At 38.7% G+C, this 144179-nt stretch overlaps 3 protein-coding genes across 7 annotated transcripts; 2 read left to right on the forward strand and 1 right to left on the reverse strand.

Moving 5' to 3' along the window:
• Positions 1-25149: 25149 nt before the first annotated feature.
• Positions 25150-78330, forward strand: znf462 (zinc finger protein 462). Of its 5 annotated transcripts, none has more exons than XM_032568895.1 (13): positions 25150-25469; positions 54124-54378; positions 54592-59786; positions 60469-60603; positions 63307-63734; positions 65918-66036; positions 67365-67562; positions 70401-70641; positions 70734-70873; positions 71769-71992; positions 73177-73555; positions 73889-74018; positions 74327-78330. In XM_032568895.1, exons 2-13 carry the CDS (start codon positions 54165-54167, stop codon positions 74544-74546), a joined length of 7623 nt encoding a protein of 2540 aa, XP_032424786.1. In that variant the 5' UTR covers positions 25150-25469; positions 54124-54164; the 3' UTR covers positions 74547-78330. The 5 variants fall into 5 exon arrangements, with proteins under 5 accessions (XP_032424786.1, XP_032424788.1, XP_032424789.1 ...); XM_032568897.1 differs by having other exon boundaries at positions 63310-63734; XM_032568896.1 differs by lacking the exon at positions 25150-25469 and adding an exon at positions 34847-35060.
• Positions 78331-81568: 3238 nt separating this feature from the next.
• On the forward strand, positions 81569-88436 carry rad23b (RAD23 homolog B, nucleotide excision repair protein). The gene is made up of 10 exons (XM_032569687.1): positions 81569-81763; positions 82416-82497; positions 83578-83657; positions 83917-84128; positions 84200-84255; positions 84621-84748; positions 86778-86916; positions 87022-87149; positions 87629-87808; positions 87946-88436. Exons 1-10 carry the CDS (start codon positions 81698-81700, stop codon positions 88057-88059), a joined length of 1185 nt encoding a protein of 394 aa, XP_032425578.1. The 5' UTR covers positions 81569-81697; the 3' UTR covers positions 88060-88436.
• A 1402-nt stretch (positions 88437-89838) lies between these two features.
• Positions 89839-94024, reverse strand: klf4 (Kruppel like factor 4). Its single transcript, XM_032569686.1, has 5 exons — positions 93682-94024; positions 93449-93557; positions 92039-92903; positions 91657-91827; positions 89839-91246 (listed from the first exon to the last, which is right to left on the reverse strand). Exons 1-5 carry the CDS (start codon positions 93684-93686, stop codon positions 91071-91073), a joined length of 1326 nt encoding a protein of 441 aa, XP_032425577.1. The 5' UTR covers positions 93687-94024; the 3' UTR covers positions 89839-91070.
• Between the last annotated feature and the right edge of the window lie 50155 nt (positions 94025-144179).

The following is a 144179-nucleotide window of genomic DNA, read 5'->3' on the forward strand; positions in this document are numbered from 1 at the left end:
CTGAGCAGGATTAGGATCTGCACAGACCTCCATTCCACTGAAATGTTGCAGGAGGAATTGAAACATGAAAAATGTGCATGACAGGTTCCTTGCAGCTGGAGAAATCATATAGGAAATATTGTTTTGAATTGTTAGCAAGTTGATGTTAGCAACTAGTGAACAAATATGAAAAAAAGGATGACAAGAAATTTTTTTTGATGCCAAAAGTGGATGTGTGACAGTACATTTTTCAAGCAACAAAGAACGCACTGCATCTATGGCTGCAGATGCAGATTAGATCAGCCATGATGGCTTCCAATATGCTGCTGAGCGAAAGTAGGCCTATATTTAATAATGCTAAACATCTGTCCGCATTCCTTAGTTGTCTGTTGGTGCTTCATTCCAGCAGCAGTGGGAGAAGCAGATGGAGGCAGCCAAAGCAGTCCTGCTACAACATCTGGAACAATGTCAGTTTTCACTGGTTCTGCTACACTGCTGTTCCACTGAAGTCCAAAGAATATCCTCAATCCTCTGCTGTTTCTTTCCTCTCCCACTTCTAATTCTGCAATATCCACCTTTACATTTATATTTTTTGAACTTTTATTAAACCATTCTTTTCCTACCCTGCCAGGGTGAAAAGAGCTGGCCTGAAGTCCCTGTGCTTTCAGAACCTAATCCAGAAGCTGTGGAGGAAGCTTTGTGGACACAAAGCTTTGGTCTTGCGCCAGGGGTATTTCTGCTGCAGGCTGACTGGGGCCAACATCATCTGTGATTCAGACAGAAACCACTGGTGTGACCCAGCCCAGGGACGGAATGCTGGAAAAAAGAAAATTACTCTTTTGAGGAAAAAAATGTCCAATATTCTGGAAACCTGCAAAAGTAACTAGGCTGCATTTCTAAGAAACTGATTAAATAAAATGGACTGATTCACAGAAGCCTACTGTGAAAAGTACTCACCCCTTAAAAAAATTTTTTTTAAAAGGATTACTTCTGTATTTCCTTATTATTTTGTGAATTGACTGTAATTGATTGCAGTTTTTTGAACAATGTCACTAACCATGCACAAGTCTGCTTACTTGAATAGAACCTGTCTGACAACATAAAGCAGGCTACAAAAGCTTAAAAAGCAACATATCTTACCCTTAGGTAAGAAAGTTAATAAAACTGATCAGGGAGGAGAAAAGCAAATGGTATTTATTAGCATGGGAAGGCTTGCAAAGCCATTTCTAGGGTTTCCAGTAAACCACTTTGAGAGCCAGTATTTATAAAATGTAGGAGACACAGAAGCAACAGGGCCTGGTTTTAGCAACAACAAAAAAAAATCACCTTGAGGATTGCCAAGACTCTTTGGAAAATGTTCTTTGGACTGATAAGATTTCAACCAAAGTTGTTGGAAGGCATGCATCACATTACTTTTGGAGTAAAACATGCACAGTTTTTCAGAAAATGGACTTAAAACTCACACTACCATAAATTCTGCTGTCTACCTGGAAATCCTGAAAAAAGGTTGTTTGGTAATGAGTTTGTCAAGCAATCTTGGATAATCCAAGGTCCACCAAACTGGCTGAAAAAAAAAAAAAAAAAATCTAGGTACTATAAAAATCAGACTTAAATCGGTGCATAGGCATGACCTTTAATAGCCAGGCCAGTCAATGCCAGGATGTTACAAGCAATTGTTAGGTTAAGAGGTCAATTACTTTTCACATCATCCCAAGTTGGTTAAAATAATTTTTTCCCTCAATATAGAAAATTTTTTTAAAAACACAGCATTCGGCATTTTCGCTGTGTATCTTTTGTCTCACAACAACATTTGTTCCGTGATCTGAAAGAATCAATTTTGATAAAATGCAAAAATGTTGGAGGTCTGCAAGAGGCCAAATACTTTTTCCTGGCGCCGTAAAGAGGTGCAGCTGTCTAATGCTGGCGAGCTTAAAACACTCAATTTAGTATAAGTAAATATGGGCAAAGGACGCTTCAAGGTAACTGCAGTGAAGGCTTTGCACGCCACAGTGGAAGTCTGAGGGAAATACAGGAGAAGAAAACAGAGGCAGTCATTTTGAACAGCAGCTGCAGTGCAGTGACACTGTGCTGACAGGTCGGAGATTGGAAGTATGAGCAGCTAATCCTGCCGGGTGAACTGAAACACTACGCCTTTCGGAGGACCAAGGTAAACTTTGTTGAGGACAGAGAGTTAATTGAAGTGTCACTCTATTCTCCATTTGAATGACATCTAGTTCAAATGAAAATCCCAATTCGCTCCTCTCACATTTCCCAACTCTGCATAAATCTCTCTTTGGAGGTCAGTGACTCTGAAAACAGCAGCCGGCCACTTAGTTCACACCAATATCTTAGTCATACTCGGGCATAAAGTGGTTGCCGGGCTTTATCTACAGCCAGCGGGATTGACTGACATGCATATTAGCTCCTTTTGTCCCAAGGCTCTGAAAACACATCATATTTCCTATAACTTTCATTTTCTCCATTCAGATTGCAGCCGCATTGAGGCATCTCAGTTGCATACTAATTGCACGACACACAACCTCTGAGGACGAGTGAGCCGTCTATGCAGAGAACTATTTTTCACCATTGCACAATAAAGTGCACAATCTCAGACAGACATCGAGAATTGCAGAGATCTGCCGCCATCCGTGGAGAACCGGCGATGATCAAAACATGGACAAAATATGATTGTTTGGGGACAAAAACTCCACATGGTAAAGTAAATACAGACTTTGTTCATCTGCAAACCCCATAAAACAGCTTTTCTTCCTCTCTACCTCTGATGATATTCTGAGTCCCCCGCTGTTTCTGTCTCTCCCCAGTTTTAACTCTGCAACGGCCCCCTTTTGGTTTTGCTTCCTAGTTAAATGACAAAAACAGGGCCCATGCTCTCTCCCATGGTGGACATCACAGGATTTTTCTGCTGCAGCTTTTTGTATCCTGTCTGCCCAGGAGAAAAGATGATCACAAATAGTGAAAATAGAAAAGCTACATGTAAAATATTGCACCTTGGGTCTCTGGACAGGTTTAAAACATGTTCTGGCAGACAGACCAAAGTTTGAAATTGGTGAAGCCAAATCAGAGGCCTTGAAAAATCAGATGTGTGAGATTTTTAAAAAAAAAGAAGCACCTGAAGTAAGAACTGGTGGGGTGCTGAGCATTTCACTGCTTTGTCATTTTATACCTTTGCGGTTTTGGTTGATCTCTACAGACATTTTTTTTTTTTCCATTAAAAAAATAAGCCCTCTCTCTCAGGAAGCTTCTTATGTGCATCAGTTCTTTGATAAATATATATTTTTTACATAATTCCAACAAACTGCATCCATTTGACTACTATAAGAATTATCTATAAATGAGTAGTCACTCCTTGAAATTCTAATTTAATGTGACGTTCTTTACATGCAAAATGCAACGTGTGCTAGAAACTCTCCAGTTTTAGAGAACTATTAAATCAGTTATCCATCTAAACTGCAGCCGGAAAAATGGTAAAGTTACCTGAATTGAATGAACCAAAAAATAAAGATTGGGGTCAATAAAACGCCTCTGCTGATCTTAGCTTTTACACTTAGTGCTTGTCAAAGATAAGCATTTATTTTGAAATGGTGCACCAAAACCTCTGCATATCTTTGGAAAAATACCCAGGTCTTTTAAGGAAAGAAAAGTGCAATGACACACAGGCTACTGCTTTGACACAGATGTCTGGCAGGTGCAAATTGTCAAAGTTTTGAAATATGAATATTAATGTACAGTAGCGAAACTGAATTATTATGCTAAAATCCCTCCATCCTTCTGTTTCAGGCAGATTAATGCAGCCAAATATGAACTAATATGCATAATACCGTCAATTAATTCAGTCTACATTCAGTATACAATTCTGTAAGAAGACCAGAAACAGTGGAATAAAAAAATTAGTATTTTAATATTTTTAAACATGTTATAATCATATCTTTCTATATGCTGAGAGAGAGATAAAGAGGGCCTGACAATTGAACGCCTAACTGAAATAAATGGAGGCTAAAATCTGCCCATCAATAAGCAGCTTGGGCCTGCGCCATGAGGGCCACATGCTTCCCTGCAGATGCAGCATTTAGAAAAAAAAAAAAAAAGATGCATCTGGATCCTTAATTGTGAGTCTGTAGGTTTGTGTGTGTGCACATGGGTGCTCGCGTGTGTGTGTACATGGATACAAGCTCGCCTCATGCAACTTGGTGCTCCTTCCTACAAGGATTAAAACCTCAGACATAGATTCATCTAATCTCTGGTGGCCCAAATGGAAAGACAAAATCCAATCTCTTCTCTGTAAACTGTGATCCTTAGAGGAACAAGTGCTCCCCTCAGAACCTGGCCACATGAAGATCGTTCCCCTACAACAGTCAACAAAGGAACAGAGCCAGAATGGGGGGAAAAATATACTCCAACCATTGATTGAGTAGCTTTTAGAACAACATTTAGCAACAATGAATCAGAGGATTGTTGCTAAATAAGGAGAGGAGAAATATTGTTCCAATTTTCTTTAAAATGTTTCTTCAATTCAGTGACCTGTCTTAAACTATCTTAGGTCTACGACATTTCCATCTAAGAGGTATTAAAGTAGTGCTTTGTCAAAAGGTCGAAAGGTTTGATTGAGGAATTAACATGTTCTTTCTAAATCATTTACTTTTATACTTAAGTCAAATTTTGATTGGTTTTGTTTGATTTTGTAGCTAAAGGATGTTAAACCTGATTTTTATCCTAATATTCCTATTCAAAGAAATGAGCTTAGAAGATGTGAAATTAATCCTTTCCCATGCATAACAACATGCTGCCTTCTCTATTTTTCTTCTCACTGGACTGTTTTCATATTTTGTTACATTAAATGACACATTTTATTGGGATTTAGTAGATCATGAGAAATAGAGTACACATTTGTAGAGGAATTAAAGAGATAAACATGAGTAGGCAACACCCCTCATGTTTTTCGTAAACATTGTGTCCTATCTTTTCATAGCATAGCACTGACACTTTAATACAGTCTAAAGCAGTCAGTGTACAGCTTGTGTAGCAGTGTAAATTTGCTGTCTCTTCAACTTAACTCACATAACCATTAACGTCCAACTGCATTGTTTACCTTCATTAATTACACAACACTGTCACAGATTCTGAATTTAATTTCGGTCTCCATTGACTTAGCCATTGAAACACATAATTTTTTTCATGCACATGCAGCATTTAGAAGAAAAAAAAAGATGCATCTGCATTGCAACTCTGGCTTGTGTTTTGTGTTGTTCTGCTGGAAGATGAACCTCTGTCCCAGTCTGACTTTTTTTTCCAACCTGTGACTAGTTTTTTTTTTTTTTTCTTCTCTTGTATTTGGCTCTAACATTTTCTCATCAACTCAGATCAATTGATCGGAGGACATGAAGAAAAGAGTCCCCACAGCATGATGCTGCTACCACCATGTTTCACTAAGGGTGATGTAGGCCAAAAGGTTCAATTTCGGTCTCATCTCATGATCCTTAAATAGCTTGTAATAAACTGGAAATAGTACATCTTATAGCTGTGGGTATCTACAGCTCCTCCAGAGTTACAGTAATTAATGCTCTTCTTTCTGGCCTTTCAGTTTATATGGATTGCTGTACCTTAGTGGGTTTGCAATTGTGCCATGCACCATGCACAAGTGCTCTTTGAGATGCTCAAAGCTGTAATCTATATCTGCTAAAAGCATTTTCCCCAAACACTTCAATAAAATAGCGATACAGACAAAACAACTCATTGGTCTTTTGAACTGCCTTAAGAAAATAAAATATCAAAGCAGTTCTTGTATCTCCATTTCAAATCAGTTAACTTGCCTGAAGGAAACAGTTTATGTGTGATAATACAACTTTGCAGCAAAACATTTGATGCTGCAGTTGTTCCTTCCTGTGTGACTGTGCACACATTCCTGGTGACACTCTTCTCTCTTCGTGCCGAGGCCAAATCAGATGCATTCATAAACAAGCAACAAAAAAAACGAAAAGAAAGAAACAAATCTGAGCTGCACCTGAAGCCACCTCATCTCAGAGGCACTGCACAGAGCTCGACAAGCTTCTGATGTTTAATATTCAATATGTGAAATCAGATGAACAGAGGAACCCAGGTGTATGCAGCCTCTGTGCAAGATTCAATCAAAGCCAGGTCAGCTTTATTCAAGCTTCCTTTCCCAGAATTCTCTCTCAAGTTCTTCTAATTTCACTTCAATTTGGAGAGCTCTGTGGGAATGAATGAGCACTTCTCCCACTGCATCAAACAACAAACATTATTTCTGACTGTTTGCATGATTGCAAACTGTATATGAATGTGTATCTTTGTGCATTATACAGCGCCAGACTGTGTTGGATCTTCATTTCCATATTTTCTATCCTCTCTTGACAGACAGGAAATCACATCTGACACAAGTTATCATTGTTTAGCTCATGAATTTAAACCAGGTAAACAGAATTTCTGTAATGCAGCTCAGCCTTGGGCTTTCTGAACCTCCGCTTGTTTCAGTTTCCAGATATCGGTGGCATGTTTAGAATTCTTGACTGGCGATATTAGAAAAAAAATCTCATTAGGCAGTTTCAGGTCTGTTTCAAGAAGAGAAAAATGAAAAGGCAGTTCTTGGATAGATGTATAGAAGATGCTGAGGCAAACTGGTGACTCAATCAAAAATACCAGGAAGAAGCTCTCACTGTGAACTTTCATGTTGAAGCGGGGTGCATATTTTGGGTCGATGAAAAATAATGAATACAATAAACAGATTGTATTCTGTTACAATGTAACAAAATATTGTTTTGCTACAATGTTGTAACAAAACATTATTATGATGTAACAAAGTTTTGTTACATTGTATTTCATTAGTCAAGAAATACAATGTAACAAAATTTGAAAACAGTTCAATGGGTAGGAATAGAGAAAATACAAAATGTTGTTTTTCAGGGAAAATGATTGATTTCAATTCTTTTGAGCTCATTTCTTTGGATAGGAATGTTAGATAAAAAACAGGTTTAACATCCTTTAGATACAATACATGGTACATGTTTTCCTAATAAATGTGCCATGTAGAAATAGCTGACCAACTGTAAATAATGACTTAATGGAAGTTTCTTTATTAATGATGGTGGAAAATCCAAGCTTAACATTGGTTTTGTAAATGCATCATTTTTATTTTCAAGAATAACTTTAATAACACTTCTATATAAAAAGAAATTGCTGATGTAACATTAATCATCTTTGATTATAAACACTTAAACAATTACTGTAGTCTGATTAACTACTTCAGTGACTGAAGCAGAGGAAGTAAGTGCCTTTTAATTAAATAGCACTTTCTTGCTGCTGCGACTATATTTAAACAGTAGCTTTTAATTAAAAATATGTTTTAAGTTGAAAGGTTACAGTGAGACATTTCATGCTGGTCAAACCCATCAGTGAGAAGTTGAAATTAACTTCTTCCATCTGCGCCATGTTAAAAGTAGAAAACAAGAAGATTTTTTTTTAGGATGTCTCGCTGTTAAATGTTCACATAGAACAGAAGAAATAAACTAAACAAAATCTTTTGTGGCAGAGGTCACAGTCTGAAAATAGACAGCATTTGTGATGAAGTTTGTAATGATCATATCTCCCAGGTCTGCTTCCCTTGTATTCAGGTTGCCTGGATTTATGATGGTGCTTGGTAACCATTCTCCATTGGTGGGTGTGATGATAAATCCCCACCATCTTACACATTGTTTTAGCTCCATGTTAATACACCATCTTTGATATAACTCATCATTTTATTGTTGTGGTTGTATTGTTTTCCCTCTTTCAAACAGCAGAAACCTGAATCAGAAGTTATTTCTCGGTTAACCTAGAAAGCTACAGTACCTTTGTATAGTATTGAAATGTATTTATGTATATATTCATATATTATTTTTGAAGGCTTTTATAAACAGATAAAAGCCTATTTTGTCATATAAGAGATTCTCTTGGTGATCAAATTTTCATTAAAATATAGAAAAAGGGAGTTCTCAACATTTTGGCTGGGATTTCAGCCTTGGAGGGGATGCATCTGGCAGGTTTGAAATATTTTAATTCATCATGTCGAAAATGCACCATCAGGAAAAACAAGCTGCAGCAGATGATGTTCTCTCATCTCAACCTGCACTGACTCGGGTTTTATTTGACAGGAGCATCTGAAAGAGATTAAATCCACTGTGGCAGCTTCTCCAACAAACTTACAACAACCTGCCTGCCAAGCATCTAAACTCAGGGAGAATTACTGTCATTACCCACTGTTCTCTACATCAGTAAAACTGTCAATAAAATCTAATGTTACCCCACAGCCACTTACCTTACATGAGTCTTTTACCTGGTGATTTTTAAATAAGATATAATTACACTGTATGTCGCAGAAAATTACCTTTTAACATTGCTTGATGCATATCTAATACAGTTTAAAACATTGTATATGCTCACAGATCAAAAATGAGTGCAGGTGTATGTGCAGGCGCGCGCATGTGTGTGTGTGCAATAAATAAGGAGATCTGCTATGAAAAAGGTCAGAGGATCTCATTTTCGTTGGATACAGTTGCCACATAAATGCTGCCGTGCATCTTAAAAGCACTGCAGTGGTTTGAAGCTTCTCTCTCCTAAAAGAAAAAAAAAACACATACATATCTGCACACTCCTTGACAGAATCCATTTCCACCAGCAAAATCAAATCCTTTCAAACGTTTTAAATACTTTTCATGTCTTTTGATGGTAGGCTTGTTCCCCATCTCAACAGAGATTATCAGGGCTGCGCAAATTTCTAAAATATTTCACTCTAGGTCTTCATAGCCGGGGCAGTGCAGATGTCCTTCACATATCTACAGAAGTCTTATTGGATTCACTTTAGACACTATGGCCAGGTATGTTGCTTTCCGTCCATCTTTTTTATGGTGGTGCGCTTTGGATTATTATCAAGGTGGAATATTCCTCCTCTGGCACGTCTCTAGAAGCTGTGAGTCATCCTGTCAGCCACTATTTTGACAGATCCACATACATGGTGTCATCTATAAATGTCACCTCAACACAAGCTGAACACATGCCTCACTGTCAGGCCCTTGCATTTACTGTGGCAGTCCTGGTTTAGCTCATACTAATAAAAAATAAAAAATAAAAATTGCCCTACACTGAAATAAACAAGTTCTTTGTTTTTGCAGGAAATGTCTTGGGCTCAAATTTTACACAAGTTCCATTATACATTTACTTCAAATATCTCTGAATAAATCATAAAATAGAGAGCAACATGCAAATTCAGGAAAAACAGCTGCTGCTGTTAATGACATAGAACCTTTGAGATGTCATACCAAGATCAAGCAAATACTTTTCATATAATTTTAACACTTCTGCTTATGTCTGAGCTTACAAAACATTTTCCACACACACGTGAAGTGTACAAGTTGTTTACTAGCCTGCTTGTCTTTTATAAACTTGCCTCTCTGGTGTCAGATAAACAGTTGCTGCACACATGGCTGCCATGTTTGAAGCTAATTTGAAATAGGAAATATCTTGAAATATGTCTATAAATGTAATATTCTGTCTGCTTTGGCCCATTTTGTTCCTTAATTAGACTGTCTTTGAAACAGAAGGGGTTTTGGGTGGGGTAGACTCTCCGCTCAGCAAGTGACGGGTCTCTAGCTCCCAGATTGTAATCCCAGTTTTCCCACCTGCATTCAGTAACATTTTCCTTTAACACAGACACACGTGCATTGTGGGGGCTGGGCACAGGGGGTGTGGCATGGCCCTCCTTTGCCTCTGTGCCCATTAGGCAAAGGACTAGTGATATAGAGATGACCTTGGGTGCTTTGGCTCTGTCACAGGGGAGGGCTCAGCAGGGGGCTGTCCTTCTTGGTGTGTTGTTACTCCCTGCCTGGCAGCCCATTTTTTCTCAGGGACGCGTCGGCCAGCAGGGGGCCAAAGGAACAGCTCTGTGTTTTAGTGGAGATCCTTTCCTCTAGGCTGCCTGTGGCTGCCTCATCAGGTGAGATTGCTCCGTGCCCTCTGACTTCTGGTCGCCAAGGCGGGCTGATGCTTGCCAGCCAGAGGCTCGAGGCAGGTTTCGAGGGGTTTTGATGGGTGAGTGCCTGGCCACCGAGGTAACCAGGCTCCAGGCTTGGCCTGCAGTGAGGGATGTGACTGTTTTGGGGATTTCAGTGCCCTGCGTCTGACTCTTTGCCTCACTGGCCTAAGGACAGCTGTTCCTGTGCTTTCTTGCAGACCTTGTGTCCAGTTTCTGACTGTCCTGTGGGGTATCTGGTGTTTGTCTGCCCGGGGCTACTGCTGCTTTCAGGTGCCAAGTTTACCTGCTCTGCCCTGATCTCATGTGTCTGTGTTTCAAGATTTCTTTCTCTCTTTCTCTAACATCTTTGAGCTAATCAGGTGACAAACTGGCACACACCTCTATCCCTCGCAAACTCACGCATCCACACATCCATACATTTGCAGTAATCCAAATGGCTAAAGGTAATAGAATTACAAGTTCCTATTTTATTCATGTGGTCTGTCTACTTTAATGACAGATTCTGTCTTGATTTCACAAAGTCGACCAAGCAAAAGGAAGGTTTCATCTAAAACGTATTGGAGCTTCATGCTTCAAATACAGCAACAAGAGACATGAAAAACATTAAAAACACTTTGACACTTTGTCAATCACAAAACAAAACAAGAGAAACAATCATATTTTTCTAATGTTTTTCTCTGTGCAACTGAATAGTTTTATAGAACAACTGTGCCAATCAAAGTCTGAAAAACTGAAAAGTTTTTGTAAACATTTTAAATGGAGTGCTATTTATTGTATTAATGATTTTTAAATTAATTTGATTGTCTACAAAACACAGACAGTCAATTTAAGGTCTCATTGGCTCCATTTTTAATTGTTGAACAAGTTGTCTTTCAGGTGGACTGCAAAACAAGAGAATAATATAACAGGAAGGTTAGTAGCATTGTGAACAGCTGGAACTGCTTGTGTGTGTGGGGGTGTTTGGGTGTGTGTGTGCGTGGGGGCGTGTGTGTGGCTGAAGGGGCACATTAGTGCAGAAATAAATGACGATAACAGAAGAATATGTTGGTTATATACAGTATTTAAGGGTGAAGTTGTGGCATTTTTCATTTTTAACTGCATCAAATTCTCCTGTTGTCAAATGTGTTTTTTAAGCTTTTAAAGATCCTTATTTAACTAAAGATAAATGATGTGTGCATCAAAAGATGCTGTGCTTATATCAAAATTAAGCTGCTGAATTTCACTTGCCAATGTTTTGACTGTGCCAGCATGAATTATAATGCACTGTGTCAACAGCTCATTATAATTCATGGAAAAATGGCTGTGCTTATTTTTCATATTTTTGGTAGATCAAGTTCTTTCTTCTGGCTATGTGAAAACTTAATTCAAAGCCAATACATCTGGAAAATATCTATTAAAAGAATAAAAAAACAGTTAAGTGTTTAAAAAAAGATTTTCATCATCTAAGGAGGGATGTAACTAGTGACAACCAATCGTTAATATTCGTCTGTCAGAGCTGAAAAGAACATCAAGCAGTTTAGACCTTTGCTTAAGAGAAAGGTCTTTAAACACCTGCTCCAGACATAGTTTGTATTTCATTGTAGGAAAAGAGAGAACAGATCAAATTTAACTTTGATTTCGCATTAAGTTTCATTCAAAACATGTTTGCAGCAGAGATATCACAAGAATCCACATTTAAATTCTTCAAAAAGGAATATTTTCACAAAAACAAACATGCACATGCAGACAGCCACGCTTTGATTCACGAATGCACACAAACACGGACAGAACTGTCAGTTCATCTGAAAACCCCTCACAAGTTATCATTTCGCTCAGCCCAAAGGACATCCTCTTTGAACGAGGCCTCGTTCTCAGACACACTATTTTATTTGTCCTTATAATTCTGGCTTAGTGCAGCTGACAAGTGTGATGTCCTTTTGCACGCCCCGGCTGAGGGGTGGGGAGAAAGTGCTGACTTGGACACTTGTCCCATGAATTTCAGCCCAAGCAAAGGGAATCTGCTGACGCCGCCAACTGTGGCAGGAGGAAATCTCGACAAAGAAGTGAAATTAAATGCCAACAACTTCGTCTGCGCTCCCCGAACTTACACCACGGCTTTAATATTTCATACCTGCTTCCATATCTTTCAGATCTATTTATTGTCTGACCTTATGAGAGCGCAGGTTCAAAGAATCAAAGAAATAGACAAGATAACAATGTTCTCTCAAGGATCCTGGCCACGGATTTTTTCCCCCGGCTGTTTAGGATTTCAAATAAACCCTAAATCATTCACAAAGAACAGAGAGTAAATTGGATTATTTAGCATTCCAGTCATGCTTTTAATTTCATGAGGAAATTCACATTCTGATTTGCTCTGTCACCACAATTTAATGCACGGCACACAAATGGTGTAGAAATACTCTTCTTGTTTCCTATTTGCAATTAAAAAATACTTTCATTGCCCTAAACTGTTTGAGTTAAATATTGACCAAAAGAAAAGAAAGAATCTGTTTTAATTTAAGAAATTAGGCTCATCAGCATTCAAAGGATACTAAGAATTATAAGTAGTCCATACATACCCTTCTCATATTATTGGGTTTGTTTTATTGTAGCCACAATTTATGTTCTTTATGATTGTTAAAAATTTCAGACTGTGAAATACATTGCACAATGATGTATTACTTTGTATTGATTTATCATTTAAAAACCCTGCTGAAAACCAGAAAGGTTTATATTTGTGACATGAGAAAATACAAAAGAGGGTTCAGGGTTACGTCTCCTGTAACAACACAGGAAAAAATAAAGAGTTAAAGGAAAGAATCCAGTAATTTCAAGGAAGACACAACAGAAATGCGGGTCACGATGATGCCTTGAGTATTGGATTGGATTTTTGGGACTTGATCCAAAGAGATCATTTTGCAGAATGTGTATAGAGATGACACACTTTAGTTGCGGCCTTTTTACATCATCAAAAGCATCGTCAACAAAATAATATAATGAAAAAAGAACCTGTGCAAATTTTAGGAAATAGTCAAAATCTTGAAATTTTACAATAGATGCTGAAAAACACACACACACACACACACCCCGTACCACTACACACCCCTACACGATTTGACCACAACCCAGTGTTTTGCTGTGGTTTCCCCCCTCAGGAAGTGGCACACTTTCATTTATTTCTCATGATTGCATGACATCCTTAGTGCAAAAATGTGACCTTGGAGAGCCATGTTTATACTTGTTGCAGATGTGCCTTTTATGTCCCGTATCTCGCACATGCGAGGGAACAGTGTTGGGGGGGGGGGGGGGAGATCATGTATTTAATAGAAAATGTTCATTGCCGTATTCTTACAATCTTTTCGTTTGTGTTTGGTGACACAAACACAAAGCCATCTTTTGGCTAAACCTTTTACTGCTTTGAATAGATTAGCTATATTTTTGACCAATCAGTATTGGTCAGCATCAGTTCTTTGGAACTGAAGCTGTGTGAAAACACCCAACTTTCTAAGATATTTAACATTATCATGTTTGGTATTTAAATTCTGCATTCTTAGCCATATAGATGTCTCTTTAAATTTACTGTTGCACGAAATAGATTGAATTTATCGCTGCGTAAAAAATACTATTAATATTTTTACTATTACTAATAATATTAATTAAACACCTAATATATAAAATTCCACAGCAGATATGAATCTATGAGAATCTATAAGTCTGTGAACATCCGACGACAAGCTTGAGTGATCAAAACTGATTTGCATAAAATTGCTTCAGAGCAGCAAAGTGAACAATACAAAGATGAAAATGTGAAATGTTTCCCAGACTTTTTTGTGAATGTTGGCAATAGATGTTGCTGCCTTGTTTGCCTCTTTGCTACAATCCCAACTCTGCCTGTATTAGCTGAGATGCTTTTAAGGGGAGCTGACAGCAAAATGGATTAAATGGGGTTTGCTGACAGAATACATATCAAATCTTAGGGCATGCAATTGTGGGGCTGCAGCATTTGCAAGGCTTATGACTTCTGCTGAGGCTGTGGATCCATCGTGCCTCTGCCAGCTCTCCTCTTCTCACCGCCGTTCAGATGAGGAAGAAGGAGGGAGAAGAGGGGAAAAAGGAAAGAGCTCTTGATCACCTGCTTTGTCTGAAGTGAGTCACCTTGCAAATATATGAATAGCAAATGCAGGAAAAGTAATCTGGTGGTGCACAGGTACATCGTCCCATTTGCATATCTGCCAGCCCCCATGTTTAGCTGCCGCATTTTAGGACTTGGCATCTGAAATATGCAAAGGTATGCATATATTTCACCCCCTTTTTTTACACTACACCATTCTTTTTCTGCAGGTCACCCACTTTTGTCTCCTCAACCCTGTACATCTTTCTCCTTCACCTTTCAGCTCTTCCCTTCTCTACCCCACCCTTTCCCTACCACCCCATGATTTTCTTCTCATTGGGTCTCCCTCAGACATCAGGGTGCAGTTTCTCCCCTCCTGACAGGGTTCATGACAAGATAGCAGGTGGAACAAGGAGCAAGTGACAGATCTTCCCTTTCCTTTCTCCCTGCATCTCTCACCCTCTGTCCTGCCGGAGGCTTTCCTCAGACATTCTTCCTCCTTCATACCAGCAGCTTTCCATCTCATCTGACCACATTGATATTCAAATCTGATCCAGGCTGAGTTCCACCTTCACTGAAGGTCTTTCCAGACAACCGAGAGAGAAGAAAGTAGCACCACTTTTCAAGCCTGACTAAGTGACGGCCTCAGACCTCTAGCTAATAAAATGCATACAGTAAAAACGCATAAGGCTCCATGCCATCTTTACAGATGTGTCCGTACCTCTTGAACTTAAATTTACAACATTGTAGCTGAAATGTGTCATATGCATTTGCATTCGACGGTTGCATTCAACTGTGGAACTAATGTTTTAAGGGAGACATACAAATGAACTTTCTGCCACATATGTTGCATGTAGTTCAAAGCGTTATAAGTGGAACCATGTATTTCTTGCCACACTTGCTAAATTTATGTAGAGCGTGATTATTGGTTGTCTTGCCAACTGAATCTCCAAGACTGAGCTTTGGATCTCTGCACTTCCTCCAGCCACCATGGGCTGTTTCTCTGATTAATGCTTAACAGGCATTTTGTTAGGGATTTTTAGACAGGGAATAATTTATACACAGGTGACCTCTACTTATCACTTAGATGATTTCTGAATGCATTAATTTGCATCATAAATTCTGAAAAGCATGCATCCACTTCCTTTCACATTAAATTATGCCCTTCTTTGGTTTGACTGAGAACATAAAATCCCTGTCAATATATCAAACGGTTTATTGCAACAAAATATGGCAAAGCTGTAGGCATATGGACATGATTGTGCAACAAATAAAAATGTTAGTCAAAACGGTATCGCACTGCAAATATGTGTGCAGATTAGGTTCACTTTATCTTTCTTCTGAAGAGACAATCCTAGAGGAGAGGTGAGAAAGCATTGTTTACCTGTCTGCTGTTGCTCTTATTGACATGGTCCCACATGACATGTGAAAGGAGCCAGAGTCTAGCATCTGGCCATGAGCTATCATTATCTTTGCCTTCTCCTCTCTGATGAATCTTGCCCAGCTCCTTGCTGAGGAGCACGGCTTTATTTAATGGGCTCTTTCAGCCGTGGTTTGCCAGGCGGAAGCCTCTTACAAACCCATTTAAAGAAGGTTCTATGGATTTCATGGCTCCCCGGGCACTCTCTCCTCGTTTCAATAAGGTGAAGTCCAAGGCTTTATCCATCTGTCAATGGGCCAGGGGAACGGTGGATGCAGCAGTTTTTTAATCCCTGAGATGCCACTGTCCACTCTGTGCTCGGCTGTTCTCTGATAGGACAGCCTCGTTGTGTGGCGCTCACCTGGGGACTTTTGAGTTCCTGTGGCAGAGCAGATTTATTGTTGCATTGATGAGGATAAAGTCTGGGCATCTTAGACTGTGCCTGCAGACAGAAACTCAGATAATAGGATGGGAGGGGAGCGACATAAAAAGAAGATCCAGGTGCTTCTGAAGTAATTACTCATCTACTATGTGGGATGTGCAAATATGTCTACCTCAAATTTATTCAACATTTTCTTGTGAATTTTACATGTGCACTAACAACAATCACATTTGCAGGAAAACATAACAAGACCATAGCTAAAGTAAAAAGAATCACACACCAAACTTTTATAAACTCACACTTATTAGTTGCTGCATTGTATTACATTTGCAATGCTGATTACATCAACAGTATTAGCAGTATATTTTGATGGATTCAAAAGGATATTAAGCAACTTAAGATCTAAGAAAAATACTGTTAAGTCAACTTCATGAGATATAATTGAAACAGAAAAGTTAAAGGTTTAAATCAAGGTTTACAAATGGATTACGTAATGAGATAGATTTTTTTCTCATCTTGTTTTTGCATTCTCTTTCCTGTTTGTTGTGGCAAGATAAGCTTAGCTCCTCATCCAGCCTTGTCTGCCCCAGTTCTAGTTGTCTGAAGAATTTCTCTGAGCACAAATATGAGCAACTTTGGGAGAGTCGCTATTTTCCTGACTTACGAAGATAAAAACACATCATCCTTCCTTGACTGATTTGTTTTATTAAAATGCACTAATTTTTCAAACACAATTCCACTTTTAAGGTTGGCAGCTATTTTTGTAGCCGATTCCTGACGTGTAAAAGGTTGGACCTTACTTCACTGGTTGATTTTTTTCATTTTTACTTATTTTTTTCGTCCTACATACATACATGTGCTTCCTTGTGGTACTCCATTAGGGGATATTGGTGGTCTGTATACATTGCCATTTAGAATGAGTGTGTACATGAGTAGCTGTTTATCTCTGTGTTTCGACCAATGAGCTCTGAAGACAGGTCCCAGCCTCCCCTCAACCCTGCAAGGAGAAGCAGGTATATTTTCCCATTTGGGTTTTATTATTAAACATACACTCATATATAAAATATTCAACTCAAACCTAACCCATTCTCATATAATGTTCTCATTTGATCACAGGTTGAGAAGCTTAAGAAATGTCATAATATTTTGCATGTAAGGAATATATTCTACTCCATCATATTTTTAGTATTATCATGTTGGGATGTTGATTTGCTATGATAAATTTAAGTTTCCTTATTAAAATAGAAAAAAGAACAATACATGAAGACTTTAGCTTATGATAAATGCAATTCTGACTTCAAGTATTCTAGTGTAATATCATTTAGATAGTTAGAAGCAAAAGATGTAGTCATTTTTTGGTCCTGATAAATCAGGATAGAGGAACATCATTGAGTGTTTCAGAAATGAAAGCATTCGTCATTCTGAGTCTCTTGATTGTGCCCTAGAGAACGGGGAGGTGCTCGTTAATGGCATTATCAGAGGCAATCACTTCACTGAGATCAGACAATGAGGACTTAAAAGCCGTAAAGTTTGCAACAATGACAAATTATCTGCCAACACCACACACTTTAAAAACACATTTACCAGTATTTTTTGTCTCTGGTTTGGAAAAACCAGAGACTGGAAAATCGGAGAAAAACTCAAATTTATATCAATATAAACTTAGACATTGTACGTGCGTCAACAATATTCTGGAAGAAAAATAACACAAAATGTGTTATTGAATTCTATTGTGTTGTACAAGATTTAAATATTTTACATTTTATGTAAACTTTCATGGTCCTCAGTGTAGGAATCATGGTATAATTTTTCAACTTAAGCTGTTCTTAAACCCTGTAACATACTTGAAGTTTAATAAAGGAAGAGAGGAACCATAATCCACTAATTAATCTTTAAAAATCTTCTTTGAATATAAAGTATTATGTCTTAGTCTTTGAGATCAGATTGTCATAACTTGACCGTAAGTGCAAAATGCTGCTAAACACACGACTGATCTAGAACCAATCCGACAACAACTGACCTCCTTGCTGTGAGCTCATTCCACTGACACTGAGGAATTTGAAACATCTGTAGTGGGGGAATTAAGCCCACTCCTCTTTACAAAAAAACTCTCTAAATCCTTTAGGTACTTGGATTCCACTCACAGCTCAAGCTTCAGACCCCTCTGCAAATGATTGAGGTTCTGAGACTGCCTTTGCCACTCCATGACCTACATGTGATTTATCCACATCCACTTCTTGTTTTTCTAGTTGGTTTTGGGTCACTGTCATCCTGAAAGACCCAAACAGGACCCATCTACAGTGTTCTAGTTGAGGGAAGAAGGTTCTTCTCCTAGCTTTTATAGTACTTGAACTTATTTATCAGCTCTCCTGATAAATAAGAAGAGCAGTGAAGTCATCATTCACCCTAATAAAAACAAAGATCCAAGCATGATGATCCATCTCCATGTTTTACTGTGAGGATAGGGCTCTTCGGGTTAAAGTTCTTGTCTTCAAAAAATGTGTGGTCCAGTTTGTGTCAAAGAGCTTCAGTTTAATTTACATCTGACAATGACACACACTCTTTCTCTGAATATTTTAGATTGATAGTGTGACAAACTCTCAAGTTAAAAGAATGGGTTAGATTACACTGATTTAAAAATGAAAGACTATTACTATTTTATTATTTTTAGCTGTTTAATGATAAACTAAATAGCTTAACATTTAATTTTGGGGGTGGGGGAAGTGCTCTGTTAATCAATGTTGACATGGAAACTAGAAAAGGTCTTATGGAGATCTTTTTAAATGAAAGGTATAAAATTTATAAAATTTTTGGTGTTGATTTTCATTTTTCTTGTCTGGAAGGACTTTTGTCTATTCTAATAAATGGATATGTGACATTATTTTCTTTGGAAAATACTTGCTGTTGTCATGAAGTGTTTGCAGGTGGACTCAAAATGCAGACAGGAGTGTCACCAATGTTTATTTGTACTGTAAACAGAAAAACTAGAGGTTTTTTTTATGTCTAAGACACAATCTTAATATTCAAAATACTAAATTATATCCACAAAGACTTTGCCATACACTCATATATAAATTATTCAACTCAAACTAAACCCATTCTTATATAACATGTTCTCATTTGATCACAGGTTGAGAAGCTTAAGAAATGTCATAATATTTTGCATGTAAGGAATATATTCTACAAGATCTACCGTCATTGTGACAGTTACTTGTGACCTACGCTGGTAATGATCAAGGAACTCTCATCTTTGCAGGCTGAACAGTCTAAGCCAGCATCCACTATGACTGTCAAGTACACCAGAATTTTAAGTGACAGAAAGGGAAATGTGTGAAGATGCATGGAGAGCTTCCTAAAGCTCTGGATGGTTACTGGAAAAACTACTCACCAACAGTGAGTTCAGTCAGAGCAACAACTAAGGTGTTTAAATCAATTAAAACTAACAACATGGATCCATGTTTGTTTTATACCAAGACAGTAAGCAGGATAATAAGTGAGATCAGTAAAACTTTCTTTTGGCTCTGTGCAAACAGCAAAAGAGGAAGTTTACTCATTCAATATAAACTGCGTGGGTACACTAGTAACTGATCAGAATGCCTTCTGGGAACCATCCTTTGGAGGTTTTCCTGGGTCCAGCCCCCTAAGATTAGACCCCAGAGCAGACGCAAAAAAACATTGGAAAAGCAATATTTCCCTTCTGGTCTCCAAATGCCTGGGGATCTCCCAGGTTGAGCTTGAAAGTGTCACTGGGGAGAGGGTTTTCTGAGTTTGTCTCCTGGATCTGTTACAGATGAATGAATGAAAAAAACCAAAAAAAACTAATGATCTGAAGGCCAGCATATGTATAACAGTACATTCTGAACTTTATTATTCTCCAAACATATCATTGCTCAGATGAGCTGAAACATTCTACTTCTAAATCTTCTAAATCTATCCCCAAGATTTACTGACACCAGCTCTATCTGCAAACTTCTGATACTAAAAATAGCATGGAGGAAATCAAAGAAGGTGTTCTTTCAATGAGTTCTCTATTTTTCATAAGAGAAGGTTGATTGTCATTCTCTAAATGTCTGTCAGCAACAAGGCAGTTCAAAGTGCTTTACATTATAAAAGCACAGAGATAGTCATAAAAATTACAATAATATCAACAATTGAGAAATCCATTAACGAACATAACATTTTGATGAGTGCAATGTTTCACTAATCATGTTTCAAAACAACTCTAAACAGTCTTGATTTAAAAGAATTCAGTGTTTCAGCTGTTTTGCAGTTTTCTTGAAGTTTGCAATAAAATGCTGGAATACATGATGGATGGATTTTATAATAATTGTTCTATTTAATTATTTTTTTTTTTTTGAAACCTTAGAAGAATTTAGACTCAGAAAATGTCCCCAGTTCCTAAAATGCCCACAAAGTCCCCTGTCATTGTTCACCTTGTAACTAACAACACACCCTCTCCTGATTCCCCACTGCTTTGACCATCTGAATCTGTGGTGGAAGGTCCTTTTTTAGCTGTGCAGGCTAAGTTTGGAACGTGTGAGGGGGAGGCCGGACCAGTGGGGATGTCCTGGCGCAGTCTATCCTCTGTTGTACGCCGGACTCCTGGCCCTCCCGTATTAATCAGATTTGCTGCACCGGCCATATGTCCAAGCAGCATGATAAACCCTCACTGCTCTCCAGCACCTCTTAACATACACTGTCAACACAGTGTGCATTTGTCTACAGTACATGTATTGTTCCTCCAGAGGTTTTTCTTTAAAGAACTGCTGAGACATTGAATATGTCTGGCATGAATATCTGAGGTGTTGTTTGGTTTTTTTTTTCTCTAAGTAAAGGGTGCTAAAGAAACAGCTAGAACAGTGACATTGCATCAGAGGAAAACCCAAAGGAGGAGGAAGTCACTTTTTGGCAAAGGGACCATTGCCACATTGGTAGGGAAATACATGGGGCTATGTACGTCACTGCAACAGGAGAATTGGCACAATAGAAGTGCATTAACTAAAGCTCATTCCTGTTTCCATCTGTCATCTCATCCTCAAACAGGATGTTTCATACTTCATATTCTTACACGACCCCACTCCCAAGGTGTCATCGTTTGGATACAGTTTATTTCACACTGCTTAGCAACAGCGTTGAGGAGATACTTGTGTTTCAACTCTAGAGGCAAGGATTGCACATTGATAACACAGAGAGCAAAAATCATTTGTCCATCCAAAGCTTTCTATTTTGCTCCACAAAAAGATGCATCTCGCAATCCATAATTCATAAGCGAAAATCACAAGAGGGAACATCAACACTTATCAAACATGATTAACTATGTATCTTGTATCACAAATTGAATTTGGCTCTGTATGGATGCGTAGATGTTAGACAGCAATCACCAGAAATCCTGAGGCAGTTATGTGACACAAGCAGGAAAATGAGTAAGAGTTGGAGAGTTGAAGCCTCTCAGTGTTAATGAAAACAATAAAATCCTCTGTTGGAATCATCGGATAAGATATGGCCATTTATTGTCCACAAACAAAAGGCAAAAATAAAAATATTACAATAACAAAGACTTCTGATTTTCTATTTTATTTGTTTTGTGGACATAACATAGTGCCTTGTTAAAATACTCGTACTCCTTTAAATTTGCCTGATCATACCAAAGCCATAACTTTTCCTGCGTTTTATTGGAATTTTATGTGATAACCAGCAGAATGTACCACATAACTGTGAAGTCTGAGGAAAATTATTCTGTGTAGATCTCAGATGGTTTATTCAAGAACATAAGTAAACAATTTCTATCAGAAGACAAATGAACAAAGCAAACTGGTTCAGGATAAAGTTGTGAAATCAAAGTTAGTTTGATTCATTGTTAAGTTTATATGACAACAACCCAAGTTTTAAACATCTCAATGAGGACTGCTTATTCCATCATCTGAAAGTGGGAAGAATGTGATACAAATACAGACCTAATACAGTATATAGCAATCCCGGCTGCCTGTTTCAGATGCAGTCCTTTTCCAACACACCTGAATCAAATACCTGACTTAAGTCAGGCGACCAACCATTGAAAAGTCTAAAAAATGTAGGATGTCAGCCCATGACCTAACTGAAAGGCTTGGCATTAGAGAAAGAGTCAAGAGGTCCCTAGTAACCTATTTACAGGTGGAATAAGGTACTGATAGAACAAATGTCAGTCCTCCAATCTACAATGCCTTTATTGTTATAAAACAATAAAGGCATTGTTTGATTTAAATAAAGACAATTTAACATTTGCATTTTGAAGAAAGTGGAACATGTGAGCTCTTTTTTTTTCCTTTTGGCCTAAGAAGACTAACAGTACTTGTGAGACCAGTCATCTCCACAGTCAGTCAAAAGGGGTTCTTGTCCTGCATGTTTCAGATATTTAGACATGGACATGAAAATGCCAACAACCACCTGACTGAACATGGGGAAAAGAAATAGAAACTTGTGCCCTCCCTACCCTGCCTTTTCTAATGCTGCCCTGGGCAACTGCCCATATGGCCATTTTAAAAAACAACCACTGTTTTCAATACACCCTAATCAAATGAATGGCTCACTACCATCCTCCTTTCATCCTTCTGATGAAAGCCATTAACTCAGAGAGACTGAACTCAAATTCATGTCACACTTTTTCACAGATTTATATATGTCTTTTTTTTTTCTAAAGTCATGTATTATTTTCCTTACACTTGAGGAACATGGTCTACTTTATGCTGGTCTATGAGATAAAATACAGTTAGATAGCATACACTAAATTTTGTTATATTGTGATCAATTATGGGATATAAATACTTTTCAAGGCACTGCGTATTGTCCTACAGAACACATCTTCTCTAGTAAGAGGACCAAGAAGTCCTGTAACAGATGGCATTTCCCACCCCACCCCCTTGCTCCCCCAGGGCCCATATATCAACAACAGAGTTAGTCTGGGATTAGATGAAAGAGCAGAAGTTGCTGCATAGTCTAAATCCACAGAGGAACTGTGGTAAGATCTCCATGATGCTTGGAACAACCTTCTGGCCAACAAACCTAATGAGCTGTGTGTTGATTAATAGACAAGTACATGCTGAGCCAAACACTGACCTGATTTATGCTGCCATTTGAAGACTTGTAAAGCCTTCAAAATGTTCTTAATCTGTATAAATATGACCTCAAAATTTCATCATTCATGTGTGACATCCCACAAAGCAAATCACCATATTGCAATATTGCATTGGATAAAATACAACATGTCAGAGGTCAGATGTGAAAAAATGGGGTAAAACATTTGCGATTAAATCTCTTTGTGATTCCTTAAAGCTATCTTGGAGAAATACAGACAAATGCAGACTTATTTTCTCATTTTATAGAATACTTCATTATGGTGGTATGATTACTAATTTGTTTCTCCAAAATTGATTGTCTTGTCCCAGAAGTTGCTAAAACAGGCAGTTTCCAGTTTTGGCAACTTCAGGAATGTTGCCAAAGTTGGGATAAATTGTCAAGCTAGAGTGTAGTGGTTTCTTCTCTTCAAATAAAAACTTTATGACAAAACAAATCCCTAAAAATATTTTCCAACAGTTCTCCAGTTTGTCCATGTGAACCTCATTCGAACATTCTGCAGGTGGCCTGCAGAGGCATATCTGGTGAGCAGCAGCTTTATACTGTGCAGTTAAAACTGTTCGGGTTGGTTGCCAAGCAGATTGTGAACCCATTGACATCAATCATTATTAAAGGTTGAGTTTATATAGCTAATCTTGAATTTTCACAGTTTGTGGTTTGTTTGGACAGAAACAACTATTTTATTATTTTTTAAAACTGTGGGGATTTGTTTTGTTCAAATAAAATTAAAAATACACCCTTCTCAATCTTTTGTATAGATACAGATATGTCATATTTGTCCTACAATACATTTATCTCGACTCATCTCTATTAACTCTAAATAAGTCTGTACATTTATTTCTATCTCTTGAATTCTCTCAAATACTTACAAATTGTTTATCAAGAAGTATCACATTTGATTTTTGACTATATTTCTTTCTTTCTTTGTTTTAATGATCTTCATCTGGTAAAGGGAATCGGTCAAAATATAATGACACAGCACCATAATTGTTCATTAAACCTTTAAAGTCTAGGTCATTTTGTTAAATAAACTTAACTTAAATTTAACTGAAAACTAAAAAATAGACATGACACAATAAGGATGATCTCCAATACTTGGAACATTGTAGATATTTAATATATTTTTTGATGATGCATTCAAATGTTAAACCCTAAGACTATAATGTAAAATAGCATAATTGTCTTCATAAGAGAAGATGAAATAGTTATTATATCAGACATGATTTGCAGAGGCATATTGTATATAAAACATGCAATGATTCTAAAGGCTCACTTTCCCCCCCAAAACCCTTAAAATAAATAGAAGAGGTTCCTAGATTGTAGTTCTCTTGTCTTTCCAATTTTGAATGGTGTGTCAGATAGATAGATATAAATAGATATTTATTGTTTTTTTGAATTCTTCTATGCAACTGAATTAAAATGTAACTTGTGTGACTTTGATAAAACACAGCAAATATAGTAATATTCACCTATAGCTCTTCACTAAAAAAAAAGGCTCTCAGGTGATATATTACACTCTAGTTGCTCAATCATGCAAGGCAGGTAGGTTGCTTCTCCTCACTAACCACCCACCCATATATGCATGCCTGCCCTCTTGGCTTCTTACAGCTCAGCTCCCTCCACCCCCCCTCAGGCATCCAGCCCCATCCTTTTACTACTGACATACATCTGAGCAGGACCCCCGCACCTTTTGTGCTGGGCTCCTTTTCTTTTGTTAGCTGGTCACAGCAGTAGCCCGCAGGAGCACATCAGCCATGTTTTTTTTGTGTGTGTGTGATTGGAGCAAGGGGCATAAAATAAGAAAAAAAATTTTTTTAGATTTTTATTAATTGATTATTTAGAATAACCCTTTTGGTAAATGTGGTTGTGTTTACAAAATAACTGAAACGGTCTTTTTCTGTCTTACTAAATACGTTTTTTAAAATATATATATATTTATTTTTATTTATGTATTTGTGGAAATATCTATATTTTTATGTATGGCGTGAAGCTGCAGCATCACCAAGGTGAACTGCAGATAACCTCATGACGTTGCGCACATAGTATTGCCTGCCTATATAAAATTCACGGTGGCCGCGTGTATCTGCTGGTGCTCTGAGCCGCTGATAAGGCTTTGCAGATCATCTGACTTCAGTCTAGATGAAGGATGAGCTTCTCGGGCATAGACATTGTCCATCCTGCTGATGCTCTCTCCTCGTCTCATCGTAAACTCTTGTGCACCCTCTGGTGCTTGCTAGTCTCCCAAACTTCTTTGTGTAGCCTGCTTTGCAGATTGTCTTCCTTGTCTGTGTGGTTGCTCATTATTCAGAGACAGACGGATCTCAGGTCATCTGCAGCTGCAGCGAAGGAGAAGCAGGAAAGATGGCGATCATCCATTAGACCGACCGGGCGCACGCATGAAATACGAGGACAACTTTCGGGAGGATCGCTCGAGGAGAAGATTGTACCAGTGAGTTTTTGGTTTTAATCTCCCCTTCTTGTGATTGTGCGTCCAGTTTCGTCAAGATTGCTGCTGGGCTTTCAAGGTCCAAGAGAACGTCGGTGTGGTAGATCATGGGATATAATTTGGAGAGCGCCTCGTGAATGACCTGGAAAGAGCTGCGTGCTCGCTCGGGTTTCGTCCAGGGTCCAGACGAGGAAGTCGGGGCGAGATTTTTTTTTAGTCACTAGGCAGCCCAAAAAGTCAAGTGGGTCCTCTCGCTTCCCAAGCCGCTGCTTCCTCGCTTATGTCGCCTTTCGGTTTGTTGTCAAAGTGACACAAGGAAATGGACGCGGCGGCAGCGTTGGTGGTGGTGGTGGCGCAAAGTAGGAGGCTCGCCTGCGTGTTTCGGCAGCACCGGAGCGGAGCGTTTTGTTATTCCGCCGGCATGTCTGGTCAGGGGAATTAGTCGGTGGCCCCCCTCTCTCTCTCTCTGGTGCCTGCGCGGTAGCTTCATGGAGGAGCCATTGCTCTGGGTTGATCTCCTCTCCCAGACTCCATTAGCGACACAGAGAAGCTGCCATAGCCGCTGGTCCAGCCACACACACACACCCACACACACACACACGTACTCACTCACCATGAAAGCCATGTCCAGTGCTTTCCTATCCCCCTCCTCCTCCTCCCAGCTTCTAGAGAAAGAAACCTTATCAGCTAGCGATTTTTGGACTCCGTTCTCCACAGCGTTGGAGTTAGATATCTCTAAGATAACCCACAGTTTGGTTCTACCTATATTATGTTCTAAGGTTTTTTTATTTCCTGGGTGATTATTGCTTCAGTGTTACCAGCTTGACTGCTTGGAGGTGCTGTTTTGCTTGTCACTGGTCTCAAGTCAGGTATGTCACACAAAGTAGGGCTTCACCATAAAATGGAGGAAGGAAAGATGAGTCTCCAAGGAGAGCCCCTGGAGTCAGACAGGCAGGCAGAACAAAGGTTGTGTTCAGAATGAGCTCATCCACCTTTTCTTCTTCCTCCTCCTTCTGCTGCTTTTTTCAGCTCTGAAGTTTTAGCTTGCTGAAAGGGAAGCAGGAGAAGTTTAAAAGTGGCGGTGCGTTCAAGGTGTTAACTCCCATGAGAATTTTGTTTTCGCTTACATGCTTACAGATAGTCTAGATCTGGGCTGAAGATCTGCCAGGGTTTTAAAAAGTTAATGTTTCAAAACCACTGAAATGCTACACCGTTTTGTTTCTCTTTTTCAAACTAATTTTAATGAGATCTAAGGCAAATAGCTGGACATTGCTGGAGTGAATGGAATTGTGGTGCATGGAGTAGCATATCAACTCAATGACCTGCACACTACCAGCCAGCTGGCTGAAAGAGGACTACTGCATTTCCTGGGTGCTGGTCATGTCACCCCTTTGCTCTTAAAGTAAATACTATTTATTCCCTGAGATAAATTATTTTATCATAATAGTATCTAGCAAACAAATTGTTGCACTTTTTAAAATTATAATTATAATCTATTAATATTAAATGACAAAAGTAATGCAATGGTTAAAGTGCATTCTTTGTTTATGGCTTAGCAAATATAACACGGAAAGACAAAATGTCAATTTGAAGGAACAAAGTGGGGAAAGAAGAAAACTGGTTAAGATCTACACTTTATTTATAGGAAATACACATTTATTCAGTTAGTAATTATTTTTGGATGCAATGTATTGGAAACTATTAAGTAAAAATGTGGAGTACTCCTAGTGGCAACACCGTTTTATGTCTGTTAAACTGGCTGGTTTGGCTACTGCAACAGACAGCCTGACCAATCAGCTAATATTAGCTTCTAATAGCCTGTTATGAGTGCAGAGCTGGACAGCAAACTTGAAAACAGCTAATTTACTGCTTTTAACTTAAAATTATATAATTATTGTTTATCCAAATAACACAAGCCAAATGTACTGGATATGTATAATTGAATAGTCAATGCACTATTTGTGGTAGGATTAACTGTTGCTCTTTCTGTCTATCAATGGCACTTTTGTTCTGTATAATGTTTTAAAGTGCTTTAAAAATAAAGCTAGATTTTATTGAATTTAACTTTTAAAGTAAAAGCAATTAAGTTATTACATGTTTTCACTTAAAAATTACACTCACAAGTACAATAATGCTTTGATGGTTGATCATTTTCTCAGTTATCATATTGTGAGAATCTTATACCAGGCTGTGGAAACAAACTTGCCTGGTATAACATTGGAAGAACTTCAGTAAAAATATTTATAAAATTCCCTAACACAGTGGATCTCAAACTTTTTCTAAAAACTGCCACGGCAGGAAACTGTCCTCTTACCACAATACAGTCACATGTTTTAATATTGGGTATTATTTGTGCGCTTTTCCCAAAATGGTTGCCTTGGATATAAAACTGAGTGGTAGCTGCAGTTAAATTTTTTTAATTTTAAATATCAGTCACCTTATATGATGCAGTCTCCTGCCATAAATATGTCGTTATTGTGTAAAGCATACATAAATGTACGTTGCAGGCATATATTGCTAATTGTAGTTCATTTGGTCACTGATTATATTAATTTGAATATCCTATAGGTTTCTTATTTAACTGGAACACATTAGGTTAGGTTTGACGTCATTTCTAGGTGCCAGTTCATAATTTAGTGTTAAATGGATCTACTTTATGTTTCTATTAAGTTTGTACAAGGACATCTTCATATTTCTTCCTCTACTCTTGCTTTATGATGTTTTGATGAAGCAACAATCAATATGCTTGGACAGCTCATCTTTTTGGCTGTTGGCATTATATCCCAAATCTTTTGTTTTTAATTATCTAGCACATTACTCTTTCAAAGCTACTTTTTAATACCACTGAGAGCAGTCCAACCTGCACCAGCGCTGCTTGTCGAACATTTTCAGAACCGTGACTCTATCTACAGGTGGACATGGGGATACGATAGAATTTTTAATAGCAGAACAATGCCATTTTTTGTTATTTGGTCTTGCAGGTAGTTAAGGTATCAACACGCACGTATGCACGCTCTTCTGTTTGTGTGTGTGTGCGTGAGTGAAGCAACGGCTTTTGCAGGTAGTTTCTTGTAGGAAATTCTAATGATGATTCTTGCTTTGTTTTTGATCCGTTTCCAGACTGCCCCATCGGGCACTCTTTAGCGGTTTTCATTAAAATAAAAGCAGATCGTTACAACTTATGATAGCTTGGACTCGAGGGAGTGGAGATCTGGGCTGCACATGTTCATGTTATTACATAATTACTCGTATTGATGTGGGTTTTGAGCCATTTAGAGATTAGGTGTCATGCATGAACATGCTCTGTATTATCTGCTCAGCCTTAGGTGACTTTGTGTGCATAATAGACTGAAGGTGTCCAGCCTGCCTGGAGATTGAAAGGAGTGTGCGTGTGTGTGTTCTGCAGCTTTCCTAGCCACTGTGTGAAATCTTGCTGACAAGAAGCCTGTGAGCTTGACACGGTGTGCTGCGACAAGGCTGGGGCTGGGAAGAGCAATCAAAATGGTGGCCACGCTCCTTCTCTCCCCACCTCGGTAGGGCAGACAAGTTCTCAAGGAGGAGCCGATAGAGGACGAGCAGGCGAGAATCTGCTGTTGTAGACACATTCGTCTGGCAAGACAGGCTGGCTGCGGCGGATCTAGTCTGCTAGAAGTTGCTGCAAATGAGCTTGGGGATTGCATGCTCAAGGGGTGATTAAGGTCTTTTGGTGGAGGAAGCTTCAGCGTCCACACAGATAACTCATGCTCTGAGTTTGCACTTCCAGCTCAAGCTTCAACTTTCACAAGTCTGCAACACATTCCTTATCTGTTTTTTTCTTTCTCCACAAACAGTCGATTGATAGGACTCCACCTTTGGGTTGCAGAGTCTTTCAAACGCCTAAAGTCTGTTGGCTTGCTGTGTCGGTTTTGTAGCGTAATAGACAAACATCTCACCACGCATTTCATATTAAGAATAGGAAGCACCATTTTGTTCTAAATGTCAATCGATTAATCAATAATCTGATAATCAGAAACTGACGCAAAAGACCATAAAGCTAATAATTGCCAATAAACTGATAATTTCTTTTATTTGGCAATCTGTAATTAAAGCCTCTTAATGTTCATGTGGAAACTTTGCTTTCACTTTTCATCCAGTTTGTTTCAAAATCATTATTCACACCATAAGCTAAAGTTAAACTCATTTAATGTTCTTGACTTTGTAATTTTGCACATGTCCAAAAAAACCCCTTTTTTTTTAACTAACAATGTTAGATTCAGAATAAATATAGAAATGTTCTCATTTGACAAATAGGACAATAATCCTAAAGTTCTATATAAAAGGTAACGGGACTTTTGAATACCTTTAAACTCTCATCTAAAATGGGATTTGGATCATGCATTAAAAGGATCTGGTTTAAATATTTACACCAGAACGATGATAGTGATTACGATACTGATTGGGCATTATGGTCACAATAAGTAATCGACATAATCAAAGTTAGTGATGAGGTGTTTTACGTACAATGAAATAAAAGACATAAATACAGAGTAAGGGGGAAAAATAGAAGTACGTCCTTTGGTGAACCCTTAATGGCTCCCTCCTTAAGAGCAGACTGTTTTCTTTTTGTTTCTTTCTATATTTTCTCTGCATGCAACTCCAATAGTCTATAGTCATACCTAAGCTCTGAATTTTTTTAGAGATAAATATTTTATACTTTTTTTCTTTCTTTTTTTTTTTTACATTTCATCAAATTAGGTTTAAACTTGTTAGTTAAGGATGTTTTTTTTTTGTGGATAATTGTGATTTACGTTTGAGGCCTACATTAACCCAAAAATCATCTTCCCTTACTTAATACTGCAAGTTTTATTTATTGTATAACTTTAGCAAGTTAAATATAACTTACTAAATTTAAGTGAAATAGGTGTTTCTGAACTCTGGTGTGTGATGCTAGTACAGAATCCAGTTTACATAGAAAATGTTACTGATTATATGGTTTGCCAGCCTTTAACATCTCTTTTCACAATCCAAATGTTCTAAATATAAATGTTTCACATGATGGAGCTGGTTGTGGATAACGTAAGAACACATTGATTATAATTGCATAACTATGGCTATATAGGGAATTTATTTTCAATCCTGCTTACTGTGTCTTAAGTAGGTAGAGATGCACATCAGTCTTCCTCCTTTACTTTTTAAAAAATCTGACAGATGATTTTGATTTCTTTTTAATTTATTTTTCTTTTAAATTGTCAGAACTGTAAGATTTAGAAGATAAATTGTACCAAAGCTCTTGGTTTTGTTGCATCTCAAGCATATTGTTAGAATATAATTTTTTCATATTTTTAAATCGTTTGACCTTCTGATCTGTGAAAATGACCAGATTGCTGCATCTCTATTCAGTAGTTTTTGCAGGTGTTTTTCACTTCATATTACAACCTGAACTCCTTTGCTGGAGCAACAAAAGAATGCAAGCTTCTCATTTATCAACAAAAAAAAATGATGGAGAAGCAAAGAATGAAAAAAATGTCCAACAATTTTGGGCTTCCTATTCAATTCATGACTTTTTGTATATCACTTAAAGATCTTGCAGGAGCCATTTATCTGAAGTGAAGGAGCTGAGTGCCTCTTCACAGCAGCTCATAACTAACATTTATAAACGATTGTCCAAATCTGTGATCTATTTTAGTAGCTCGATTGCCCCGATATAAATTAACACCAAAATTCAGCATTGAGGTGATGGAGCAGAGGCCAAAAGTGCTAAAGCCATTGCGTTTGTGAGGTGTTTTAATCATTTTTAACTGGTAAAGCGGAGGATCAAACAGCCACAAAGACCTCTGTGATGGTTTGAATGCTGGAAGGAAGTGGTCATGAAGCTCATCAGTCACCCGTTTCTCTATCTTTCTGCTCTTTACCTCCTCCTTTCTTTCTCACACGTACACAACGTCTCCCCTCCTCCTCCCGTTGTTCTGACCTCACTCATTCACTTACTCACACCGCATGATGCACTCCTCCATTCTTCTCTACCTGGGGCAGTGAAGGAGGCCAGGAGAGACGGACAAAAGCAAATTGAAATGCTCCAGTGAGCGCTTTCTTGACGTGATACATGCCACATGAGATGCAGCCCAGCCCTGCTTGCTGTTCCTCTACCAACCAAAGCGCTGTCCAGATAAACACTGCAGCCAAATTTTGTTCCTTTTTGTCTCTTATGTTGTTAATTTTGAGGCTCTGAAGCCTCAGTCATCATTTGAGATTGTGTTCAAACTGTGATATGACTTGCAGTGTGATCTTTCTGCTGTGTAACTTTTGGCCTACTTAAAGACCTAAGTGCACCATCATGTCTGGGTTTTAGGTGGAACAAGGAAGTGGCTAAGTAGAGGTGTCATTCCAGTTTCTTTTGTCAGTTGCCACGTTACACTGCTGCAGAACTGGTTCCTCCTCTTTGCTTTCCATCTGAAGATCACAGTTTCACCGTGCTTCCCCTCCTGGAAGAAAGAAAAAAGTGTTTGTATCTCAGGGAGGTTGTTTCCTCAACATATTTGTACCTAAGGAGTAGATTTTTTTGGAAATCCTGATCTGAAATGACTGTGCAGATGTGACAGTGTGTCTTGTGAGATGAATGAGGAGTCCTATGGTTTCCAAATTCATCATGATTTAATGTCCTTCTGCAGTAGGACACAGTAAACCTACTCTGTCTGCCTCGAGCTGCCTGTGGTGGAGGGAGGAAAGGGAGAAAAAAAAAACCCTCAGGCTTCTTTGGAGACGCCCGTTCCTTAGGCAGTGTGGTGCCTCTGGACAAGGCCTTCATTGAGCAGGAACAGGACTGGTCTTGTAGAGAGAGATCCACACTGGCTCAGCCTCTGAGACAACAGAGCTGTCCATCCACGATTAAATATTTAGAAACTCGGAAAGGAGGTCCCTGTGGTAAGTTAATATTGATGCGTCTCTCGTCTTTCTTTCCCTTCTCAAACTTGTTGAGTTGCCTCAAGAGGTCAGTTTGGTAGAGCTAGAGAAGCAGAAGAACTAGCCCACCTCCTCTCATCTTCAATAAACTTTGAAGGTTTTTACTGCATTCTGATTGTAATCTGCTCTGAGTTTTTATTTTGAGCTATTTGGTTATTTTTTTGTGGGGGGTTACTGCTTCCCTTGTCCTCTGGGTGGTTACTCTGAAGTGCTCCGTCCTGATGAGCTTGTAACCTCACCCACCTCCTGTAACTGAAGTAACTGCCATGTCAGGCTTACAAGGAAGTCAGCATTGCAGTGTTTTCTGGCAGTTGTCCACTGAGTGCAACTCGCAAGAAACCCTTCAGTGCATCCTGCAGCTTTTTTTTTTTTTTTTGTCTGGTGATTTGTTTCTGGGGAAGAAATGCAGAGTTGGAGATGCCTTTTACTTTAAGTCAGTAGAGACATATTTGAAATAAAATGGGCTTAATGTTTGGAACCTTTGAGATAATGAAAGGTTCTTTGCACAAGTATTCATACCCCTTGAACTTTAGCCCTAAACCTCCCTGGTGAGTTCCTCTTGAAACCTTTTGTTACACTTATAGCTGCAAGTCTTTTGGGGTACTGAAATTATCACTCCTTGATTATCGCAAAACAGCTCAAGCTCTGTCAGACTGGATAGAGAGTTTAAATTTTTACATGTGTCGATTGACCTTGATTTGTCTTCATATCAAATCGGAACAGCATCCTTGTGTCTGCTGAAGAAAATCATTCCCACACAATGAAGCTACCAACACTGTGTTTCATAGTGAGAGTGGTACATTTAGAGTGAGAGTTTGCAAGTAGGCAAGAAAATAGAAATGTTGTTTCCTCTGACCAGAACACCTACTGCTGGATAATTGCTGAGTCATCGGAATACTTCTCATTGGTTTCTTTCAATAATCACGTTCTTCTTGCTACTCTTCCATAAAGGCAAGGCCGGTTAAATGCAGATAAGTGGACAAAATATTGCCAGTGGATTCTACCTCCTGAGATGTCACCTCCTGTAGCTCCTGTGGAGTTATTATAGCGGTCTTGACGTTTCTTCTCTAATTGTCAGTCATGTCCTGGTAGGTTTTTGCTGTTGTGCCATGCTGTTAACATTTTTAGATGATTGATCAAACAGCGCTCCATCATAATATTTAAACAACTTTTCAGCTATATTCCTGACGCATCTGCTGTGTTCTTTGGTCTTCATGATGCTTGTTCTTCACTGATGTTTTCTATCCAGCCTCTTAGGCCTTCAGAGAACAGCTGTATTTAAACTGAGATGAAATTATGCACAGGTGGACTTTGTTTAAAAGTTAGTTCGACTTCAGAAGCTGATTGGTTGCAGAGGATTTCATTCATGGAGATCAGATTAAAAGGGTTGAATACATGCACACATTTTCCTAGCACTTCAATCTTTTACTTTACTTAAATGTGGTGTATCTCAAAGATATACATTGAAGTTTGAGCGTGAAAAAATGCCAAATAGTTCAGGGGTTATGAATACTTTTTGCGAGATGCTGCATCACTGTGGCATTTTGTGAGTAATCCATGGAGTTTGTTTGTGAAACGATGCAGAGCCTTAGAGATGGCAGCAGATTGATTTGTGTGAGGAAGCCGTTTCCTTGGAGAAGCCGCTTTCCAAGGCTGCGTGGAATGTTAGGTTTCCTGGACTAATTGTCCTTGTGGAAAAGCACTTCCTGGTTTCTCTGTAAGGTCTGTCCTTGTCTCCTTGGTCGTGTTTGTTTAGCCCATGCACGAGCTGATGAGCTTCAATTTCAGGAGCTCTGACTCAGCTCTCCCGTCCGACAGTGGATATATGGTCTGGTTGGACTTGCTTGTTTTTTTTTTGTTTTGTTTTGGTGTTTTTTACCCTTTAGCCTACTTTTGTATGAAGTTTAATTTCTCAGAATTATTTTTTTTAAAACCTTAAGTTAAGAAAGCTCTTGAGAAAACTAAAAATATCTGCCTACCTTCTATTGCAAAATAGTAAAAATAATCATGCCTGGAGCTATTAATTAAATTCTGCACTTAATCATTTTTGGAATATTTAATGATGTTGCAACGGGTTTCCCTGAGATCCGTCCCTCATACTATAAATGCTTTTTTCCCCCTCTCTCTGATTTTATTTGGTAACGCAAACATCTTATTTACGCAAGCTTCCATGCATCATCTTAATGTTTTTTTGATGACAGGATTGCTGTAGGTTTTTAGAAGCGAGCTAACCAGACTTTGGATGCTGTCTTCAGCTTCTCTCATGGTATACTGAGATCAAAACCACACATCTCACTTCTGCTTTCTGCGTCTCGGTCATGACAGCTTGCAGGAGGAACCGGCAGGAGGGGAAGCTGCTTGCTCAGGTCTGCGCTCTTAAAGCTAAACACTTCCATCTGTGTAACAGGATAGCAGAGGCGAGCAGCTCCTCCACTCGGCTCGAGCAGGACGGTCAAAGACCTTGAGGAGCACAAAATGGCTGGCCGGCCATGCCACTAATACTCCAGCGCGATTGGCTGTGTCTCCTCGGCCGCTGCGGGGTCTGGCTGTGTGAAATGGAGTCCTCTGTGTGGAGCGTTGGCCCAGCCTCGGCTCTGATGCAGAAGATAATTCTGTCAGCCTCGAGAGGGAGAGACGTGAGAGCAGCCAAGTGAGGTGACTATGCTAAGAGAAGGCTGAGCAGAAGACTTTCAGGTTACTGCTCAGTAGACTTGCTTCCTCATTTAGTCTTGATTTGTGTTGGGAGCTATTTTCACTTGGTGCAATTGAAAAGGTTCAATTTATGTTATTTATTTCATTTTTGGTATCGTACAAAAAAATAAAGGGTGTTTCAGGGTCTTTGTTACCCAACCTTCACACACGGGAGGCTCTCACTCAGGGATTCTCCAGCTTGATGTTTTCTGAACATGTCAGCCCTGAAGGTCACATAAATAACTCTGAGAATCACATCCGAAAGCAGATGTAAAAGATCGTATTCTGACTGTATTTTTCTTGATAGTCTTCACCATGACAACCTGAAGACGGTAACAGTGCAGAAGATGGCCCTTAAATGCCTGCTTCTTCGTAATCTGCCTGGTCATTATCGTCTAAGCAAAAAGAGGCCAAATGTTGTCACCAAGTGCTCTGTGCTGCAGTCGTCCCTCTTTTCAGAAGGAACATTCAGAGCCCTTTGCTGAGCACAAAGGCTACCCTTGGAGCAAGGTTACTTGTTCCATGATGGCCGGCTTCTTTCTCCCTCTCTCTCTCTCTTTTTTCTTTCCCCCAGTGCAGCTTGAGACAGAAATGTGGAAAAAGAGAGCTGGAAATATTGGGAAAAGAAAATGTCTTGTGTTGTAGTGAAGGACTGAAAAAAAAGAGAGCAAGTTCACTGATCTCACTGCATGTGTGATGCCAGGTAACCATCTGCCACAGATAAAGAGCTCAACACACAAGGTGTGTCTTATCTGGTGAACTTCAATACATAGTGTGCTTTTAACACTTTTAATGTCACGATTGGTGCAGAAAAAGAAAATTAAGTATGGGACAAAGTTTAGATTTCTATCCTTTATTCATTAACACGTTTTCTAAAAGGTAAAGATTTATTTTTAAAAAGTTATATATATCTATAAATTGCATCATCAAATCTGGTCTTTAAGCTTTTAACTTTATTGACTGAGAGCCTAAAAATGAAGGAACAGTCATTAAAAGAATAAGTCATTTCACAGCTTTACAACATGAATCCTGCATTAAACAGGACCTGTGGTTCTTAAAACTGGGTCTGTTTTGCAAAAACACCTGCTATTTTGAACAATAAAATTACCACAATAACATAGTGATTTGTAAGGAAATTGTACAACTGTGTTGTAAAGCATCTGTAGGACAGTTGTGCTGTTTTTTTATAACACTATACACTATTGTTACACTAATTAAACCACAGCCATATTGTCAAGACATCTTTAAATAGCTCACCTACAGGACCTGGTCTTCTTCCATATGCTGCCGTTGTCACTAAAGAAGCGAATAAACTTTTAGCAGTTTAGATGTGCAGTCTATTTTTATTCAGAGGTGAAAATGTCCCAATTTTAATGTTGGGGAGAAGTAAAAAAAATTCACATTAAGCAGAGATTCCATATGGGAGAGATGGAGGCCATCCTCAAGAATCTAATATGGCAGCCGTGTGTTTACGACTTTGTGAGATCAGCACTAATAAATTATTTATTTGCATTTCTAGTCATTTGTTTCTCACTCTTTTATGTGTCTTTTTTTAACATATTGTACAGCTTATTTATTTATTTTATGTATGAAATGCAGAGACATGCATTGCTGTTGGCTGCTGCTGCTAATCGTTGTTAGCTTGGTCATTGAGTAAAATAACTGACTTATCCTACTGGCCACTGTGTTTGAACAAATGATGACTTTGGTTGTTTGAGTTGCAGCTAATAGGGAATAGTCTTTGTGATGCAGCTTATGGACCAATCGTGCAAAGCTTCCATCCTATTTAGTATGAATAATTTGATAATTGAAACATTTGTCACTACAATGATAACGACTGACGAAGCTTTGGTTTTGTCTGAGGTTTAATATTTTGAAGGACTCTAATCATTTCAAAAACTCCTTCCAGTGAGGAAATTTAGTGCCAGATAATGTTTTCCTTTCAGTAAAAATGTCTCCATTAACACACAAACAAAAAAAAAAACCTACCACCAGTAGCAATTTTTAAATCCTTGTTTAAGATTAATGGGTGTAGAATAACGGAGTTCTGATTTGCCAAATTTAAGTGTTGCAGATTGCGAAACCAGTCAATTCAGAACTCTTTCACTGCAGTATAGATGATCCAGATGTTTCTGGGATGATGGCTGCATGATTCCAACCAGCAATCCATGTTTGAGGCACAGCTTTCTCCCTCCTCCCTTCCACCTTCCTTCTGTTTTTGATCTCAGGACTGGCTTGGAGCCCTCAGTCAGCCGGATGCTTTGAGGTTCAAAGATCAAAATGGCTCTGCTTGTTGTCCTCCATTACAGAGGTGGCATGTGTTCAGGCTGTTATGCATTAACTGAACCGACAGTGAGATTTTTAACTTTTTTTTTTTTTTGTCTGCATTGGTTCTTTTAAAAGTGTAAATAAAGCTGCAAACTGTGCAGACAAGATGAGATGAGAACTTCTCTCATCTATCTGGAATATTTAAGTAAGCAATCCCTATCCTGCTAACATGAGCTGTTTCTCTCTCTTACTTTGAATGTGACACAAGTGAAGGTCAGGCAGGAGACAGATCAGCAAATCTTGCTGGACTGCAGTGTCTGAAAGGCTCTGCACATGTATTTATGGCTCCTCTAAGGCGGACTGGAATCATAGAGCAGATCTTCTGAATGTTCACTAGAACCTTGTCAAAAGAACTTGATGTCACTATAGATACACAAAGTGAGCTTGGACAGGAGAGAACAAAATAACACATTTTGAAGAATTTTGAAAAATCAATCAAAGCCCATAACTATTCCACAAACATGGTGACAAAAGAACAGAATGACAGAACGAAGGCCATGTCTACTTGAGGTCATCTCTCTATGATGGATGGTCCTATTAAGCAGAAGCTTTGAAGAAGAAGGGGAAAAAAAACTACCAAGAGGCCCACAGCAAAGCTAAAAATAACTGAAGGTCTGTATGGTTGAATCTGTCTGCAGCTTGCACTTAGCTTGAGTTTTATGTGCTCTGCATACTTCTGAGCTTTCCTCAAGGCAACAACATAAAAGAGGTCTTCTGGCCATGAGGTCTATTTTAATGTTAATTTCTCCAAGCATCTGGTTAATTCCCAAGCTGGGAAGCAGAACTTGTGGCCTGATGAAATCAAGGTAGAAATCTTAATTTGTAAATGTGGAGCACTGGGACATGTAGTGCACAGCTGTTAAATTGGAAGAGATTAAATTTCCTGACATTTGTATAGAGAATCAAAACAAGAAGGCCGAGAAAAAGTTGTGGCTTGAACCTGGATTGCGAGAGTTTAGGAGCTGCTTGAGATTCCACAGATGCACCTGTCTGTTGTAATATTTGATGAGTTTGTAATATTTGAAAGAGCACATGATTTTTCATACAAATAAATAATATAAAAATAATAATACAACTTAAATCCATTGTATATTTATCTCAGGAGGAGTAGAACCTCTTTTTAAATCAGCTGAATAGTTTGTTTTTTAGCACCATAAACACCAAAAATCAACAGACTTGGTGTGGGAGCACAAACTTTCTAACCAAGGAACAAGCTGATGGTGAATGCTACATTTTGTGCTATGATATTTGATATGTTATATTTTTGAGTGCTTTGATTTATTTTCAAATTCAACCTGAATTGACCAATTCTCAAAATTAGCGTGATGATGAAATCGTTTTTATAACGCCTGGAAAATTAGTTAACTTTTGACCTCCTGCTATTATTACTATTTTTAAATATGCTTAAGACTTACATTTTGGGTTATTTTGGGCAGTATTTTAAAGTAGTTGAAATTATGCAATTTTTAAAAACACAAGTTTTTAAAGCTTCCAATATAAATAAAGCTTATTGACATTTACAATTCTGTCCTAATTTGTAACCTACGCAGGCAGTCTTGGCATATTTGAAAGTTATTCCATTCTTCTAAATAGAATTGTAATTGAATGGCTCTTTTGGAAAATGTTAACACCATGTCTATTTTAAGTGACTAACTTTGTTTAATTATACTGAAATATATGAACAAAGTTAACAAAGTAACACCTCAATGCAAAGCAATTCCATAGCAACAAAAACCGACTGGTTCAATTAAATTAATTGCTGCATAAAAAAATAAAAAAATAAATACAAAAAATAAAATAAAAATAGAAAAGTTGAAAAAAAAAAAAAAGCTGTTAGTACTCTGAATTGAGCAAAGATGGATTTCATTAGTTGAGCTGAACTTTTGACTCATGGGAGGAGGCATGTACCAGATCTGATTTCACAAATGGTGTGGTTTTGCTTCATGATGGACCTGCGTTTTTGATGTGGAAGTAATTGATGACTGTCTCTAGTCAAATGCTCTATGTTGGGCAGAGGTTGACCTACTTTCTAGAAGGCCATAGGCCTTGAGAGAAGTGTCTATCTCCAGATTATTGCTTGGGGTTTTTAAAGAGGTGGCCGGTTTTTATTTTTGGATAATTTTGTTGTCTCTGCCATAATGTAAAGACACTTTGGACTCTCCAGAGCTGGTTGGTCTACTCTGGTCAGGGCCTGAAATTCATAGTTGATTTGCTGGTTTACAAAGTTTTGTTTACACTTATTAGTTATCCTTCCTAATATGCTGGGGTTTTTTACCAATCAAAAATGACCCCATTTAACGGAATTATGCTTGGTGTTTAGAAATTTCATACCCTTCCCATCGTTCTCATTTCATTTGAGGAGCCGTCTGATGAATGTTATGACAAAATGTTCATAGAGAGCATTATTGATCCTCGCATCTCTTCTGAAATGTGCCCCTCTCATTGATCGGGCAGGTGGGATCGATGTTTCATCTCTCTGTATTCAGACTTCCGCAAATGAGCCGCACCATGTGATCACATCATTTTTGGAAAGAGCTCTGCTCAGGCAGAGAGGAATGAGGTCAGCATCCATCTATCTGGTCTTTATCACACAAGATCTGTAATGCTGTTGTAATATGGCAGATATTCTTGTCAAGGATTCACAAACAAGATATCTATATAGATTATAGATATCGTGTTAAGTAGGATAGTTTGGCAAAGTATTTCATTTTTATCACACTGTTTTGTCAGTACCTAAAAATCAAGACTTTGCAAGCCAGCTCATAAATGTGTTTTTATGAATATTCATTAGGCATTTTCTCCCACAAGTTCAACTGTTGAATTATCCTCCATCACAAAATAATTGCTTATTGAATCCCAATCAGTTCTGCATCAGAATATTAACTCAAAGTCCACAGATTGGTTATTGTATCTTCATCAGCAAGAAGAAAACAAGCCCTGCAACAGATGGTCTTGCACACTTCCCTGTCCCTTCCCCCAGCCCATCCAGATCTGGATCTGAACAACATTCAGTCAGTCCAGGATTATGAAGTGATATAAATCTTCTGAATCAACCTAAATACAGAAGAACCTCCTGAAGGTTTTAAACTGCTGTTTCTAATCTCAACTCTTCGCATGCTAAATATTCAGATTGAGACTTAAAAAAAAAAAAGGTTTTTGAAATTTGAATATTTGTGTATGTATAAAATAATTCAGCCCAAAACTATTCACACTCTGGCAGATTTAGACTTAAAATCATCAATCAGAAAGGAAGGTTTCTGAAAGGAATGGGTCAAGCGTCTCTCAAAAGATAAAGTAATGTGAAAGGATTAGTAATTTCGGAGAATTTTTTTAAAACACTTTATTAAAAATGTCATTCCAACAATTACCTACATCCTTCTCAGTAGTGGACTTTTTTTAGTAGTACAACTTTTCTTATGATAGCTAAACTGCTTATTGCATGTTTTCAAGGACTATTTCCAGGATTTATCTTGGGTGGTGAGTTCCAAGTTTTTTGAAGTTAGAAGACCTTCTTATCATCACACTATTCATCACCCTAATCTCCTATTCTCTTAACATTCAAGTTATGACTCAGGCTGGACCACTTTAAAACATTAATCCTACTTTCAGTCATTGGAGAAATGTTGATATAGTTACTAAGTACTTTAATCGCCAGAAATATGTATCTCCCTAGTCTTTTTGCTATTCAGACACTTTATTGTTGTATTTATTTACTAATAGATTGGAGACCCCATCCAGGACTGATGTTCTGATATCACTTCTTTTGTTTTTAAATCTTCAGGTAAAGATAATCCACCAAAAACCCAGTTGTGCAATTTAACTGTGACCTCAGTCTGTGTGTGTCTACAATCTCTGCTGACTGATTGTTGTGTGCAGAGAAGTTAATTTAGGTGCAGATGGGCGCATGTTAGCTGACAGTCCAAATGTTAATTACACTTCCTGGCTACCCTTTTGCTGTGGTCTCAAGGCCTGCAGCTCCCTGTGTTTGTTCACCATAAAAAATTTAATTATGTTGTAAATGTGTGGAAACAAGTAAAGTGTTAACAATGTTGAATTATTTAATTTTATTATGTTGTTTAGGCCTTCAAGCAGCTCCCTGCTTTGACCACAGCACTGATGTGTCACCACCTTTAAAGTAAACGTGACAAACTGTTAGCAAAGTGTTGTTTATTTACACAGCTAACTGTTGCAGACCAGCAGCAGCCATATTTCTGGTTACCTAGTAACTGTTACTCACTCCATCTCTCAAAATAAACATGAGAAAAACAACTATCAAACAATTTCCCTTTTCTCAAGAATTTTAAACAAAAACGTGTCTAAAATATGTAATTGCAGTTATTTAGAAAGCTTTCCAGCTGTGGGTTTAAACCTACTTCATAAGAGTTTTGAGTGACTGATGAAGAAATACTTTAAAAACATCCAAACAATTTATTTGTTTTTGTGATCAAGCTAAATGTGTCATGTATTTATCATACTGTTTATCGCTGATCATTTATCATGATAAACTTGCTGTCATGATAAGAATAATAAGATTTATTGTTGACATGATAAATTACAATTAATTGTTAAAATGTCCGTGTTGGGGGCGTGCTGTGGTGGCGCATTGGTTAGCACGTCCACGTTTGGAGGCCTTAGTCCTCGACGCGGATGTCGTGGGTTCGACTCCCTGTCCTGGCGACCTTTGCCGCATGTCTACCCTCCTCTCCGCTCCCTCTTTCCTGTCTGCCTACTGTCGCAAAAAATACGAGCCACAAGCGCCGCAAAAACTCTTCGGAGAAAAAAAAAGGAAAAAAAAATTATGTCCGAGTTGTTAGCTTTACTATTTTATATTGTTTGTTCAATGAAAACAGCAATAAGAATCAATATGTTTGCAAATATTATTACTGCAATTACTTTGTACAGTTTAGTGATGCAATTTGCACATCTTTATGTGACTGGTATCCTATAGAATTGTGTTGCAAATGGGAATAATTTTCAAAAGCAGCATTTATGTTTGTGGGACTGTAATTGCTGTGACACGGAGTCACAGCCAAACAGTTGCCTTTTTTGATATTGCATGTGCATTATACTTATGTGTGGATGGTAGTTGAATGTTAATCACGGAAAATACTTATTCTTTTATGGGTGTATAATGTTTATTAAACTTGTGAGAGCTCCAATAGGAGGAGCGTGTTATTTCCCACACATGTGGAAGGAGTGACTCAGTTGTCCTGACCCTCTGGTTATGTCTGTGGTGACTCTGTAACTCAAGGAAGCCGTGACTGTGGAAGTCACCTTGTCAGACTTGTTTTGGTTTTTCATCAGACCGAGTCTGTTTTCAGCCAATGGATGTTTGTCGGCTGAATCCTGTGTGGTTTCAAGTATTGAACTGAGTTGATTAACGAAGATAACTTGTTGTTTTGGTCTTCTGAGAAATGGTTTGTGGGGGTGGTGTTGGAGCAGCCAGAGGCAGCCTGATTGTTTGAGAGAAAACAATCTCCATAACATACTTTGAAGACACTGGTCTGATCTCCCCCAAAACACGCACACACACACACATATGCACACACACAAACAACACTGTCCGTCCTTTGGTTGTTGCCAAAACAGCTTCGACCCACCAATGCGCGAAGTCCACAAGACCTGAAGGTGCCCTGTGGTATCTGGCACCAGTATGTCGGCAGCCCATAGGCCGGGCTTGTACCGACGAACGAACATGAGATTGTAAGTTCTTCTTTGAATCATCATTCAAAATGTGTCATTGCTGACTCTAAGTTTCTAGTCATACCTTGGTTCATGGATCCTTCCACTTACTGGTTTCTGACTAGAAGAATTTATTCTGACTCGGCTTGGACTGATATGAGATTCACATGGCATGATAAACTTGAGTGCAAATAACACAGCATTTATAAGAACTTAACTCACTATAACAATGTTGTCTAATTACTTTTGTTTAAAGCAGAAAAGCAAAAGTAATATTGCATGTTGATTATTATAATAATCCTCTTTATAACATTTGTTATGATTTTTTCTATTCTGCTCTTTTATTGAGGAACGCTACTCTAGCTAAGCGGACACAGGCAGATACTAGACCTTATAATCGAGGCTCTTGGTGACGGTCACTTCAGGCCAGTAACCATAAGCCAGCATCTGCAAGAGAAAAACTTAAATGACAAAAAATATATATATCTTCAAAGGCCACATTTCTTCCTATGTTCCAAATTTGTCTGTTTGGACTTTGCAAGTGACCACAAATCAGGGAACTGGAAAGGTGGAAGAACATTTTATTCTCAAATGAAAAAAGATAATGTGGTCATTCATGATGGTTTCCAAACTTACTGACATGAGAGACATGTTTTTAGAGAAGCAACATTGGTTCCATCATGACCGGGGAGCCTTTTCCTTGGAACTATTGAGCTTCATGTTGTGCAGTGGGATCAAACCATGGCTCATTATGTAGAGATGACTGTGACTTGATGACTAGTTACAGTATTTCACCAAGACATAGCTACAGATTTCAATACCTGTCTAACAAAGGACCTTCACCAGCAGAATAGGTACCCTCATTTGGACCATTCTGCATATTCATGTTTCTCAAAATTGTGTGATGATGGCAACTGAGGTTTACAAAAATTTAGTTAAGTTCCAGACCATGGGTGCCTTTCATAAGCCATCTTTACTACATAGACCAATATTTCCACCAGCTTTGCTGGAAACAAATCAATCACTTTTAAATTATTTTTTTTAAGTAATCAAGAAGGCAATTGTGGCTACTCCCTCTTACGTACTTTTTTGACATTTCTAATTCTTTCTTCTTTCTTTTTCATTTTAGTCTGCACTCTGAAACTTTCGATCTTCTGACTCATAGAATATAGATACAGTTTTGTAACAGATTTGAATGTGCAGTGTTTGGTACAGAAACCTCTGTTTACAGTGACGGAGGACAGATATTTTTGTCTCATCTGTCCTCATGACCTTCTCCCATGCTTCCTCTGGATCATCCAGATGGTCATTTGAAAACTTCAGACAGGCCTGGACATGTGCTGGCTTTAGCAGGGGGACCTTGCTCACACTTAATCCTTGACTGTGTATGTAGCTCATGGTAACCTTTAAGACTATGGTCCCATCTCTCTTCAGGTTATTGACTGTGTCAATAACTAACCTGTTGTGTTGTTCTGGGCTCTCACCTTTCTGATCAATTACTTTTTTGATGCAATAACATCCATATGTTTTATGTATAACATATGTATATATATTATACAATAAATGTTATATAACATGTAACATCCAAATGTGAAAAAATGATCTTATATATTTAGCAAAGTTAATTTGTTTCAAGTTAACTTAATCAACTGTTTCAAAATTACAGTATTTCACAGAGTGAAGACCCAAATCCACCATGATGTTTCTCATCCATTTCAACCTGTCGGACTTAATTATTAAGCACTGGTTGTGTGATTCAGTGAGCATATTTTTATACAGATGTTTAACATGTAGACAGGATCAGAATTCTCCATTTCTATGAATTCTCTAATGATCGGGTTCAGAATGACCTACAGAGGAAAATCAAACTTTGAAAACAAACTCTGACTTTGAAATTGAGGCCTTACGTCAGTTTAATGGTGTTTTCAAAGTCTCTCAGTTGTATCTGGGAAAGAGAATGATTAAAGCCAAGGTGCCAAAACAGATACCTCTTGCTGTGGCTTGACTTGGCCCTCACTTGCATCAGCAGATGCTTGATTTCAGCACCAAGAATTGATCCTTCACATACAATAAGTGTGCAAAGTTTCTTCATACTGTGCAAGTGACAGGTTTTATTAGGATCATTATACAAGACTGTCAATTAAACTACAACTTGATGTCTTTCTACATTTAACAAGGCGAAAAGTCAGAAATTCAGAACTAAACAAAATTCATAATGTAGCATTATTTCTTCTTTTGAGAAATGGCAGGATCATATTTTCTGTAAATATATTTGAAGTCTGTTCCAAGTAAAAAGGAACAGATTTGAGTTAAAATGACAGATTAGGAAATTAAAAGATTACTAAAATTGAAACAGGAGTCTTTGTGGATGGAGTGGAGGAAGTACCCACATAAAATGCAAGATCAATAACATACTATTCATAATATTTATTTATAGTAGTTTTAAAGCAGGACTTATCAGTGTTTCTAGCAACTGCGTTTTAAATAAATCCTTATCTGTGTAATACTGATTGATTTTGAAATTGTTGCAAGCCATTAATGACTTAAGGAATAAAGTGGAAAACCTAATTAATGTTACAATTTTAAGATGTAATTTAAGCTAATACCAGCAAAGAACATACAGCATTTTTAAAGAAAAATACTCTAGTTTAACGTCATTCTCTAAGATCTGTAAATAATTGCATGGAATTAATAGTTACCCTTCTGCTTTTTGTAAAGTTAAAGAAGGTTAACAAGGCAATATTAGCTAATTGTTTTACCTGGCTTAGTAAAATGTGTTGGTAGTTTTATTTTATTAACAGACATGGTAACTCATAAATCATAAATCAATTGTAAATCAGGTATGCCTTTCTTTTAGTATCCAAACCATAGTTTTTATTCAGCCCCCCAAAAGATACTCATAACTACCTGCATGATCCTGTTTATTTTTTATGTGAAAAGTTGTACGTGAGTTTGACCTCGTTTTGTCACTACATACAGCTGCTTGATGGCACACAGCAGGTACCCGGTGTTTCATTGAAGTGTTTCTAGTTCAAGAATTGTATGGTGGAAAATTGTAGCGGTTTTGAAGCATCACTATCACAAGGAGGTCAAATGTAACTTTAAAAATCAGGGCATGAGAAGCTTGCTGGTAACTTTAGCCGATTCTTGCTATGTTCTTAATTTTTTCACTGTGTTCAATCTCTAGCAGAAGCGTGGTTTTTACGGATGAGTCAGAAGAAAAATGTGTTACATACAAGCTCATCAAAACAGCAACTTCTTCTATGCAACTCAGCGTTTGATAATCTATAAATCTTTAACTTATGTTGACAAAGTTTCGAATGTGCTTCTCAAAAAAAGGCGCAGTTTAAAAAGTCTTCAAATGTATTCATTGTTTAAGTGCAAGAAACATAAATCATAGGGTAGAGTCCAATAAATATCTGTGTGACCTGGATACTGTCAGTCAAGACAGTAAAACTTGAAAGAGTCAAGACAGAAGGATCAGAAATTCCTCCAAATCCACCGCGAATTACTTCTAAAAAAAACACAAGCTTAAGAAGACCCCCTCCCAGTTTTCTGACATTTAAAGTCAGCGACTACGTGCAGATCAGCCCGAAATCATCTTGGACCTGGAAGCGATGTTGTTGAAACAATAGGTGCAAATTAGGAGTTGAGGTGTGCTCTCAATTAACAGGTTTAATTTTGTGAAAATCAAATGTGTTCGCTCTGTTAGTGTTCATCTTGAAATATCTTTAAGGGACATGGCATTTCCCTGCAGCATAGTTTTACAGTTTTATGAGCAGCACAGAATAATCTCAAGTAATTTTGATCCGCAGTAGTTCTTTGTCACATCTTAGCAGGTAAAAGTGCCCTTAGATGTAAGGTACCTTCTCTTAAAGGTGTGTTCACACCTGTCTGGACTTTTGTTCTCCACCAAATTTGCATTCAAACCCTAATATTATGTCATGATGTTCCAACTTCTGCCATCTTTTTAAAATTTCATTCATGTATAGATATTTCTAAGAAATGTGAACCTTGCTTTACATATCATATGCTTCGAGTACCATAACTTGACATGTTTTGGAACAAAATGTGATAGTTTATCTACGAGTAAAGTGATTACCATGAGGGGGTGGCGGGAATGCTGTGGCAGGAGTTACTGTGAAAACATAGGACCACCATCTTTGGCACGGCTGTGCAAACCTCCCTATCTCAGGAGCTGAATAGTTGTTATTTACACAGAGAGTCGGTGTGCCAACACGCAGGAACTGACAGTCGTGAATCTGTTTGTCTTGTAGGGCTGTACAGCAGATACCTCGTCTCTGGTGGCTGTGATGCATTTATGATAAAATAATCACAGCGGAGAGCTTCAAACCCCCATCCGCAAAATCTCACACTTTTCATCAGTGTCAGTTCATGCGGTCTGTTGTTTGATTTTTGAGGCGCACCTTTGTCAGAAGCTGATGCCAGGATGTGCTATTAGACTGATAGTTTGAGTGATGTTCAGCATATATTACTGCTGGGTAGATAAATAGCTTTGCTTGATCGTTGACCAGTAATTATTAAATAATAATCAATATTCTATTCATACACCTTCAACATTTTTAGTCTCCCCTCTTGCTCTGAACCCCTCTAATAAAATATAGCTTCCTTCAGAATACCCTAATTAGAAATGAGTCCATCGATGTGTAGTTTAATCTGCATACATCCAGCTGTTCTGTGAAGGCTTCAGAGGTTTGTAAGTGAACATCGGTGAACAAACAACATCATGAGGACCAAGGAATAAAGTTGTTGACACATTAATAGGAGGAACACGCCTCTCTGAAAGTAGAGTATATTGTGCTGTGCTAACCTAAAAAGAATTGGCCAACAACCCAAACTGACAAGGAATGTGTTAGAGAATGCATTAGGATCAAAGAGTCCATCAAGAGAACCGTATAACTGTGGAAGAGAAATCCAATCCTCTGGTGTGAGTATTATTAATGGTTACAAGAAGTTCTGTTTGTAATTTGCCACTAGCTGTTTAGCGAACACAGAAAATGTTTGTAATGTAGCACTTCATTTCAATCTGAACACATCATCCCTGCAGTGAAGCTTGGTGATGGAAGCATCATGTTGTGGGGATTGTTTTCTTTAGCAGAAACACGGCTGAGCTGTTAAGAAAATTGATGGATTTAAATACAAGGCAGTCCTGGAGGAAAACCTGTTGGTCTGCAAAAGACTTAAGAGTGTGGGTGGTTGAGATTCACCATGTTTATGTTCTAGAAGGCCCAGTCAAAGTACACCTAAATCCAACTGAGAGTTTGTAGTAAGAATAGAAAATGAACACTCTTAGATATTCTGGGACAAATGAACAAAATGTCAGTCTCTAGTTTGGCAAAGCTGGTTGAGACATACCCCCAAAGACTTTTTGACCTTGTGTTTGTCTGTCAAATAAAATCTCATTAAGTTATATTTAATTTGTGGTTGTGTTGTTGAATGATGAGGGTCAAGAAGTATGAATGCATTGTAAACAGAAGTTTGACAGGGTTTGACTGATACTTGGTCAGTTAAACCCCAAATTTCTTAAGTTTTAAAACATCAATTTGAAGTAGACAATTTGTCACAAACCAGTAGACTCTGTCGTCTTTGTTTCAGGAAGCTCATATGTATTTGTACAGAGACGTTGGATGATAATCTCCCAGGTTTTTCTGCTTGAAGCTGCTTTTCATTGAAAGTATGGAGGTCATGTTTCAAAGCTTTGGTAATTTTATGCTTTAGTCCTTTAAGTCATTATCCTACCTGCTTGTGCTGGTAGCACTGCATCAGATCTGCTTCGGTGAACCCTCCTTTTAGCCATCATGATCAGTGCAGCAGTTTTGCTCTCCAGTTTCTCCTCTTTGTGCACAAAGCCAACTTGCTCCTCTGCAGACACAATGGGAGCTTTCTCCGAGGTCTTCTGGGTAAATCTGAACACGGAATAAACTAACGGCATCTGAATTTGAAGTACCGTGTGGCCATCTATGCACTTCTTCTTTCGTTTAGTTTCTTTAATAACTTCCTTTGAACTAAAAAAGCATTGATTCCTCGCTGATGTTGTCATCTCATCTCTGCAGAAATCGATTCTCGCTATCTGCTGCTTTAGCTGGTGTTTTTTTTTTCCTTTTTTTTCTTTTAAAACCCAGGCTGTCATTTTCAATCAGCTGGTCATTAATTATTGAGGCAGCACAGGTTGACAAGACGCACATCCTGTCTTGTTTGCCAGATGATTCATCTGCAGCCAGAATGCCCCGACGTATAATAATGTAACGTGTCTGTGGGCTCCTCTCTCCCAGGAGGGTATGAGGTGGTATCTCTAACCCACAGTTAAGGACAAAACCTCTGTACTACTAATCAGCTTAATGCTGGCTTATTCAAAGGCCCTCTTTCAGACCGAGCAGCTGCTGTCAGCCAGTTTGAGTAGAGGGTGTGACTGCTGGCAGAGCTTGCTGATGCAGAGAGACCGGTTGGTGATTAACAAACGTCAGTAGACTTTGGAATCTGGGGAGCCCTGTCCACTGGCTTTGTCTTGTGAAGGTCTACCAGGTGGCTCCGTCATCCTCCCTGCCTGCTTTTCCTTCCTATCTTCTCCCCTTTTTTTGCTCCTACTTCTCCTCAGGGTTGCAGAGGTCTGGGATAAAGTTCAGACACGCCTCACATTTCTAGACCCCCTCGTGGAGGCTAGTTGGCAGCTTCTACAAAAAGCAGTAGCTCTCCATTTTTTTCCCTTTTCTTGGTGCATGCTGCCTGCTCTGACCTATTCTTCTCTTCCCTCGGAGAAGGGGAATCAGGCATTTCTTCGAAAATCTCCTGATGTGTGAGATAATGTTCCCAAGAAATGAAAGGACTAAGCAGAGCAAGCCTGGCGAGAGTGGGAGATGTTTTCTGCTGAGCTGTGTGGGCAGACTGCTCGGGTACACCGCCGTACATCTGGCAGATAGATTTCTGTCAGCAGCTCTCCAGTGACAGGCTGCCTGCCTTTCAGGAAGAGGATCAGATCTGCGGGTCCATGTTGTGAACACCTAAGCACACATAGCCTGCTCCTAAAATGGCTGCCCTTGAAGCTCAGCTCAGAGGAGGATCTGAGCTGCTCAGGCGCTGTCTGCTGGGGCCCCAGCTGACTAGATGAAAGGAGTTGTGCAATCTCCCATTAGCTCGGTGTGGCGCAGAGACTTACTGGCTGAAAAGACACAGCCAACTGTAAGGCAGATGGTGGGTTGAGAAGGAGGGTTTTCTTCCCCACTTCATGACTGTATTCTTCTCTCCTCCTTCCTGAAAGGCTTCTCTTGATATCCATGTCAAGGAACCTTGTGATAGGAGCCAACTTTGTTCAGAAAAGGAGCAAACTGCCAGGAGTGGGGTGTGGACATGTGATGAGGCTGTAACCTGATCCTGGACAACAATGGATCTACTGGTTGCTCAGGGACATGCAGGCAGTTGGACTGGTTCACTTGCAGTTCTCCACTGGCCGGTCTTTAGGGCTTGGGAGGTAGGATGGGAAGATTAGTTTCTCTGGTTAGATCAGATTAAACGGTTCACTTTTGCAAATCAGCAAATAATAATGTTCCGCTCTAGATCATTGTACAGTGAAGCCCAAAGTAACTCATGGCAGATTTAGACTTGCTTTCAACCAACAAGTTTGTTTTTGAGAGGAAATGTCAGACATCTTCCAAATAATAAGACAATGTAGCTGGTAAAACATATGTTTTTTTAAAAAGAGAAATCCTCTATTTAAGTTTTAACAGTATTGGCACATCAAGAGTTGTTTATACCCTTCTCCAGAAACAATAAAATCCCTTTTTTAGCAGCTGAACACTTCTTATAATTACTCACCCTCATTTTTTTACTCTATCAGTTATAGTGCCATTCACTTATAGTTCCACCTCTGTTTAGGATATGTACTAAAGATTTTTAATAAATTGTTGCCATAAATACCACTATTTACCGAAGTTCTTGAACAGTGGCCATTTACCTTACTTTAATTGCCAGTTCTCTTGTCTTTCCCATTTTAAAGAGCAACTGAGTCATGAGCCTTCAAGTCGGGTCACACTCATACTCAAAGTAATAGTGAATTTTTATGGGTTTTTGCATTATCTTTAAACAGTGTTGCCAATTCCAGTGGAGGTGACTCTCCCAGTTAACATTTTTGTGATTCTGTCAATCTCTCAACAAGAACTACAGACCCTATTGTAGATTATTTTTCATAGAAAAAGCTTGATGTAATTGGGCAGACTTTGTTCTCCACTGCGGAGTTGTTTTTTAAATTAGATCACATATTGCAGAGATAGACTTTTTCATACGCTCACCTCTTCAGATATTTTATTTTATCTCAACAAATTGTCAGGTATGCTTTAAACTCGCCATCAAATAATACAATTTACTCAGTTTCAAAGACACTACTCAAGGTCGTACGTTTTTGTGGTGAAGGAGTTTTTAACTAATGTGACACTTGTTTAGTAATAATAAAAAAAATAATAGTCAGAGGAAGAAAAGTGTTGGATTTTCTTAAGGTGATTTGTGCTATACATGCTAATCTTCAAACTCTGCAATCTCAGTAAATCCGAGTAATCCTTAAGAAACTGTCAACACAATGTAAAATTGTCTACACTCTTAAAGGACTCTTCCCTTTTTGAAAAAATTTACCTGCTCCCGTAATTTAAAGTTGTACTTTAAAAAAAGATAGTTATTACAACACAAAGGTCACCTAAAGTTTGCATTAGGAGTTGGAGTGATAACCAAAGAAAACAGCAGGGCTTAAATTAGTCCTGAATTCATGTTCTGTACATGAACCACCATGTTGACTGCTGTCATTGACAACAATAAATTACCAAAGACTGACATTCACATTTTGAGCACTTAATCTTCTTTGAATGCATGCAAACAGTTTGGTCTTTGACTAATGGAATAATCAAATGAGCTCTTGCTGCATGGAGACAGTTCTTAGAAACATGGCTTGTTAAATCTTTACTAATGTTTTAGTTTGAAGCATGCATATGTTTTCTTTATTATTATTTTGAAGAATACAGACATGCATGACATAATATGCTAAATTTAAATGTCATCCCATGATAAACATACTCTTGCCATCCCTATTTTTAGTAGAAACAGAGAGATGGAAAGTGGTTTCAAGAATATTTCTCACACTGTGTTCATTGTATTTGTATATAGCTTTTCATGTTTTCACTCTGTTGTGCTACTTTTTGTGCTTCTTTTGAAGTTTCTTCTAGGTTTGGGTTTCTTGAGTCAAAGTAGGGCATCCTCTGCTTTTAGAACATCAGAAGGTAGACACTGTTGGCCGAGGCTGTAAGCACTACATCCTGACCTATAGAAATGGCATAAATGGTTGGTGTTTGTATCCTGTGAGAGTTTTGGTTCTAAAAATGGCATGATGTGTCTATTATAGATCTATGCAGTGTCACTGCCATCTTCTTATGTTCTAAAGTAAGTGGCAGAGCTGTCAAGTTTTGTAATTTTGTGATAGTTTTTTATGAGAACATTTTGCCCTTGGCCAGTGTCTCTTGATCAGTTTCAAATTTTGCAGTTTATGTTGATTAATGCATTGAAACAGTCACTCACTCTTTATTTTTGTCTGTCAATGCAGACAGATTTATATGGTTATGAATTTGAAATACTTCCTAATGACCAAAAAATGGTCTTAACCAGTAAAACCATATTTAGTGGAATGCTAAAAACAAAAATCTCAGGCACATTCAATACATCTTTTTGTGTTTAGGGTGAGCAGGTACAGGCAGTGCTAATCATTCACTCTGAGTTTGACCCTAAATAATACATTTTATTTAAGTTTATTCAATGAAAAGGTATCGGATTTCAGCAAAAAAAAAAAATTAAGACGAACTACAAAATGAAGCTTAAATAATCCCTTTTTATCTACAAGAGAGGTTACCTTGCAGAATTGTCAAGGATCTACCCTTAGACATATTTCTTTTTTAGCGCTATATTGTGACAAGCTAAAGACTGAACTGCAAGGTTTAACAGTTGCCTCTTAAGTCATTGAAGTAGGGAAACCTCTCCGCCACATACTGTACGGTGCTCATCACCAAGCATGCAGCTATGGATTTTAAACAACCCAAACCAATGGTGTCTGGTCATATTCTGCCTCTCTACCACCTGATGCCCTGACAAAGGAAATATTTTCACCTGGATTAAGGTCTATCGCTTTTCTTTTTCTTAGATTGTCTATCAACCTTTTAAATGTCGCAAGAATGTAAGACCACCAGCTTCCATTTTCCCAATACATGTCGGAATAACAGACACCCCCCTAAAATGTAAAGCCTTCATTTCTTAGTTGATTCATTCAATCTTCAGAGCAGTTAATGCAATCAGATGGAATATTCTGCTCTAAATACTGAGCTCTGGAGCTGCTCTCCAGCTGTTGCTTATCCCAAGGTAAAAAAAAAAAAAAAAATGGGACAAATCAACCCATAATCCCTCCTCAGTTCCTGCATTGTTCTTGGAATAATGCTACGCTGAAAAAAATTGAACCTGCAGCATCTGCTGAATCGTCCCCTCTGCCAACTCCTGTTAGACTACAAGAGTTTACTGACACATCTAAACATTTCAGAGATTTCAAGATACTTTATTATATTTTGATACTTGCTTCTATTAACTTATGTTGTGGAAAGTAAAATATAAGGTTTTAGCAAGAAAACCGTTCTTAAACTGCTTTTAAAAAATATTTTTTCACATCTAAAAATGTTTTTATAGGACATTTAGTATTATCTCATTTATTCTGTGCAAAAGCATGTCCGCATCTAACATCTGATTGTTCATTGTTCAAACCAGGAAGCATTAATTAAAGCCATCCAAGATCAAGACTAAGCCCTTTCTTATGAAAAACCACGTGATATAGATTTAATTCTTGTTGAACTTGACGTTGTCTTTAATTATTAACTTTTACATCATTGTCTCTATACATATTTGTACATATATAAAAGTGTCATTCATTAAATTAATATAATAAAGCAGCATGCACTAATGATTTTCCCTCTTTGTCTTGCAGGTTTCCCTGATTTTTCCAGGGAGTTCTCCCCCTTTTCAGTGATGGAGGGGTTGCAGTGTGATGGCTGTGACTTCCGTGCCGAGTCATACGAGGACTTGAAGACACACATTCAGGAAGTACACACTGTTTTCCTGCAGCCATCAGACGCAGATGAGTCGGACTCCCTGAGAGGAGAGGATGAAGAGGAAGAGGAGGAGAATGGGGATAAGGAAGACAAGGATGACAAAGATTACACGCCTCCTAAAGCTGGAATAAGTATGCCCACCACAATCAGATGCTGTTGTTATTTTGTTTAGGATTAAGAAGCATTTCTTTTCTCTATTTTAGAGGCCTAGTAAGTGCTGATGCATTTTAAAGAGGAGACAAAGAAATACTTTTCTCTGACTGCAAAAAAGTAAATTATATTAATAAAAACTCTGATAAAAAATAATCTAAAATATATCTTCAATACTTTATTTGATTTTTTAGGTCCCAACTCTTCTGAAGGACCCAACAAAACGTCACAGAAACCAACTACTGAAACCCATCTCCCTTTTTACCAATGCCAGTTCTGCGTCCGTTACTTTCGGTCAAAGTCGTTCTTGAGAAATCACACCAAAAAGGTCCATAATGTCAGAGAGGAAAAATCAGATCCAAAAGTCTCCTCAGACAAAGCTAAGCAGGCCAGTTACACTGTAATAATGCACAACGATCATTCAAAAGTGTATTCCTGTCAGTATTGCACATACAAGTCTCCCCGCAAAGCAAGGATCTTAAAACACCAACTAATGTATCATAACAAAGTTCCCTCTAGTAGCAGCAAAGCTCAACCGGGCACAGAGGCTGAGGAGGAATCTGAAGCAGGTGCGGAACTCATCAAGGGAACATTTCCCTGCGAATGGTGTGACTACCAGACTGACCAGAAGGACAGCTGGACTGACCATGTGGTAAAGGAACACAGTGATAAGGTGAAGATCGTTTCCGGCCCTGAAAATCTAGAAGGAGAACCAAGTGCAAGCTCTCCCAAGCCCAGCTCTCCAGCCTCTTCCTCTAGCCCAACAAGATCAAATGTGATTTTCACCGGAAAGGAAGATTCAGTGGAAAACCCAGAACAAATGGTGGAAAAGTCATTTGCAGAAATCTCATCCATTCAATACGCACAGATTAGTGCAGTCACTCCCAACAGCACCGGTTCTTCTATTTTGTCAAAAAGATTCGCCTCCGCTGATGTCTCCAACAGTGTATCACATGTGGACACCAACATGGTCAATGAGGATGACTCCAGGAGCAGTTTGGAGGACGACGACGACGACGAAGAAGAAGTGGGCGATATAGATGATCCCAGCTATACGGGAATCCTCTCCGCAGATGCAAAGCAACTGTTAACAGACGGTGATAATAAATTACTGGAAACTAAAGGAATCCCATTCAGAAGGTACATGAACCGATTCCAGTGCCCCTTCTGCTCCTTTCTTACGATGCACAGGCGGAGCATCTCCCGCCACATTGAAAACATTCACCTCTCTGGCAAAACAACAGTGTACAAATGCGATGAATGCCCCTTTATTTGCACCAGCCCTTTGAAGCTCGGCACGCACAAGCAGAGCCACAATCCCTCAGATTTAGAGACATTGGACCTTACTGGGGATAGCCCGGAGCCTCAGAACGATGGTGCCACAGAGCCGCTTAACGGGGGCAATATAAGCTCCAAAGTAAACGGGAAGAAGCCAACCAGCACATCTAATGACCAGCAGAACCCTCATCGCTGCACGCTCTGCAGCTTCTCTACCACCACTCTAAAAGGTCTGAGAGTCCACCAGCAGCACAAGCACTCCTACTGTGATGACCTCGATTCCACTGTCTTTGAAACCCAGACGAGTGACCAGCCAGACACTGAAGTGGAAGCTTCTCCAGTGTTTCTGCAAAAAACACAGACATCCATATTGGGATCCACCACCAAGAAAACATTAGTTGCAGGAAAAAGAGCCAGGAAGTCCATAAATGACCTTCCTTTGGATCTGTCCTCTGTCAAAAAGAGAACTAGAATTGATGAGATTGCCAGTAACCTTCAAAGCAAAATAAGCCAAAGCCAGCAGGACATGATCATTAACCTGGATGACATGGATGAAGAATACAATGGGGAAAATAATGGCAGTGGAGACGAGAGTAAAAACGACAACAGAAACCCAGTCTTTGCTTACAACACGCATCTGTTTAATCAAGAATCCTCAGTCTCTCAAGAAGTAGGCAGAATAGGGAAAAGAAAAAACAACCCCAAGTTAAAACAGAGAAACATTCCAATATCTCTGACTCTGTCTGATGACGGTGAAAACACTTCGGCTGATCCCAGTGACAGCACCATCCACGAGAACATGGACTATTCAGATGATTCTGGAACCATGCGCTTCTACTGTAAACACTGTGAATACCACAACAAATCAGCTCGAAGTGTCAGCACTCACTATCAGAGGATGCACCCTTATATCAAGTTCAGCTTTAAGTATATCCTGGATCCTGAAGACCAGAGTGCAGTTTTCCGTTGTTTAGAGTGCTACATTGAATACACAAATTACAATGACTTGCACCAACACTACATGGATCACCATCCGGAAGCAAGCAACGTGCTTAATTTTAACCAACCACATCTTTTGTACATGTGCCGCTTTTGCTCATACACAAGCCCCAACGTCAGGAGTCTGATGCCTCATTACCAAAGAATGCACCCCACCGTGAAAATCAACAATGCCATGATCTTCTCCAGCTACATTGTAGAGCAAAGTCACAAGACCAGTGAATCGCAAACCCTTAGAGAGATATTAAACTCTGGCCCCAAAAGTTTTAACTCATCTTCTTCAGTGCCCAGGTCCTCCTCAAGCCCTGTGCCAAAAACAGCTCCAAAGTCTCCAGAGGCCAGTGCTGAGACAGAATCTCTAAAAGAAACTATCAGCAATGTGGTTGTCTATGACTGTGATGTATGCTCCTTTTCCAGTGCCAACATGCACTCAGTGTTGGTCCACTACCAAAAGAAACACCCAGAGCAAAAGGCATCTTATTTCCGTATACAAAAAACAATGAAGGTGGTGTCAGTTGATCCGTCACATCCCTTAGCAAACTCCTCCTTCAGCCCTGCCATCTCCAGCACTCCAAAACAATCCAATGTAACTCCATCTGTGTATGGATCAGATGAAGAAATGTACTACTGTAAACACTGCGTGTACAGCAACAAGTCTGTGGTTGGTGTGCTGGTCCATTACCAAAAAAGACACCCAGAAGTGAAAGTGACAGCTAAATACATCAAGCATGGTCCTCCCACTCCTGGTCTAATGAAATTAATGGATGAACTGCAAATTGCTGCTCCCAAGCAATTTTTGAAGCAGTTTCAAAATAATGGCCACGATGGCTCGAAAAACTCCAAACAAGGTGGTGGTGAAAAAGGGGAAGAAGAACTGTTCTTTTGCCAGCATTGTGATTATGGTAACCGGACTGTAAAAGGAGTGCTTATCCACTATCAGAAAAAGCACAGGGAAACCAAGGCCAACGCCGACCTGGTGCGTCGTCACACTGCAGTGGTGAGGAGCCAGCGCGAACGAGCACAGATGGTCCAGTCTAGCAGTACTTCCTGTACTGCGATCTCTGCTTCTGCTGATCATGAAAATGCCACACCTATGCGTTCCCTTAAGTGCAGACACTGTCCATATACAACCCCCTATGTTTACGCCCTAAAGAAGCATCTGAAGAAGGAGCACCCTACTGTTAAAGCAACAGCCATGACCATTTTACATTGGGCTTACCAAGATGGCATTTTGGAGGCAGGTTATCACTGTGAGTGGTGCATCTATTCTCATGCTGATCCCCAGGGCCTTTTGCTTCACTACCAAAGACGCCACCCTGAGCATAATGTTGATTATGCATACATGGCCAGCAAGCTTTGGGCAGGACCAGAAACCACCCAGCAAGGAAATACGGACACAAAACATTACAAATGTAAAGATTGTGCCTTTGAGGCTTGCTCTATATGGGACATTACAAGTCACTACCAGGCCGTCCACCCCTGGGCTATCAAAGAGGATGAATCTGTGCTTTTGGATATCATCAAAGGTGATGGCACTGTTGAAAGTTTCCAGCAGCAGGTCACAAAGGAGCATGGACTTCTGAATTGCCAGTCTGATGAAGGAGTACTAGTTATTGCCACCCCACCTCAAGAAACCCATTCTCACCCACGCCTTTCTATTTCTAACAATCCTTATCAATGTACTGTGTGTCTGTCAGAGTACAACAGCCTCCATGGCCTCCTCACTCACTATGGCAAGAAGCACCCGGGCATGAAAGTAAAAGCTGCAGATTTTGCACAAGAGGCAGACATCAACCCCAGCTCTGTTTATAAATGCCGGCACTGTCCATACGTAAACTCCCGCATTCACGGAGTCCTAACTCACTATCAGAAACGGCATCCCTTGGTGAAGGTCACCGCCGAGGACTTTGCAGATGATATAGAGCAAATCTCAGAATTGCACGAAGGAGACGACAAGTTCAAAACTCAGAGGCAGGGCTATGGTGCCTACAGATGCAAAATGTGTCCATACACCCATGGGACACTTGAGAAACTTAAAATCCATTATGAGAAATATCACAATCAGTCGGCCTCAGATATGTTCACACCCTCTCTGAGTAATTTTGCCTCCTTCAGAGAAACAGAGCCAATGGCTGAATGCAGCAGCAGTAATATGTCAAGCACTGCTAAAGTCCAGGAGGTGAGTGAGTTGGACTTTGCCCTTTCTCAGTTACCCATCAATAAGCCAGAGAAACATGCTGTATTCAAGTGTCAGCTTTGCAAGTACTTCTGCTCCACAAGAAAAGGCATTGCTCGCCACTACCGCATCAAGCACAACAATGTGCGCGCCCAACCAGAGGGTAAAAACAATGTCTTTAAATGTGCGTTGTGCTCTTACACAAACCCTATCCGCAAAGGCCTGGCTGCACACTACCAAAAGCGCCACGATATTGATGCCTATTACACTCATTGCCTGGCTGCCTCCAAGACGATGAGCGACAAGCCCACCAAAGTGATTGCTCAGCCGCCATCAGATGGGGAGTGCTCAGAAATGAGTGAAGAGCTGCGTTTGGCGGTGGAGAGGCGGCGATGTAACCTCTGCGGATTCCAGGCCTTCAGCAGGAAGAGCATTGTTTCGCACTACATAAAACGCCATCCTGGCGTCTTCCCCAAGAAGCAGCATTCCAGCAAACTTGGCCGCTACTTCACCGTTATTTACGCTAAGGAGGCTGAGAAGGCTGAGGAAGGCGTGCCAGACGAAGAGGACAAAGAAGTGTTGGAGGTCCCGCTACAGCCAGAGGAGGACGGTGATGATGATTGGCTTCCTTTCAAGTGTCTGAAATGCTACCGGTTGTCCTTTAGCACTGGGCAGCTGCTATCTATGCACTACAATGACCATCACAGCATAGACCTTAAGAGGGATTTTTTGGTGTCATCTACCCCTGAGGATGAGGAGTCTGAGTTATACGAATGCTCCCACTGTGAATTGAAGTTTACGGGTCTACCTGACCTGGCTGATCATCTACTGCAGCACAACGAGGAGTTTGAGAAGAGAGTTATGAGACTGGAGAGAAAGAAGCAGGTTCTTGGCAAGCAGAAAGGAACAGAGCCGCCGGATAATAAACATGAGAAGGTGAGCATAATGAGCTCTCATGGAATTATTTTGGCTTCAGAAGGAGAGTTCAGAATGTCTCTTTTATAAGCAATTAGTATCTGTTGTAGCGTGTGAATGTGTGTATGAACGGGAATGACCGATTTCATTGTAAAACATCTTTGATATCAGTTCATTACATTTCATAGATAATACTCATAGCATCTTTATGTAATATAAAACTTGACTACCTGGTTCCAGAGGCTGAAACTTATAGATAGTCCAAGAAGACGAAGACCAAAGTGGACTTCTTCCATTTTACAGGTCCAAGTTGAAAAAAGAAAATATCGTAGTGATTAATGCAAATAGGATTCCGAAACCCTTGAAATCTATATTGTTTAGTCATAAGTCACAACTATTCAAAAACATAATGGCATCATTTCATTTATGCTTTCTGCATTTCTGTAGTTGTACATAGCAATGCATTTTAATTAGTTTCATTGAATGGTTGTTAAAAATACCTTCAGACTTATTGTGAACTATTAGGTGTTTTAGCTTCCTGGAGCTAAAAACAATATGAATGCCCTATAACTTATCAAATATTTTTGGTTATCGATATTTTTGTCATTAGGGAATCTTAACTGTATAATTTATCTAGAGCTTCTATAAAAATGGTTGAGTAAACCAGATTCAGTTTTTTCTTCTTCTTCATTTTTGTCATCAGGAAAGCCTTGCAAATAAAACCCCCATAGGATTCAGGTGCAACTTCTGCGTGGAGATCCACCCGACCCTCCGAGCCATCTGTAACCACCTTAGGAAGCACGTCCAGTATGGAGAAGCCAAACGGGGTCGTGTCAAGGTGAGCAAAGCTGTTTAATATTTCTGTGTTACAGATGTAGTCGTAGGAAAGTCATTCTTTCCAAGGATGTAATTGCACAAATGTTTAGCACAGCAATAATACATGTACAAAAGGTAAAAGATGCTTTCAATCACACTTTAATGCTAGTATCTTTAGATCATGAGCTAATTATCTCAGCGTCTTGAGATTCTCGTGTTAACGACTTAATTGTTATGTAATTGCGAGAATCCACTTATGGTTATCAGGAGGTATGCAGAGTGTCATGCCAGCATGCATGGCTGGTATTTTAATCACTGCAGCAAGTGGCTGGCTTAAAATGTGTCATCAAACAGGGACGCCCCAACTCTGGCAATCTCTCATATTTTGCATACTGTAAGAAGACATTCTTGAATTTTAGAGGAAAGATTTTTCATATTTTTGATTTAACATGACAAAGGTATGAAAGAGTGATGTGGGACCACTTGAAATTTAAAACTTGTGAGTTTGTTTTAAATCTAAGAGGAAAGTTACACTTACACTGTTCCTAAATCATCAAGAAAAGTTCTGAATTTCAATTACTTTCAAATCTCTGTAGGAAGAAAAAAATCTCCTCCACCCATCGATATCTCTCTACAATTTGTACGGCCATCCATGTTTGTGTGCGTGGGTGTGTGCGTGTGTGTGATACATCCCTCCATACTTTCTTTTTATCTTGGAGATTAAATGGACCAAAAACTTCTGAAAAGTATCGCTATTAGAGCTGAAAAATACGTAGGCTCTTCATGCTTAAGAACTTTAACATCATAACAAATATATGTAGACTGTGTCCTAGATTCCTTCAGCACACCAAGCTCTAATTCCTGCCCCCTTGCTGTTGTAATCGTCAACAATAGGATGTCAAACTGTTCCTGTAGGAAAATTAAGCTCCCCTCAAAATGACACTCCATGCAAATGTAAAGATTCCTGCTGTGCTAAAATGATCCACAGATCCTTTTTTTTAGGGTGTTGTAAAAGCACACTCTGCTGGTCCCCGGCGAGTCTGTTGTATTTTCGAACTCTCTGAAAATTGCAGTGATCTGTTTAAATAGGCTTTGGTTTGTTCATTTTGTTTATTGTTGACAGAGGCCATCATCCTCTTTCAGAGAAAATGAGTTGTGCTGTTCCATCCTAAGCAAGATGATGGAGCTGTGAGCCATAACTTTTTAGACAGTCATTGGCAACAGTTTGTGCTTTAGTAGTCCCCTGAGACTGCACAGAGGGCAAAAGGCCTGGAGATCCAACGACATACTCAGATAGAGGCCTGACTCGTCCATCAAACTTATCCTGTCTTTACTTGTCCAAGAGAAGATATGCAGGCAAGCACAGAGCATGAAACAGGAAAAGTTTTCTGCTTGCATTTTAGGTAACCTTCCCCTATATATTTTTTTTTGTTACTATCAAAAAGTATTTTTCATATTTTTGTTGGTAACAAGTAGTGCATAATAGCGATGTGGGACAATAACTGTACATAACTTTCAGGGGTTTTTTTTGGTTTTGTTTTGCTTTCCAAATCAAAATCTGAAAAGTGTTGGGTACATTTGTATGCACACTCCACGAGTAAATATTTAGCAAAACCATCTTTTGCTGTGATTAGAGCTGCATTTCCTTGGGGCTATTTCTCCGCCAGCTTTTTGTCTCCAGAGACTGAAATTTTTGTCCATTCCTCCCTAGAAGATCTCAGTCAATTTGGATGGAACGCATCTTTGAAGATCAAATTTCACCTTTTGCCACATTTTCTTACGTAGGTCTGAACTTTGTACCATTGCGACACATGAACAGGCTTTGATCTAAACCACTCCATTGTAGCTCTAGGGTAAGGTTGCTGTCTCCTTTAAAAGGCAAACCTCCAGGCACTCTTTAGTCTTCACACCTTCAAACAAGGTTTCCTCCACGACTAGCTCTTTAGTTAGGCACTTCGATTTATTTAAGAAAACCATTCCCACAGCCTGATGCTGCCTCAGCTATGTTTCAACATGGGGATTTTGTGCAGTGTTGGTTTTTCACCACACATGGTGTTCTGCATGTATGCCACACAGATCTCTACTTGAGTAACAATTCACAGCCATGGATCATTTGCATTTCACATTATAGTTGTTATTGTAAGTTTTAAAATAACATATTTACTTTATTGATTAAACTTACCATATGAGGAAGAGTTAAAAGTAATGCTTTTCAAATGTTTTTTTGTTTTTTTTTCAATACCAGTTTTAAATCAGGAAGTGCTTCTGATATAAATGAAGAGCAGGCAGTAAGGGTGAATTCAGGAACTGGTTGATTCTGTGGTTGGTGCTTCTTATTTATGGCAGCCTGAAGTGCAGGGTCAGGTCCTTCCACAGACAGAATGAGTTTTCTCTTGGCAATAAAGAAAAAGAGTGCAGTGATTGTCTTTCTGCTCTCCATGGTCGTAGTTACTGGCCTGTTTCTCCAGCAGACGAGGAAAGTAAAAGAGAAACTGACGGATTTTGTTTGCTTCTCTGTTCTGTTTTGTTGTCAAAACTAAGTTCATGCAAAGTTTAATTTCTAACCAAACCAAAGTGATCAGTTACAATAAATGGTTATGGACTGACATGCTGATTGAGTAATAATAATGAGTTTTAAGTGCCACAAATGAATCCAATGGGTTAAAATTTGATTGGTGTATCCATCTCAGTGAATGAACAAATTTTCTTTTGCTTTGCTTCGCAGCAGGAAGTCACTGACGTACCCCTGACCGTGCCCTCAAACACTCTAACCAATGGCGTCCTGGAGGAGGATGAAGCAGCCGAAGTCGACCACACCGACAGACCCGAAACCTCATCGTTCATCCCCCCATTTTCAAATCGTTCCACCGATCAGAACATTGACGACGTTGATCTGGAGACCATGGATCCGGGCGCGGAGGTTGAGGGAAGAGCGGCCGCCCTCGTGGCTGCCGCCAGAGCCACGGTGTCAGGGACCCAGCTGAATCACCGGCTGGCAACCGGGGGTCACGCGTGCTCCCAATGCGACCGGGTCTTCATGTCCATGCAGGGGCTGAGGTCCCACGAGAGGAGCCATTCGGCCATGGCTTTGTTCAACAAAGAGGACAAATACAGCTGTCAGTACTGCCATTTCGTCTCACCCTTCAGACACAAGTAAGTGAAGAGGAGTCATGCTGCTGATACCTGACATTATTTTTCTCTTTATCTTAGATGCAAATATAGATTTACATATAAATACATGAATTTACATACATTCTTGCATATGCTCTGTGACTCAGTTGGTCCATTCTTACAGGTTCAATTTAAAAGAAATGAATTAAAGAAAAGAAATTGAATGGATCCCAGAACTTCACCATTATGTTACTAAAACATCGTTCTTACATATTCTGGAAAAGGAATTAAATTAGATCCCTGCATCAGTCTGGAAACCGTTTCCATCTTTCCTTCTTCCTGTCTCTCTTCTGTCCTTCACTTTGTCTGTCCTTATCTCACAACCTTTCCCATGTCTTTCCCTTTTTGTTTTCTTCTTGTCTTCTTCCATTGTCACATTCTTCGTTTTCTTTGTCTTCCCTGCTCTGTTCTTACTGTTCTTTCCTGTTGTTCTTGCTTGTTCTATTTTCATCCTTCCTCACTTGCATCCTTCCTTTTTAAATCTGTTTCTTATCCTTCTTATCCTCTTTCTGCCCTTCTATATTTCTTTCTGTCATGACTAGTTTCCTTCCATATTCATCGTTCTTTTCTTTCCTACTGAGTATATTTCTGTCCTTCCACCTTTCCTTATTGTCCTCTTGTTCTTGTGTCTTTCCTTCCATAATGTGATCCTTTCCTAACTCCATTCTTGTTATTCAATCCTTGCTTTCCTCACTTTCTTTCCTCTCTTCCTTTCCTCCCTTTCTTGTGTCCTACATTTCTTCATTCTGTTCTTTCTTGTGTCCTTCCCTCTTTCTACGCATGTTCTGTTCTTTCACTTTCTTTCTTCTTGTCTGAGTTTGTGCTTTTTGCTACGGCCATATATAAAATCTCCCTAGTGTAGAGATTCATTAGAAATTTTTGTTTTTATTTTTAAAAAGTTGAACAGGACAGAGCACAGAAATCTGAGTCTGGAACATTTTTGTATTTTTGCATTAAAAAGCAACTAACAGCGGGTGAATTTGAAGGACAGCGTTTCTAAACACAGGATTTATGAATTCAGATGGGAGCAGTGACTAAAAGGTCATATCTGTGGGTGGGATGGACCTACATTACCGCACCGGTTCTATTAGTTCTGTCTTGAATTAAAAAGAATAAAAACAAAACTAAGTCGGAGTGAACATTTCATTCACTCCACTTGTATTGGTCTCCACCAGCCTGCCTCCTGTTCCTGATGAAAGCATTTATTTCTCCTAGCTCAGCAAAGGTTTGGAGCCCAGATTGAACTAGTTTTTTCAGCACCAGTGCCAGTCAGGAAAAACCCGTTCTAAGCAACCGTTTCTTTGCACACAACCCGGTTTCACATTTGTCCAAATATTCATTTTGAGCTTTACGTTTGTGTGACAATGATAAAAGAATATCTTAAGTTTTTGCAATATATAATTTCTTGAGTTGTTACTTACATCATTTGTGACATTATGTGCTGTAGGTGCACTAATTCTTTTACTTCATTCATATCAGGCAGGGAGAATGGTCTCATTTAGTTTAAGCTGAATCTGTGTGCACCATTTGTTGGAGATGTAGCCCCAGTTTCCTACATTTTAAACCGTTTCCTTGAACACCCTTCCATTCTGACATCTGCCGTTTCAATCACCTGGCTGTTGAACTCATTTTGTTCCGAGCACAGTTTTACACCTCGCTCTGTTTACCTGATCGCAATCCCTCTGAATCTCCAATCTTCTCCGAGATTTCCTGCCTGTTAGAGAGAGAAGGGCAAACATTACCGCGAGAGACAGGACATTTTGGTCCTGCGATTTGTTTTATCTGCTGCAGAGATGGCGAGAGCGAGAGGGAAAGGGAGAATCCTCATCTCCTCTGAGCTCCCAGGTGTAATCCCTCTGCACTGTACATGCCCCGACCCAGAAAGAAGCTGCATTCTCGTGCCACCGCAGAGGTACTGGCGTTGAAAAACACAGCTCCAACCATCTCCACAGGACACTAGCACACTCATTCCCTACAGGGGATTGTGAGCAGATGAGTTCATCCCTCTTGGCTCCACGTTATGCAGTCATTAGCAAAGATTTAGCTGTTGTTGGTTAGATGAACGTCATTACCCTTTTCTTCTTTTTCCTGTTCTAATCCGAACATTCCTCCTTTATTTGTTTTTTTTTTATTTATTTATTTTTTCATATTTTGTGTCACGGCAGCCTGGACAGACATGTGCAGTCTCACCATGGCCACCACAAGCCGTTCAAGTGCAAGTTCTGCCCCTTTAAGTCTGCCTACGCGAGTCGCTTGAAGAGCCACCTGCATAAGGCCCACACAGGTAAACACACCTGTGCACACAGTTGGATTGAGTCACACATTACAAGAGAAAGCAGAAGGCCTAAACGGCAACAAATTCATTACTATACAGAGCACAGCTTAAGATCTGTTTCTGTTGAAACGCAAAGTTGCTTATCTTTAGTTGAGGATAAATGTTAGCTGATGTCTTCTGCTGTTCAACCAGAAACTTGAAATTTTCAAAATGTGATGTTCTCCCTAGATAAAGCTTAGTAAGGCAGTGATTTTCCAGTCTAACCACTTCTTGTAAAGCCACATTGCAGTCAGATTAGATTTGCTACCTTGCTTTTTGAGCACATGCAACAGAAACGAGGAAACTTGATTCTTTTGTGGTGTCACGATGACGATGTCGGCAACACCGACTGATAAGATTAGCTTTTTAAAATAGCTTGGCCACCAGTTTTACCAACAGTTTACTATTATGAATCCTTTTAGTGAGATCTCTATAATTAACACAAATTTTGTGCAATGCAATTTCTCAAGTGCTCTACCAGAAGCCTTTTTAATTTATCTTGATGGAAATCAAATGCTAAAATCATGGTCAGACTTTCAGTTCAGTGCAGAATTTTTAAATTCCCAAATTCCCAAAAACCGAAATTCCTTCTACTTGGTCTCCAAAGGTCTGTATTTTCTTCAGTGCCTTTTGAAAAGTTTCCATACCCCTTAAAACTTAAAACTTTTATTAATTTTTTTCTTGTTATAACTTCAAACATTAATTTATATTATTGAGATTATTGGGCATTTATACAACACAAAGTGGTGTATAAATGTGAAGTGGAAGGAATACCATAAAAAGATATTTAACATTCTTGACAAATAAAGATCTGAACCTTGATTAACCATGCTAACACATTGATCTGAAGCTATTGTATTAAAGCTATAGGGTTGAGAACCATTTTTGACAGCTTCTAACTGGATTGAATATTGGTCTTTGAACTGTCCTAAGCTTTAGATGTAGTTTTACAGCCCACTGCTGTTTGTGTTTGATGTTTCTGGTTCTTATTTGCCAGTATCATTTGAAAACCAGGTGTCATTTGCCATCCAATTCACAATTATGTGCTATTTTGTGTTGGTGCAAAGAAATACAGTGTAGTTTGTGGTCGTAACGTCACAAAAGTGCTAGGAGTTCGAATACTTTTACTAGACACCGCGAATACAAAGGGGAGCCCTAATGATTCCAGGTTGTCTTGCCTGTTACAAAATAATACAGATGGCTTTGTTTCTGCAAAAAAAAAAAAAAAACTTTGTCAACTGTTTCTCTAATAATGGATAACAATATATTTTTTTTAACATTTGTTCATTTCCTTCCAGGTGAGCAGTACACATACAAGTGCTTATCCTGCCCATTCTCCTCTATGACCATCAGCCAGCTGAAGGAGCATTCTCTGACGGACCACGGCGAGGTTCTGACCCTCCCTAAACTCCGAGCTGCCACCCAGGCTGCGCACGCTGCTATCAGGCTCCCCCGACAGCCTGCGCACACTGACCATTCTCATCTGACCACAGATGGTATAACGTCATCTTCAATATGTTTTTCAATAGATTGGAGACTACTCAATAGTATTAGGCGGAGAAATTGAGACGTTTTTGAAGGTTTAGATGAAATATCTTGGATGCAGATTACAAGTGGGCTGGATGGAGATAAAAGTAAAAGTTGCCCTGTGTACTTTCTCAAAGGTTGCGCACATTCTGTAGCATTAGTTGGAAGATTTTTTTTTTCCAAGTCAAGCTAACAAGTTTCACATCAACTATTTTCATTCCCTTTTTTATGTCAGACATCTTGATGCACTTACAAAGACAAAATCTGCTTTGGATTCTTGCCTTCCAGGTCTCCCCTCGGTTTCGTCTTTGACGCCTTTTCTTTGCTGAATATGTTTAGTCGAAGCGGCGTTCTGGCTGTAGCTTGACACGCTGCTGTGTTCTTTAGGTGTTGCCGTGGTTTTTTCTGCAGCAGCGGCGTTAGCTTGCAGGCTTTTCTTGGCAGCAGCTGTCACCTTGCTGCTGGAGCTGTGGAATCTTCCCTGGAGCCAGTGCAGCATTCCTCGGTGCACCATCCACTGCTGTCAGCTGTGCACTAGCAGGACAAATGAAGCATTGAGAGAGAGCAGAGCTGACATATTGAATGTCTCCATGCTGCGTCAAACCAGCCACCTTCCGCTGAATATCTGAAATTCAGACCGAGCAAGTCTTTGTTTTGTTCTTCCTTGTGAAGATCACCTGATCAATTACTTTTGTTTTTACAAGCAAAATTTACCCAGTTTTCCTTCGAATTATGTCAGTAATCAAACTGACACTCAAACCTGACAATATTTAAGCTGATGATGTGGCTGTAATTTTGATCAAGACTGTCAACAACTGCATGGTTCTCCTTCTTCAACAATGGAAACAAGAAATGAAATAGGGGTCTGGCTTTATTTCATTCAAATCACCACTGAATTTGCTTTGTTTCTGCTTTTTTTATTCCACAGTGCAGAGAGGATAATAAAACATTAATCAGTTGTGGTACATCTGAACTTCTCTACCTCTTCTGCAAATGTCTGAAATCGGATCTTAGAAAAAAAAATTAAAAAGTGCAAGCTTTTCTTTTGTAGTTCTTCTCACTTTGAGTGCTGAATTCGGCTTTTCCTACATGGGTACATAATCTATTAGTGTGCCTTCCGCTTATTTATTGATGTGTTGGAGGCTCAAAGTAGGACGAAAGCATGAGCCCAATCACTGATATCATAGACCCTTGGGAGAGGGGGAAGGAGGATGAAGATGACTGAAGATGCTCATGCTCACTCTCTTATACCTACGATGGTGAAATTGCGCAGTTTAACGCAGCAAATCAATCCAGTACTGTAGCAGTAGGTAGATTACTTTGTTTTATGCAAGACGTGTATGAATTAAACAAATGAGCCAGTAATATGAACAGACTTGCAGATGCACGCTTGAAGCTTAAGCTACACAAAATGATGGCAATTTGTGACTTCAGTGACTTCTGGCTCTGACTTGAAGTTTCTTTTGTTTGTGAGGCAAGCAGATTTTATTTGATTTATGTTCATATTTTATAAGAATAACTCGAAAACCTCAAGTCATCTATATATCAGCAAACTGAGGCCTTGTTTTGTCTTCATAATGCAGAGGTCCGCTTAAGTTCCTCATGAATAAGTCTCAATGGTGCGATTAGCTCGGATACCAGTAGCATGGTCAATAAGCAGAAAATATGCAAATATGTGTTATCATCCTGAAAGCTACAGGTTAATCATACATAGGAGAAAAAAAAAATTGTAGTCTGGAGATGAGGGAAATATCAATTTATATGGATATTAATTTTGTCAATATAAAATGCAGTATTTCAGTTCCAGTTAAGTTGTGTTTTTAAGTTTGCTAGTTCCAGAAAGAGCCAAACATCTTGTACCGTTCTAATAAATTCTTGTTCAATTACAAAACCTGAAGTGAAAGAAGTTTTTTTTTTTCAACAAGAAAGGCTGAAAAGTAGGATGTTCAGTCCCATTATTCAAAACTGTGACATTTTGTTGTAATCACAGTTGCAACTCTGTTGGGCTATGTTTCCAGCTACTTTAATGACTGTTATTTTTGCAGATAAATGTATTAGAATGTCTTTTTTATTCAGCTAGAATGATGAAGAGGGCTGTAAACAGCCATTATCAGGTCTCAGTTATAAAGGTCTGGACTCTGACCTGGCCATCATAAAACATGATTATGCTTTGATCAGAGCCTTTCCATTTTATCTTTGGATATGCGATTAGCTTGTTGTCCTGCTGGAAAGTGAACCTTCTGCCCAGTCTCATGTCTTTAGGTGACTTTAACAGGATTTCTTATAGGATTGCTTTTTGTTTAGTTCCATCCCTTCTCTCATCATCTCTGACCATCTTCCCTATTCACACTTTTCCATCGAGAAGCTATTTTCAGGTTGCTTTTAGCAACAGCGTTTTTATGTTGCAGTGTAACAATGGCTTTCTTCCAACATTTAAAATAACTGGAGAGAAGTTGTTCTGTTCAGAGATTCTCGCACCTGAGCTGTGACTCTCTGCAGCTCCAACAGAGTTACCACAGGCTTTTGGCTGTTTTTCTGATTGCTTTTCTTGCACGTTCTGCCAGTTTAGGTGGACGGTCATGTTTTGGTAGGCTTGCCATATTGTTTCTGTTTTAAAAGGATTCATTGGGCAGTGTTACATGAACTGTCCAAAGCTTGGAATATTGCTTTCTAAGCATTCACACAGTCCTTCATTCTTGACATGTCTGGTGTGTGGTCTGTAATTAACAGCTGGATTTTTCCTGAGATGAAATGACTCGATTTTTAAGATTGTAATATTCTCTTTCTTTCTCCTGCCTCTTTCTTAGATCCGTCAGATCTGGAGCCAGCTGATGTTTGTGAGGAACTCACTCGCTACAAGCTGGCTTCCCGGAGTCAGATGTCTTTAAACTTTCAACCCGGCGGCTCCACGCCGTGCGGCATGCTCACATGCGAGTTCTGCGAGTTCAGCTCCGGATACATGCAGAGTCTGCGGCGGCACTACAGGGACCGCCACGGCGGCAAGAAGCTCTTCAAGTGCAAAGACTGCTCCTTTTTCACCTGCTGCAAGTGAGAGAAAACTCCCGACCTTCATTCGAAGGGCTCCGTTTTATTTTGAAATATTATTAAGGGTGCAAAATCCATCCGTAAATGTTTTTCAGGGATAACTTTTCACTGCATGTCGAGGCTGGTCACAACAACAGTGGAAGCGGGGATTTACCCAAGGAACTGCACTGCCCTCTCTGCCTCTATCACACCAAACACAAGAGCAACATGATTGACCACATTGTTCTGCACAGAGGTACGCATTACTGGTCATGGGAAGTAGAAGTTTTACAGGAGTGGTTCGAGATTTTTGCTGTTTGTTTTTATAAGTGCCAACTCTCCTATTGTTCCAAAGTTCCAACATACACACCGAGTAAAGAATTAATATAAGAATGTTTTAGCATTTTGACTTATTTAACATCCCATTCTAATTTCTAGATACTTATTATGTATTTTTGACATGCAATGTATTTTTAATTAAGGGTTTAATTCTAAGATTTATGTGTAGCAATTTGAAATTCAGTGTTATCTATTCTGTACAATGAATGAAGCTGAGCTTAAGCCTTAGATTAGGTTTAAAGAAATTTAGTTTAGCTTACTTTATTCTATTTTAACTTAACTTTTTTGTCTCAGTTTAGCCAAGTTTCCCTTAGTTTGGGTCAATTTGCCTTTAAACTGGCAGGTTAAAATAACCTACCAGTTCTTTAAACACACTAATAAAATGCAAATTAAAGAAACAAACTTTCCATTAACTTGCCCCTAATGAATTTGTGTTTGCAGTTTAGAAAAGTTTTATTTCTATTTGACATTTTTATGGTAGTGGAGGCAGAGGATTTTCTGTAATGCGTTAAATGTAAGCCTCGACCTAGTGTAGATAAGTCAAACATAAACAGTAACATTTTAGTTTCACAGACTGGAAACTGCTGCTTCTTTACTTTTTTCTTGCCCTGGGGTCTCTCACTGGTTCCCTGGCAACCTCATGGTGACGTCAAGACTACAGGAAGTCCCAGTGCTCTGTTTGCTTTTCCTCACAACAGCCCACAAAATGTGCAGCACTGCAGACATATCTAATTTAGATTCACACAAATCTTCCTCCTCCTCCTCTTCCCGTCTGTTAAAATGAAACTAATTTTCACTTCCCTCTCCATCAGAAGATCGTGTGGCTCCTCTGGAGATCAGCCGCTCCAAGCTGTCGCGTCACCTAGAGGGCCTTGTGTTTCGCTGCCACAAGTGCACCTTCACATGCTCAAGTGACCATGCCCTGCAGCTCCATCTGCAGAAGCATGACGAGCTAAAGCCCTACCAGTGCCAGCTCTGCTACTATGACAGCAGCCGCAGCAGCCAGCTAGAGGAGCACCTTCGCCTTGAGCACAAGGTCAGTTGGAGACCAGTATGTGCAGTTTTGCATAGCTACATTTTCCATGGATACACAGAAACTATGAGCGGACTTTCAATGAGCAGAGACTTGTTGGGTGAACTACACCAGGGTGTCTATTAGCAGCAGAAGAAATGAATACCTTTGTAATTAGGTTAAAATGAAAGAAAAAAATAAATAAAGCTGCACTTGGGATGTTTCAGAAAGCAAACTTTTCTTTGATGGTTGCAAAAACAAATGATCTCTTAGTGAAAATAAACTATCTTTACCTTAAAGGGACTCTGTATCTAAGATTATTTCAGCCTTTCATAACTAATGTACATGTTGTGATATTATTACACATTTATGTTGCAGCAGGTGTTTCTCCATTTATTCACTGGCAATGAGTAGATGTATCATAATGTTTTGGGATTTATTTTGTTTTTCTCTGGAATCTAAATCCTTCAAAAGCCTCCATTTCTAATTAAAAATCTTTTAAAAGTATGCTGAAGAGAGCAGCACCGTTTCAGGGTGAAGCTAAAGAATTCAGAGATCGATCTTTTGTGCTGAGAGCTTTACAGAGCACCATTCACCTAATTCTTCAGCAGGTGTTTCACAAAGTGCAAAAGAAAGAATAACCTCTTTTAATCTGTTTCAGGTTATCAAGAGGTTCTAGAAAATCATCAATATAACTAAATATATGTCTGAATAACTGCATTTTGTGACTCTTATAATAATGGCTCTATTTAGTGCAAAAGTTCAGGCCTTCTAAAAAAGCAAAAGTTATGCCAAAACTCAGGAGAGAACATAAACATTGCTTTTTCACTCCAATCTTTCTGATTATACAATTTTTAAACATGAACCTGCTTTGCTTTTATATTTAATGCTCTAAACAATAGACTGATCTTGTTTAGATTTGGTAATTCTAGCTTTTATAAGCATATAAAAGTCACCAAATGTTCCTGATCCGAATTAAAATGAAAGAAAAAAACTTTCTTTAGAAAAGCTGTGTTTTCTTTTTTGCTTTTGTATGGAACATTTTCATCTTTAAAACATTTTAACTTGCCAGTGAAAATCCTGCCTTTAAAAAGTGAAATAAAGGTGTCAATTTTGCACTGTTCTTGGGTTGCAGTATTTTAAACACCTCCAAATGAAAGACATAATTAAAGCTCTTAAGGGAACCCTGACATCTTGTTTCTGATCAGGTTATCCGTAACTTTGAGCTGATGGGCCGAGTCAACCTGGACCAGCTGGAGATGCTAAATGAGCAAGAGAGCAGCGCAGAGGAGGAAGCTGAGAGCGAAATTCTGGAGATGGGGGCAGACGGAGAGGCCACCATGCAGGTGGAGGAAGAGGAGGAGGACGAAGAGGTGGAGGACGATGACGACGAAGGAATGGAAATCATTGAGAACATGGTGGATGACCAGGAGGAGACGGATGACAAAGATGGGGAGGAAAACATCAGAGAGGACGGGGAAAATGAGGCGGTGGAGGAAGAGGAGCAAGAAGAGGAAGAACTGCAGGAGGAAGAGGAAGAGGAACAAGAAGTCAAGGAGGTAGTGAAGGAAAACACTGTCCCGCAAGGTAAAAATGCACATCAACCAAAGGCACTTCTTGTATGAAATGTTTATGGGACATAGGAAGAAATAATTTAACACTTTTAATGGCGTTAGAATGATAAACTAATATTTAAAGGAGCAACTATTTCCATCAGATACAAAGAGGTAGAAACGGCAACAGCTGATTGTGACTGAGCTGCCAGTGAAAGTAGCTAAACTTTTCTGTGGACTAACTCTAAATTTACATTGCTTTAAGAGTTAAAGATGTGACTTGATTACCAATTGCTATGATTTTCTTGGGCTGTAAATGGCTCACTTTGTGCTAAAGTTAAGCATTTGTTTCAACTCTGTTTCCCAGAAGTCCTTGCGTCTCCCAGCAGCACCAGCTCTGGGCCAAGCAGCGGAGAGAAGCGACTTCCCTGCGAGTTCTGTGGCCGCTGCTTCACCAACAGCCTAGAATGGGAGAGGCATGTCCTGCGACACGGCATGTAAGTCTCAGCACTGCACAGCGTCTGGGCTTTTTTCTCTCTTTTTTATTTTCTTTCTCTCTTCCTCTCTCCCTCTAAGTCTCTCTCTTTCCCTCACGTTTGTTCTAAAAATGGACCAAAAGCTGACTGGAAGCTGCTAGTTTTACTCTGGAAAAGTATGGGTTTTGGAATTTGCTGTCGGAGCCCGGAAATTAATTTGTTCCATGGATTACATCTGCCAAAGTTGTGCCGCCAGGAAGCTGAATTTTGTGTAAGGAATGCAACTAGTCTTACATGTCTCTCCTTCATGTCCCCTCCTTCATCTCCAGGGTGGTTAACAACACGCGCCTGGACACCGGCTCCACGTCAGCTACTGAGGCCTCGGCTCCGTCCTCCAGTGACTCCTTTGTTAATGCGGACTCAAGACTGGACCTGGCCAGTAACGGCAAAGAGGAAGAAGATCCCACTGATCTCTCACTGACTAGTCAGAGCCAGTATGTGGAGGACAAAGAAATGCTTCACACCAAAACGGATCAACAGTCTCCTTAAACTGATTGCAGCGACTTCATGCTTAAAACAATTGGAAAAATCAGCGCAGAAGCCTTTGGGAGGTTAGAATTTAAAGAAAAGTGACTTTTATCAGTTGGTGCATTAGTAGATTTTTTTTAGGTGTTACATATATAAGTATTAGGTTGTGCTGCATAAAAAACATCTGAGCCCTTTTAAATGGGCAGTCCCCTTGGACAGAACTTAATATATTGGTAACCAATAGTGAACAGAACTCTTTTATCGCTGACATTCTGGTCACATCCACCAAGAAAGATCCCTACCTTGATGAAACCAAGCTATTTATGAAGAATATTGTCCAAATCAATAACTTAAAGTTAGCATTTTATTATTTCAAGCATCTTTTGCTTCCAGGTTTGGTGAATTTTATCTTTAAGCCAACGACAGGTGAAAGAGATAAACGTTTGCCCCACTGAACAGCGACCAGTTCTTACTCCTTGGTAAAATTTGGGACTTTTTTTTTATCCTGTGTTAAATGTGTGGGAATATTCCTTAGAAAGAATGGCACCTTACCTATGTTAGTAAAAATCAAAAAGCATCTTTTCCCCATTTTAGAGATTTTGAACATTTTTCCAGCCTTTGTAGCAAATTGCTATAATCTAGGTCCCTTTATATTATATTATACTGAGTATAAGCCTTCAACCTGTGATGCCCAGCTCCTTTAACCTTTAATTTTTGTTTGTCCTATTTGTGAATTTACACAACTCCCCGTTATCCCTGTCAGATTCATGTTGTTAATAGACCTAGAGATATGTTTCAAGTGTCATATCTGTATTCATGTCCATTCAGAAATGAGCTGCAACTGGCTTAAAAATAATGGCCTCTTGACAAAGGCTAATTACACTTGTCTTTTCAGTGCTGATTGTTGGATTAGGTGTGTGCAACCACATCTGCAGAGACCCAGACAACATGAATTGAAACAGAGGTTTACTGGGTTACACCATGCACAGAATCAGACCACAGTGGGTTCAGACCTCATCTGTGTTTTGAAACCAGTGCCTTACAATAAAACTCCTCTACTGGCAAATATACTATATATAGCTTAGAATAACTATGTTCTTTAATGAAACCTAGAGTTTTAATACAAATACACACGTATATATCTATGTTGCTCCCCCCCAGTTGAAGACATCATCCAACAACTAGTTCTACTTCTATTGGTCAAACATAGCAAACTCCTTGTTCTTTCAAGACCGGAAAGATACACATCAGTCCAGTGACCCAAAGCGGCCTAAAGCCCCATGGTCTCCGTGACCTTAGCGATCATTCAAATTCTGCTCAGTCACTGCAGATTTTGACTGCTCTCTTTGTTGTCTTGCAACAAGAAGTCTTACGCACTCTGTATCACCTCTGCAGTAGAATGTTTTCTGAGAGACATGCACGATGCATCCGTCAGATCTGGAGCCAGCTGATGTAGTGTGTGTGTGCACCTCCGATCTTTTATTTTCTTATGTTCTTGGTGAGCAAGGATTGTCTGAGTCAGCTGCTTGGTGCGATGCTTTTTGTTGCAACAGTGCAATGGCAGAACCCTCGATGGGCGCTGGTGCTACCAAGGCTCCTGCAGAAATCACTCAGGACTCTGCGCCCACTGCGATGGTCATCATCACCATCATCTCACCACAGAGGTTTTGTGAGCAGGGTTTTTGATACACACCAGAAGACTTCTTCTAGATCCTGCAGGGAACATTCCACATTCTGGCTGATTTGGAGTATCATAGTCCAGTCTTAGAGTAGTGAGAGCTGGTCTAATGCATCCTCAACTATTATTTTCTAAGCTTTGGTAACAAACATCAACAGTCAGATTTGCATTGTCATGTTTATTGATACAGTTGGCTGAAATATAGGTGGTAAGGCTTAGACACATTAACATTCAGGAGGGTTACACCCAGACAATACTGTTCATTAAAAAATGGAATTTGCAATCTTAAGTCTTTTTTTAAAGACTTAGATTCAATTCTGGGGAATAAAAGAGACATTTTCTGCAACATTATGTCTGTTTGGACTTTCATTAGCAGTCAGTTTTTCTTTTTTTTTTTTTTAGAAGACTAAAAAGTAAACTTTTTTTGATAATTGGCTTGCAAATCCTTAAAAATCATATAATAAATTTAGGGTGGAAGCAGTTCCTGTTCTGTTTTGGAAAGAAAAATCACAGAAAAGACAAGTGTAAGCAAAGCAGAAAGTTCCAGATACACATATACCTGACTTTTTATGAGGTAAAAGAAATACTGTTAAACTCTTATTCTGTGTTGATAAACATGTAGTAGTCCACATTTGTGTGCTTTTTTTTTTTTTTTTTTTTACGATGGTTTATCTTGTTGATCTTGAAAAAAAGCAGAGATTGTATTTGTTGGAAGTTGCTGCTTAAATGCCCTGAAGCCTTATGAGACAATGATTCTGTTCAATTCGTGTCTAATTTGAGCAAAACCGACAGGAAACGGTGAACAATCTGTGATTTAGAAAAAACAGCGGATACTCGGTACCAAAATATTTATGAAGCCTGCTGTGTTTGCTGCTGTACTTGTCTTTTTATTATGATTATTATTATTATTATCATTTGCATTGAACTGTCAATGGAGATGGTGAATTCTAGGTTTGGACCTCGGAATCTTTGGATTATAGTTCAACATGTAGGAACCCAGGAAAGCTACATATTTGCAGCCATGTATAGAAAACAAAACTCCTTGTTAAGTGTGTGAACTGTGGTGTTTCAGAACGGATTAATCCACCCTGTTTTCCTTTGGGTGTTTTTTTTTATTATTATTATTATTTTTCAGGGGAAGAAAAAAAATTAAGATAACCTTTAGAGACTTTTGAATCTCAATTCCAACGTTATCGAGCTGTTGTACAACGTCTAGTTGCTTTTTTTGTGCAGCAAAGGAGTAGAAAGGAAGCATAAAAGGAAACTTATGCAGTTCTCAATAATCGGGCAGGGATGTTATTGTGGCGAATGAAGAGATGACGCACGCAATAGTTCATTTGGAAGCACAAACTGCTTGGGTTCTCTTTAGAGCTTTGCCACCATATGGGTTTTTAGTCGACCTATAGATGTAGCCGGTCCATGTCTCCAAAATCGTGTCGCTCCCCTGTGTTCTCTTGGTTAACAGAAATGGTGACGACTTGTTTAGACCACGTCTACCTGCTCATAATCTCATAATCTTTCCAGTCAACAAGAAGTGAAGAAAGCAGCCCTTATCTGCTCCTCAGTTCCTGAAGTAACTTAAATCCAGTTGAGTTGGTGCTCAATTTTAAAAGCTGTTTTCCCATTTTGCAGAACAAACTCGTCTCCCTTCCCAGAAGGGAAAAGCCCGTTGAAAGTAGTTGTTGTAGGAATACAGTTTTTATTGCCCAGCCCGGTGTAAACCAGAGGATGAGTCTGGACAAGTGTTTCCATGAAGCTGTCGGCCTGGTATAGTTTGTTGTTCCGTGATGATCTTTGATGAATCCTTCACTGTGTTCAGGATCCAGACTGTAAAAATCCCCAGTTTACCAAATGTTCCTGCCCCTGCTGAAGACACACTGGATACTTGTATATATGTTTAGTTTGTTTCAAAAGCATTTCTCTTTTCAGACTGTTGTCTCCATAGTTTGAAACTAGAATCTCTCCTTGCCTTTTTTTTCCTATATACATCTGATTACCTGATGGTGGGTTGTGATGTTGCCTAGAATGATTGTTTACAATTTTATTCCATTTATCTCTGGATATTCTGTAAATATTGTAATTCATTGTCTTTTTTTAACTTGATAATAAAGTTATCAGAATACTGAATGTTGTTTTCTTCTCTGCTCTAAAATGTCCTGTAAAATGTTGTATCCTTGGAAATAACACAAAGGAGAACTAAAGCTTATGATGCGGTTTGATGTTATTTTAAAATAATTCATGTAGTTAAATCATCATTTCCTGATTTAACTAAATTTCCCTACTAGAATGGAATTAGAGTTGGAGAATATCTCTAAGCGCTTTGCAATTCTAGGGAGTGAAAGTTTTGCCAATTAATCTTTGCAAAGCAAAGCCTTGAACAGAGCATCTGCAAACTGACATTTCCAGGTCTGGCTGCAGATTCTCAGTTGGATTCAGGTCTTGACTTTGACTATGCCATTCTAACATGAAATGAATATGTGGTGACTTAAACTCTGCTCAGTCTGTATGTTTAGGATCATCCTACTGAAAGGTGATTGAAGCTCCTATATTTGTCCCCATCATCTCTGACCAGGCTCCCTGTCCTTGCCAAAGAAAATGATCACCACAATATGGTGCTCCTTATGGCTCTCACAACAATTGTTTTCTTTTTTAATCGCTTTCTGTTTGATCTGTTTGATCTCTGTTTAGTTTTTTTCTAGTTAGCCAATACTCTTTCCATTTTCTGATGGTGAATTGAACAGTGCACTGTTCAATCCAGTGCAGGCAGCACTGCTGCTGCCTGCTGTGTTCCTTGGTCTTTATGATGCTGTTTGATCTCTAATGTTCTCCAACAAAACTGAGGCCTTCACAGAGCAGCTGGGTTTATACTGACCTTAAAACATCTGAAGGTAATAGGTTGCATTGGGTTCTGTTTAGGGCTATCAGATATGAGACTGGGGTCTTTATTATTTTATTCTAAACAAATGTCGAAAAAAATGTATTGCAGTAATAAACTTTTGTGTTGGTCTGTCACATAATAGCCCAATAACATACATAGACGTTTGTGGTTGCAATCTGTAGAAATTCTCAAAAAGTCATGGACATTAAAAAGATCGTTTCGATTTTCTTCTTTTTGAGGGTAAGGTCTGTAAGCAGTGGCTCCAATTTGAATTTAGAAATGAATGGTCAACGCATTGAGCAGATTTCAGAAGTGAATTATTGTGGTTTTGTTTTGGATTCTCATTTATAAATTGAAAAGCATGGTAAAATGATGAGCACAGTTGCAAAAGCAAACCTTCATTTCCTCTACATGTGCACCTACAGTACATTTAGACTAATTCAAGATTTTCCTTGATTACATGTTGTAGAGTTCCATGCACTTTATGATTCTCATTTAAGTTACCTTGTGACATCCTGGTTTTATGCAAACTCAACCATGAGGCCTCTAAGGATGATATATGACCATTCAATCAAAATCTTGAACATAAAACCTGTTAGATTTAATCATGCTTTATTCAATTTTGTAATTTCTTATGAATTTTAAACATTTTTGTAAGGTTGGGATCCTCAGTTGCTCAGTGTTGTTGCAGTTCCTCTAGGTTTAGTAACTGATGGTGCATTCAGCAAGAATCATAAGGTATCTTTTTGTCAAATCTTCTTGAGTCAAACTGCCTTTTTCTGTGCAAGCGATTAATTGCATGGAGTTATTTACCTGAGGATTTCAAACTGATTACAGACTGGCAAATTTTCAGAATAACACCGTAGTTTGTTTTTTTTTTAAAGAAGACCAGGCTTGCAGACATGTAAACAGCCAGCCCATGGTTCAGTGATGGTCCTCGTTTTATTGTGGCCTGTTTAAGGAAGATACTTTTAGGATTTATGTTCTTGCTATAATTTTTTACTCTCTTTAAAAGTATTCTATGTTATTAAATGCCCATCTGTATTGTAAATTAATTAAGGCTATAAATATTATGATGGATAGATAGATGGAAACGGAATAAAATACGGTAGGTAAATAGTCACTGCGCTTGTCAGTAGCTTTCATTGGCTACACCCTTCCAGTCATCTGTTTTCCTCTGAACTACTCTCCACACCCTGCAAGAACCCCGCTGACTTGAATAGATGTCTTTGAGTATCTGTTCAAGACACTTGCAATCCTGCAGGGCAGATGTTTTCAGAAAACGGCTTCAAGTTTTTGGGAAGTCTATGAACACAGTTTCTTTTTGTTTTGTTTTTTTCACTGAAATTCTCATTTTCACATCCTTCCCTACTCTGCCTGCTTAAGGTTCGGGAGTTGGGGCTGAGTCTTTATTTCACACGTCTAACATCATCTCTTAAAAATATATTCGAGTCACCAGGGATCAGACTGTAATCTCTGCAGCTCTTCACTTCAGAGGAGGCCGATGGCAGACTGACGACCCCTGGAGACAGGAGCAGGAGACACAGTCACAGCACAGAGAGGGAGAGAAGAGGGGAAAAGAGGACAACAGTACAGCTGCCGAGTGGAGCAGCATAAGGAATGCCTGATGAGAGGATGCATAGGCCAAGGCCAGTGAGGCCACTGCTCCTTCTGTGAAAATGTGATGGAGGCGGGGGGCAGCCTGAGTAGAGAGGAGGATCTCAGGATGCGAGAAGAGCAGGCCATGCAAAGAGACGCAGAAGAACAGAAAGAGAAGTGGGAGATGAAGATTGACTAAGACTGCACAATATTGCGGAACACCTCAATTATTTTATTTTTTGTAGTTAGCAGGCCTCCTAAAGTGACCACCGGGCAACAACTTTAAAAGAAAAAAACAGCCTTACATAAAAGCTTTGAATATTGATTGATACCAGGTGATTTAACAAGTGTTAAAGGGTTGTGATTGTAGGAACTTTCTCATCAGTTTCTACTGTAACACAAACAAACATAGACACAAGTCTTTTTTCCATGTTGCCCACTAGTCAGCAAACTGAAATAATACTGTTTTGTACATACTCATGATGCCTGCCCTGACTCTTTAAGTACAAATGTTCATGGTTACTCTGTATTAAAATAAATTAATTATGGTAAGCATTTTTTGTTTTAAAGAAAGCGTAAGTAAAGGGGAAAAATTGGAATATTTTCACTCAAGCTTAATGCTGAATGAATGAAGTTGATCCATACACTGTAAGTCAAATTAAATGTTTTATTTATACAATCACTGACAAAAACACCATAACCAAATATCTAATCAGTTGTAAAAGAGAGGGAATAAAAATGGCTAATGACTAACATAGTTACATAAAAAATATCATTCAATACAGTGCATTAATATTACAATTTCTGAGTCAAATTGAATACAAACACAACACAGGACGTTGTTCACCATCTAACCACTAGGTGGACCATACGCACGATGAATAACACACGAAGAAGAGAACCGAAAAGTCATGGCGGCTGACAGGTTGTGATGAGCCAACGAAAAAAGCAGTGGAGTCTTTCAAGTTGGATTTAATAGATTTAAGCCAGTCCAGTGGGTAAAGCTCGACTGACAAGATGCTGGTAACTCTGAAGACATTACAACAACAAACATTTAAAATTGACATCGATGAGGAGGAGACGGTGAGAGATAGAAATATAAGTGAAGGGGGTGGAGTGGGAGTGGGAGTGGGGTATGTCCTGGAACCGAGAACAGTTTGGGAATGTCTCATAACAGGCACATCCATCCATAAGTAGGTTTGCGGAAATTCATGGAATGTCATTTATGTATTTGTCCTCAGTGCGTCCTACTTAGGCTTTGTATAATTATGTTATCATTTCTGAACAAGTCAAAGTAACTGACTTGTACATATTGAAAAAGTGACTTATGTTATCAGTAATTAGCCGCAGCCCGCGTGATGTTCCAGATGATGTTTGAAATGATTTACTTACTAACTTTTACTTTCGCTGAGCTTATGTAATACTCTTTTTTTTATGTACGGGGACTGCGTAATATTTAATTTAACCAAAAGGAGACTATAACTATTTTTTTACCTTTAATTTGTCTGTTAAGCTTGATTTAACTCGGGTCGTTGTGGCAATTTCAGAAGGAAGCCGTTATTTTTATGCGATATGTCACAGGGAATTTGGTTTGTTGACTCGGTTAGAGAGCAGGTCAAACTCACTTCCTTTATTACTCACTGCAACTAAACAGGACGTTTTAAGGGTTGTAAACACTTGTGCAACATAACATGTGAACAAGATTGTTAACGTTTTTTTCATGTTTTGTCTATAGGTGAAAATATTAAAAGAGAGGATTGAAAAGGAGAAGGGGAAGGACATCTTTTCGGTTGCAGCACAGAAGTTGATCTATGCCGGTATGATATGTGCAAATCAATAAAATAAGATGCTGACTTCATACATTACCTTCCATGTTTTTGGAGTCCTTGGTAGAGATGTGTGAAAGTCTGGAAAAGTATGGGATTTTATTTTTCCAAGAGTGATTAAGTATGGGGGGAAAAGAAGACCGGTGGGAAAAGGTCTCCAAACTTTACATTTCAAACAGCCATTTTTGCCCTCAGCAAGCTAAATAAGTAATTTAGAGTTGCAAATGTTACACATGAAAAAGGGCAACTTATATGTGATAAATATTCATTATAAGAAGCTTGTTGTGATTTTTAAAGAGCTAAACCTTTTTATGGAACTTTTTTTGTGTCTTGGCTTTTAAGAAAGTCAAACATGAAAAGCATCACCAACGTTTTGAGATGCCAGTAGACTTTGCATATAAATCTGCTTGACTCTGCCAGACAACTGAAAGGACAATGATTTAAAACGTGTGGCAAAATTAACACAGAGATTTCTGTCTTTGTAAGTCAGTACAAAGACAGCTGGAAGAGAATAGAGTGACCCAGAAGTCAAAATCTGATTGCATCAAGTGTTAAGAGCAGAGGAAACAACAATTGTGTCACTGAAAAAAGTTGTTTCTTCAGACAGATTTTTTCCCCACTAAATGAAGCTACCCACAATCCATGTGCAACTTTATTTTCACCTATAGATTTGATGGATTATGGTCAGCTTCATTTAGTGAAAAGAAAGAACTATAACCAAATGGTCAGTGCAGAATTAAAGTCTCTCTGTGGTTAATAGTTTTATCAACTTTAAGAGGCCGTTGTTTAGACAAGTGGTGCATATTTTGATACATTTGCCTTGTTTTCCATAGTAGTGCTAAGTAATATGTTAAGATTTATCTATATAAGTTAAACATTGTTGCATGCTCATATATTTTTCTAATGTATTGAGACAGTAGCATGTTACACTTCATTGTAAAACTTGAATTTTACACATTTGCTTTCCTAGAAATTATCTATACACTGTTGAGTCATTTCTTCAGCAGAGGTTTAATTCATATAAAGTGTGCACCGTTTTATATAGGTGTTAATTTTTTTGTTTTTTGACAGGTAAAATCTTAAACGATGACACGCCTCTCAAGGAGTACAACATTGATGAGAAGAACTTTGTGGTGCTAATGGTGACAAAGGTTCATAATTTAAAGTTTCTCCAACTTGCTGTGTTTTTCTTTTTGAATTAGCATTGTATCGAATAACGCTGGTATTCCATCATAGGATTAAAGCTGTCTAATGACTTTAGTCAGAAATTTTTTTTTTACTATTTATTATCAATTCAGAGCAGCACATTTATGTAAAATACAACAGAGTTGATAGTTCGATCATAATGACAGCTTTTATTTGACAAAAGATATTTTATGACCTATTATTTATTAATTTTTTTTCTTCCAGCCCAAAATGGCCTCAGCCACCACACAGACTTCGTCAACCTCTTCAGCTCCCGTCACCACGGCTCCTGCAGCTCCTCCTGCAGCCCCTCCTGCAGCTTTGTCTAGTTTAGAGAATCCAGCAGAGCCGACTTCCTCCGACAACAAGTCAGAGGACAAAACAGAGGTGACGCCACCAAGCTCTGACCCATTCTCCACCAGTTTTGGCAGTAGCGGGTAAGGATCAGACATTCACCCAATAACATTATGTTTTGTAGATGTTTTAAATATTTTCTTTTCTCTTCTAGAAGCCCTGAGACTTCACCAAACTCAAACTTGATAAATGAAGCTGTTTCAACTCTTGGTAAGGCTGCATTTATATGTTTAGATGTTTGTTTGTTAGCTGTTCCGATGTACGCTAGGCACACGTCTACATGTCCTCATGCTCTACATTTAGAACATGCATTGCCTCAAAGTGAATCCTGTGAACCTGCATGTCTGAAAACTGCTGAGTATCAACGCTTTCTGATTTCCTTTAAGCAATAATACTTTTTTTTAACTCAAATTGTTTATATTGAGTTATGTTTATGCTTTGTAGAAACAAATATCTCTCTTGCTGTGTCTTAGCTTTTTAAATTTTGTTTTAAAGAATAGAGATGAAAAGATTTGACTGCACTGTGACAATAAATCTCAGTTGCTTTATTGGCGACTGTCTACTCATTCCTTCAGTGACAGGTTCGTCGTATGATGCCATGGTATATGAAATGATGCTCCTGGGCTTCGGGAGAGAAGAAGTAGTGGCAGCTCTGAGAGTGAGCTTCAACAACCCTGACAGGGCTGTGGAATACCTGCTGTCGGTATGAGGAGCTCTGTGGTTGAAATGAATGCGCTTTTAATCATATTACCAGATTGATACATCTCTTAACTGATTATAGATTATACTTTTGTGTGACATTTGCAATTTTGGAGCTTACTTTGCTTTCTCAGCTCATCGTTGTGTTCATATCATTGTTTTGTAGACAGTCCGAGTATCTATGAAACTTTACAAGAAGCCCCAAATATTTGTTCAGAAAAATCTTCTAACTCTCACACTACTGTGGGTTTACCATTTCAGTAGCACACAAAAACATGATGCTTTTGGTGAAAAATATAATATTGTAGTTTGTAGTTTTAACTTCCCATAAATCAGGTTGGCAAAGGCTTTTTATTTTCTTATTTATTTTTGTCAAAATCGTTACACTTGATGAGGATCTAACTTGTAGACATTCTATATACAACAAATATGCACTAATGCCTTGGATTTTAATATGAAATTTAAATTAACAGGCAATTCCATTTAATCCCACAGTTTGCCACTCACGGTGGCAGCATGTTGAAGTAGCTCTGTTACATTATTTCTGATTCCTTCCTTTTGTTAACTTTTGGTTCATTTTTTTCTGGCTGTGGCATTGCTGTGGCATTGCTTTTTTGGAGAATTATTCCCTCTGGCTTTGGATGGTGTGCAGCTGGAACAACTTTTGTTCATGCTGTTTTACTTTCAGGTAGTTATTATCATGCATAACCATAGCAACCAGGCTGGGACTAGCTCACAGGTGTCAAACTCCAGTCCTCAAGGGCTGGTGTCCAGCAGTTTTTATATGTGCCACAGGTACAAATCATTAGAATGAAATGGCTTAATTACCTCCTCCTTGTGTAGATCAGTTCTCCAGAGCCTTGCTAATGACCAAATTATTCTATTCAGCTGTGGTGCAGCAGAGGCACATCTAAAAGTTGCAGGACACCGGCCCTTGAGGACTGGAGTTTGACACCCCTGGACTAGCTCAGTTTAAATAATACCTGAACTAGCAGCCCAAAACCCAGAGGAGTTTAAAAAGGGACTTCTTGGATGCAGAGCAGAACCAAAGAACAGAGAGGAAGAGGAAGTCCAAGCCAACTCTTCCACTTATGATAATGGACAAAGATCATATCAACGACTGTAACATCACAGGCAGAGATTTAAAGAGGAGTGGGAAAAGCATTGAGGTAGATTAGCAGTGTTGGCAAAAACTGGATGGTGTTATCTAGGAAATGTTCCCGCGTAATATCATCTCTGCTGCCATAATATTGAGCAGTTAGCATGTCAGGCAGGGATATATAGCAACTGTGTTCAGTCAAAGGCTTCTTCAGATTTGTTGCAAAACTGACTACTACCTGAGATCCTTCCTGCCCAAAGCATCACTATCCACAATCACTTTGAAGATACTTGGATGATATGAGTTAAATAACATTTTCTTTGGGATAAATGTATTTATTTATTTTTTTCAATTTGAATTTAAAGTAAATGTCAAGCAATGACCCTAAATAATGTTACGCAATGTCATGATGTGCTCTGTCTACTCTGAAAATGTATTCCCCTCAGCATGCTGGGTGTTCAAGTAATGACAGTTAGACCTATTTTGTGTATTTATCAGCTCATAATATTTTAGATAATATGCCAGTGAACTGTCAGTCAAAAATGGTCAGGTGGTCAGTTAGTTTTAAATATAAAACTAGAGAAGTAACTCAGTATGTCCTGACTCAGTGTTGGACTACATTTTACACCCTTCTCCCAAATGTTTATCCATAATGCAAGCTTGGGGTGCATCAAAGCCAACAACCATATTTTGTATACTTGACAAAAGTGGTTTCACAGAATGCAATTTATTTCTTGTTGTACAAACCCACATGAAATCCATTTTCAAATGCATCAGCATCCATGGAAAAATAGGAAACAGTTTGGCAGAGGTTTTAGTGTTCACTTGGAAAAAAACTTAAAACTCTTACAGAGTACTTCTTAATCAAGATATGAGAGCATCATCCCCCTTCTTGTTGCTCTACTAACCAGTGGAGGCCTACCTCCTTCCACAGGGTGTGTCAACCAGAGATCAGGGTCCTGCACCAGGACCTGATACCACGGCGACTCCATCAAGTGGAGCTCCAGCTGCTCCCTCCGGAAGTGTTAACACTCCTGCCAACACTGGATCTTCACCAAGCGCTACAGCAGGAAGTAAATGGAACACCCTGATTCCAAAAGCAAATGAGGCATGAAACTATGCTTTCTCTGCCAGTTTTCTTGTTTCTTGCTGCTTACAATTTTAATTTCCGCTTCCAGCCAATCCCTTGGACTTCCTAAGAAATCAGCCTCAGTTCCAGGTGATGCGACAGCTGATTCAGCAGAATCCTGTCCTGCTTCCAACGTTGCTGCAGGAGATCGGCAGGGAGAACCCAGACCTGCTGCAGGTGAGGAAGAGCCAGACCTCAACAATGTTTCACTTCTAGATTACAACACTTGTATACTTTTATTGGGGAGTTTTAACAAAATGACAGTTTACTCATCTACCAGTCTACTATATCCAGTGTTTAAAATGTCAAGTAATTCTTCTAATGACACATTGCCAGGCAAAGACAGCCAAGCCTCTTGGGCATTTTTACAGTTGGTAATACATTGCAGAGTGTTTTAATGGGATTTTGTGCAATAAATTAAGCAAAAGTAGTGTGTGTTTATCAAATGGGAGCAAAATGTTAAAAACTTAGAACTGAAACATAATTTTGCTTTTTATTGCACAAAAAAATGGATCAACAGTTTGAATTCACCTTGTTTCATTTTATCACACTAATAGGTTCCACACAGCCAAATTAAAGCTCTTTTTTAAACACTCTGTTCTGCGTTTCACTTTGCAACAGTACACTATTCATGAACATTTCATTCTGAATTATAGGAGATCAGTGACCACCAAGAACAGTTCATCCAGATGCTGAATGAGCCAATTCCAGACCCAGCTCCAACAGGTGGCGGAGGAGGACCGGGTGGAGCCGGAGGAGTGGGAGGTGGTACATCTGGTGGGGGTCAGATGAGCTATATCCAGGTCACACCACAGGAAAAAGAAGCTATTGAGAGGGTGAGGTGGAGCATGACAATGTCCAGAACCTGTTTTTTTTATTTATTATTATCTAAAAACACTGGAGCTTAAATTGAAAAGGTTGATGGATATTACAGTTTTGTTAAACTAACTTTCACCTTTTGCTTTCCATCCAGCTAAAAGCCTTGGGTTTTCCAGAAGGACTCGTCATCCAAGCCTACTTTGCTTGTGATAAGAATGAGAACTTGGCTGCCAACTTCCTTTTACAACAAAACTTTGACGAGGATTGAAGGAGACATTTTTGTTGTTGTTGTTGTTGTTGTTTTCATTCTTCCACTGTTTTGTTAGTCATGTTCAGTATATCTGCAAATAAGCCTTTTAATTTCCAAAGTGTATTTTATTCCCCGGTTCCAAAGCAAAGTTTCATGATTACACTGGATAATTCTCAGTTGGGATCTGCTGTAAAAGGACAAGCTGTTGTTAACAGGTTACAATGGAGTAGTGATTAAAATCCAATACTTTTACATCAGAGTTTGCCTATGTGCCTTTTGTTTTATTGCTTAAGAACAATTGTTTGTTTGCAAATAATAGGGTAAAGCTAAGAGGTTCTTACAGGTTCTTACATTTGCTTCTTGAAAAAAGAATTAAATTGGAACCAATCAAGCAACATGTGTGTCTCCTGTTCGTCTTTATTTTTGCACCATCAAATTATGTGTACAATTATTGATATCTTTAAATAATTCCATGTATACCAACTTGGAAAAAACCATGTTATATGTTTCTAGCAAAATAAGGTAGGAAGGTAATGGTCGGGCTATGAATATACTGTAAACAAGTCAAAAATATAAAAAAAATAATCTGGAATAGGAACTAAGTATGTAAAAACTTCGAGTATACTATTTTCAAAGTAAAATTGTAAATGTTGAACTTTACAAATGCAACTCACTATATTTTTGTCTTCCCTTATATCAATTCCAATGAAGAGACAACCTAGAGAGCATTTCCTGTTGTAAAAATCAGGATGATTTAGCCGAATAAACCTGCAGAGGGCAACATAGACCACAAAATGTTTCACATTTAACAGCGCCGACATGAAGATATGCAACAAATGAATGTCGATACTATATGTTAAGCATCCCAACATGGGTAAAGCTCATATTTAATTTAACTACATCTTGGTTTTTATCCCCTTTTAAAGCTTGTGTACAATTATTGATATCTTTAAATAATTCCATGTATACCAACTTGGAAAAAACCATGTTATATGTTTCTAGCAAAATAAGGTAGGAAGGTAATGGTCGGGCTATGAATATACTGTAAACAAGTCAAAAATATAAAAAAAATAATCTGGAATAGGAACTAAGTATGTAAAAACTTCGAGTATACTATTTTCAAAGTAAAATTGTAAATTGTTTTGATACTTGTGTGTGCAAGATATATATACATAAACACATTCTTTTTGTGTTTAATTTGTCTTCTTGAAGGGGAATTTTCTTACATGTGTAGATGTATATAGATGGTTTGTTCATTTTCTGTTTTTTTTTTATTTTTATTTTGGATAATCCTGAAATTGCCATATTAATATGCACCATATGGTTCTAAATCTGTCTTTCCCTAAATTGTTGAGGTAGTATTTATTTACAGATAGTCTTTGAGAGGTTGTTGGATAACCTTTTTTTCAACATTTCGTTTTGCACTGTCATGTTACGAACTCATGTTATATCAATTTGACTGCAGTTTTTTCAGCCCAGGTGCATATTTTGATTTGTTCTTGGACTGGAATATATTAAAAACTTGTTTTAAGATGCTTGCAGTTTGAAGGACTTACATCCTAAAGTTTCCCAATGTTTGGAAGCACTGTTTCAAAAGAAAATGACTAAATACAACTCTTTCACAGCATCTACTTTGAAGAACCCAAAATAAAACAAACGTTGCTGAGTCATTATGAAACTAAAGAGGCAAACAGAGTTTAATTTTTCTTCATTAACCCGCTAACATGGGAACATTCAAACAGCAGTTTTATGCACACAGCAGTGTACAAACAAGAAATGAGAACACAAAGACTGTCATTCTAGCTTCACTTTGTGTTTTTATTCATATTGTCTCAACAGAGAGCAGCAATCAGATCTGGCGTCATCCTTGAATGTCCCGTTTTCTTTTCTTTCCTCTGACAGGTGGAAAGAAAAAACCACACGGAAACGGGAAAACTTTTTTTAAGGCAGCATTGTACTGGTTTGCCTCTTCATATGGGACGATTATATTGTGTAGGACGCGACTGTGAGTCACCGCTGCCATTTCAAACATAAATGTGCTGCTCTGTTACAGTTTCGCAAAATGTTCAGTAACCACATGCATCTCGTCATGAATTTGAATTAGCTAAGAGTATAAATGCCACCTTGATTTTCTTAGTTCAAATACATTTTTATTTCATTATACTGTAAAATACAAAACAATAACAAAACATTTTTATGTACAAATGTACAAAGTTTAACATTATATTACATATTTTGGCTATAAACAAAAACAAAATCTTTGTTCAGAGTTACTCATTCAATACAAAAATACGAATGTTTCATATAAATTATTGCACTTTGCAGCTGCAGTGCGTTGTAGATTGCCATCGCTGTTTAGAAAGTGTTCACCTGAAGTCATACTTTATGGAAGAAAACACAAACAACTAAATGGCACTTTTATTTTCATTGCTTCACCCTTTTCTTTATATCTATTTTCCATCATCTTTGGTACCTTTTTTTTCTAAAAGAAACCTTCCCTATTACTCAGCACCATTCTGTATAAATTAACATTGTACCTGAAAATAAATGGCTTTGCAGGTGAAATGGGATGATAAATATCGCTGTGTTTATTAATACAGTTTGTTTTAACAGTGTGTATTAGAAGTAAAGTCTGCGATGGTGTGTTGCTTGCTGCTAGAAGGCCTCTGGAGATGCTTTGTCTGTTGCTCCTGGTTTCCCTGAATTTTCCAGTTAAAATCCGCTGGCACCTGGTCCACCAAGTTTTGTCGGTTAAATAAGACAAATTCCAGTTTGGTCCCTTTTTTTTGTTTGTTTTAATAAGGTTTTACAACCCTGGCTGAGAGGCCTCGTCGAGTCACCTGCACAATGTGAGAGGGGCTCTTAAAGGAGTAATGCTTTCTTTTTCTTTGTGCCATGAACACCACAGCGTGTCTTGCTGCTCGACGTCAGCTTGAAGGCAAGTTTTGGTAAAAAAAAAAAAAAAAAAGTGTTCTGCAGACAGATATATATATACTGTGGCCTTCAGCTTTTGTCGTCTTGTCTGCGTCTCATAGGTGTCTCTTCATGTGGAGAGCAAGGTGGTCCGACCTGGAGAAGGCCCGGTCGCATTTCTGGCACTGGAAAGGCCGATGACCCGTGTGTTTCCTGTAGTGGCGAGTGAGCTCATCGGAACGTGCAAACTTCCAGCCGCAGCCCTCCCAGTCGCAGTGGTAAGGCTTCTCCCCTGTGATAAAAAAACAAAAAAAAACACACACACACCCAGAGCAGTTAGCACCATCCGTAAGGTTGAAGTAGCCCAGGCTTCACCACCTCCAGCTAAAAAAGAGGTCCATCCTGTCCTGCAGCTCCTCCGTAAAAGGCCTAGCAGTTGTATTTGAGCAGGGATCAGTGTCAACCTGTTTTGCTGCACCTGACAAGCAACTCCCCTAGTCCATCCCCCACCCTTCTATGAATGTGTTTGTTCAACAACGTGCAAGTGATGTGGCCTGTTTTTTTGTAAATCCACAATGAAAGCCTTAAGCTGAATAGCTCTAGATTACAAAAAAAAGTATGATTAACGAGCGAGGATTCAATGTGCATGCCTCATAAAGTAAAAGGCAACAGGAGAAGGAAAAACTGTAAAGGGAGCTCTACCTGTGTGTGTGCGGTGGTGTGCTTTCAGGTGGGAGCTCTTTGTGTACGTTTTGCCACAGCCAACGTAGTCGCACGTGTGCGTCGCCACCCTCTTCCTGGGCCAGGAGCGCCTACCGCGTTTGGGCTTCGGCTCCTCGGGCAAGCAGTCCCCGCTGGAGATCATGAGACCCTCTGTAGGGTGAAGGGATGGCCAACATAATAGCCATGAAACATTAATATCATACCATAGAAGAATAAAGATCTTAATAATAGAATTTGCTTGTACAGTCGGCATTGCCAAAACTATTGTTTCGTCTCTAAAATTGAATTTATTGAATAGATAAACTCTCTGCTGAATTGGTTGTACAAAGTAATTGATACTGCAAAGTGGTGTGCCAGTCACCTGGGTACTGAATGGATGAGCCCTGAGGGTAGGAGGTGTAGCCCTGAGAGGTACCATGGTGGTACCCCTGCGGAGGTAGCGGGATCTGAGAGAGAGGGTGGCCCAACTGGTGCTCCCGACCAAGAGGATTGTCTGGAGAAAGGGAAGAGGATGAAGATAATCTAGTGCTGGTCATGGTCCTCCCATTCCCTGGAAATGCATGAAGATCCAAGTTGCTGGGGCGCTGTTGCTGGCCTGCCCGGCCATGAGAGTTCACCCCTGCCAAGTGCAGGTCTATGGGCTGTGAAATGGTGCAGTTACTGGGGTTCTCCTGCTTTATCCGGCTGCACACGAAGGACGGCGAGACCCGCGACGGAGCAGAGTCCGATGCCGGGCCGACGCAGGCCTTGCCTACAGTCATGCTTTGGCTGTACTCTCCCATGTCCATTGTTGTCTTGACTACAAACTTGCCATGGAGGCTAGGAAGGTGGAGGTATGCTGGGTCCAAATCAGGTCTCATGAGTTCTGCCACAAAGCCTCCAGAGGGCGAAACGTCACTGATGTCTGGGATGGTGTAGAGCAGCTCACTGGCAGTGTCTTGAGGAGAAGGAAGTTGGTAAGATGAGGTGAAGGAACCCGGGGAAGATGACATGGCCTGGGCAGAGCTGCACCCCATGGCTTCCTCCTGCTGTTGCTGTTGCTGTTGTTGCTGCAAGATGGAATTGGACAAAATAAAATCATAGTCCAAGTCCAGATCTGGCTCAGTCTCCTTCTTGGACATGCTGGTGCTTGTTATGCAGGTGGCTGTAGGGTGGTCTGGGTCGCAGCAGCTGCTTCTCTCTGGCACACTTGGTTTCTTAAGATGGGACAACTCCTCCTTCCATTTCTAGAGATAAGTTAGAGACCAGATAAGAAGCTTGTTTGTGTCGAGTTACCTCTAATAACAAGAAACTCATACCCATTTATGTCCTGCTCTACTTCAAAAGAGTCCAAAACAAGGGAAACCGACTTGTGGACAAGTTCAGTTTAAGAAAAAATGTAATGAAGGGTGATATTTATGAAAGCTCAGCAGCACAGTTCAGTCAGGTGGAGGAAAGATCTTTGGAATGTGCACTGGTTGAAATACTGGAATTGATTCAGAAACCATAAAAATGGGGAAAAAAAACAATAAGTAGGCTTGGATAAGCGCTCGGAGACTTTGTGCAATCAGATAATATTCTTTCTAGGAGTTTTACTGGAAACCATGTGTGCGTTCCCAGTTTGAATGCCTACGGTTCCCTGTATAAACTGGTGCACGCCCCAGCAGTGTCAAGCCTTGACTGCAGTAATAACATGGGAGCTACACTGAGAAATAAACACACTTTAAATAGAGGACTATAAGAGATTCCCTGATGCCCAAGTTCTATCTGGTACTCAGTAGGGTTTACTCACCAGATAAGCACCTCCTATGGATCTGCTCTTGTCAGTTGGTCCGCTGGCAAACGTGGAAATAGATGGGAGAAGCGTGCCACAAGCCATCTCGACGTCATTTGGAGGCTGCCTGAAATTACACAGAAAAACACCGTAAATCCCCGGAACGATCCTGCAGGAGGAGGCGCAGCGCAGGCTCCTTTATATTCCACAAGCAAGACGATGATCAGGCGATGTTGTGAAAAATGTTTCACCTCATCAGTTAGAATCGACTCTTAAGTCTTCTTGCCGCGGACTGCACTGGATCTGGTAGAAATAAAATCCCCTCGTCAAAAATGTTTCAAAGTTTCTGCTCCGCACCGCACGCCGCACTTTGGCTCCGGGACATGCCGCCGCTAGATTGGGCGCGCCGGTGGAAAAGGAAAAGCAAAAAAAAAAAAGAAAAGAAAAAGAAAAGAAAGAAAAGAAAAAAATGGAGCTAGTTGTGACTGATTGGAGGCTGTTTTGAACGGGGAAGACAGAGAGGCGACGAGCAGGGGAATCCCTCCCGCCAGTTGCCTTGCAGGGAGACCGGCAGTCTGAGTGAGGAAACAGCGTGAGAGAGGCATCCTTAAATCTAAATCATGGGAAACGCCTTCTGTCGCCCCGGCAACGGGCGCAGGAAAACATTAGTGGGGGGAGGGACGAAGAGTGAAGGGGTAGGCCGAGTCTAATGGCATAGAAAAAAAAAGTGAGGCACAGCGAGGTTTGTTTGTATTCATAGCAACGGTACCAATCCTTGCTGCTTTTATTCTTGTAAAAAGCCATTTAGGAAGTGCAAATTTCCAATTGCAACACACAGACTGACAGGAGAACATAGGTAGGGCGATTAATGCGGACACCTGCACACATCACCTGGAGAGCCGAGATAAATAATACTTAGTAAATAATGGAGATATAATAGTTAATAACAATAATATTGATGAGTAATATTTTTTTTTATATTTACTTTTTTATTAGTTAATGACACACATACATATATATATATATGTGTGTACATATACGAAAGTTCACTTTTATATCTAATAATCACTATACATAGTGCAATGAATATTGCTTGGTAATCTTGGCGTAAGGTTCTCATTAAAAGCATCCATTGTCTATATTTGCAAATAGATGCGGGGTTAACCCTGGACAGGTTGCAGTGTAAAATGGCAAAGCACAGAGAGGTAGACAGGACAAACAACCATGCTCCCTGACACTCACTCCTGCAGCCAGTTTAGAAAGACCACTTACCATAACTTGCATGCTTTTGAACTGTGTAAGGAAGTTGTACCTGGAGAGATACAGTGAGACTGGGCAAACTACAACACATTGCCCACATTGAGCCTAACTGTGCCACTGTTCATCCTGAGGCATAAACAAATCCAGTTATTTGATAAAAAAAAGGTTCCCTGTTTACTACTTAGGAAAATTATTATGTGTTGTTTGGATTCATTTTAACTTTTACACAGAGTTCTGTGACACTGCTAAAATTTACTCATGATGAATCTTTCTGTAGGATGCATCATGCTGTGGAAATGTTTTCCTCTGTTTGGGATTTGAAATCTGGTCAGAGATTATGAGGAAACGGACATGACTAAATACAGGAGAATCTTCAAAAATATGCTCAAGGCTGCAAAAACTTAAGTGTGGGTGTTGGTTCACCCTCCAGTACACAAGACCTTGTGTTGCCTTAGTCAGGAATAATGGCAAAACAATGAACAAAATTGCAGTAGATGTTAAAAAAAGAATATGAAGAAATGTTAATAATGACTATCTTAGAATAAGAACTTCTAGAATTTCTGGTTGCTTAAAAGTAAAAAACATAAATGTTTTTAAATACATTTGTACAGTGCTGAGTTATTAATTAAAAATATATGTAGCCAAAGATTTCAAATATGATTAAACTTTTGCTTGGCAAAAATAATTTGATCAAAATCAAATTATTCATAGTAATTTTACTCTTTAAGTGTAACATTTTATTCCAAAGACACACACAAAAAAATTTCTGTGTTACTGAGGTTGTATTGGGTTTTAAAAATCTTCCTTGAAAAGCATTAAAGCTTTAAAATGCCAAGCTTTGTGGTTGAACTGGCATCTTGCTGGATTTGCAAATCATTTTGGCACAAACTCTGCTGTCCAGAATAGCTTGGCACACTGACTCCAGATCATTTGCGAGAGCAAACAAAGCATTCGGCATTGATCCTCCTGCATCAGGATCTCGTCTGTTAGGTATGTCAACAAACACGCTGGCGTTTCAACAGGACATGTTCTCCATAAACGACTTGTCCGTGTCTTCACACAGAGTCTGAAACTGCATAAATGCACAACGCTTCAGTTAGCAAACAAAAGCATGTGGGAAAAAAAGGCAGGTCACAGAGACACATGAGCTCTGTCAACAAAAATGGGTGTCCTGTTTGGGCTGCTTATGGCTACAATTTCACGTATTATCTGAGACCAAACATTGCAGATGTAGATGAAACAAACATTTACATACACTGCATATTAAGACAAATCTTTTTCTCACAAAAGCAGGAAAGTTAAACTTTTCCTGTTTTTGGCCAGATTGCTCATAATGTTTTATTACTTTCCTAAGCTGTAAACATTTGAGATTACTTTGCAATTTGGGAAAGCCCTGATAATGATGCCCTGTCACGAAAGGTTAATTCACCACGTTGTAGTTAGAGGGAGGCAAACCTGTGGATGTAATTAATCACAATACATTAGACACATTGCTTCGTTGTGTAACATCATGGAGAAAAATAAAGAACTCAGCCAAAATAACAGCAAGAGAATGTTAGAGCTTCACAAATCTGGTTCTCCTTGCGTACAATTTCCAGATGCCTGATGGTACCGTGCATATACAACCGTAGGAAGGAGACAGGTTATGTGTCCGAAAGATGACCATATTTTGATGCAAAGTGTGTGAATCAACCCCGGAATAAAAGCCTTGTACTGACATGGCTGAAAAGTCCCTCAGAGAGGAAGCAGCCCTTACTCTAAAAACAATAGTGGATTAGGATTTGCAAATGCCTTCAGAGACGAGGACTGACTGGGAAGAGTAGTTGTCATAGAATCTAATTGCAGCTTCCTCCCGTCACATTTTGATGTGCCGCTGGGCAAAGCACTTAATTTCAAGTTGCCTACTGATCTCCGTAGGGGTGTTTGTATGTGTGTGTCTGACAGTGACAAGGTGAATGTGACTCTAGTGTAGACCACTTTGAGTGCTCAGATGGACCAGAATAGTGCTACGTAAATTTGCTCCATTTATCTAATTTTTTGGAGACAAATCAAAGTCAGAGAGTGTGGCCATAATAACCATTGCTACATTAGAGGAAAACAGGGAAGCTTGCAAGGCTGAAAACTCCATTCCAGCTGTACAGGTAGATGGATGTACAGAGGAGGCAGAACCGTGTGTTGCTGCTGGAGGGGTTGGTGGAATTCACAAAGTTTCACAAATTGCTAGACAACAACCTTGCATCTCCATTTTGATGAGTTTTTGTTTTCTTGTGAGAATCACTTCTATGGTTTCATTAATAAAAATACAAAAGAAAAAAAGAAAAGCATCAAAAACAGTAAGTGACAGAATTTATTTCAGTTTAGTAAACAGACACACAAGGGTTTTGTCTGACTGACAAAATACAAATAACTTTGGTATTGCTTGCTAAAAAAGGAAAAGTGTAGTCTGATTTGATGTCAGACAGGTGACAACAAAAGCTACCTATCTTTTTATGCACTATGTGTAAATATCAGGTTCCAATTGTATATTTACTTGACTTTCTTGAAATGTGCGGAGAGTAAAGAAGTGATGGTTTTAAGTTGTGTGTGTGTGTGTAAGGTTCTTGAAGACCAGCTTCCTAAAGCAGGTAGGAAGACAATAGAGACCATGTCATTATAGCCATATTCTTTATGATGGGACATAATGGTTTTGAAAGTGATCCTCAAAACAAAAGGCTGACTTGAACAAGTGAGGTGCTTTGCATTGGAATAATAGCCCGAAGAAAATAAATAAAGACTGAGAAGATGACACCGCTGTGTGCTGGGCTCTGTTCCTGACACAATGAAGTCATGGCCTTCTGTAACTCACACCAAACCCTCGTATGGAATAAGTTAATGCAGCAGTGATAACTGAATGAACCGCTGATATTTAAAAAAAAATAAATCTTGTGATACACCACTGCAGTGAATCACTTCAGCATAACTTCAGATATTTTCTTGAACACTGCGGTGACATAACAATCGGATGTGGTGAGACTGAGGTAATGGTATTTTATCAGCAAGGAGAGGTGAATGATATGGGTAATACTTTCCTCTTGTGAGCTTTCAGCATCCCCAGGGTTGTGTTTTTGTCTATTTCTCTGTACAAATAAAGTCTGCCTGTCACGACATTTACCTCAAGAAGTACCTTCACCTCCGTAAGTGTTTTTAAGGTGAGCTCAGGTGTTGTTCTTGGCTGTGCTGAGAGTTTCAACAGAAACACTTGTAGAACATTTGTACATTTTGAGACTCATTAGAATGAAATGGCATACCAAAAATGTTGAGAATTCAGATAAAAACTGCAAACTACAGATAAATCGTAGCCCCTCCAGTTATTGTTTCATCGCTGTCCCTCGGTGAAACCCCCCCAACCTGGACAGCTTCCAAGTGAATATATCAGCAGATCATAACTCCAGATATTGAGGTTTTCTACGCTCTCTTCCAGATGCTGTTCAGTAATTAAAAAATTGCTTTCATTCTTTCCTTAATTTCGAAAAGTTGGGGGAAGGTTTGTTGTCCCTCTGCGCTGTACTTCCACACTTCTAAATCTCACATTAGCTGTAGTGCTGTTACCTTTGGACTGTGTTTTGATGATTTCTTGCTAAGTAGTGTTAGGAAAAAGGTAATTAAAACTAAATTATTCATCTGGTTGCTGCTCTAAGGGACGGTTAAGGAAAACAATGTTAAGAGAAGAGACTTTGCTTAATGTGTCTGTGCATTATTTGATACATTACTCAAGTATTTGCAGTTTTTAAATCAACTACTTGAATGCATTTCATTGAGACTTTGCGTGAGAGACCAATACAGTGTATGACTGTAAAGTAGAAGGAAATGATAGTTTTTAAACGCATTCACATATAAATATCTGAAAATGTGGTATTGCTTTGTTTTCAACCTCCTTGTGTCAACTGCTGCAGCTGCAAGTCTTCTGGCCTCTGCCAGATTTGCACAACCAGAGAATGAAATTCTTCTTTGTATAACAGCTCAAGCTCAAACAGATATAATAAAGAGCATCAGTGGATATTAATCTTTTTAAAATTTCCTGCTACAAGTTGTCTATTGGATTTGGGTCTGGACTTTGACTGGGCCTCTACAGGACCCACTTTGGCTTAATATGTAGCTTGGCTGTTCTGCAGGAAGCTAACTAAGTTCCCTGTTCCTATATAAGAAAAGCATTGCCACAGCATGATAGTGCCACAACTTAGTGCCATTGTGGTGATCATGTTTTAGATCTAGGACAAAAATAAATAGTTTGGTCTCATCTGCTACATTTCTTGAGGCAAACTGTCTGTGCACTTCTTTATAAGATTCATTCTTTAATGACTGTCACCTTACCACTGTTGATTAAAGGCTACATTTGTTTAGTGTTTCACTAAAAATGTAGTTATGTTTTGGTCTCATTTGACCAAAGTGCTTTTGTTATTAATGCTTTCCTTGTCTAGCTTGTTAGTTTAGGTGGATGGCAATGTCTTTGTAGGTTTACAGTTGTATCATACTGTTACCTTTTTCAGATGATGGGTTGTACATCACATTCTTGGGATACTGTTTTATGATCCAGCCCTGCTTTAAGCCTGATTGAGATCTTCCTCACTAACCTGTCTGCTGCATCCCTTTGTCTTCATGATGCTGTTTTTCAATGATGTTCTCCAGCAAACCTTTGAGGGCTTAACAAAACAGCTGGGTTTATACCAAAAATAAAATACACATAAATAAACTATATTTACTAACTAGGTGACTGGTTGCACTGGATGTTTTTTTAATGGAACCATAGCAAAAATGGGTGAATAGAAATGTATCCCACACTTTTCCAAAAATAGAAAAGTACAGTATTTCAAATCTTTTGCTATTTTTCTTCTTTCACTTCTTATATAGTACTTTGTCTATCACTTAAAACCTCGATAAATTCATTAAAGTTCATGGTTGTAAGAGGTAGGCATACTTTTGCAAGGTAATGTATTTGTAAGACTTTGTCTACCATGTCTGAGAAACTACGTTTTTTTTTCTGTTTAACTGAAGAGACAAAAGCTTATTGACGGTGTCCGCTTCAGTTAGGAAATACTCACAGAGAAAATACAATTTTGTTTGTGGGTGAAATTAGCTTACAGCCAGCAAATAAACATATGCACAAGGCTTGAGTCAGTTTTTGTTGTGACAGTTGCACAACAAAAAGATGCTGCAGAGTTGCAGCAAGGCATTGCTGGTCTTTCATCATGTTGTATAATGTATCTGTGGGCTTCCACTGGGACTGTAACATGTGGTTGAGGTGTGGAGTGGTGGTCGTGGTCATGTTTCAGGTTTTGTGTAAAGCTAAGCGGGTTTAAAGGAAGGAGCAAAACCAGGGAAAATATCCCAAAGAATCCGACTGTGAGAAAGGAGAGAGAGAGAGAAAGAGAGAAAGACAGAGAGCTCCTGCCGGGCGGCAAGCTGTCCAGCCTTTGCCTGCCCTGGGATTCCTCAACAGCCTTAAATATGCCAGTTATTTTTAACCGGCGACGTAGCAGAGTCCAGTGTCCGCCCCCTTTGTTAGAATATTTCCTTTCTGTCAGGAGGAGAAATGGATGAGAGCCATGCTTCCTGGTCACATGATGAAGTCCAGGCAGCCAAGTGAGAGACTTTCTACGGGCTAAGCAAATGAGGAAGAGAGAAAGAGAAGGCTGGGCTGGCTGTTGCACACTGACTCCAGCCCACACATTCACCCAACGCCTCCCTTCTCTAAAGTTTAACCACCTCAGAGGGCCAGATGAGGCGTCAGATGAGGCAGTCCCTCTTAATCAGATGCTCAGACGTCAGAGGCTTGGGAAACAGGAGCAGGGATTGGTGTTCGTGAGCTGCAGAGGAAATGAGAGTGCGGGTACGGCACATAGGCAGACAGAGGCTTGGGGAGGAGGGCCCTGTGACGTCAGGCCACGGACCCACCAGGATTAGAAGCCTCTAAAAAGAAAAGGTCCGGGACTGGGCTGCTAGAGCTGGAGAGAGTGTGTTTTTCTGTCTGCCTGACATGGGAGAATCAGGGACTTACCATGAGCTCACCTTGTTGATATACTGAGAACTTGGGCTGCTTCCCTTCCAAGTCTTAAACATAAAATCAGTACTAGCCACACAACTGCCGTGTTTCACAGATTTTTTATTGTTTTCCATCCAATTTTTATACACACCAGTTAATAGATTAACATGCAAATTATTACAGCAGTAGTTAAAGCCATATTTGTTGAATTTAAATACCAAAACCCTGGTCGAAAAGTGCCAATAAACATTTATTTTTTACATTTTCAGTATCCCATTTATATACGAGTAACATTTTCGACATTAAAAGAAAATGTTCAAGTTCTACACAGGAATCCTCAAGGCACGCAAACTAGAAGCAGTCGGAACAAAAGGGTCTCTGTTTGCAGCCAACTAGGCTGTCAACTAAGAACATAGTCCCTCTGAAAGTAAAACTTTTAATCTCAACCTAAATTAACAGCAGACTACACTGACAAATAAATCCCTTTAGGACAAAGTTTAATGATGAAATGAGGAAAAGATTGACTTGTTTGGCTTCACAATATTTGGAGGAGTAAAGGTAAAGTAAAGGCAAGATCTTGAAACTAAACGTTAATGGTTACAGCGTCATATTTTGGGGCTGCCTCGGCGCCAAAGGAGATGCCGGCCTAATTCCATGCTGTTTTATTTGGCATGGAGCACAACAATAACAAAATCCTTCTGGTTTCCTGACTTGCAACTGAGAAGATGATCTGAAATCTGAATTATGACTTGTGAAAAAAAACGGGGAAAGCAGCAAAACCCCACAAAACCCATTAGTTGTAAAGGGTGTCCTTACCTTTCTCTTCTATTGTATCTCTCGTCCAAAATGGTTATGCCATGTGAGCACAGGTTTGCGCAGATACACAAGTCCATGCATAAGTCAATGGCAAAAATTCTTTCAATTAAAGTTCTGGGCTCAAAGGTGTCCAGATTCGACAGAAAATCTGAGGGGGGCATGACTCTGACAGATTTGGAGAATTTTTGAAAGGTAGAGTGGGCAAATAAGGCCAATTTTAGATGTGGTAAGCTGATTCAAAGAAAACTTTGAATCAGAAACTTTGTGAACATCTACAAACACTGTTTTTAACACAAATTTGGAATGGTTTTTTTTTGTTGTTGTTATTTTCTGTTGACTGGTGATCCCAAAAGTATCCAGGTATTTCAAATAAGTTAATACTTTCCCAGGGTAAGTAAACATTTACTTTTGAGTCTGGAAAAGACTCAAACTTTTATCCTTGGATAAAAGATGCCATGAGAAGCATTTCACTACCCATGGATTATACTGCTACACAAAATGCAATTTTGTTTAGCCACACAAATCAGTGGAGGTGTATTTACATAGTTAAGTATGTGTTCAAATTTACTCCTGTGTTTACTGGAGATAATCCACAATGAATTCCAACTTGTGCAAATGACTTTTGTTGTTAAGGTCATTCCAGTTTTATGTCATGTAGTCATTCCAACCTGGAAGACCAAATGACTCAATTAAATTGTTGAAAGTCACAATTATTTTATCAGATTCCTGTCGCACATCCAACATAGTAATGACAAGCCCACTTCAACCTTATAGAAAAAAATATAGTTGAATCATATGATACGTTATGCCTGCCACATATCTGAAACGCTTGACTGGATCTTCATGGTGTTGAAGCGGTGCTGAGATGCAATGTGTTATTGACTTGATTGTTCAAAAGTTTTGACAAGTGGCCTAATTGTGGTCATTTGCAGAGCTAAAACCCGACATGCTTGATATTGTTGCACATAGAATATCAAGCATATGGGATTTAGCTGAGGGCTTAACGCTTATGCGCATAAGTTTTGAATTTAATGTAGGAAACTACCCACACATCCTCTGCTGATGATCACCAGACCTGTTGAACAACACTGAGAGGAGTCCTGCAAGTACAGTGCTTGGCATTATAATATACTGAAATTCTTCTGGTAATTGCAGTCAGACTTCAGGGTGGTAGGCCTCTGTGTTCCCGCAAAGGTGTACAGTTGTGTGTTTTCCCACTGGGAGTGGTTGAGAAACTGTGACCTTTCCAGAGATCACTTTTTTTTCAGACCCTGGATTAGCTCTCTGAAAAAAGTCTAATTGTCTGACCCATTCGGGGATGTAAAATGACAAAAATAATCCTGAATGCTAGAACAGAGACCCTGGCTGGATGATCCATGGTTTGCAGAAGAGAGGAAACAGTCTTGGTGGGAAACTCCCATCACAAAAACCAGGGATCTCCTCATAAATTTGCAGTGCAATAAGAGACGAGAAGCATAAACGTCACTACAGTTTTTTCAAACCTCCCTATGGTATGCAGTTTAATATCCATGCATAAATCTGAGAACTGCATGGTCAAAGTTAGAACTGAAAAATATTGCATGACTGCAATGGACTAAGAGCAGAGATGTGGAAAATTACAGTAAGGAAAATAATTGGAGAACCAAATGATTTCTTGGTTCTTGCTTAAAAATCAGTGTGAGTGTGGAGGGGATTTTTCTTCATCAGTGCATTTTTTCTTGTGTACAGTAACCCGAGCAACACTGAAACTTTTGTGGCAATGTGTTGAAGGCAGGAGGCCAAATCAAATCAGAAATGGCACATTGTGGTAACCTTAATCAAACTACAAATCATTTTAGTGCAGACTGATCGGCTGTGCGGAGCACTGCATGGAGAACAATGCTTGACAGGTCTAATTTAAGTGATGGCTTTGCTAGTCGGACGTTTTATTGACATCATGCTGGGTCTAATTGAGGAGGGGGTTTCAGTAATTCAAACCAGATGGGCCACCAGCTCATGAACTAACAGCCAACACACTTTCTACACTCCTTCTCTGGTTGTCTTTTTCTTTTTTTTGGTATTTAATCCAACTATAACCATATACTAGTTATGCAACTTTGATATCATACATTTTATAAAAATGGCATTTGAAGTCATTTTGCATGCTACACTCCATAGATGTGAAAGTTTCTCTTATTTTCTTTTTGAATATATGGGATAAGCTTATAACTACCCATGAGGGCATTATTTGAGCTTCTGAGAACTGCAGTGTTCTTATTTGCTTTCCTGCCAAAGGTTAGACAAAACGACACCATGTGGCTTAAGCGATCAACAATAGCTTGAATTTGTTTCAAGCAAATTCCAAAAAAATGACAAAAACACGAACGAACCAAGAATTGTGGAGTCTGTGACACAGACGTTTCTATCCTAAAACCATGTCGGCATGCAGCAAATTATACTCTTGATTTATGACGGGGTCTAGCAGCTATAGCAAGTAAAGTCTGTTGTCAGAAACAGATAAAGATCTGGCGAACTTGAACACAAAAATGTTGGGGAGCAAAGCCTTTATGGAGCTTTTGCTTTGTGTCAGTGAGGAGCTGAAGATATTTTTTCATAAACTTTCATTAGAGAAAACTGGGCTTAAAACAAAATACATTTCAGTCACCGATGACGTGTTGAGAATGATGCTAAATGTAATCATCACACACTACGGATGAAATTATACTTGTTGCCATTTGTTTGTTCAATTTAAGATGAAACAAAAGTTGCTTTTAGATTGAGTCACCCATCAATTATTTCCCACAACGTTTAATTACTGATCTTAATCAGCTATAAGAATTACTGAAGATTGATGGATTGTTATATTATTGCCTGTTTACTTGTGTCTCTCTGCAGTTAGCGTAGCATTGTGTCCAAGTTCAACCATCCAGTTATTGATGAAGAGTAGGTTACATAAAGATTGTCATATCAACTAGTCTGTAATCATCCACTGGATTGTGTTGCTTTGCTAAAAGCAGCTGGATCCAGTGGACAAAAAGAGCAAGTTTGATCACCCACAGAAGAAAATAATACAAGAATGCTTCCTTGGATGAAGGACTGGGAAGACAAGTCAGTCCTCAGGGATTAGGACAACATGTAAACTGTTGAATTCCTGGTGAGAATACAATTAGCCACTACTGCTGACCATTTCTGTCTTTGAAACTGCTTACAATCTAGCAAAGTATTGTCAACTGATAGTCTGGAGGGTAAAAAAACCCGAGAGCTGTGCATGTATGCATGTTAGAAATGTTCTTTACACTGGCACTGAAAACATTTTGAAGCCTGAAAGCCTAAAAATACCTCTATGAGTCCTTGAAAGCTCAGTTAAACTGTGGTGTTCCCATAAAAGAGCTACAGTTTTCACTCCTGCCTTACGGGGGTGATAAGTGGTTCATGCTGTGTTTAGAAGGGCACCAAAAAAGAAATAATAAAACCATGTCACACCAGGAAACCAATTTAGTTTTGTATCCTGGTTCCTGAGAAATAAATTATCCAGATAGTAAAAACAACAGCTCTTCCCACATTGCCAGTGTCATTGTTATTTTTCTTCCTCTGCTTATTTTTCTTAATCTGCTGTAGGTTTGGCGCCCCCCTTTGACTGGTCTTTCAGTTAAGTCACAAAAGTCTCTGCTGCACACAGAGATTCAAAAAGGGACAAGTGAAGCAATTACAAAAGACAACATTTACAACAGAAGGACTTAAGAACTGAGCAGACAGTAGAGCAAAATGGGAAGTGTGAATCAGGCCTCAAATTAAAAGCTTAGACTTTCTCTTCTCAGTAGTAGCTCCTGCCCCAGTTTTTATTTTTTATTTATTTATTTATTTTTTGCAGTGTGACTCTAGAAAGGCAAATATATTTTCAAAGCACTCCCTATTTTGACAATTTAAAAGAACTCAAAGTGAAAATGTCCATGAGATGAAAATCCATGAGATGAAACACCATATTAGCTGATATTATATGTCCAACTTTTATAAGACATTTAAGTGTATCACTGTTTCCTAAGACAAACAGAATTTGGATTACAACACAAATCTACATTGATCATTACTGCCATCTATATCAATAGTAATTAGTGCTATTGTCACTTTTATACAAGTGTATACTAGTGACATACAGTGTACAAGACATACAAGTGTATATAGAAATGAAATATCTGTGAAAACAATCTAATTGTCAGTGATTTGATAAGCAGATGGATTCTATCTGACTCATTAGGCTTCCGATGTGCTGAAGATTCCTTGACTTTCCTGCAAACTTGGTGCTGTAACTGATAACTTCACAGAACCTCAATTTAAAACAATCGTAACTGTCCATTTAAAGCACAGAAACAACTGAATTTATAGAAAACAATTGTGAAAGGTATGATTTATAGAAAATCTTCATATGGGGAATACACAAGAGAAAAAAAATTAAACTAGGTAAATTATGTAAAAGTAAATCTGCAAACAACGTCAGGATCCTGTGAAAAACTTTACGTATGCGACATTACTTCACGCTATATCCTTTTTGTGTTCTCATCTGGATACGGTTGTCAAGTAAATTAGTTGATTTGAAAGCGTGCTAGTGGGATGTTCTTTACTAAAATTTTAAAATATATGTTTCACATTATTTGATTTTTAAGAGCTGAGTTTCATCTAACTGTATAATATAGAAAAAAGCAGCATATCCGATCTTCTAAGGGAAACTGGCCATGCATTTGCAACAGTTTACATTGTAAAAGCGAAACATACATAATTTCACCTCTGCATAACATTTCAGAATCTCAGACACAGACACTATTACAGAAGGAAAACTACTACAAAGCATGTTTATTAGACACATGGAATTAATGAGTCTGTAAAGAAATGTGGCTGTTAGAAGTGAGCTAAATTAGTGGCTTCATATGGCATTCTTCAGAACCAAAATGGGAAATATGCCACATCAGCGAAACGCTCGTCATTTGTGGATATTTTTGAAACAACATCAGAGACTTTCTGATTCCATACCAACTGCAATCAATGGGACACTTTAAAGCATTGAGAGTAAATTCAGCAGCTGCTAATGACATTCATGACCCAGCACGTTTGGCGCTGTGATCAAGCAGACTTCAGAAAATACTGAGAAGTTCCAAAGAATTAAATTAGGGTTTCCCTGGCACAGTTCGCCACATATAGATGGCCATAAACAGGACAAAGGCATGGTAACCATTAAAGTTTGGCCTTATTGTAGCACCCTTAATAGTTTTCCTGCCCACAGATTTTATTGATTTTGGTTGGAAAGACTGGCATATAAGGTGGAAGTAAAAAAGAACACTTTCCCACTTTATTTTCATGACATCAACTTCAGAGTTCTGACTGAGTGTACGTACTGGTGATTTTACACAATCTTGTTTTTTTACTGTCTTGAGCACATACAGTTGAAAATAGACATTTAAAATAAATTGTTTAAAAGGTCTCATGACTTTTTTTCCCCCTACTTTCTGACATTTATTACCAAAATAATGACCAAGATTGTTTGTGGAGAACGTCTTTACATTTTCTTTTTTCTTCACACTCTGAAGTTTACATACATTTCCTTGGTTTTGGTAGAATTGTCTCAAAATTGTGAGATGATCACTCCAAAACATCAACTTTACTGTCATTCAGCCACTTTGTGGTTAACTGTATGATCAGAGTCACTGTTTCTTTGAAATACCAACTGGGTGATATCTTGAGATGATACTTTAATAATAATTTTATTTTCTTATGATGCACTCTGTTTTGTGAAGTGCACCAGTCCCTCTTGCATAGCACCACCACACACCATGAAACCAAGTGAGGGGATAAGTTGTTTAAACTCATGGAGTTTCTTTTGATGTCTGTTGGTTTTTAATCTGAATAGTTGTTTTTTTTTTTATCCTGGGAAAATAAAGGTTAAATTTAAAAGAAAAATTGATCTAAAACAGGAGATGTTTAGCCTAATTTGATGGCATCGTTTTTATGGAGTGTATGAAAATATCTGGTTTAATTTGTATGTGAATCTATTCCTGGTAAAAAAATAAATAAAAAAATAGACCTGTAGACTTTTAGTTCACAGAATTACAACTACATGGAAATTTTTAACCCGTATTGGTCCAAAAATCCCATAAAAGCCATATTATTTAATGTTGTTGGTTTTTAGTTTGGTGTCCAGATTTTTAGTTTGGTATCCAGAGTAAAGTGTGACAACATTTTTTTTTTATTCATATACTTTTTGCGGTACTTTATTGTGTCAAAGGAGGTTTTTTTTCAAACCTTTTGACCCTGTTGCCCTAAACTGGCTTATAGAGCATACAGTTACAGTGGATATTGTCCAGAGAATGCATTGCCTTGGTACATATGCCTGCTCACATACTCATTGTGAACCCGAGCTATTTCCATCTGTGCCAAAGGAAAATGTGATGCAGAGCACGCTGCCAACAACACATTATGGAACTGCATAAAAAACAGCAAAACATGGGTATACAGACACCACATAAGCAAAACTACACCCACCTACCTCCATTATGTGTGCTCAAGGAAAAATACAACTTTTTGCTTGTCTTGGAGGCCTGAGTGCCACCACATTCAGACACTCCGAGAAAAAAATTATTTTTCCATTTTAAGATTATGCATGTATTTTCTTCTTAAATAGGTGAAGGTCTCTTTCCTGTCTGTAATGCAAACAAGTGCATAAGCACAATCAGCAGTTTATGTACCTGCTGCAAATGAGTTGCAATTGGACTTAATGGTTTGTGTGCTCACACATTCCCAAGAGCTATGACTATCCCTATTTCCTCGCTCTTCGTATGTTTTTTGTGTCCAAATGAGACGTGAATAGAAGATCAGTGTGTTGTATTCCTTTGGAAGATTACAGTGTCAGTTTCAGTTTCCTGTTTCACAGAGAAGGGAATCACCCCAAGGGAATATATTTTTCTTGCTTCTTCCTAATAGTGTTGGCTGAAAGGAAAGGACGCAGCAGCTTTGCAGGATATATTGTTGATAGAGAAAAATGTAATCTGTCCAATCCAGCTAGCTCCTATTCACTACTACTTCTACTTATTTTCATTGCTGAATCATTCACAAACCTTTCTCATTCTCATTCATTCTCATAGCTTACGGCTCAAAACCTTTGCTGCAGCCAGTAACAAGTAAACCACACCGGACAACGACTGTCAATGAAACCACTCACGAAAATAGTAAAAGTTGCACTTAAAGCACTTTAGCCAAACTTGGTAATACTTGATTTAACAAATTAACGCCCTTTACGTCGTCTTCAAGAAATGAACACATAATGTTGAAGTGGATTTGATGAATGGTTATATTTTATGCTGTTAAATAAGTGTGCGTGAGAGAACGCACATATCCTTGACCGGTTAAAGAGTGAAAACTATGTATAACATGGGTTTGAATTGTTGTAAACCAAAGTCTCACCAGTATCTTTAACACAACTGAATTTTCTTTGCTTTCATTCCAATAAAGAGTACATGGATTTATTCTTCTTCCCAGTTTAATAGTTATAATAAATCTATGAAACTGACTATTTATTCAATATATATCAAAATGATTCTAAACCCCTCTTATTCATGTAGTAAATGTTTTTAAAAGTAATTTGATTAAATGCATGTGTAATAAGCATAATCACTTCTAGGTTATAATTCTTTCAACAGCTTTGTAAAAAAAAATTGTCGTCAGACAATGTCTCTAAAGTACCCAGACTAAACAAATTAACTTCAGAGCAGGGAAAATATCTATAGATATTATGTCTACATACAATTTTAGTGTTTATGTTGCACATTAAATGGAAGTAAACCCTTTATATGTGGACTTTAGTCAAAATTTTAAAAAAATAAATTAAAAAGACGTTTGGAAAAGAACTGGAATCTAGTTTTCGACATTTTATCTAATACGACATGGAGCATTTTCTAAATCCCTGAGGTGGGGTGTGACGTCTGTGTGCTGAGTAATGCTGAATCACCGGGAAGAGTCTGGACAGACTGAGAACACATAGAACCAGAACCAGGAAGGTCCAACCCAATTTGTAACCAACAGCCAAGCCCAATTACCTTGTTTTAAATTTTGGTTGCGTACATTTTCTGCTCGCCATCGATCCGAAGCGTTTTGTGTTGCCCTCACACACTTTCAGTAGAGATAAAACTAAGTTTATTCTAAAACATCAATTTAGGTACCATTCCCAACTTGGTACGAAAATTCAAAGAGAGGAACCACCAAACATCCAACATCTGTGCTAGATGAAAACAGCCAGGGTTTTCTTGGAGAGGCTGGGATTGAGCAGATGTGGTGCTGAGATTTATTTGTCCTCTGAGATGAAAAACCAAACACTCGGAACCTCAGGACAATGGACCTAGGTCGGCCCAACGAGAGCTGAAACAAGAAGACTTGAAAGTAATCTGTGCCTTACAAGTTTTTCTGAGGCTATTTTCTGACATGAAAAGCTGCTGGATATCAAAGACTTTCCTGCTTCTCAATACTCCTTTTCTCTCCTCCAAACTTTTCATTATGCTAATTAGATTAGGGTAAAAGAACAGAAAGTAATGAACCTTGAGTTTAATTTTCAGAGGCACAGAGAAATATAAAGTTTAACCTTTAATCAGCTAATTATAATTCTTGGCTCTGTTTGAAATTTTCTCTTTAACTAGTTTGAATTGTTTAGTTTATTTTTCTTATTTAATTAACCATTAAAATATATGAGTGAAATCACTAATAGGCAATTATAATTCTATAACTAAGTACCAATGAAAGTATTTTATTTCCAATTAAAGGGTCAATATTGTGATCCCCGAAATAGATCTACTTTTATGATATGCAAATCTAATTTATTCATCTTTAAAATATTCAATAAGATGGTTCAATGGATAAGGAAAATAATTTACTCCTTCAGACTTTTTCGATATTGTTTACTGGTGCATAGCGTAGAAAAACAAATGAAGCTTATTGATTCTCCCAGTTTTTGTACCATTGTACTAAGAACAATAAAGCAGTTAGTTACATGGGTTGTTGCCATAGTTTACATTGAATATATTGCTAAAAACATGAATAATATGGCTGTTTTTTTCTACACTGAGTCTGCTAAGTTTATTAATGTATTCTACATAGAGTAAGCACTGAGATAATTTATGAGTTTGTAGGATTAATGGTCTTCTGCTTGTGGATCTTTATCATTACCTACAATTATCCTTTTTCCTCCTCCTTCTTTATTTGTTGTTTCTGTTTTCTCCCCCCATGCAGTGGTTGCAGATGCATTCTGCTCATGTGCCAATCCAGCACTACTCTCCCTGTAGAAGAATTCAGATTGTGCAACTGTCCGTCAAACCAGTTTTTTTCTTCTCACTATTTAAATACTTCACCACAATGTAGTAAAAGAAGACAGGCAGGCCCTCCCTTCCCAGTGACTCATATTGATATGTGCGTAAGCAGTTGCTACAGACCATGGAGTAGTATTCCATTACTCTTTCTATTTACAACTGTCTTCAGCGTCGTCTTTGCTGTTCTATTTATTTTATGTTTTTTCTGTCATGGTGGTGGGAATGACTTGCTGGATTAAAAAATAGAGACAACTCATTATAGCAACAAGTCTTTGATGATTGCATATGGTGATTATGTCATTATTGTCTTATGTCCGTGGAAATGTGCTGCAGCTTTGTGTCTTTGTTCCTCTTTATGCGCAGTGCGCGTTTAGTGTGAGACTGAACTCCGAAGCTCGACACTAAAGTAGTAAAAAATAAATAAATTTAAAAAAGCCAGCAAAGATGTTGACAGGCTGCCAAAGAAAGTGAAGGCATAAGAGGGAGAGCATGTGAGAAAGTACACGAAGAAAAGCAGCAGGTGTGGGTCAGAACTGTGGGTCAGAGAAAGATCACTTTGGAAATGGTTTTCCATTGAGCTGGGAGTCTCTGTGGTATTATGTCACCCATTAAAACATAATGAAGGTGTTACCTAAATTATAGCACATTAAGCACTAAAAGCAACAGCTTCGAAATTTGTTCGCTTGTCTACATCAAAATCACCAGACATGTACAAGAAAAGAGAATTCTGAAAATGTTGCTCTGCCGTTGGGCAACACGTGGAACCATCCTCAACTGAGATGCCAAGCAAGCCCAGATAAATGTCGAGGGATTGTGAATGAGAAGCTAGGGCACTGGGCCAAAGGGTAAATATCCACTCTATGATAATGTGCGTGCTGAGCTCAGTATACACGCCCTCTGCCCACAGATAGGAGCAGTCGTTTATCTCAAACTGTTAGCATGCTGGTGACAGTGACGAGACAGAAAAACAGCCATACGTAGAACTGGTGAAGTGCTGAACAAGCATCTTATCTGATCAGTGTAGAGTTGTCAAAATATTAAGTTGCTTAAGTAATTATAATTTCTAATTATTTCCCGTAGAAAATATTATTTGCTTGTAATTATTCACTTTCATAAATTGAATACTGTTCTTGACTGCTCTTTTCAGTAAAAAATGTTACTTGTGACGTACTCTGTACATTTGTAAACACACCAATAGAAAAACAGCCTGTATATCTGTATCAGTTTATGTACCATTTGCTCCAGTATGGACTCTGTGCATGTTGTTTTGGGGTTATTCTTACTTTTTCTCAAACTTAGCTTCTTAACTGATTTCATTTGAGTGGGGTAATGCATATCAATGAGCCTACACTATTGTCGTAAACCCAGCAGATTTAGCAAGGTGTTAATTTCCATCTGCAGTCCCATAAATATTATTCATTCTTTGGTGAATAACATGATGACATGTGTGATGTTTATACATGTCAAGTTAGTCTTAACTCAGTTTAGAGCCTGTTAAAAGTAGATTATGTATGTATTTAAATGCTATACCTGACAGAAGTGGTACTGTCTTCTCAAGTACCCTCTACATATGGCTGCTAGCCAATGTATTGTGCATTAATATGAAATATTTGCTCTGTACTCCTTTATTCAAAGGCTATTGTGTTCACTGTTTATAAAACACAATCATTATTTAAGTCATTTAACCACAGAATAAAGTGCTCAGGTAAATATTTAATGTGTGTCAGGGAGATTCAGAGACTAAGAGAGTGTTGCCATCATTTTTTCAACAATGTTAAAAGATTGTGTAGATTCTTAATACAGTACCAAAATATTTTCATTCAGGTTTGCTACTTAGTTTTTATAACCCATTTCTCAAAGTTCACTGGATGTTTTATTGATAAGGGGCAAACCCCGGTCATATCTGAAATATTTAACCAGCTGTTCAGTATTTTTTTTACTCTTGCCCACACAGTCCAGCTCTTCCAACATTAAAACAGCAAATCCACTACAGTCTTTTTATACCGTAATGTTACTAAGCTGCAGCCAGTTTCTCAACCTGCATTAACCTGCTTGCTTGTAAACCCGTTCAGGGGGCAGGCACTTTCTTCCCTGCAGCCCTGAAAAGGTCCAACAAAGAGATAAAAAAGCACTCACACCTAGTGCACTACCAGTGTTAGACAGTTAAATACCTAAAGAAAACCCACATGTTATTTTGGACTGTGTTATTTTTGTTTTTGTTGTATTGTTGTTTTTTCCGTTTTTTTTCTTGGTTGCTTAATAGTGAGAAATTATAAGTAAATAATAAAAGAAAATTAGAACCAGCATCCTTTTTAAGTCTGAAAACCTTAATGTTCCCTTTTGCAGTGAGCACTTTTTTTCAGTGCAAACACATCTGAACAATGTCTACATGGTTTCCAGACATCAATGCTGTATTTAGTACGTATTTGGATTAAAAGCAATTATTTTTGACAGGTATAACTAGTTGGATAGTCATTAGGAGATTAAATGTAGACCTACATTGCTGAGACTGACTGGCACATAACAGGAGTGAAAGCAGCCTGTCTCAAACTCAGAACCTCACGATAATTCAGCAAATGACAAATCGATTTGATAATGCTGCAGCCTAGATATGAAGGAAAACATTCACACTGTTGGGTCAAAGGGCCAAAGAAATTTCTGCAACCTCAAGATAACCTTACTGTGAAAACTTTCATAACTTAATCAAATTAATACCACATTGCCATAAATGGCTGTTTCCAATCATGACTGCTCCTCAGCTCATTTAGGAGTTACTGACTGCAGGTACGCTACTTCTATGTCACAACCTGTCCTTTGAAGCATCCCTTAAAAAAATCTGAACTGTACCTTTTAAGACATCACATACAGGCAAAAGAGATTCACAGTTTTGTAATTCCATATCTAAATAACATTTTTCCACGAACTCCTCCTAATGGATGCTATTTCGGCCTTTTCACGAAATGTGTCCTATTAAGCCCCAGAACCACAAGTGAGAGACAGAGACGCTTCTTGTCACTGAAGGGTGCATTTTGATGTTTATCAGTATTTCAGAGCGCCACTTTGTCTCCACTCAATTTGGTGTCCAGCTGCAGTGTGAAACGTTCTAATTTCTGCAATAGGAAATGTTGACGTTGACCACAGAATCTAGGCTTCACTCACAGTTAGATCAGATAGAGCCACGAAATGCAGTCCCTTCAGGAGCCTCTAAATGAGCACTTTGTGACTTCGTCCCCTTCGCTGTCTAAACAAAACTCATAAATGTGTTCAAAGCCAAGGTCCATTTCATAAATACACATAAGGACGTAAGTATTGGTAGCTAATTGGCTGGCATTGCGTTACGGTACAAGGGCAGCATGGTCATTAAAAAGACATTTCCTGTTTGAGTTGACTGATCCTTTGATTGATAAGCACAAAGACAGTTTTATATGATCAGAGATTACAGGCACCAATCTAAAACTGGATAAAGAGGGAGGTATCATAATGTAATATTTGTTCATCTGAGGCTATTTGAGTCAGACCTAAATAGTCTAAGAAAGAGTTATGATCCTGACAAGGCCCAAAGCACACAGCTAATACTTCAATATGCTTAAAATAAGCTTTGTGACACATTTATAAATGTCTCAAAAAGGCCAAGATTGAATCCTGACATGACGCAATGCTACACTTAGAACTGCTTCTTCAACATCACAGCATGAGCTCAAGAGGAGCAAGCAACAGGCCTTTCTAGACAGAAAGGCCGCAGGCACTACATCAGCCAAAGGTCGATGACTTCACAACATTGTGCTATCAAACCATCGTTATGCAACAAGCCCACCACTACCCATGTTGGCGAGGCTGCGGAGGAAGCGTCGAGAACAGATAGACCAGCCCCCTCCTCCTTTTCTCTCTCGGGGGGCTAGGTGGAGAGACAGGCCTGCGCTCAGATCTGATTTCGCAGGAAGGAAGGGAGAAGGGAGGGGAGTGCTGGATAAGAGTGCTGTCGTTGCTTTATTTCATCCTTTCCCTGTGACCCAGGCCTGTGTTATGAATGCCACAGAGGTGGAGTTACTGCATACACAAAGCCAAGCCAGGTCTAATCTTGCTACTATTCTGTTCTGTAACAATACTGGGCTCCCGTTAGAAGGGCCACATGTCAGATAAGTGCAGTTCGACACACATTAAGCAAAGCAAAACTTATGTAGCAACACGAGTTGGAATGAATTTACCCGTTTTCTTAATTGGGCCATGACAGGGGCATGTGGCATTTTTAGACTCTCTGTCTTTGCTATCTTCCTTTCACTTTCCTTTGCTGCTGTTCGCTACACTCCTTCGTCTTCAGGTGATTGAAAAGTACTTGTCTAGGCCAAGGGGCGCCACAGTCTAGCTATAAAAAGACAATTACTACAACGGGAAACTGCTGTCAGCTGGAGGGAAACACACAAGAAGGAATTCACACACACACCCATTAGCCTGCCTGCACACACGAATACAAACACGAAGTACCTCTGAGATATCTGCACACCTCCTGATGCTTTTCAAACACAGTTTAGGTGGCAGCCATGCCAACTCTCTTAACCCCTCCTTCATTTTTCTGTGGTGACGGGGCACTTCTTAGCCAGACGACACAGAATCTCCCCACCCAACAGAAAGCTTGGAGCACTGTGCCAGAGGTTTGACATGAAGTTGGCAGAGGAAGAGGACCCACACCCTGCTGGCAGGCAGACAAGCACAGCAGACCTCACTACCTGTCTGTCTTGGCTGTCAGTGTAACATGGTGACACTTGTCCCGTTACTCTTTGCCATGGCACACAGATGGTAAAACCTCATCAGCAATGCTTTTTACATGTACTTCTAATATATTTTTTATTTACATAAATTTCCACAATAGCAGATATCATTTTTGCAAGTTTTAAATTCTGGTTAATCAGCCTTAGAGGTATGATCTTGTTGAAGTGGGAGTAGGTATGTGCACGTCACTCTTTTTGTATTCATTCACAAGTTGGATTTTCTGTGTTCCCTATTGGAAATGAAAGAAGAATGCTTTATCAAGTACAGTTTTTACCGCTGACAGTTTTAGATTTCAACCTAAACATATTCAACTGAGAACGTTTTGCCCTTAGGACAATGAAACAGTCACGTCTGAAATGATAATTGAATAGTGTAAGATAAGTATCAGAAACTGAGGACAGTGGGTTTTTAGCAGGAAGCTTAAAGTCTTTGAGAAGTTGGACTGTCTCCTTGTCACCAACCTAGTTGTTACCTTCCTCCACAGGGAGCCGTGAAGCAGTCCCTCAACTTGATGCTCTGCTTAACAGCGTGCATGTTATTTACTGATGCGAAAACTTCACCTTGACTCCTCACAACCTTCTAGTTATTTTGACCAAATAGCTGCAAATTCTGTCTGTTCTGGAGCAGGAGCTTATTGCTATACTAGTTCCTCGCTGAGGTCAGTAATGGTGGTATTCCAGGACCTTTCAGATTGGATGGACTCGAACTGTGTTGGTACCTGAAATTATGTCAGGAACCCCAACAAAAAAAAAAAAAAAAAAAAACATTAGGTTTGGGTGGAACTTGCAAAGGGACTTTACCACAAATTTTAGTGGGTTGGCATGCATTTTTAAACTTGTGCACTCTGTTCTGAATTTGAATGTTCTATTATAAGGCCACCTCAGAAATGTAAAGATCACGTTAAGCCTAAAGTTGCAAATAGTAATAATAAAAATGTTGAACTTAACTTTATATACATTGCTAAAATGAAACAAAGAGAGCAACAAATACTTCAAATCTTTTTTTTTTTTCAATTTTTCAGAGTTTCAATTGAACATTTTTTATGTCATAGGCTATATTGAAAAATATTGTATTAGTTTATGGGGTAGGAGTTCATAAGTTTCTTACTTCTTCCTACTCCTTTTCGAGCATGTTACAATTATTGTGGTACAAAACTATGTCTTTTGCATTCCTTGGTCATGTGTGTGAATATATGCTTCTATCCGAAAAAATATATATAATAAAATAAAATAAAAATAAGATCCTAATGAAGCTATCATTCAGATGTGAATAGGGTGCTGTTTGGTAGGAATAGTATTAGTAGAATTTATATCATGTACAAATGCTTAAATATTAGTAACATAGTAGTGTTACTATTTTAAAAAAAAGCTTTTTTGTTAAAATGAATCCAGAAATCCAGAAACACTAAATTCATAGTTGGAAACACATGTAAGTAATGGAAAATGAGAATAGTGTGAAAGTTCAACATATCATGCAAGACAAAAACAAATCTGCAAGTGTCAACTCCTCGCATGTTGTTTTAAACTTCACCATGTTTGCACAAAACTAAGGTATCTTTCTATTGGAATGATGTTAATATATTTGGCCTGTAACGTTCATACTCTCTCATTTGAAATGACTTAGAATCTGAGATAAAAAATAACCAAGCTCAAGTGTGCAAATATTCATACATTGTTCCTGCAGAAGGGATGTGAACTCCCCAAACAATATTAACACCAAAAGTCAACATTTCCAACAACCTCGCAGTCATTGTTTCATTTCATGTCTTCAGCACAGGATAGGAGGCAACACAATGAGAGCCATATCACTGTCCAAATAACAACAGAGTGCACTGTTTCAGGAAATCTACACGTTTACTGAAACATATCAGTTTCAGCGTTAACCGTGACAGAATGTGAAGCTGAGAAAATAACTACAATAACTACAAAGACGCATTCCTGAGCTGCGTTTTCCAGTTTCTCCCATAATCTTTTAATGCTCTGTGATGCAGTTTCTCAAACACAGTCAGCTTTTTCATTTTTTCTTTTTTTTTTTTTTTTTTTAATCTCTGACTCTTAGTTACTAAAGCTGGGCTTATAAAAGTAAATTGCATGTCTATAAACTAACCTTCTGGGTTTGTGGGGGCCATATTTGAAGTTGTGTCATAGCAGCAAAACAAACTGTTAAAAAAATTATACAACACACAGTCACCGCAAAAGATCAGCTAAGCAGTTACACGGATTAAGATATAAAACGAGCCAATCTGCAAATATTTTTCACACGATGTTGGTTTTGTTGCTTTTTTTTTACAGCCTTCATTCAAACCTGTTAAGGCTTTGCGTTCTTTTATACAACGAACATAAGTGGTGACCTTCACTGAAGAAGACTAACATCTAGTCCTAAAAATATTTATTCAGACAGAACTAGCACACAGAAAAAGGAAATAAAGGATTCCTAACTGGGCTTAGGTGTGACGTGTCTCTGTTGGTTCCACAGTGGACACATGTCGGTCCAGGATTTGACTGTCTAATGGCCACACTTTGTATTACAGAATGCGCAAATACTCAGGTGAGATCATGATTTGTGTTTAAATCTTAAATGGTAACATCCCACTCTCATTCTTGGAGTGTCCTACTTCCCCCCCACATATGACTCATTGGTATCTTGTTATCTGATAAAGGCTCTTTGTCCTTTTCTCTGCTTTGACAAAAAGCGCTTGTCTACATGATGCTATTCTCACATAATGCATATTCTGTGCTATATTTTGTTTTTGCATGCAGTCAGTGCCATAAAACTAAGATTTTTTTTTCAGTGCTATCACAACATAAAATTACGAGCAATTTCAGCTGCTGATATGCTCTTATCTGGTGTGGACTGCGTGGGAGTTCTGTCTTGCAATTTGCTTCCACAAGGAGGCCAAACAAAGTCCAATAATTTGCTGTGACTTGACAAGACACGAACAGAACGTTTAATGGGAAGCCTGCTCCTCTGGTGTTTATGATGGGAAGTGTCCAAGATTAGTTTATTGTTTTTCCATTCTTAAATTATGTTACTGTCATATCAGTAGAGTTAACGCTGTTGTATAGTGTGCTGGGTTTAACTTTACTTTCTAAAATGTTCTCACATTTTTCTATCATAAAACTTTGGACAGATATTGATATTCTATTGCGAAACTAAAGTCTGATGGCTACACTTTTAAGAGAGAAAACAGATCATTTTTTTTCCCCTTACCAACATCATTATTATGTAATAATCAACATTTTTGTCAACCTCAGCTAATTACTAATCCAAAAGCCTTTCAGTGGAAGTCTGTGAATAACTTCTAATCTTTTAGGGCTTCACACACAATGTTTAATACCTGAGTGAACATGTGCAGTCAATTTTCTGGTGCACTACTGTCAGAGAACAGATTAGATTAATAATTCTGATAAAAGTGATGTATATGTCTTGCTTTTCAATTGCAAATGAAGATACATGGCAGTGATGCCCCAGATTCACCATTCTTTGCAGCTTATACTGCGGCAAATATCATCGATCTACAGTGAAGTACATTGTTGTATGCATTTCACAAACGTAAAAGTGTCATTTGCGTCACACATGGGAGCGACTGAAACATAATTTACACAAATTCCACTCCAATGTTACTGCAGTGACCCAAAAACAAAAGTAATAATGCCACTTAAACTGGTGCTACACTATGCAGACACCCTGTATGCGCTGGCTTGCAGATTCACTCACCTCAGCAAACCAGCTTCAAGCAGCTCTAACTGACTGCAGTTCAAGCTGTTTTCTGATTTATTCAGATCAATTTGGTTTAACTGAATGAACCCAAATGGTTAATTCAGTTTGTAACCATTTGGGAATGCTCACTAACGGTGTGTACACAACATTTGCATAGCGTTGCTGTGGGATTGATTGTGGGGCCATCTTGTCAAAATTGCTGATGAAGAAAGGAAGTGGTTTCTTACCATGGCTTGTGATAAAATTTGGGAGTTTGCTCTTTGTATTTTTCAAGTATCTGATTTGCATTTTTTCTGTATTGATAATCACATGTTTAGAGTATGACTGCTTGTTTATAGGTGCACCTGTAATTAGAGAAAGTTTAACGAGAAAGTTTGATGTCCACAGTGAACACGCTGTGCAGCGTGTTCACTGTGATCCACTTCAAATGCAAAAGTCTGGGCTTCAATATTAAACTTGTGTTGGAAATAGACTACAGCATCGTGGTCATACTCAAAGTTGTTCCAGAAGAGGTTTAGTTGAAGAAAAAAACTCAGAAAAGCTTCGATGTCCTCATTCAGAGCCTTGCATTTTATTCCTGCAGTTTTACTTCAACCTTGCAAAACCAAAATTGTTAACTGAGATAGCGTCAACCCTAAGCTTTTTGGGTGATATTGCATTTTCCCACATCTTAATGGTGCAACAAATACAGCGAACAAATTAACTGATATTAACCAAATGCAAACAAATAATAACTATATTGAAGTATTAATTTGTTTATACATATCCTCTCTCATGACTAGCTGCTCGTCTTATCTTCCTGCACAGACCTGGTTTCGATCGACCATTTCCAAATCCAAACCACTAATCTGAATCCTTTTCCCCCCTCTCTTTTCTCCCTTTTTTCTCTCTAACATCCTTGGTCTTATCCTCCTCGAGTATGGACGTAATAATGCACGTCCATCCAAAACTCTGACTGCGGAAAACCCCGGAGGACACCACATTCTTTCACCCTGCCCTAAAATACACACGCACACCCACGCACATGCACAAGTGCACACACACACATGCACCCCTCTCAGCTGGCTGTGTGCTCACCACACCCAGCTGCTTGACATCAGCCTGTGATGTCATCATGGGACCAACGCTGGCATGTTGTCGAGCACAACTTCATCATCTGTGTCCTCATCTTTTGGCAGCGGAGAAGGGGCCTCGGATGGGACACAGCTGGACTGTAACAGGACTATCAACCTTCATGCATGCCTGTGCGCGGGCGTGTGCGGGCGTGTGTGCATGTCAGTGCAGAGGGAAAGCTAAGGGATGTCACTGCTCTGCCTCAAACAATCTGAGCGAGATCGAGCTTGGACCAGTTTGGCTTCTCGGTCTTTTTTTTATAGCCCTCTGTGGACGGATTCACATCATGTTTGTCAATATTTTAGCTGTGAGGTAAATATTACGGTGTTCGTTACAGACTGTACACACACACACACACACGCACGCCCACACGCCCGCCCGCGCACGTACACACACAAAAAGAAAAAGAAAAAAGTGAGAGAGGAGAATATGAAGCAGCTGACAACGTAGAGACTAAAAAAATAAAAACAATATGTGAGAGAAGGAAAAAGTCAGTTTAAGTGAGATAGGACTGGATAGAGTGATAACAAGGTGAGACCAGGCAGGATGGAGGAAGTGTGAGAAGGTAAAGAAATCAAAAGGAAATGTATTTCTTGGTGACTCAGGCGCTTGAAGAAGTGCAGAGCTAATGAAACAAAGTCAGAAGTGAAGGACACTTTTTGCCCATGATCATAGTACTTTATTGCTGTTATGTCAATTTAAAAAAAAAAGATGTACACAAGGATCCTAAAACATGGGTTTAATGCTGTGTTTGTGTTTTTAATGTCTTGGCAGCCTTTTATGAAATAGACATTTCTATAATGCATCAAACAACACCTAAAGTTTATTTTCCTCCACTTTCCTTCTGCTTTCCTACAGACCTGTGTAATCATGTAACATTATTCAACCGCTGCTCAGTTTTAGGTTCTTTGTGAATAATGTGTGTGAAAAGACGCTGGACTTTATAGGCCCTCCCCTGTGTTTTTGGTTTTCATCATTTTGGTGTTTTTATAAATCTTTTAGGGAATTCCAAAAAAAAAAAAGTGAATTATGCTCTTTCTTTTGTGATTTGAGGGACTGTTTGTACAGTTTGCAATGGTTTTGCTCATGACGACCCTGCAGATCACATGACTGCCTGGTTGACATAGAAGCTGGACTCAGGAGAGAGATTTTTTTTTTCTGTTTCTTATTCTTGTAGACTTTATTAATGTCAACACTTTAACCCCTTAAGTATTTGGCTTTTTTATTTCCACCTGTAAAAACATCCCAGATTACAAGATCAGTTTACAAGTGTGTGAGGGCCCCCTCAAGAAAATCTTCAGGTCTAGGGATAAGGAATATTTGGACATTTTTGGAATTACAATAAGTCTCTTTTCCAGTTACATCATCGGTCATTTTGTTTCTTTTTTGTGTGTGTGTGTGTGATTTAAAACTGTGAATTAAATTACAAACATCAGCTTTATATTTAACGGAGCACTGAGGAGATTTGCTTTTTAAATCCCTGTAAAAAGAAAGACACAAACAGAAAAATAGTAGTTTACTACAGTTGTGTCTAAAGATTTTATGTTTTTTAGAATTAAGGCTGACAGTGAGGTAGAATAGTTGTCTTTCAATTGAAATGTTGTTGCTGATGTGCCCCTGGGCAATGCAGTTAATCTCAAGTTTCCTACCAATTTGTGTATCAGTGTGTCTGCAGTGTAACGTTCTTTGAGTGGTCAGTATGAATAAATGTTAGTGATCTTGTTCTGCTTTATTTTACAATCTCTTGTACAGCAGTATGTTTAAGGACTCTTCAATTATTATATTTTTTTCCTTAAAAGATCCTGAACTGAGCTCAGTTAGGTTTTAGTCAACAATGTGGAATCACTTGCATTTTAGCCTTTATGAAAGTATGTGACACCGTTTTTATTTTTTGTCATAAACTCGTGTCTCTTTTTAACAAAGTCAACAAGGAAACCAACTAACTTGCAGGATCTGTGAAGAGTTTAACTTTTTCCCTAATTTTTGTCAATAAATGTTCACTTGTTGCCGTCTTGTTCTACTCCAATTATTTATGACTGTTTTCCCTTCACTGTGTTATAAATACAGACTTGCGGATTATTTGCACCCTTCTTCTGACTGCAACATTTTTACAGTGGTTTTCTTTTGTTCTTTCATAACATTGACGCAGACTAAAAAATTAAAAAGCTGAAAGTTTTTACATATCAGAATACTGATGATGACTGAGTTCTGACATTTAATCAATGTATGATTTAAAGTTTTTGTTTCAAGTTCAGAACACATGCAATCAGTTTATAACAGATTTTTAAACTTTCATGTATTTTTTATCAAGTCATGTTTGCTTGTTTCTTACCTGAATTGCAAATGATTTATATTAGACAGAAAAACATTTTGAATTGATTGAGTATTGTCTTTTTTTTTTCTTTTTTTCTTTGTCACAAACTTCTGGTTTTATGACACTTATGACACCTATAGAAAAAACACCCCCAAAATATTTATTTTTCAATCTGATAAATCACAGTCAATGTAGATTATGCAGATTATGCATATATGCTTGCTCAGTCAGTCTGAGTTTCTGAGAGCACACAATAGCAATTAAGGCAGATTTTTGAGCACTAGTATTTCATTCTCTGAGTTTGGGGACAGGAGTTGGCTCCAGCTCGTTTAAACCAGCTGTTCATAAGAAAACACTTATAATAAGGAACCGCAGCGTTCTGGCACCGGAGTCCTGGATCCCCCCAGATTATCCACAGTGTTACAACACACCTGGAGTCCATCCCAGGGACGGAGAGAGCCACAGAGAAACAGAGCCAGATAGATGGTTCTGTAAACCAAATCACTAAGACAGCAAATCCAGATGTATATTATTTATATATTAAAGCTCTTTCTTGGTTGACCCTGTTTCTTCTGCTGAGTGTTTAAATCAATCTGTGTCAATCTCTTCCAGATGTTGTCAGACGTATCTATCATTAATCAAAGAGAAGTGGCTTCATCTAGGCACACAGTGTGAGCAGTAAACAGATTGTGCTGTTGATGTTGATTTTGGTATTCTTCTAAGCTGCGTGGCAGATACTAGAGAGCATGTTGAATATTTTTGATAAACACCTCGACAAACTGAAGCAGCTTTCTCAGCAAAGAAGCAGGGACCTTTCCCCTGCAGATGACTAAAGTATGTAAATCTGATGCAAATCTGATGATCTGAACCATCCGCTTTCTGCTTGAGGAGCTGAGAAGGAAAACTACAAACAGTACGGAGCTGTCTCTTTTTCTAAATTTTACTTTCGGGTGGGAAAGTGGACTGGAAGAATCCACACTCGATCAATAGAGCAGGGCACCTCGCCAAGCCATGTCATTAACCGCATATTAATGCTGGCAGCAGCCGCCGAGCCACATTCTGATCGGGGTGGTTTCTAGAGGAGTGTTTACAAAAACAAGACGCTCCACTCTGCTTTAGCGGTTTCATAGAGCTATGCAGTGACGTCGGAAACCTGGACACATTACTGACTTTATGTACGTATGTAGAAATGTGAGGTCATGGCAGTGCTGTAAGTGTACTTTCTCACCAACATGTGTTATGTTCTGGAAGGGCTCCAAAGGAAAATGAAAGACTGGCTTTTCTCTGTTTTTAATAGCTTGAGAAACGTTGTTAAAGTGAAAAACTTCAGTTTTCCTCCGGTTGTGTTGACAGTGCTTTTTAAAGGAAAAGCACTGTTAAAGAGGGGACAAATTCAGCTCGAAATCACGAGTCGAGACCAACCATAAACTTAAAGGCACCTTGTAGAGGTTAGATCAGCAATGTATCAAATATCCTTCACACAATTACCACCCTTTCTACAGCAGATATCTGAGTCTTCTCACTCCAAATACAAGACATGTGTCAAAATGTCCCCCTCCTAATTGATCCCTAATCACATTTACTGAGCACACAGACATGTGGGGGGTCTGTCCATTTAGTCTTTCCTGAGGGTGTCAGGTTTGCTTGGTCTTCTTTGTCTGATGCAGCCACAGTCTCAAAAAATGATCAAATTTTGCATACAGTGCCCATAATGCATAGCACCCCTACTAAAGATGGTTAAAAAGATTTCAAATCTTTAATTGCAGTTGCTCCATTTAACATTAAAACATTTAGAGGGAAAAATTGCACATTTTATTTTAGTAAAATTATTCTGAGTGGATAAAATCCCACATGAATGAACAACGTTTCCCATAAATATTGTTTCCTAACCCTAACCCTACTCCTCAAGCCTAAAGTGCATTGTATCAAATTCTGTAGACAACTTCTAATGCAACATTTTTACATTTAAACTGATTTGCAGAACAAATATGAATAAAAAATAAACTCATGGAAACATAATTTGTTGTGTCTTAAGAAGAGAGAAACACTTAATATTTCAAAGATTGGGGCTTGGAGTGATTTTGATTTTGAGAATTTGACTATTTATCTGCTAGGATATGTTGCGCTGATGAACCATTTCCAAATGTAAAAGAAATAACTGGTTGTTTCTGAAACTTAAAATTATACCAAATCTGCTGTGAGAAACATTGCTGATCCTTTTCAGAGGCTACAGTATCCTCTCTGGGTCACTGTTGAAACCTTGAAACAGGCGAGATAAGGATTTCATTTACAGCTAAAATATCACTTTAAATAAATTTAGATCATTTATCCACATCTGTCCTTATCTCTTGTTCCTTGGCAACCAGTGAAAAATAATCCAGTGACTCCAGTCATAATCCAGTGTCCCTCAAATGGAGCAGAAAGTAATGTATGGACATGTCTGAGCTTCGGTAAGACATGCAGGTACCAAAACAAACCACTTTATCACGATTCTTGCTGTCATAGTGAAAGAAGCTTTCTTCTACAAAGCACCACATATTTACCCAAAGCTTCACCTTGGAGCTGCAGTCCCCAGCTGAACTGTTGTCCCACAGAGCAGCCCTCTCCCACACCTCCACCACTCACCTACCCCAGATTAACAGCAGCAGCAATTAGCACCTGGTGGAAAAAAAACTTGGTGGAAACTTCAAGGAAAGTGAAGACAGGTCATCATCTGTTCTTCAGCAGGATAATGATATAAAAACATGAACAAATCAACTCAGAAATTGTTCAACAGACATAGAACCAGTCTTCTTTCATGCTATTTCAATCTCAATCCGTGAATAAAACTCACGAGTTGGAGAGAACATGCGAGAGAAGCAGAACTGAAGTTTTAACATCAACAAATTTGGTAAACATGATTTCATGTAAAATATATATTCATTAACATTTCCTTTTCCACCTAAATCAAAATATTAAACTTAAATTATTCAGTGTCATATTAAAACCTTTCCACACATCCTTACTAAGGTCACCAATAAATGTGAAGCAATCACAATTTTTAAGTTCATTAGTCTTCTGGGTCTTTATTTTTTGCTTCATGAACAGCAAGGTCTTTGTGGCGATGTGAAGAAAAATTGTGCAAAGACAACAGAGTCCAGACGCAATAATGTCAGAAATACCAATGAGGAACTTTAAAGAAGTGTACCTTAAGGTGAAAAAAAACAACAACTTTGGGGACTGCATCTAGAGCAACAGTCTACAGATGAGAGGGGTGAAAGTTCATGCTGATACTTATTACAGACTGATTAAGATGTATGATGGCCCCTGACCTCCCCAAAATCCAAACCACTTGTGGCTGTAAGGCAACACTAATAAAACTGATCCTATTAGTCTTCATGCCACTTAATACTGTAACAAAGCTTGGTTTTGTCTCTTCTTTAAGACTGCTATGATTTTGCTCGCAGAATTTCATTATAAAAGCTTTATTTAGTGCAGACTTTATTTGACACAAACCCCAGATAATCTAGCATGATAATAAAAGACAAAAATGTAAAATACTGACACAGATTGTCAATATATTTCATGTCACAGGACTTGATGAAAAAGAAAAAGCTAAAGGTAATTACCTAACGTTGATTGATTCCATTCAGGCTAAAAGTGCCCAGACACCAAATGGTGACAAGTTAATTAGAGTTTTATGAACTTTCTGCTGAAGACAATGAATCAAGAAGGATAAACAACTATTCCTGTTCAAAGTGACTTTTTAAACCCCATTAAAAGTGATGTAGATTGCGAACAAAACAATAAATAACATAAACTTGGGCCAAATTGATGGAGGCAAACTGAACCGCATGGATTTAGCTTTTACCTCCGCTGCATCTCTGACATCAACACTCCATAAACCAATGAGAGGAGTTTAGCAGCTCATATCTGGATCCAATTAAGAATCTTGTCAGAGCTGCTTGTAACCCAGAGACTCAGTGAAAAACTGAACCCCTTCCACCTCCCCCCACCACCCCCAAAAAAAACGTTGAGATGGGGGATATTTTTGCAGCCGTAGAGTTGACTTATTCAGCATTAAATGAAACCTTTCACTTTTTTTCCCCACTTTCAAATCCCTCGGTGCTCTCTCAAAGTGCTCACGACATGAGCATGACAAGTTTTATCAGAGAAATATATTCCCCTTCATGGACGGTGACAGCTGAATATTTTCCATCACATTAGGGGGAAAAAAAAAGCATGCGTTTTGCACAACGTACAATAGTGGGTGAAAGTGAGGCTGCTTGGTTGGACCAGTAAATGGGTGGAAGTGGCCTCCGGTGACCCAGGTTTAATTCCCGGCTCAAAATGAGAAGTTTTCTACTGTGAGGGAAGTTCAAGTTACAAGAAACACACTTCTTAGCCACCTCTTTTTTTCAATCTTAACCTCACTATTAACTGGAAATGTAGCTTTTCAGGCTTGAGCATAATCTAAACCAAACCATTTTATTTGTCTAACTGTGAGCCTCCTCTTATCCCTCGTGCTATAATTTTTCTTGCTGGGAAGTAATCTTCCCCATGATTTATGTCAACAACATGCAATCTCTGGAATTTCAGAGTTGTGCTCATTTCATTTTGTTGGCTCATATGCACATCATCCCAACAGTTGGGTTGCAGCAAACAGACCTGCCTTGCTGTTTGCACACACAGCTTTTAATAGTGAAGAAACTGTATTTTTTCTTTCTTAGTTTAAGACAAAAACAAGAAATTGAATTTCAGTTTTAAATGTTATTTCAGCTGAGAAAGCCTGAGAAAGACTTAAAGCGACAGGAACAACCTGGTCTCAGACAAGCACTGCTTTGCTTTTGGATTCAAGGAAATAGAGTCAGTTGAACTCTGCATTGCAATGTTGCTTTATGTAATAAAATATGTTAAACTATTTATTTATCATTTGCAAAAACAGTCACATCTATTCTAGATCATTAACTGATGAGAAATTCACATTTAGCATCTGCAGCTGTGTAGAAATTAAATATTCCCTGGGCCAATGTAACTGCGAGTTTCAGCACCTTATTTATAAATTTAGAGGCAGAAGAGGAAGAAAAGACCCTCCAGGGCCAGTTAAAGTCTGCAACAACAAAAAAAAAAACTGTGCTTCTTGGGACAATATTACAATCCTAGATGTATCTCCATCTAGTATTAATATACTCTGTGATATATCAGCACAGATAGGTGCATAATTGCTAAATGGAAGGAAAATAAAACTTTTTTTTAAATTTTATTTTGCAACCATTAAAACCATTCGGTCTTTGCTTTATCTACAGTATATCCACCTTTCTGTAGTTTTTGTTAGCAAACATGCCCGCTTTGTCCTTTTTTCTGTGTTGACCAAAGGCAGCAGTTCATTGTTTCAATATATTTCTGTTTGAAATACCATTTTCTTTAACAACGCAATCTGTTCTGGGGATGACTTATAGATTTCCAGCCTGTGCTGTCACAGACCCTTCATTGTCTTTCTTCTATGGTGTTCTGTTTTTTTGGTGGACGTGACCCAAATCTCTTTTGTTTACAAAAAAATAATCAAATATGAGTCATTAAGTATGACTTCTTAAGAGATTCAGAGACTCCAACTGTTCCCAAGTGTCTCTTTACAGCCAGGTTTTCCAATACAAATGATAAAACAGTAATCTAAATCAGTGGATGATGCCACAGCAGCTTGCAATGATGAAAAGCATTCAAATAATGGCAGATATTGGAATTACTATTTACCTCAATACGCAAAGACAGGATAGTGAATATGGATGAATACAGATACATTTGCTTATCTCAAAGGGGGAACCAGAAGCTTTTGGTTTGCAGTCAGTGAGCAAAAGACTGCAACAAGAAAAAAAATTATCAAGGTTACGGCTCTGATATAATCTGTAGAAATGTTTGCTGACTGAAGAAGTACCCTGAAGATTTAATAATTCATATCAACAATATCAGGGCATTTCATTACTTCTTCAATGCTATCGACAATACACTAATCCAAGTACACCACACCAAAATTGTTCAAAAGTCAAGTCTCAAGCCTTTCACCACAAGTCACAACATTTAAATGATAAACAAACAAATGTTTTTTGCATGAAATGCGAGTAATCAAGTTCCCTGGTAACATTGAATTTCAGTGCCTCATCTGAAAACTGCAGTAGGTCAGGATTTCAAACCCCGGACCGTCTGCATGCCTAATTCCAACCATTAAAATTATTTTTCAAATTTTTTTTACATTTACATGCAAAAACTGTGTATGAGCTGCTTTAAACAGTTTTTAAAATTGATGAAGTGTAACATTACCCTATTAGAAATATAAATTACAATACATTTGTTTAAAAGAGAACAAAAAACAATGTTCTCCTCATTTTGTGTTTTGGGCTAATTTAGACATTTAGCAAAACATTTTCAAAATACTACATATCCAACACATTTTCTGTTAGGTCTAAATAGTAAACATGTTACAAAGTACACTTTATATTGCAAACAAATAAACAAATTAGCATTGGGCAATGTAGGCAGTCACTGAGAAAGAATATCAACTAAAACAGGAAATGCTTTTATTTTGGTACTCTGGAAATAGCTTGATAATGAGACAGCTGGTTTAGCAGTAAGCAAAGATTTTATATGTCAATTGTGTATTCTGTTGTGAAAAGATTTAATATGTCAGTAAAACTTTTGCCCAAAGAATTATGAAAAAAAATCTCCAGCTGCATCAGCTCCCTGTGATAGCGGACCAAGTTTAAATAGGGTTGGAGGCCACAAGAAATCATTCTGAACAAAGCCCCGAGGCAACACCTTTGACACCAAGACTTTCTGCTTCACTCTGCATAACCTACATAAACAAAACACAGCAAACAACCCTGAAAAGATTAAGGATTCAGGGTAATAAGATCCTGGGGCTAAAAAGTTCAGAATGGCATAAAGGAAAATCACCAGCCACCGTTGCCCAGGTCAACATATAAACAATGTGTTTGACGTTTAATTCAAGTTTCAGGTAGTGATCGGAGATACATTAATGTATTTATGCAATCAAAATGTTGTAGATGTTCCCTTGCCTGTCAATGTTTATAAAATGGGGGAGAAATTTTCATCTACAACATCCTCCTGAGAGACAAACCAACAAATCTCAACATATCAAACAAAAAAAGATAGTCAGGAATAACATTTTCTACTTCCTCCATTGTTCAGGTCACAGTGAATGTTTACTATTCAACAGGAAAAAAAGGACCCAATAACTTGGAAAATGTGCTAGATTTTTTCTATTTATTTTTGCAATTCAGGAGATCCTTAATATTTCTCATATGTGCACGCTGTGAAAATGACTGAAGTACTGTACAAATTGTTCGGTTTTATTATTTTGCTTTTTTTTGGTCTTTAGGTGACACTGATATTCAGTGAAAGGCCAAGTATTTTAATAAAATAAAGTAATTCCCCATTTGTACATGTTTTCTTTGTTATTTTTTTAGTAATTAAAAATTTTGTTGATTATTGATTCCCATAGCATTTTACATTTAATATCACCTTTATTCATTAGTAATTATAATAAAATGATGATGTTGGTTATACTGTCTTTAGGTTGAAGGACATTCTGAAAGCATTCTTGTCGTTGCTCATTACACCCCAGATGTTGCCTCATATGGTACTGATGAGCTCATTTCACTGGCCAAATGACAAATCAAGCTCTTTGTCTCTCGCAACAATACAGGACTGCAAGTGATTGCCTGAGGTCAGTCGAAGTATTATTTGTCCATTGAGACATTTTTAAACTTTGACCTTGGCAAGTATATTACAGGAGAAGCACACGTTCATTTCACAAGAGGTACAGTTCCTCCGAGTTGCCTCGACTTGACGCGTGGTGCCAAGAATGTGCTGATTTTAAATGTGGCGAATGGCAACCATGATGATTGTCGAATCGCTGCAGCGTTGTTATTGAAAACATGCTTCTCTCTGTGGGAGACCCCTCACCCCGTTTCTAAGAAAGCTGATGAACCACAGCAAAAGTAAAAATGAATTATTAGTGAATCTGAGATCTGATTTTGAAGCTCGTGTTGAGTCAGATCACCGCAAGGATCAGCCAGATTTACCATGTGATCATTTGATTATACGAACGGATGAGTCCTCGTGACAGCCGGATGTTAAGTTTCAGCTTTACAGATAAAGAAACATTCAAACCACTATTTAATGCATTGATTCTCAATAAATCATGCTGGGACTTTACTCTGGCTCAAAGTCTTATTTGTGATGTCTGGATTTAGGCATTCAGCTACGATTGATTGCAGGAGTTTGTTGAATACTTGGAATTAAAAGCCTTAGAGAGAACCATTGTTTGTGGATGATGATTTGTTTAGCATGAGAAATTCTGTTTAATATATTACATTCTGTTTAGATTGAGTTGCTTTCCTGAAATTATGACATCTTATTACAGATTAGGAATGTTTTTTGGAGGCACACTATAATCTTCACAATCTTATTACTTATTGTTCAGACATTTATTTTATAAAAACCACAACAAATCTTTGATATATCAACTTTATTTAAGGGTCCTGACAAGTTCCTTTGGGAACCATCTGCCCAGCCATCATCAATCTTTCTGAGTCAAGGGAGAAAAATTGGAGGTAGTTAGTGCATTACATCATTACAGTGGTCATAATGATGTAAAGAGACAGAGTTTTAAGGCAACTGCTTTTTGGGTGTTTTCAGCAAAAAAAAATCCCCTAAGTCCGAATTGATCTGGTCCATCCATCTATGTGGATGTAAATTTGTAAATGTCTCTGCATATGTGGATATGAAAGACAACGATTTCAGTTTTCGATTTATTCTCATGTAGCCCTTAATTCACCACAAACAAAGAATTCAGACTCAATTTAGACTCATCCTCTAAAATGATTTGCACTAAAACACAATTCTGCTGTCTCCTCTGCTTAAATTGGGGAATGACTTAAGAATTTTGCACAACTCGTAGAACATCGAGTATGAGAGGGGAGTTGGATAAATACTCAGCAGGCTTTTTTTTTTTTTACTTTGCAAGTCAAGCATATGTTGAATGGAGAGAAATGTTAGTCAATGCAACTTATCTGGCTGTATCCTCTTACATCAGGCCACATTTAACTTTCTGAAAGATTACGGTCACTCTCTTTCAGGTAAAATGAAAGAGTTTCTTAAGCACTGAAAACTCAGAACTCTATCACTCAATCAAGGCATATGGTAAGGAAATAAGTCTCAGAGACTTGAGAATGAGTAGATTTGGGCCAGTGGAGGGGTGCAAACTGAGTCAGGAATATCTTCACCGCACCCGGCCTCAACTGCCTGCTGCCTCGCGGACAAAGCTATGCTCGCTATTTTCCGTCACTCACACTCAGTCCAAGTTTCAATTCCGAAAAATATGTTTAAAACCTCCCTCTCATACCTCCTTTACTTTGTCCTCCCTGCTCTCATCTTTCTGTTTCTTCCTCTGTCACTTTGTCTTTGTTTATTCCTCCCCATCATGTCCCGAGGTCATGCAGTCTTTCTTTAGTGTCCATATGTTCTTAAAATTAAATATGAGGGATAAGAGGGGAGAAGAGGTAGGTAGATGAAGCCTCCTCCTGAGAGAGCATCTGCTTCTCTGTTTCCTCTCGTTCGCCATCTTTCTATCTCTGACCTCAGACCGTTGGATGCATTACAGGAGCAACATGATATGAGGCAACAAAGGAAATGCTGCCAAACAACAAATAAGGTAAGGGATGTGACAGAAGTCTGAAAACATCTCATGCTAGATAACTAATCCTCTCCGTAACTAGCAATCTGAGGCAAACCTCATTTCAGCTCTGATAAGCTCAGATATTTTGTTTATTAAAATTTGGCTAAAAGTATGACTCCCCAGGTGTTTCTTTTACAACAAGTCTGCAAATGTTTAACTTTAGTTGCTATGTTATTTGTATTGCAGCTTTGTTGAAGATAACTGAGAAAAATGTGACCTGCATTATCAGAAATGTAAAAGCTCAGTTTAATCTAAAATAAATGTCTCTAGATTGAGAAATGTTCAGATATGGCAGCTTGTTAGGGTTTTTGCACAAAATGTGTTTTCAAGAATATTGTTATAAAAGCTTTTTGCATGCAAAATATTAACAGTACTTTGATTGTATTAGAGCATTTATTCACTCACATTGTCATTTTAACCCATTTGCCATTTTATGTTCCTTGTGTCTGTCAGTAGTTGTGTTCATTTTCTTGTCAGAAGAAGAGGAATTTGTAAGAAGTGTGAAAGTGAGTCTGGAGCAAGCAATGGTGGACCTGCAGTTGTACCATGTAGTAAATTGTTTCTGAGAAAAATGGTTATCCAAAAATTACATTTTTGGCAACATTGATGTAGATATTAATTATTTTTGTCAGTTCTACTTACTATTACTCTCCACTGTACAGGATTGCATCAGTCCTCCAATTTCTACTAATAATATTGTAAAAAGAAAAAAGGATAATCTACCTCATATTAGTGAGCTGTGAAGTTCTAATGCAAAATATAGAGATAGTGAATGGAAGGAGCTGGAAGTCTCACCTTTTCTGCTCAAAAATAGCTTGCCTGCTGTTTGTCTCAAAGTCTACAAGTCCATTTACAGTAAGTAGACATGCATGTCATATGGGCATAAAAAGTAACTTCAAAGTAATGCTAGGTATTTTGTGGTGAAGAGAAAAGTCAAAATACTTAGAAAAATAAGCTACTGCTGAAGCTACGTATTGTGGAGACACATAACAGGTAAACACCATAATAGACTATATTTACAAGCAAGTCCTATGGTCACCTCAACGCTGGGATTGTCATAGTCAACGCATGAAGTGGGTCTTATCTATGCCCCTCTGTCATGAGTTGTTTCTTCCATTGAAGCCAATATTCATATTGTTTCATAATCCTCGGGCCAAAAATGTTTTGAATGGAGAGTTATTGGTTTTCACAAACCTTGCTCTCTTTTTCTGTTTTTTAGAAAAATTATTTTCCTATCTCTGTAAAACAACGTACTGTCATTCTTAGCATATCAGAACACATGTCAGCAACAAGATATGATCGTGTAGTTTCAGAAAGGCGAGGCTCTAAAGAGTCTTTTTTTGGTAGACAAAAAAAAAATACCCATCTGTTTTTTGAAGGCTTTTAGGTTTTTTTTGGTTCTTTAATTTATTGATATTTGGTTTTTAAGTTTCAACATTTTGCCATAAAAGGTAGCAAGTAAATTTTACATAAAAAGCGTGTAGAACTATATTTGAGAACACAGCAAAGGACACTTTATTAAATTTGCGCTAAAGGCGTAATTTTATTTCATTTCATGTTGCTGCCATAGGGCAACCATTTCTAGTGTTGCCTTACATTTAGAAAGTCTCAGATTTAATCTCAACAGAGGCCTTCCCATGGACTTTCAGCCAGGACTTGGGTTTTCCCCCCGCAGCCCAAAACCATGCTGCACATGTAGTGATTCTAAATTTCCCTTATGTGTATGTGAATCATATCTTACGTTCTTGTGGTCTTCTGGCATGAAGTCTTGCAGGTCAAGGGAGTCATGTACTCACACTCACCACTTAAAGTGATAATACTACGCAAGTCAGTTTGGTAAGTAACCAAACTTATTTCATCTTTGATACATTTTTCTATTATTCTTGTAGGGTTGTCCACGGTGCACTTGCATAGGTTAAAAGCAATTTCTGAAGTTTTTTTTGTTTAGAATTTTAGGTCAAATATAAACCCAAAAGTAACTTACACTATGTCAAATTTTAATTAACATCAATGAGAGCCTATATAGTTATATTTGGCTACACTTAACTTTGTGTGCTCAGGCTCAAAAATATATCATGCAGTGAATCTGCTGTGACTTGCAGCTCCTTTGGTCTAATCCCAAAACAACTACAGACAGTAAAAGTGAGCAATTAAGAAAGCACAAACAACATGCCTTTTATTTAAGGGTATGATGATCCCTGTATGAGCCAGATAATACACAGGAATAGCTGCTGGTTGGAGACAGAACAACTCTTGATGGTAGGCTGGAGCGGCTCGCATTCTGACGGATGGTTGGCAACCCAGCACAGATTTCTAGCTTAGCAATTCTGTTCAGAGCTGTTGAGAAATAGCAACAACCTGATAAAAGAATCTAAGTGTGGAAATATCTAGACCAACGTTCACTTGAATGGTTGGGAATGTCTTGAGTTTGCTCTGTTTTATTTCTCGTGGAAACGTGCTCAAGGCCTTTTTCTGGCTGGTTGTTAACTTCGTTCTATAAGAAAATAACTTGCATACAATCAAACAGATACTACAGTAAACAGATTTCAAATGGTGATTAGATTTATTAGGGGACAAAACTATGCAAACTTGTTTCAATTTTGTTTCTGCATCTCCGTCAGAGGTGTACTTAAACCTATTCTCTCTCTAATACCTTCATTTTTAAAAAGTCTTTCAGAGATGGACTTGTTGGTGTTCTTCAGAAGACTGTGCGGTGTGCTGTGGGTAGCAAAGTTGTTGTTATTCCTCAGAATTTCTTGTTTGAAAGCAGAGTGTCAAGTAGTCAGCCCCAAACCATCACACTACCACCACCGTGTTTAATTGTGGTGGTGGTGGTGGTGGTGTGGGTTTCCTTTCCTGAAACACGGTGTAATTATTACCGCAGCCTCAAATGGGCTTGAGTTTGTTTTGATCAGGAGTGACTCAAAACTCTCCCATGCAGTTTTTTTCGGTCTTTCATATTGATGAATAATGAACATTGACCTAAATTGAGGAAAGCATTGAAGTGCTTTAGATCTTTTTATCCTTTTCTTTGTGACCTCCAGAATGAGTAATTAACTTTCCTTTTCCAGCGGGCTGGCCAGTCTGGAAAGGTTCAATTTAATCCAATTCAAAAAAATGCTTTATTGATCCCAAAGGGAAATTAATGTTGATGTAATTCATATTAATTTAAGATTCTTTGATCTTGTTGCAGTTCTCTAGAGTCACAAAGCCTTCGTAATGAGTTTATGACCTTCGTGACGACTGAAATATCACTGACTTTTTTCTTACCTGTCCTTTAATATCCTTAGATTGAGGCGTGCAGTGTGGTGCTTTTTGATTTTTCTTACCCTCATGTTGTCAGACATTTCCATGCGATTTTATGTTTCTACTGATTGAATCGTCATCAATCTAGGATGTAGATTTTGAATTAAAAAATGTGTTAAGAACACGTAACTCATGATTTAACAAGGAAGGTTAATGTATTTGTACAAAGAGCCAAGTGATAACAAAATTAAAAATCAGCATAACTATGTCAGGGAATGAAAACTTTTGCATATTGATGTTCGTGAAGGGATTCTGTCCTGAGTGACTTTGAGTTGTAATTCCCAAGTAGATCCATTTTTTTTCCTCCACGCTGAGATCACTCTGTCTGCTGCAGGTAAGATGTTTTCAGCTTCTCGCAGCTGCAAAGGCATCTCTTAATTCGCACTCGTGTCAGGGCATGATTGTTTTTGCACTGTATTAACATACATTAACTGTATAGTTTCCAGGTATGTGTCAGTTCACATAGCAGCTGAAGTCAATGCTCAGTGCATTTATAAATAACCACTGAACTCTGTGACACACTCTGAGAAGTTTCAAGAATTACTCCTGAATTTGCCTTTTGCTAACATTTATTTTTCTAAATTATACTTTTTAATATCACATCAGCAAAGTTTGTATGGTGCCCACAAGAGGCTGAGGAGCAGTACAAAAAAAAGAACAGCTGGGAAACATTTACCCTCTACTACACAGATCATATAAAAATGCAGAGCCAGGAAGAATTAAGTTTTAGTCCCTTCTTGTAATGTGGTCCTATGTTTCAGCTTTAAAATTAAGCTTCTTGTTTGTTTGTTTTTTTGTTTGTTTATTTGGGGGGTTTTTTGTTGTTTTTTTTTCAGATTGCCAAAATTTTCAGCATGAATTCTAATCTGATTTGGCTGCCTGGTTACAAAAATGAGGATTTTACTATAATTTATTTGTACCCTCAAAATGATCCAATATGGCAGATTCCATAACTCTGCTGATCCTGCCAAACCAGATCGTCTTCATTTTTAATTATAAGGAGGAATGTGAAAGTCACTTCTGCTGTTTTGTAATGCAAAAGACCTGAAACCCACACTTTTCTATTATTATGTACTTACCTCCTGACTACTTTTTAACTCATTTTGCCTGTCTGTGTGTTATTAAAGTGGCCTAAAATACCACTCAACTTTTTGCATTCAAAGTGTATAAAATTATATCTCCAGCTCTCCTAAAACGTCTGATCGTTCCCGCTCACGCAAACATGGACAAACCCCGCAGCGCGCCCTCCCCGCTCTGCTGACTCAGAGTAGACCAAGGCGTGGGGAGTCTTTCTTTTTGGCATGGAGGTGGGAGTGCGGATCCAGGCTTTGGGCACAGAGCCAACCGAGAGAGGCGTCAGAATTGTATATCGGCATGTAAATTCATAGCAACAAGCTTTATATCTGGAAGATCACAAGAAAGGGTTGCCCTTATTACAAGGGTGTGTAAAGGAAACATCCCTTTTGTGCTGCTGATGATTCATTTTATGATATGACATGCCTTTTAGGCTGCCATGCAACCTGTCCTTACCTGACTTTTACGTGCAACCTGAGGGTGAAGGATTTTATTCATTTCATAAAACCAAAAATCTGTTTCACCGAGCTGCAAAGCAGCAGTTGCATCATCACGAAACAGATGTTTAAAATTTTTGGATCCAATCCGTTTACCTTCTTACCACTTGCCTCACTCACTCTCTCTCTCTTGCAAATGCTTTCCCCTAAAACAAGATTCTTTGCTCTCAGCTTTCTTGTGATTTTGCGCAGATTCTTTTTTTTTTTTTTATGCATAGCAACAATATATTTATAACAACAGGATTGGAAGTACGAGAGAAAATTCTAAAATCATGCTGTCCTTTGGCAGCAAGAAACAGAATGCTTCAGAGGGGAATGCATGCAAACAGAGCACATTTACTTATTCTCTTGAGTGTTGTGAGCATGCACAGCAATGCGCAAATAGAAAAGACAACCAACGCATTAAGATTCAAGCTCAGTGTGTGGCAGGTCATCTATAACAAAAGTCATGTTCCGCCTCATTTTTCTTTTAAGCACATAGAAAGCACATAAAACAAGACATCTCCTGTTGCAGTAATTGAACAACACAGTTTTTTGGGTTGTTTTTTTTTTGAGAAGACAGTACCAGATTTCTTTGAGGCTAATTACAGGCCAGAGGGGGTAGAAGTTGAGCCAAACAGCTTGAAACACATCAGAGAGAACTTCTTTTCCCATCAAAGCTTGGTAAATGGATGCTTCCTCAAACCACATACTGCTAATGTACAGTACCACTAAAAGGAGCTATATTAAGGGAAATATAAGCTAAATAATGACTGCCGGATTACCCACACACATGCTTCAGCATGTTAATCCAACATCTGCTCCAGGCATTGTCTCTAATACAAGCGGTGGAATAGAAAGGCAAAGCAGGGATGGCATTTTCTTTGCCTCTGGTAATGACTGAGAAATAAAGCAGGTTTTCAAACCTAGTTAAAAAGTAATTATTGTAGAATAAGACTCAACTGATTGAGATTGAATCTGCATGTTGTCTTGTGTTGTCAAAGTGAGCACTCATGCTGCAGAACAGTTTCCACAATGCACCTTTTAACTCTTTCATTATGCACTAATGGTTGGAGTTAATGTTAATTTAAACTGAATAAATATATTATTACACTGACTCATATACACGACAGTCAAACTCCAGTCTAAAGGGGTAACGTCGTGTCCTCTACAATCCAGCTGCAAAATGGAAGACAAGATGATCCTGCAGAGGATAGTGAAGGAAACTGAAAGGGTCTTCAGAGTTCGATGAATGAGTCAATCACTGCTGAGACTTGTTACACCCTTTGTGATTTTTGTTAGCTGCTGCCATCAGCCAGAACAATAAGATGTCTGCACACCTCTCTGCCTTAGGCTGTTCAAATCATGCACTTTACTTTGTTTTATTAATTTCATCTGTCTGTATGTCTGTCGGTCTGGGATACCATGCCTGAGTATGACATGGGGTCCCAAATGTTTTGGTTCATCTGATGCCCAAAACATTTGACCCAATCTTATAAAGTTAACAGAGGATGCTACCAAATTGTAAGAAAATATATGTAAATATCAAACTTTTAGTAAATGTTATAACAAATCTCTGACAAATCCTTTGTCTCACATCGTTTTGATAATAGAAATAACTTTAGTAATCTAACTGACCTAAAACTTGAAAAGCATTAGTGTGTGTGTGTGGGGGTGCGCGTGTTTGGGTGTGTGTGTGTGTGTGTGGGGGGGGGGGGGGGGGGGGGGGGGGGGGGGGGGTTGTAGATTCAAATCTGGACCCCCACCCCGTCCTCCTCTCTCATGCACTCTCACAGTGTCAGCACACACACGCACACACACCCCAGCACACATGTCAGGTAGACGGTTGGAAATCCAAGCTATGGATGGTTACCTTGGGAAATGTCAGCGCTGGGGGAATATACCGAACCATTTCTTCCCACACCTGCTGCTTTGTGTTACTATATTTCAGGTTAAAAAAAATATATATATAGATATAGATATATCTATATATATATATATATACATGTTAAAGGGGATAGGGTAGTTTACCAGATGACTTCTGAATGCCCAACATGCAAATGGTGCAAATAATTAAAAAAAACGATCTATTTTTATATAGCCTAGATTTTCTTGTGACCCCGGATATACCCCCTAGGGGTTCACAGGTAACCAGAGCATTTAGTGGATCCAGTGATATCTGACACCGAGAAGAGTTCACTCTTTTCTCTGAGCCACGGGAAACACAGGACGCAATCATGGCTTCTCACAGTCAACACACTAACCAGTGACACCAAACCAAAGCTTGGATTACCTACTTTTCCTTCTCCCTTTGTGCATCTCTGCATTCAGCAGCACGATGGATATTATTTTAGGCCCTGAAGCGGGATTAACAGCTTGTCACACCAAAGTGCCTCGTCACATTTCTCTGTTTTATCTACAAAGTTAACTCAGACAGGGATGGTCTCTTAATTCTCATCTTGAACTTTGTAAGTGATGTTTAAAAATACTGCATGAAGGCCTCATTCATTCCCACCACAGGAGCTAGGATAGTGTGTGTACTGAGGTGGGAAAAGTTGAACATTGATGCTTATCTAGGCATGGGAAAAAAACAAATTCCTATACGAATGATCCACTTTCTCAGAGCATAAATTTCTGCCATAATTAAAAACTTCACAGAGCATCAGCGAAGAAGCGCCTGATGGCAGGAGCGTGCTTCATCTGTTTGCAATGTTTGGCCGAATAAATAGAGGGTATCGACTTCCCCACAAGCCCACTAATTGAATGAGTATACTTTTTTTTGTGCCACTTTGAATCATATCAGCGTACATTAGATAAGCTCGCATGCTGATTTGAAAGGCATGAAGAAAACCCACAGAACTCCGGCTGTCTGAAATACTTGGTCTTTCAATTTTAATCAGATTGCCTTCCAGCAAAAATATTTGCCCAATCAATCGCTTCCCCCTGGAGAGAAAGACAAACAATCATCACACCATGGATCATTAAGCAAAGTGGGCACACGCCTCAGAAAGCTACTTAAGTGTGGAACAGCCACGTTTTGATCAACGTGAACAAGTCTACTTTGAAAGGTGAAAATCGGAGCTGGGTGCCGCGGTGGATAGGAGGATCTCATTACAGGAACGGAACATAATGACGGACGGCACCAACATGCAGTCTGGGAGACAAGGGCTCAAGGCCCAGTTTACACAAAACAGTGATTGGCTTCTGATTAGAATATTGGCAAAGCGAGGAGCATCAGTGTTACGACACTTAATTGTTAACACCAGAGGGAGGAAAATGAACCGGGTCTGAAGGAGTGTGCTCTCTGGGATTTTAGGAAACGCAGCCGAGGAGGAGCGGTATGAAGGTCAGGTAGCACCTGTTTAACATCAGCTGCTTGCAGCAGGAATATGAATCAGACCATCTGGGTGCAGCTCTGCCCATCAGATTATGACTTGGCATGGAGCATTTGTGTTGTGTCTGCGTGGGTGCACGAGTGTGTGTGGGAGGAAAGAAACAGATACACAAGGAAGCACCACAAAGCAGATTTTTTCTTTCGAAAAGGAATTTTAGATTTCCAAACTGAAGCGAGCATGAAAATCTGAACAGCACGTAATCAGTCAGCTTGGAGAAGCTCAGCCCTGCAACATGTGCCCCATAAAACAACTCTCACTAAACTCTGGAGCCACTTCCAGAAAGCACAACATATGGCTGCAGAGTGATAACTTCCTGTCACACATACACGTGTTTCTGTAGCCATACAGGTACGTACTAAAAGTTTTAAAAGTGGTGTGTATTGGTGGTTTCCAAAGCTTTTTGGCAGGTTTCTAAACTTCTTTGGACTTTGGCTGCTCTTCCACTCATTTTCTGTTTGAATTTGCACAAAACATGAAAAAAACAACAAAGGAATAAGTGCCTGGTCAGGAAAAGCTAATGTCAGAAATGGGACAAGAAACATTATGTCTTAAAGAAGTAAAGAAGCTTTATCCGTTAGTTGGCCTCGTTCTCAACAGGAAGTTCTTTTGCAATTGCCTTCCAAGCACTAAAACTTAACTTCTGTCAAACTGTGTTTCACTTGGTGCTTTCCATCAGTTAAGCTAAAGGAAATATGGCCAAAATAGTGTCTGGAAATAGCTGCTGGAAACTAAAAATAGTTATTTTCCCATATTTCCTATTATGTGTTGAGAAAACAATGATTCATCACTTGTGTTTTAATGGTTTATGTGATGCATGAATGATTCATAGGAAAACAGAAAGTAAGGTCAAATGCAGGTGAAATCCCCTGAACACCACTTCAGATGAGAACAAATCCAAATCTTTGGGAACAGAAAGGACAATTCTATCACATTATTGTTTAATATAATACCCTGACATTTGTCTGTTTTGAAACTTTAAATATGGTCACTTGCGAAATCTTTCCCATGTCCTTTCATATTGCAGCCATTCACATCAATGTGTATAATTATGTGACAGACCAAAACAAAGTAGTTCATAATTGTGAGGTAAAAAGCAGTAGATCATGCCCACTGTGAGACATGACTGTGGGAGTATCATGCTTTTTTAAAAGGGAGAAGGAGAAGATTATACACAAAATATCCTTCTACTGAGCAAGAGAAACCAGTGTGTCTATAATTTTTGTTAAATATATATAAAAAAATAAATAACAAAAAAGATTTGCATGTATGTTAATATCAACAATCTGTTTAATGCTTTATTGAGGCACCTTTGGCAACAATAACCCCCTCCTGTCATCTTGGGGGAGTGTGTTAACGAGATGAACCCACAAATCTTTGGCTATTTTCCCCCTTTGTTCTTTGCAGATCATCTCACGCTCATTGAGCTTGGATGAGCAGTGTAAGCAAACACAACTTTTTTTGGCTCTTTCTAGTCTTCAACTTGAATTACGTCTGGACTCTGGTTTGGCAACTTAAGGACAATAAAAAGAAATGCCCCTGAAGCCAATTCAAATATTGTCCTGTCTGTGTACTGAGGGTGATTATTGAGCTGCATGATTAAATATTATCTTGGTCAGAGTTCCAGAGCACTCAAATGCAGGTTTTCTTGAAACATCTCTTTATGTTTGACAGCTTGGTTCCTGCTGCAGAACAACATTCCCACAGCCAGCTTATTTCACCACTGCGCTTGACAATGCAGATAGTGTTGGTCAGGTGACGAGCGGCGTCCGTTTTACTCCAGACATGATTCAGGCTGTTCAGGCCAACTATTCTATTAGGTTTTCATCAGACCAGAGAATGTTGTTTCAAATAATTTCTGAGGTTCTTTTATAACAAAAATCAATCTGCGTTGCCATGCTTGACTGGTCTCTCTTAGTCGAAGGAATGCGTCAGATTTGTGAGTACTTATTTGCACTGATTTTCTTTTGTTGTTATTATGGGGTTTATTATAATTTAAACGAAAATGGGAGCTTTGTCCATTTTTGAACAAGGCTATAAACATTAAAGTGAGGCATTACCTGAAGCACTGTGAATAATTGTCAATGCTGAAAGGAAAACCTGTTGTTGGCTTCAAAAGAGTTGGATCCAGTTAAACATATTTGGCAATACTTGAAATTCGCTCTTCACAGACATTCTCTAGGAATCTGAGAATTAGCTATTTTGCACATGAGAAAGGTCAAACGTTTTAGTTTCTAAATGTGCAAAACAAAGAAGGATCATACACCAATAAACTTGTCATTATTGCAGCAAAACATGTTTTTCTATCAACTCAAAAAGGCTGACTAAAAGAGCATGTTATAGTTTTCAAGTCTCCAGAAGCAAAAAATATATTAAAAAAAAACACATTTAGATTGAAGCTTATGTTTGTAATGTGGCAATGTCTTTCACTAAATTTTGAAAGGGATTCCCAAAAGGGCATTTATTCACATGTCTCTATCTGAACTAGTTGATAATGGCAGCTGGCATCCAACAGTTGCAACTAATTTAACTACGTCAAGCATAGTAGTTATGCTTGACGTAACACTAACATCTACAGTATATTATATAGTATGTGTTTCGAAGTGGCGTGTTTTTAACATCAAAAGAGCTTTTTGAAAACTATTAAGCAGGTATTAAAAGTAGTTTTTCATTAAGCCCACATTTATGTGTAAAAAAATGTTTCTTATGCTCATGATATAATAGCTGTAAGTAAAACATTAATTAATGGAATTAAAGGCTTGAAAACATCAGTCTGTGTGTAATTCATCTTTATAATGCGTTTCAGTTTGGCAATCGAGTCACTGTAGTAAATTATTTATTCTGTAATACTCTAATTTACTGAATGCGATTGTAATTTAGAAGGCGCAGCGGTCTCCGTTGGCACCTCTTCTAATTCAGTTCAAACCTGCTGAGATGGTGAAAACAGACCTCCCATCATAAAGAAAACACAAATAAGGCATTTGGAAAAATTCTCTTTAATTTATTTTTAGCATGTGAAGCTTGAATTGCTTCCCTTTAGAAGAAAAGACCCCCAGTATTTCTGGTTTTATGCGACGACAGAACAAAATGCTAACATTTTCAAGGGTTTTGAACCCGCCACAGAAAAAGGAACTGTGTTTGTGTGTGCCAGAGGCTCAGCAGGGCAATAGTACACAGACAATACTTCAAGTTTTTGTTGTCATCCAATCCACTGTTGGCTATTTTAGGTAATCCCTTCTTAGATTATCCCCCCAGGCATTCTATATGAAACACCTGTTGTTTACCTCGCAATCATCAGGAGACAATCTACCTCGGTGATACTGTGACAGCGGCAAAACGCAAGAAGCCCGTCCAGGGGTAATAGCTTCTGTCATTATTTGTGGGCAACTCCCAGCTCCACCTCTTTTCTTCAGATGCTTCAGCCACCAGCTGCTCAGTG

The sequence above is a fragment of the Xiphophorus hellerii genome, chromosome 8, assembly GCF_003331165.1.
Source record: "Xiphophorus hellerii strain 12219 chromosome 8, Xiphophorus_hellerii-4.1, whole genome shotgun sequence".
In the NCBI taxonomy this organism is placed as follows: domain Eukaryota; kingdom Metazoa; phylum Chordata; class Actinopteri; order Cyprinodontiformes; family Poeciliidae; genus Xiphophorus; species Xiphophorus hellerii.

What these genes read in the sequence shown, in the direction of transcription:
- znf462 (XM_032568895.1), top strand. Translation starts at nt 54,165, where the DNA reads ATGGAGGGGTTGCAGTGTGATGGCTGTGACTTCCGTGCCGAGTCATAC. An exon ending in CCTGCATAAGGCCCACACAG is followed by an intron (nt 66,037 to 67,364) that starts GTAAACACACCT and finishes ATTTCCTTCCAG; the next exon opens with GTGAGCAGTACACATACAAG. An exon ending in CCACATTGTTCTGCACAGAG is followed by an intron (nt 70,874 to 71,768) that starts GTACGCATTACT and finishes CCTCTCCATCAG; the next exon opens with AAGATCGTGTGGCTCCTCTG.
- rad23b (XM_032569687.1), top strand. Translation starts at nt 81,698, where the DNA reads ATGCTGGTAACTCTGAAGACATTACAACAACAAACATTTAAAATTGAC. An exon ending in ACCAGTTTTGGCAGTAGCGG is followed by an intron (nt 84,129 to 84,199) that starts GTAAGGATCAGA and finishes TTTCTCTTCTAG; the next exon opens with AAGCCCTGAGACTTCACCAA. An exon ending in AAAAAGAAGCTATTGAGAGG is followed by an intron (nt 87,809 to 87,945) that starts GTGAGGTGGAGC and finishes CTTTCCATCCAG; the next exon opens with CTAAAAGCCTTGGGTTTTCC.
- klf4 (XM_032569686.1), bottom strand. An exon ending in CTCATCCATTCAGTACCCAG is followed by an intron (nt 91,828 to 92,038) that starts GTGACTGGCACA and finishes TTCACCCTACAG; the next exon opens with AGGGTCTCATGATCTCCAGC. An exon ending in ACACCACCGCACACACACAG is followed by an intron (nt 91,247 to 91,656) that starts GTAGAGCTCCCT and finishes TTTTTATCACAG; the next exon opens with GGGAGAAGCCTTACCACTGC.